This window comes from Oculina patagonica, chromosome 12 (assembly GCF_052425735.1).
Source record: "Oculina patagonica isolate OP01 chromosome 12, crgOcupat, whole genome shotgun sequence".
In the NCBI taxonomy this organism is placed as follows: Eukaryota; Metazoa; Cnidaria; class Anthozoa; order Scleractinia; family Oculinidae; genus Oculina; species Oculina patagonica.
In genome coordinates this window covers 19,356,634-19,489,825 of record NC_135769.1, presented here as the reverse complement: position 1 = coordinate 19,489,825, position 133,192 = coordinate 19,356,634, and the positions used below count along the sequence as shown (strand labels likewise).

Genomic DNA, 133,192 nt, shown 5'->3' with positions numbered 1-133,192 from the left:
ACTCAACTCACCTTCCTCCCATCCTGTGTAAGAGAACGTCAATTTTTGTAACGTAACAGTTAAGTTTACCCGAGTTGTTTTTAGTACACAATAACGCCTTACAATAAATGTAACGGGTGCAATGTTGCAGCCGTGGTTTTTGGCGCGAAAAAATGGTTTACTTTTCCTTCGTGTAAAATGCCACTGACAGTAACTTTTCCTCTAAAAAAATTTCCTGTTTTAACCATAAAGAAACCAACCATGAACAAACGTTTTATTCCAGGTTTTATTCCAGGTTAGTCCATGTTCCAACTGTACAAAATATTAAAGAAATGAAAAATAAAACATTTTTCATGTTTCTGTTAAGAGACACGAGTGGAATTAACGGGTGCAATGTTGCAGCCGTGGTTTTTGGCGCGAAAAAATGGTTTACTTTTCCTTCGTGTAAAATGCCACTGACAGTAACTTTTCCTCTAAAAAAATTTCCTGTTTTAACCATAAAGAAACCAACCATGAACAAACGTTAACGTTTTATTCCAGGTTTTATTCCAGGTTAGTCCATGTTCCAACTGTACAAAATATTAAAGAAATGAAAAATAAAACATTTTTCATGTTTCTGTTAAGAGACACGAGTGGAATTAATTACTCCCCTGATTCAAAAATATATTATATTAAGACAAAATATGCTTTCAATTTCTTTTAGGAAAAAAAAATCAACAATCTTTCACTCTCTTGAAAACAGTTCAGTTTCTAAGAAAACATTTGTTGAATTATAAATACTGACCTACAGTGAGATTATTTACAAGAGTTCGCCAAAAATAAATATACATGGCAAGGAATCAGCCCTTTAAAAACATAAAGTAAAACTTTACCATCATAAAATACTTTAGCCCTGATTGATTTAAAAATATGAAAACTTATATTATTTTCTCTGTAGATAACTATATATCGTTTGTGTTGTACCGGAAACAAATAAGGGTTGAAACGAATCCTTATAGATTTCTGGTTGTACACAAATGAAGTGAAACAGTGAAACAACAATTAAAATGTCACAAGATAAAATAAGCGAAACTTTAGGAATACATTTCCTTAAAATAAAAATAAACTTTTACAAACGACATTTCGATGTCTTCTTGACATCGCTATCAAGTTTAAAATAATAATGACGGTTGTGTTTATACGTAAGCCAGGCGAGGTATGAAAATTTCCATGGGTAGGATTGAAAAATAATAGTTCTTAATAAAACTTAGGTCTTACAGTTGCTAATTACGAAAAGTGTCAAACAGAAAGTTTGGCATGAATAGAGTCTGATTACATTAAAATGTAATTAACAACTAGCATGCATACTGAATCTGATAAAAATTATTTCCCCCTGTACAAATCAATAGTCTATTAAGTCAATCATAGGGAACAAGTATCATAAGGTCCCCTGAGTCGATTTTCCAAACTATAAAATGCCTTCCAAGTGGGTTGCAGTGTCAATTGAGTACTTGACTACTTGTTCACAATTATGATTGCCCTCTCAATAAAAAAATCATTATAGTTTATAAATAAAGTAAAACCTGTCTAAGACTCAACAACCTTTCCCCAAATGTTAGATGCAACATTTTTGTTTTGCTTATCTATCTGCTTTGTTTTCCTTTTGCTAACAATACGTTTTATAAGCCACCCTCTACAGCAAGTGAGTATATCTTACCCTGGGATTAAAAGTAGATTTACAGACAAGTTCAAATAAGATTAACACCTAATTTCTCCTAAAAATATTAAGACGAAGACTAGCAGGTGGGTATTAAGAATTAGGACGCTGATCACAAAGAAGAAAACTTAAATTCTCCCGACAAAGTATAAAAATGTACGGAGATTTGTTAGGAGAATCTAAATGTTCATCTTGCAGCTGTAAGGGTAGATTGCTAAAATCTAAAATGTAAAAGTTCTTTCCCGTGAGGTGCCCTTGACTTTATTGGCAGATGGTTCAAAATCCTGAAGCTTTATACGAACAAACAAACCACTGTGAGATAACTCAACACCAGTTGGACTATGTAGACGGATGTAGTGGATTCCTGGTAAATACAAAATCATTAAAAACTGGGTTACTGTTTAGTTTTGTTTATCTACAAGGCCAACACTCGAATTGCCAGTTTTTCAAACTTCTCTAAGCATTTTATCATAGGTTGTGTCAGTGCTACCTTAACCAGGGTGTGCAAATCTCGTCCAAGCAAAAGTGATGAAGGCAGTGCTACCGTAACGTCGGATTTCGTAAAGGCTAATTTACAAAAAGCGATTTATAGGGGAAAAAATCGGGAAGCAAATCAGTATATGCACAGTGCAAGCACCGCATGTGTTATTTGCTGTGCGTCGACAATTTTTGCAGGTAGCGTTTTCATTGAGAAAGTCAGGCCTATAGCGTGAAGATGTGTGCATCTCGCAGAGTTTTTTTCTGAATCAGGGCGACCTGCTGTAATGGAATCGCGGGCAAACATCGGACACACGCATCGATTCGCTTCCCGATTCATCATGTGCCACAAATAGGTACGTGTAAATTAGCCTAACATCTCCAAGCGCTGACATCCTCCAAGAGTGACCAGTACAACATAATATTAATAGACAATCGATTTTGTAGACAAGAAAGAAGGATTTCTGTGTGTACAAAGGGACTACAGTGGAACCTCGATTTAACGAACCTCTATATAACGAAGTCCTCGATATAACGAACGATATTTTTCGTCCCAGTAATAGCAAAATATATGGAAAAGAACCTCGATATAACGAAACCTCGATATAGCGAACACATTTTGCCAGTCCCTTGGCCCTTCGTTATATCGAGGTTCCACTGTAAAGGGTGTAAATGCATAGTGACGGAGGATACGAAACCACTTGTTCAGTTTACTTTGGACTCACCGATTTACCTCGTAAAGCAACAGGCGGCCCAAGCTCAAGGCTCGATTTCCAGCCGTTTTGGGAGTCCAGTGTGTCATCCTCCTCCCAACGGTGTGAGGCAAGGAACGCGGGCTCACAAAACGGCTGGAAATTTAGCCCACCCAAGCAAAGGATGAGAGGAGTTTTAATAATTGACCTAATAAAGGCAAGGAACGCGGGCTCGCAAAACGGCTGGAAATCGAGCCCACCCAAGCTAAGGATGAGAGGAGTTTTAATAATTGACCTAATAAAGGCAAGGAACGCGGGCTCGCAAAACGGCTGGAAATCGAGCCCACCCAAGCTAAGGATGAGAGGAGTTTTAATAATTGACCTAATAAAGGCAAGGAACGCGGGCTCGCAAAACGGCTGGAAATCGAGCCCACCCAAGCAAAGGATGAGAGGAGTTTTTATAATTGACCTAATAATCGTTGAATACGCGAAAACGTGACTCTCGTCTAGCAGATAACTGTGGCTTTACGAGGTAAATCTGTGAGTCTAAAGTAAACTGAACAAGTGGTTACTTATCTTGCATCGCTATGCATCTACACCCTTCAGTTGCATTGTACACACAGATAATTGTACATACAGATGCCTCCCCCAAGTACGAATCCAAGATGGCGCTCGCCCGATTAAAATGCGCTCACTCACTAAAATACGCCTGCATTGCATGCTATGTTTCGCGTATTCAAACGATTATTAGGTCAATTAACAAAACTCCTCTCATCGTCAGCTTGGGCTGCCTGTGGTAAAGCAACGTGTTGTTGGTACGTTCTGTTTGATCTCTTTAGAAATAGACTGCAACAACAGAACTCATCAAGTACACTACCCTACTTACCGGGTCTAAGACTGTCCAAAGAAATGACATTTTGAAAAAGCAGTTTGCTTTTGTTCCTGTTTAGCAAATGAACTTTGAAGTACACCAGACACTAAAAAAAGGAGACACCATAAAAAGTCCATAAATGTAGTTCCAGCTATTTAGCCTGCATCAGTTGAGCAGTTTTTAGCAGCCATGTGGTACTGTTTATTTTGCTGTATTAGGTGGTTCTAACTTTAACATGGTTGCCACAGACATCAGTTTTCAAAATTTCATGTCTTTTCCCTGATAAAAATAAAATTTCCCCGACCAAACAAATACAAAATGTCCGAAATAGTAGCGACCTCTTGCTTCGGCTAACTCACATTGACCTGAATGTTTCTTCCAGCCATCAATTTTATGAAATCAAAAGTGTTATATTCCAAATTTCCCTGACTTTTCTTCAAAATGTCAATTTTCCCTGACTCAAAATAAAATTCCATGACTTTTCCCTTACCTTTTCCTGACCCGTGGCAACCCTGTTTAAAGTCTGGGGAGGAAATACTAGCATGTTTTTCTGAAAGTAAACAGTAAAATGGCTTAAAATGCCGTGACGTAGCTCCTTTAAAAGTAATTTGAGGCCCATTTACACGACAGAAAATTTTGGGCACGGCTCGGGTAAAAATGGTACGCGTACCGAAAAAAAATGGTTCGGCACCGATAACTTTTGTCGTGTAAACACCTTTGCCTCACCAGTGCCGAACTAAAATTTTACCCGTGCTCGCTCGGACCTAGTCGCGAGGTAGTCCGAGCACGGATAAAATTGGTACGCGTTCCTGAAAATCTTACCCGGCTCGAATAAAATGTGTAGTGTAAACGATTAGCCGTGCTGAACCAACTCTTTTCTTACGAAACTCCATTCAATAAATTTGCAGAAATTTTACTCGACCGACATGGCGGTGTGTTAGACGTGTATTTTAAGAAAAACAGTTGCAAGAAAACCACATGAACATACATGAAAGAACGTGCGTGACTTTCAACAGTCTTCTTTGGTCGCTTTCCCCTGAGTTCATGTTCGTTAGTGTCCAGAGTCGAAAGCTGAAATACTGCCTTGATCCAAATAATGCGAGAAAAATACAATAATAATAAAAATAATCGTCGTCGTTAATAGAAGAGGTACAAGCCATCACTGCTGCCATCTGAACAAGAAGCATATACCTTCACCCTTTTCTAGTCTTCTGGGAAAAAGGCGAAAAGATGCGCGACTCGTATGTGACGTTTAAATGAAATAGCGGCATGCGCACTAAGGCAGAATCGCGTACGCTGGACAAGGTTTTGAGCCTTTTACCCGCACCAAAACATTATTTAACGAAGCTTAGCACGGTAGAAAAAAGGACGTGTAAACAGGGTATCAGTGCTATTTTTTTGGTACGCGTATCAATTTTATCCGAGCCGTGCCAGAAATTTTCTGCCGTGTAAATGGGCCTCATCTCAACGGTACAATATTGGAGCATTTTTCCAACTCTCAACGTAACGTGGCACTACTTTTTATTTCGCCTACCATTTCTTTCACGATTGATGTATTATTGATCATGAAACAGTTTTGTACCACTCACCAGTTCTGGCATGATGATTTTAAAGAGATGCTTGGCATTCTCAAACTGAGGATTTAACTTGTCCAACGTAGGCTGAAAAAGAAGGGGAATAATAAAAAAAAACTGTAAGCTACAAACGTATTACAATAGGTCCCCATCAATAATGACAACGCATACTTTTTTAAGATAAAACTAATTTAACATATTTTTGTCCAGTGTGCAAGACAAATTCTGCAAAGGATCACAGCTATGTAATGTTGCTACGTCTAAGTGGTTGAGTAAGTAGAACTCAAGTAACATACAATATAAAGGGATTACTTGCGGACCAGTTTTGACCGTGTAATAATCATTCGCAAGGATTGGACAGGAAGTATCAGCGAGAGTGATCAATCAATCAATCAATCAATCAATCAATCGATCGATCGATCGATCGATCGATCGATCGATCAATCAATCAATCAATCAATTGCTGATAAACAAGTTACATTTGGGCTTTTGTCCTCTCCTTCAGTGAAGAACGGCATGCTTGGAATGTTTTAGAGTATCAGTAAAGACCAACCTCGTTCCCAGGGTCTCTCTCTCCCCGCCCCCCAGAGCGAGAGAAGAGAGACTCTGGTTGGGTCTGGTCACGTGCCACCCAGAATCTGGGTGGTGACAAAAAGATTGTTAGAGGGAGGGGCGACTTAGAATGTATTTTGTCAATACTAAGCCCACGGGAGAGCGGAAAGTATTGCCACCAAAATAAACACAGATTTTACATTGCAGTACGGCAATGTCGGACGGTATAAATCTATTGCAAACGGCGGAAAAAATATATTCGTCATCCGATAACAGACATCCAAGTTGTTGTGGATTGTGTGGCTCTGTCAAGGACTTTAAACATTGTAAAAATCTCTTTGCGAAAGCTAACAACGAGTTGCTTGCCGCGGCCGAGGATGTATACGGATGGCTAAACGGCTGATGAAAGTTTTTGAATGGCGCAAATCGAACAACGCTAGCTGAACGGCTGATGAAGATTTTTGACCGGCAGAAGTCGAACGGCTCGAGAGTAGAGCACATATATTTTTGCCTGAGAGAAACCGTCAACAGTTGTAATCTTCTGCATTCGTTGTGCAACCATTGTTGACAAATGTGTAACGCATCTCTCTTCTCTCGCTCTGGGGGGCGGGGAGAGAGAGACCCTGGGAACGAGGTTGAGTAAAGACATCAGGTGAAAACGATAACAAATTAAAACAGACAGACTTACCTCAGTGCTGAGTATTGCACAGTCTTCTGGGACACCCACTGTCTCCACATCAACACGTATTGGAAGCTGAGAGTTTTCATCAACATGTAAATACTGTCCTGATAACACCTGTTAAATGCAGCAGACTTTTCACTTTTCTGTGTAGTTGTGCTATTAAACAGAAACACTAAACACTCTGTTTCATCTATCGGTATTAAAAACAAAAAATAGAGTGCGTAGTGTGTCGGTCTTCGAATCGGTAGTGTATCGGTCTGTAGGCCGATAAGTCGGTCGAGTGTTGGCCGATGCATCGGCAGTGTGTCGGCTGACGCGTTGGTGACGTGTCGGTGGTATGTCGGCCAAAGCGTCGGTGACGTGTCGGTAGTGTGTCGGCTGACGCGTCGGTGACGTGCCAGTAGTGTGTCGGCCAACGCGTCGGACTTAATACAACTTTTACAAATACTTAGAATTAGATGTCACACTCAGTCAGCTGATTAAGCAGTTTGCACCGTACCTCTATTGTGAAGTAACATGATTTTCCATTCTTCGGGCTTTCCTTTATCATTGGGTGGTAATTCGAATTTTCTGCAAAAGTAAAGAAATAATCAACACGGTCAAAATCAGTCACCCTGTGGAAAACACCAAAACTTGCATTTGAGAACAGAAATTTGGTTGTAAGTCAGGTTTGTCCTGTCAAATCAGTCAATACATAAATATTATACACTGTTATGGTGGATTTGTGGGAAAGTCTCATGGAAAAGGCCCATTTCACATCCAAAACCACCGGACTGGCCGGCCACTTAGTATAAAAAAAATGCAAAAAATTAAAGTAGATTCCATTCTAATTCTACCAATGATTCTAGGGATCGTGGCAAATAGAAGCATGTTCAGAGAGACTAAAAGAATTGCTACTTGTTGATCAACACTGTCATGTAAAATCAAGCAAAAAAAGTTCGTCATTACACTATCTCACCTCTGTCTCTCAAAGAATCTGGTTTCAGAATATATCCACATCCTCCATTCTTTTTGAACTTCCCTTGATTCAGATGCATGCCAGAATCTGCAAAATGACGCAGGCTGGTTAATTAAAAAACACAGGTATACAGCACCCACTGCCTGCAAACCTGTTTTTTTGTGTGTGTGCAGGACCCACTAGGGAGGCATGGTAGCCAATTGGTTAGCATATTGGGCTCCAGTCCAAACGGTCTGAGTTTGAGCCCAGGCCAGGGTCAAGTGCTGTGTTGTGCACTTAGGCCATCTAGTCCCCAGAGCCGCTTGTCCCTCTTAGCCGGCAGAGCCTGGGGCACAAGGAACAAGTGGCTCTGTGGACACATGATTTCATTGGCTGGATTTTTAACGAAGGAAATTTAAATCTAGCCAATGCAGGGCTACAAATAACAGTCGGTCATCGGACATTGGCCGATCAAAATTTGCTCATGTCCGACAAAATCCGAATTGTGGTCGGACATGATGTCCGGACAATTTTTGATCATAAAACATAAGTGATAACTTGTAAGTGGCCTTTTGTTTTTGGTGATGCCCGTACACAATCGAATGGCTTGGCGCAAGACTAGGCTAGTGACCTTTTGAACGAAAAATCGTTTTTTTTTTTCTTTCAAACGTGCCTGAATCTTTGCGTGTGGTCTTCAATAGTAGAAAAAATAGAAAAACCTGTTCCTTTTTTGGGGGCAGGGGGGGAGGGGGAATTAACTCGCTCAAAGACGGGATCTGGAAATGAATTTCTTCAACTACATTGTGACGTAAGCTTACGTTTGTATTAATTTGGCGCGCGAGGCAACGTCAGACTTTTGATCAGACCAGTTGAGAACTCGCCTTTTCCATGAAGTCCGCTTATCTGACACATATTTGGGCCCGTCTGGTGGTGGAAGGACATCATTAAGTCCGGAAACCCGTAAGTCACTAGCAAATCTTAAAGAAGCGAGATGTGTTGTTGTACGAAGACTGCTAAGCCCTGCCAAGACTGGCGGTAAACTTGGCGAAGGTCTCGAAACAACTTCTGTTCCAAAAAAACGTTATTTTCGGGACGTTTTGGCCCACTTGCCACGTGTTGAACGTTTGGAAATAAGGAGGTGCTTTTACTCTCTAAAAAAATTCTCTTAAATTGAAGCGTATGTGTTTCCGTGTTTCAGCTACTCAAGGATATCCCATAATAATCATAAATGGATACGTCATTCGATACGTATTGTCGCCGCGATAAACAAAGTTCGGCAAACGTTCGCTCAGTCAACGGAATATCAAAACAGAATCGGTAGAAAAAGATATTTTTCACCGAGAAAAGTAACAGATTGCTTCATTTAGACAAAAATAGCCCTAAGCTGCGATCTTTTCCGGGAAGAAATGGCCTGAATGTTTAAAAGAACGATCGTAGTTCGTGAGTCAAGATCACTGCGTTACTGCGTGACTACGGCAAGAAACTGGGCCGGAAGCGAAAACACATTATGGATTAACCTTTAGCAGCCTAAATTTGCTGACGGAAAACGAAAAATTCTGAAAATTGAACGCTCGGTGAGTGCGTTTTGGTTAGAAGTTGACGAGAGGAAAGGACAACAGCGTAAGTCGTTTTTGTTTAAGTATTTCTCGTTCGTTTTGCTGTATATTTTTCATTTCTTTTCACCGTTCAGTCGCTCAAGATCGACTCAAGATTATCGATCGGTCAGGTTCAGTGTGAACATACAGCGTAACATTCGTGAAACTTAACACTAACCCTAAGTTTACTTTACTGTGACTGCTAAGTTTAATCCTCATCTCTCTTTGAAATTGAAAGGCTATTTGGCTTTGTTGCCGCGTGTTATTATTTTGAAGTGACCATAGTCCTAGCTTTCCTCGAAGACAAAGTGCAAACCAGCAATTTGAATTAGAGGACAATGTCTTTCCATTAAATTGAAGACCACACGCAAGAACTCAGGCATGTTTGAAGGAAAAACGATTTTTCATTCAAAAAGTCACTTAGCCTAGCTATAGTCTTGCGCCAAGCCATCAATTATCCTGCGAAGTCGCGCAGAATATCACTCAGTTCTTAGCCGATAGGCCGAGTTGGCTAAAATTAGACGACACTACACAAGATTGAGCACAATCGTGCAGCTAAAACAGCTGTGGTTATGCAGCGCTTTGCAATACTTCAGACGAATCTTGTCAAACTATATATATATCGCAGGATAAATGTAATGCAAATGACCACACCCTACAACACGCACAAGTCCAAGGGATCATGCTCTGCGGCGGAAATAAAAAACGCAAACGTCAGGGAATGCGCCTTACTTTCAAACTAGGCACCAGTCAGCCGCTTGGTCTGAATTCAAATTTCAGATACCTTTAGGTTGTCACGAGCTCTTCTCGCGCGCGCACCTTTGAACTTAAATTTGGCTTCGTGGCGCAAGCCAGCGTTTTAACCGAAATCTAGACTTTACACTGATCAAGGGCTGAGCACGAAATGTCTGGAACTTTCTACGTTTTTATAGCACTTACTACACAATAAGTTTGAACTTTGTTTTAACTTGATATCGCAGGATATATTTTATGTACAGATGACAGACAACAATGACATTTTGACCATATATTTAACATATATTCCACAAGCGCGCGTTGGATATGAGATGGTAGATAGTCAACGACGCGTGTTGCGCCGAGTTGGCTATAACGATCTCATATCCAACAAGCGCGAGTGGAATAATTGTTCTATTAAAAACGCCCAAAGAATTACAATATTTGAGCTCCCCAGCTATTTTCGTTGACGCGTATTGGCTACCAAATTTGTGGTCAATGGTATATGAGCTCATATACCATTGCCTGTTTACCAATCAAACACAGGAATTGCAATATACCATTGCTAGTTTTTAATAAGGGCATATAATGCTTGGAAAACGAAGGTGCGCGTGCAAGGTAAAAAGATCGAAGCGCGCGCTTTCGTGACAAAGAGCATAGCTCGATTGTTACGTCAGTTGCGAAAAGCAGAAAACTGTTCGCTTTGAGCAAACGAGAGCGCAGAAGTCTTGCAGTCAATAGAAAGTGTCTGATAATGGTAAAAACAAGCAAAATGGCTTCAACTTGTGTTGAAAACTACGTGAAAACAGTGCGTCATTCACCCGATGAAAAGGAAAGCACTGCTGACAATTTACAAAGACAATTACGCGAACTCGAGAAACGAGTCGACAAGTACTTTGATGACTTGGACAATGTTGAAGAAATGTGTGAGCAAGCAAAAGCGGATATTGAAAGGTTTCAGTTGAAAGCCAAAGTGGAAAAAGAGATATTGAAGAAAGATGCTGAAATACAAATGAAACTGTTCTCAGTTGTTAGAGAGATGAACGATAAGCTGAAGAGAATGAAAGAGCAAGATACGACACCGCATGCACAGGAAGACAAAATGCCTGACGCGGCACAAAACGCTTTAACATATACCACAAGTTCTCGAGTGTACCGCTATATCAAGATCGGTTGCGGCTTGATGCTGGACACTGTAGCAGCGTATGCGCTGTTTAAAGTTACAAAACCATTCTTTTTCTGAATCACTGTATGCCCATAAAGAGACTTTATAAGAAACGACATGACATTGAAATAACTAAAGATGAGAAAGACTATGGACTAAAAACAATTTAGAGAATTATTATTGTAAAGCTATATGGAAGTGTCGACTGCTCAAATATACGAGCCGAGTGCAAGCGAGATGTAAAATAATAAAAAAAGGTTGTATCTGAAGATTCTTGTATCGATTTAGTGTTACAATTGTGAACAAATAAACCTACAGATTATTCACTAATCTGCTAGCAGATAAGTGAATATTTTGTAGGTTGTGCTGATTCCCAGAATTAGCTGTAGGCTCTTAGCCAATGAGAAGACAGATAGTGCCGGATTACAATGTATAATAATACAAGAAGTTAAACTGCACCTGGCTTTTGATAGTTAATGGCCACCATCTGAATGCCAGCATTCCACATGGTCTGTGGATTATAGTTTGAAGAGTCCACTCTTGAACCTTTGGGGTAAGTCCTCACAATGTGTTTGTTCGCCAAGGACAAAATATCTACAGAACAGAATAATAGCATCTGGCGTTAGATTGGGTCCATACTATTCATACTCTTGGGTAAGTGTTCTTCAAGAATAAAATACCTTGATACGGAAATTGTTAGGGGGAGGTGGGGGGAAAGAATTTAATTGGACCACAAAATGGTGGGTGAAAAGAAAATTTAGCGCGGGTTCAGGTTATTGGTCAAAATGTGGCTTTCTTAAAGTTAGGGATTAATATGCATTCCATGTATCTACACTTCCAGAGAAGACTGAGACTGTTTTGCAAAGCAGAACTTAAGACAAAGAGATCCTCACACTTGAGTAGCAACAAAATGAGACTTCAGATGGATATGAAGCCAAATAGAGCATTAAATTTATTCAGGCTTACTACACACTGCTTAAATATCTACACAACAATGAAGATGGTTCTGTTTTAAATTTAAGTCTATGCGGAGGCTGGTCAACTTAAGCATCGTTAGAATAAAGTTGCGTTTTAATGTACTCATTTCTAAATCATAAAACGGTATGTGTGTGCGTTATTTCTTCCATACCGTAGAATTCCGGTTATAAGCCCTAGGCTTATGCAACTTCGTAAGGGTTTTTGGGTGGGCTTATAAGCGGAGGGGCTTATATTCGGGAGGGCTTATGAGCGAAAGGAAATAAACGTTTCGAAACGAGTCTCGGGAGTGTTGATTAAAATACGTTTTTAAGTTAAAAACACACAACTAAGCAACATTTAGCCATGTTCAGTACTGTCATCCGGTAGAAGGGGGCTTATAACCGGATGCATTTTTTTGTTTCCAGGTTGATGGGCCTATAACCGGGGGGGCTTATAACCGGAATTTTACGGTATTCTCGTACAAGAGAGAAATTTGATTTGTTGTACCTCTTGGGTGACCTGAAATCGAATCTTGTGCAGCACCATCATTAAATGAGTACATCTCACAACAGTCGCCAGACACTTCATTCTTTTTGTAAGACACAGCACGGCAATACACGATTAGTTTGCCCATGGCGTGTTCCAAAAGAACCTGTGAAAACACAATGCAGAGATCAACATGAACTTTAAGGGGCTAGGTCACACAATTTTAGGCAATTTCGGCACTGACCTCAACTGAAATATCACAATAACGGCTTCAAACTGTAGAAGAACTCAAAAGTAACACAGAAAGGCCAAAAAAGGGCTAGGATAGGCAAAATTCGAGAAGATTTAAACGGATTGCGTTCAGGTAAACTTGAAAAACGTTGGCCCGACTTTTTTCAATTTTATCTCAATTTGTATGAAAATCGTCATTTTAATACAATGCTCGAAAATCACCCTTGTTTGTTATGTGGCCGTGATTTCGCCAAAAAATAAATTTCACTCTGCTAATTTGAAAATAAATAGAATTACCTAAAATACCGTGACGTAGCCCCTTTAAAATAGAAAACAACGACTGTACACAGGTACTAGTTATGTGCTTGTCACCGTACATTGGAGTTATGCAGGAAAACATTTCCTTTGATTCATGGACTTATGAACCATAGCCAAAACTTGTATCAAGAATTTCTGGAAAGTAACCTTCATCAGCCATCCTTACATTATTGCATGTTTTTATGCAGCTTCTTGAAGTTACCCAAATTAATACAGTTTTAAAACTGAGACTGATGACACCAGTGGTTAAAATCCTGTGAAGGCCTCATAAAATTTGGCAGACAAATACATAGACACATTTGAAAAAATAGCTCTTAATATGGTTATTTATTTCTGTATTTTTGTATGATCAGGGATCAAAAGCCACAAAAGTAGAAAGGTTATTCCATCTAGATTACCATTTTAGCCATGTCAATGTACTTTAAATAATAGATAACCAATTTGAATGTAGCATTTCACAAGGACAACAATAAATTATTGAATTTCCAGTGACTTACTACATTGTACTGCTCTTCATTTGTTGAACCCTGTAAAGAAAGGACAAAATGTAAGTCAGAGGCCTGGTGGCCTAATGGTTAGCACACTCGACTCTGAGTCAAACAGCTCAGGTACAAGCCCTGGCGGACGGTGTGTTTTGTTATTCCTCTCTCCACCCAGTTGTATAAATGGATACCGGTAAATTTTATGCTGGGGTAACCCTGTGATGGACTAGTATCCCATCCAGGGGGGGGGGGGGGGGATAGCAATACTCTTGAGTGGCTTAATGCTACAGAAACCGGATAAGCTCTGGCTGTATGGGCCACTTGGCTTGGACACAGATTTTACCTTACCTTTACCAACAATAAATGCCAGGTAGCCCTGTGCTGGACTAGCACTATTCCCATGAATAAGCCTTTACCTTGTCATCCATTGTTGTGGTGGTCACAGATCGTACTCTGGGGCCAAGTGACTGAGATGACTCTGACCTTGCCAGCACTGCTTCAGACTATAATAAGGCAGGGAAACAGGTTTAATGTAAACATACCCTATTTTCTCGAATAAGCGCTGGACCCCGATTAAACGCTGGCCTCGTTTAAACGCCGGGTCAAAACTGCTAATTTTTAAATATATGCCGAGGGCATTTGATTGAGGCCCCGGCATTTGTTCGAGGTCCAGGCGTTGCCCTTTATGAACTTTTAAGTTAAAAAATCTTTGTATCCATAGCATTTACTTGTTCCCATGTTGTTCATATAGTGTTTTGGTTCTGTTTGTCACAAATCTTGATTGCATTGTGCCGTATGCATACTGTCACTCTTGGTAGTACTTTGTACCAGTAATCACATGATTTCGAGTGCAATTTAGAATAATTAAGCACGAGTAAATTTTTCAAAGGCTAACAAAATTGCGCGAGCCCGCAGGGCAAGTGCAATTTGTAGCCTTTGAAAAATTTACAAGTGCTTATTTATTCCAAATTGCACGAGAAAAATCATGTGATTATTTGTTAATAATATACAAGCGACAATTTCGGTCACGCTTTGATAATTTTCGTGACAACTTCAGAGTAGCGCCTGGCTAAAAATTTTGACGTGTGAATTCATGCGTAAATATTCATTCACTCTCTGGAAGTGCTGCATGAAAAGTTTTCAGAACAGTCTTTGACCCTTTTCGCCGTTGAATTTGAAGAATGTGAATGACAAAGCAAGGAAAAAATTCCTAAGGTTCTGCTGCTGTTCTTGGCTGAGAGGTATTTTTTTGGTACGTTTTATGCGTGCTGTGTTTGTGTTCGCCCGAACAGAAATCAACCTCAGTTCAACACATGTTGCTCTAGCTGACAAACTAGTCAAACTAGAATACCGAACTGAAATACTGAACTATAAAAATCTACCGAACGGATTTTCTTAGTACAGATGAGCACTCTGCTACAACTCCGCATTGCTACCTGATTTCACTGGACGTTTTACAGGTTAGATTTGCCTCTTACAGTTGTAAAACTATCTTTTGTGCCTTTTGTTGTTGAGCGAGCTTTTAAATAAACAAGCTTCGGCTATTATTAAACAATCATGAAATGAAATGCTTGCTCCTTCTGTGTTCAAAACTAGGTAACCGGTTCCTTGGAAGTCTGGTCGGTACTTCTTCGCGTTTCGCTTCAGAGAAGTGAAGCAATGTTTCGGCGAGAATTTTAATTTACTATCGGCCGTCGGCCGTGAGCTTATTTCGAGTTTAGTTTATGTCTTGTCCTCTTTGCCTTTTCGATAATTCTACGTCTTTTACAGTAAGTAATGTTTGTTGTTCTTTTGTACTTTGCGTCGTTTTCAAGTCTTTTAATTAAAATTGCGTTATTAAGTTTAAATTTTGTCTCACTTTCGTCCGCCATTTTGTTTGTTCAAGATGTATTTTTCATGAGGCTGTTGTCAATTACACCGTTTTGCACTGCTAATTACACGTTTTGCACTGCCAATTACACTTTTTGCACTGGTTTGGGATAAATTGACGTGTTCTTAGCCAATCAGAATGGAGAAATTGCTGCTTGTATATTATTATGGTAATAATCATCCTCAGAGAACCAAGGAAAGTTCCTCGGAGTGGGAGTATTTGCTTACCTGACTGGTAACAAGCACTTTACTGGTCTTCTTTACTCGTGGGGAGAAACCCTGTTTGAATCAAAATTAATGTCTCAAGTGAAACATACAATCCAGAAATCAAGGTCATTGTAGTATTTTGCTAAGTAAATTACTATAGGCATAGTGCTTAGTATAGGAGGCACTGGACCTTGGATTGAGTGGTCTGCGTTCAATCCTAGGCCTGGATCACTTTGTTACATTCTTCAAAGTGCCTCTCTCCACACAGGTGTATAAATAGGTAACTGCAAATCATTGCTGGGCTAACCCTGCCAAGGACTAGCATCCCATCCAGTGGGAGTAGAAATACTTCTAGTCGTTTCATGCTACCGAAACCGGGATAAGCTCCAGTCTGATAGGCCACTAAGCTCAAAGAAAGACTTGACTTTACCTTAATATGACCTGCAACCAAAAGTCATTAGTATAACTCCAGTGATAAATGGTAAAAACCTTATTCTTACTAAGTTTCGGGAAAATTCTGGAGCTAAATTAATTTTTGCAATTGCAAGAAAAATTAGAGCAAAAGTGTATAACATTTTGCAATTTAGTCAGTGCTTTATGGATTAGTGGACAATGACTAAGGAACTACTGGAAATGTAAAAAGATCTGGCTCAATGTAACTACAAGGAGCCAACAAACGAAACATTGGCGACTCTGACTAAAGAGGTTTTGGCCAATTTATAAGCTTAAGAAAACAGAAATCAGAGGAAGGGTGCTAGTCAAGAACAAGGCAGAAGATTTTTTCAAGGGAAGATGGTTGTAGTTCCAAAGACTTAAAATATTTATTGTTTTGACAAACCCTTTACAAACCCTTCGCAAACCCGGACTGCGGGGGTTTGAAACCCGGTTCGGCCCAGATTAAAATGTTGGATAAGTCGTGTTTTCCTATGGAAGGTCACATATGGTATTTATTTTCGCGTGTTAAAATTTTACACGTTTTTTTTTTTCCGTGCATATTCAATTTTCAATTATTTTGAAATTGCGAAAATTGCGAAAATTAGTACTCGCAAAAAGTAGTAAGAATAAGGCTTATGGTACAGTGTAGGCAAGTCAAAAGACTGGTTATACTTACAGAGATAATAGGGTTGACAGACATTCCAGGCCAGATAGCAGTTGATATCTTATGCTGTGGAGTTGATAATAAGTCGGAACTCATAAAACCATCTCTTTCCAAACATATCTCACACATGTGGGATGTTTGTCACATTCAACCATAGTTTATTGCGGTTTTCAGTGAAATCAGTGAACTCTAAAATTCAAAATCCAACTAACAATCCCCTCCCGCCCCCCGCGGGGGCCGGGAGTATATAAAAAAGAGGAACACAAAAAAAAATAGCCGGAAAATAAAAAAAAAACACCCCGAGGCGCGCGCTATAAAGGGAAACGGCTATTGCGTTTTTCGCTGCTGTCAATCATAATTATGCCGACAGCCAACGAACCGTGAAAAACAGAAACAAACAAAATGGATCGAAATCTACCAATCACAACTGACAGACATGACCTTCTGACCCAGTTGAAGTGAACTTCTGTTTCCCAAGAGGTCCGCTAAGATGATTGACGGCAGCAAAAAGCACAGACCGATGGTTGATGATTGAATTTCAGAGTTAACATTTCACTGAAAACCGCAATAATAAACTAGCTTTTACAAGTCTACTTTGGCTCAGTGTCAGGGCATCTGACTGGGTGTGGATGATCACGGTTTGACTTCCATTGGGAGAGCTTACAGTAGGTAGCTTACGGCTATTGGAAATTGCCTGGGACCATAGCCCTGTCGGTACAAAACGGTTAATTACTAAATTTGAGACTTCAATATAAAAATTGTTTAATTGTTACCTTTTTCTTTGTTTTAATTTTTCCTTTGAGTAAAATTTTTCCCTTCAGATCCTTAGGAGAGGGAAGGGTCTGGATGCCAAGCTCTTCACAAAGGTTATTTGTAGCAAGCATGTCACCAAGCTCTGTGATAAATATATCTGCCATGATTGCCTGCAAATTGATTTAGCATATGATTAGACAAAGTTCCACTGTTCTTCTGTCGTATTCCTTAAAGCAGTCTTTTCTTTCTTTATAAAGGGCATTGAACTAAACCATAATATCTCACTTGCCATGATTTCCTGTATTGAGATGTTTCTTACATTCCTAATAATTTTCTCACATTAAACATAGTGTATTCTTATATTAAAAATAAAGTAGTTGCATCAAAAGCTAACTACAAAGTGCTACGAAGACTGTGGCCAGTCCAATAGCTTATTGGCCAACCTGAGGTATAAACTGACTACAGCAAGTTTGTAGCTCAATTATGAGGTTACGGGCTTAACAACTTTGACATATTAAATAAAACTTTTTTACTCATTTTTTTCTTTCAACACCGAAAGAGAAGAAAAGAGAGCATTACATGATGATTGCTGTTACAGCAATGTCTGTCTGAAGGCAGCCCTGGCTGGGGGGGGGGGGCATCCTAATTTTAGTTGTAAAGGAAAGACGGATTGAATAGTTAGTAATTTATCAGATTCTTCTTTAAACAGTTAGCTTAAGTTTCTGGAACAATTGCCAATTTAAACATCTTTATTTAGTTTAATGTGGAATACTTAAGACAGAGGCTGAAAGTTATACAGTGCTATGTGAGCTGTGAACCTACTTGTTGTTGCTCGTTGCAGTGGTTTTCCAGGGACAAGATCAAAGGAAATTCTGAGGCCTCAAATGCATATTCCTGAAAGAAATCAACAGGCAATTAACTGTAATTGCATACATTAGCAAGTTCTCTTTCAAAAGAATTATTTACAAAAAAAGCTCTTTCATTGTCAGTCTACCAGTTAAAAAGCTACAAAAATGAGGGATTAATTTTTCACAACTACACAACTTCATTCATAATGTTCCAAACCTGGCATGCCAACTTTTCAAAACTAGTATTTTGAGAATACAAACTTGTATTTTGTGGACGAGGAGGAAGAGGAGAAGAAGGAGGCCGAGGAGGACTACAAAACTTTCAGTTTACACCATACTTTCAATAGTGGAGTATTCTTTTAGTTAGGTCTGCCATTTTCTACAAGAAATAAACCTTTCTTACCCTAATAACTTGCACCACATCTCTAAATCTGATTTTTGAAGTCAGTGTAAGTCCATGAGTAATGACAGGCTCATCTAGAAAATCAAGGTATTTTCACAACTTAATAAAAATAATTTATAATATACACAATGTTTGTGTTATTGAATGATTTGGCATTGAACTGTGAAGAATGAATGGAGAAGACTTGGCTTTGCCTTGTGTATGCAGGTAGCTATAGCAGGCATAGAGAAAGACAATGCAAAGTAAAATTGACCCCTGGCCTTGTATGCCACCCAGAGGTGTTCCAAGGAAGAGGAGGGGGAGCTAAAAGGCGTGGTGGTGGTGATAATGATGATGATGATGCAGAGGAGGAGAAGGAGGAGGAAGAGGGAGAGGATTTGGCTCATGCTAAATGGGAAATATTTAGCTCCATGTTTATTGCAAACAGACTAAACCTCACTACCAAGTCTATATGCCATAACTTCAAGCCAAATATTTTCTTTCCAACCTTCACAATAAGTTAACAGGTGCATAATACATAGTATTTACACATACCTGGTCCATCCCAACAGTCAAGCTCAACACAGCGACAACCCTGAAGCAAAGCTCTCACATACGCCTCAAGACTGGATTTGCCTTTCAGCTGATGTCCAGTTAGATATGTGTTGTGAGATGAGTTGATAAAATAATCAGTCAATGGATGATCCATTTCCTGTAAGAGCAAAATATTATAGAGAATACTTAGTAAATGATATACTTACAAGTAAATGATGCTCGGAAATAATAAATTGTAATGGAAGTGTAAGAAATCTGACCTGTACAAATGTATTTATTTGTCAAGCACTTTAAGTAGTCTGAACATTTTTGGTTCCTTGACATGACCAACTCTTACTCATGTACCAAGTGACTCGCATAGTCATTTCACATGTATGAGCAACTAGTTGGGTTGTTACTTCATTATACATGAAAGTTGCTTGCTAAACACAAATATTTTCAAGACTGAGCACTCTAAAAATTTACTAGTACCCATTTAAAATACCTTGGTTGAGAGACACTATGGGGGTTGTAACTACATGTTAAGGTCTTTTACGAGGAAAAGGTGATAAAAATATGTTAAGCTTGGTAGAAATAAGAGAACGAGGTAAATCTATAACATTTGATACAAGGTACTAAGTGTGACTTCCCAGAGAACTACATGAGACCACAGGAGCAATGGCTAGCCTCGAACTCTCAACTCTGATTTGAAAGTCTGAAACACTCACTAACTACACTTTCCACTACTAAAAAATACTGGAAAATACAGTCAAAGTTAAGGCTGGGAGCAATTGCTCTCTACTCATTGTACTTACACAAAAAAGAAACACACACAAAAAAAACAACAACAGGCCAGTAAATATATCTGCTCACCTGGTAAACAGTGCTGTGCTCTGGATTAACAGCAGAGTTGTCTTTACTCCGAAGATAACTACAAAATTTAAGAAATATGATGATCAAAACAGCCACAAATACTGTAAGGTGATCTAAAAAATAAATGAACCCACCAACCTACAATTATTTTGTTAAGCTGTTGCACAATTGCACATCTTTTGTAAGCAAACAGTGCCACGTATACCACATAACAAGTGGGGTGGGTGTAAAATAGAGTTAAAGAGTTATTAGAGTCATTTTGTTTGATTTTGGGCAATTTCAGGGGGAAGTGTTTTAGATATTGCCTATTGGAGGTTGAATTGGCAGAGCTCTTTTTGACTAATTTTTTACTCCATTTTGGGGGACAAGGAGAGGTAACTTAATGTAAAATCGGTGATCTCCCAGATTTTGATTTTTTAGGTTGGCATATCTCTGCAAATGTTTGATTCTGTTTCCAATTTTTTAAAAGTAACATGCTTGTGTATGTTATAAAGCCATTTATACATTGTCAAGGAATTATTTCTTGCACATAATTTACCTCAGGAAGCCATGATACGACAGAAAGGATTTGCTCAATCTGTAGGACTCTGGATTGTCTCCAGCACACTTCTGTTTGTACATCATGTGAAACTTGTCATGGATCGACATCAACCGAGCACAAGCTGGTACACTTAGTGACTCCTGAAACAGATTGAAATTTATTCCATTTCAATAAAGTGATCACACGCTTTAGTCGTGAAAGTATGGTTTGAACACAGGAGAATCAACAGTTCATGCAGTGTGAATGTCTGGGTGAGAGTAGTTCTGTAAAGAACTGTCGTTGGTGACTCTGAAAATGACTCCCGATCTGGTTGTCAAAATGTCAATCCCTAACAACCAACAGTTCTTTTCAGAACTACTTTCACCCAGACAATTTCACTATATGGACTTCATTTCAAAGTACTAAATTGCATTGTTGTTGAGATATGCTAATGAACAAGATATATGATACATGAAATACAAAAAAATATTACAAGCAATATAATCATATCCCTAAATTATTTAACTTTTAGGAAATGTTAATTTTTATTGATGTTTATTCTTAAAGCCTCTTTGCAAAAATGCATTAATTGTGTGGTTCTAGGGAAATCTAGGCCAAGGAAGGTCACTGGAAATTCAGGTGGGGAGAGAGAGTTTCAAAAAAAGAGGGATTTTTTAAGGAAAGTATGAAGCTAAACTGGAATTTCGAGAGGAAAAGGGAGTTCAAATGAAAAACCTTCTTTGGGAAGGACGTGGTTATTTTCTGGAACAAAACATTGCAAAAAGAGTTGGTGGCACTCACAGACTTGACATTAGAAAGCTAGAATGGTAAGTTTCAAGTGACTTGTAATTACCTCTTGCTCTCTGTCCAGAAATTCTGCAAACTCTGTTGGTGTCATGCCAAGATTTGGCTGTTCCTTTGCATACTTACAGAAGATTTCATACAACTATAACAAAAAACACACAACACACAAACATTATGTCATGTCAATCAGACATACAGTTGAACCTCTGCTTAACGAGACCTCCCATAGGCAGAAACCTCCCATACTAGATGGATACTTAGGCTACGTTTACACGGGACCGGTCCGGAACCGTTCCGAACCGAACCGAACCGAACCGGACCTGTTTACATGGAACCATTTGGAACCGATCCAGGTGTTTACATGGGACCGTTCTGGAACCGGTCCGGAACGGATCCATAATTGGACCTGCAAAATAGCAGGTCCAGTTTTCGATCCGTTCCGGACCATCCAAACGCCCCGTAAAAAAAAAGGCCTATCCGGTCCGAAAATCGGACCGGTCCCGTGTAAAAATAGCCTTAGTTATGGTCGCCATCACATGCAAACACAATCATGATGGTGGTTGTGTTTAACCTCCAATAAGCACGCACTTAACCTAAGTCAGGACCTCTCACAAGCATGTACCATAACCAATGCCATCATTTCTTCCTGTAATTATCATGTTGTTGAAAAATACAACCTGAAAAACCTGGATGTTCTAGCACACTAATGATCACTGAGCCCGGTGCACACACTCTTCTCCACTACTATTTCAAAGGAAGAACTCTGGAAACACAATCACCTCCTGACCAGTGATATCAGTAATTACTCACCCTTGGTTGTTCATTGAGAGAGTTGAATAGCATCAAAAAAGAGTTCCACAGGAGATTCTCGTTATGTTGAACCATGCCACACTGGGCTTCAAGAACATCCTGTAAAGCCAGCAGAACAAGTTTTGAATAAAAGACACATAGATTTAATTAAATTGCAAGATACATATGGTAATATACATATATACTGAGAGGCGGCGGAGCGTTTTGGAAAGTAGGGGGACTAAGACTGTCCCATAAATACTTGGCAGGTTTTCATATTTGGGGCAACATTTTTCCATTCAAGCAGCTTTTTGTTTTCTGAACAGTTTCTAGACCAAAGATTTCCGAAGATATCCTCCGCCATACTTACGTTTCTGATCATTTTTGAACTTTTCCGAAGATAAACGAAGTTTCCTGAAGACTTCCAAGGAAGTTTCGAAAATGCTTGCACTCACACATGAGACGAAATATTTCGACAAACCAATTTTACGCTTTCGGAACCAAGGCGTGGGGGGGGGGGGGGGGGTTCAGCCTCCCCCCCCCCCCCCCCTCCGCCGCCTATGATACTGGTAGTTTTGATTAAGTAAAAATTAATTAAATAAAAATGTACATTTTTAAATAGTTGTTGGATTTAACAATAATCAGCTAGTAAAAGCAAGTCAAGGTTACCTTTGCTTGAACATGAAGAGTAAAATAAAATATTTAGGTCAGTATACTTGATGTATCAGCTTTTTATTCAAAGTAATTAATTTATTATTAATACCTCTTAGCTGATAATAATAAAGTAGTTAATGTTAATAGTTTCTACCTTGACATAATTTCTCAGGAGTTTTCTCTTTGCTCCACTGCAACAGCGATGAGCAAACGACAATGCCTGGTCTACTGATATCCCTTTACTATGCCGTGATGACATCACTGACCAGTGTCTTTTTAGCCATCTTCAAAAGATGAATTAAGGAAACAATCCATAAAAAGGCAATGTTCCAGCTAGAGAATTACTATTACTAACAGTAATTGTGATACAGTCGAAGCTCTCATAAGCGGACACCCTCAGAATGTTAAAAAAGTGTCCGTAACTGGAGCTGGCCGCTCACGAGAATGGTTCTTGTAAGCAACCGCTCGAGGTGTAGGGGATAGATGGCCGCTTACGGAAGCTTGCCCAGCTAACAATATCTGGATGGACATGGTTGACGACAAAACAATCACTGAAATATGGTTCAGTAACTGTAATTACTGTAAAATCATTGTGTCGAATGGGGATGTGAAATTAATTGAAAAAACAAGATACAGAGGTTGTTACCGGGTAATAGGATTTTCTTTGGTGTGTCCGCTAACGGGAGCTTAAAATCAAAGAAAAAGTGTAAGTCGTAATCTCTGTAAGTGTCCACGGCCGCTTAAGGGAATGTCCGCTTACAAGAATGTAAAATAAGAGTTTGTATGGGAGTTAAATGGGGTTTCAAACAATCCGGCCGTAAGTAGAGCTGTCCGCTTACAAGAGTGTCCGTTAAGAGAGCTTCAACTGTATTGCAATGAAAAGTGCAAAATTTTCCAGTACTTCCAGTTCTTCTAATGGTGGACTATATGAGGCTCCACCTGAAAGGAGTACCTTTTTCAGGCTGTGGGTATACAAAAGGGAAGAGATTTCACTAGTTGAAGGGTAGGAACAACTGTCACTTAATAGATATTTAAAAGATGCAATAACCGGCTTCTTGTGCAAGCGCCTGCTGTATCCCTTTTCATCTAATAAGCGAGAGCACAGTAGAAAAGTAACAAACAAAATCTGAAGGATACAATACAACTGGATCTACACCATCAAATTTATGTCGGTTCACTCTTTGATCTCTGCTGTAAATAACTTCCCTCATCTGAAAGCAAACAGTGTCAAAGATGACACATTGCATTGTTTATAATAAATTAAATTATTAATAAGGGCCTTACTGACAAGTGTTCATTATGGGACTTGTTTAATCAACTAACAGATCAATGATGTGCCGGGGGCGGGGCATTCTGTTTATTTTTGGGTTGGGGTGCAACCCCAAGCACATACCTATAGAGCTCATACATACCTATAGAGCTCATATATGGAAGTGCCCACCCCCCTCCCCCCCAGGGGATGACATGAAATCATGAAAAGGAACTAGTATACTTTAAAGGCAAGCAAAGTAAGACCTTAATCTTACACTTACTGGGGGTAACAAGCCTTGTTTTGACGTTGTTGGCAAGACAAGTTAATAAATTCATTTTAGCTCTCTCTCTATCAATCCTCTTTCCACAAAAATATTTTTAAATAACTTCCTATTAAGTTGTCCCCTTTTCACGCTGCCTTATATACACCTTTTCTTTTAATTATAACACTATGCACTCACAGCACTACTCCACTTTTCAAATGCTTTTGGTGAATCACAGATAAGATCCAAGGAACACAGTTGACTCCATTCTCCTGCATGAAGGCAAACAATAAAAACAAAATTCACACAGAATTCTTGCTGATTGTTTGTTTAGACAGAGCAACGGACAGTTTGTAACTGATTTTCATGAACATATAAGTTAGATCCAGTAAAAGAGTATGTGAGAAAGTCATTCAAGTTCAAGGTTGTTGGAAAAACTTAGCACCCATACTGTATTCTGAGCTTGTTATTCATCATGATATTTTGTATTATTGATCTGCAGCCTGGGTAGATCCTGAAAATTCAGCAGGCAGGGGGCGAAAAAAGTTTGGCGAGAGCGCAACCTCGCCCACACCCACTACACAATTTGATTGCACAATACCACTCAAAAGACAGTTGGTGAAAATTTTTCTTCTAAAAGAAGTCCAAGAAAAAAAGGGGGGCTATTCCCCCCCCCCCCACCCATGGTCTGCAGATTGTCAATTGACAGGAGGTGAACAATTCAAACTAAGGCAAATCTGCTGAATAAGTGATACATGTATAACGCCTTGAGTGGCCAAAGTGCAACCACATATTCTCAAATTCTAGCTCTTCAGTGTTATATAACCCAGATATGTCCAGGATTGAACGCTAATGAGATGCACGCTCCTCATGACAGACATCACAAAGTGTCCTTATTAATAAAAGTTCACCAAAACACACCACACAATTTTGTCAAATATGAAGTTATAAATATGGAAATGTCAAATAACACAGTCAAACATGAAATACCCAGTAAACAATACTTGCGTTCAATCCTGGACACAAGTTTCAGGGCACTTTTGGGCTTATGTATATACCTTGTTGTTTCTCAAACATCAGGGAGAATGACTGGCTTTCAACCTCAGTGTAAGGGAACTTGACAAAGTTCTTAGTCTGCTGGCCACAACGCACTTCAACTACCCTATCTAAACACACTAAGCAGATAAAGAAAAAAACATTGTGTGCATTATTCACGAGGACAAGGACATGCAATTTAAAACAAACTTTGAGCATGAACTGTTGAAGCCAAGTGAATTAAACAAAAAAAACCAAAATAATTTTGCAAAAATTTAAAAGATTAATGATCATGTAAATTCAATTACAAGAACACAAATGTTAATCTCAGCATTGTTTTGCCATGTTTTGCTGAAGTCTAAGTCAAACACGAAAACATGCGTTATGAAAGTGCCACAAATGCAAAATGACTTATTAAAGCATACTTACAAGTGTTGGTAAATGTAAAGCTATGAGCTCGTCCTCTCTTCTTCCACATAATGTGCTGCAAGTTAAAAAAAAATAACCAAATTGATAAACTCCATAACAAAATGTCCCAAGTGATTTTACCAGTTCATATTCCATACCACTAACTCTTTTGTTACTACAGCCTTAAGCGCCTACTGGCGGTACCAGACATGTTGATGATGATAAACTCTTTTGTTACTGGTGTCCGGTTGCCTCGCCACCAGGAAGACTCTTGACCAACGATCTCGCCACCAAGCGAAGACGCCTCGCCACCAACAACAAATTAGACAATAAAGCAATGCAACTTAGTCAAGTATCAATCGAGGAGAATTAGCTGTTCTAATAACCATTCTTTCAGTAGACTCAAAAGTAAAGTAGTGAAGGAGAATTGGCTGTTTTAGCGGTATAGTTTTAAAACTCGTCAATGATAATCTGCCATTCTAATGACCTCAAAACAATTCAAGTTTTCATCGACTCATGTGAAGAATTTGAAGTGAAGTGGCTGTTCTAGGACTAGCGATCACAAATTCAATCCACCCATAAGTGAAGTAGTCGAGGAAAATTGGTTTTTCTAGCTAGAATGATTCAAATTCGACTCTTGTTAGTTTGTACGCGCTTTAAAGTTTATGCAACTTTGTTTATTTCCTAGTCTTCGCTCGATGGCGAGGTGTCTTTGCTTGGTGGTGAGATAGTTGGTGTCGAGTCTCCCTGGTGGCAAGGTCTCCACAATTCTTGTTACAAACCAAGTTGTCGTTATCAAGTTTGAAGACTCTCTCATGAGGAATTGACCTCCCTCCGCGTGCATACTTTATCATTGGAAACTCATGATGAAGTTCACTGGAAGCTGATCAGTTAAAATAAAAACAGAGAAAAATAAGTTAGAGGCTACAAAACATTCAACAAAGTTACTGATTGAAGAAAAAGTAAAGAAATGGCACTTAAGAATTTAGAAAATTGTCAAAATTGCTTCCAACATGGAATTTTTTTCTTAAGTCTCAAACCTGGAATTTTCTGCACCTTAAAGAAAAACTTTAAAGTAGCTTCATAAGTGTAGAAAATAAAACACCAAATTGCTGTAAAAATTCAGGTCACCAACATCATCCAACTTGATCCTTGCACCAAAATCATTTGTGCAAAATTTAAACCTTCATTCAGGCCAAATCTAGTCAAATCTATTGCGGGCTGGCTCAACTCACATCATACTGGGCTGGAAATCATCTCGGAAAAACAAGCCAGCCCAGCTAACAGGGCCAGCCCAACTCATTTAATCGGGCCCTTATTGTCAAATTGGGAGGCGCGGTGGCCTAATGGTTAGTGCGCCGGACTCCGGATCGAGCGTTCCGAGTTCGAGCCCCGGCCGGGGTCACTGTGTTGTGTTCTTGGGCAAGACACTTTACTCTCATAGTGCTTCTCTCCACCCAGGTGTATAAATGGGTACCGGCGACATAATGCTGGGGGGAACCCTGCAATGGACTAGCATCCCATTCAGGGGGGAGTAGAAATATTCCTAGCCGCTTAATGCTATGGAAACCAGGATAAGCTCCGGCAGTGCAGGCCGCTTGGCTCGTGGCTTCTCCTTTCTTTTATTGTCAATAAAGTTGCAAGGAGTTGTTCTTGTAAGTAATGTTCTTTCCTTGAGAACGACAAGATCTAGCTGGGTAGCATCTTAATTAACGATGCCATTAACAACATAGAAACATGCAATACCTGAGAACAATACTCCATCTCCAACAGGACAAAACAAAGATGGGTACAGCATCTGTGAAAAAATTAATATTAATATAAAATAACAAAAGGAAAAGGTCAGAAGGAAAGAGAACAGTATTGTGATATAATTTCCCCTCTCCAAAAAAATCCCCAAATCGTAGATGCAAAAAAAAACATAGTTAGTGTCCCTCACCCCTCCCTCCCCCCTTTCCAACCCATGGGTTACGCTCCCGGGAGGGGGTACTCCTTGGAATTTTTGGTGGGGGTGTGCCGCCCACATCTCCAAATCCAGACCCAATTTCAGACCAAAAAATGCCATTTTCCACACCCGTTTTCAGACCTGGCCTCAAAAATCCATACCCGTTTTCAGACCATAGCATATGCATCAGCATATTTTTATAAAAAAATTGAACTTCCAGCTAGCAGACAGGGTACTTACAGTATTTAATATTAGAGAGGGGGCCTTAAATGACAGGGACAGAATTTTTCTCTCTGTCCCAATGCTTATTAATGTACCTTCATCTTGGGAATGGCACTCAAGCAACTCTGCAAGCTATCTACTTCATCTTTCTTTTGCAAAGTGGGAGAGCTAGCATCAGAATCTAAACACCACTGCTGAATTCCTACAGAACAATCAGAACACCACATGGGTTCATTATAAGCATGGTCATTTGAGCTTTTGGATTTTCAAAGTACCGGTACTAGTCTAGAGTGGCTGCTGATTTCAGACTAACAGATCCTTGCCCATGTGAGATGATCCTTGTTGATGTGGTGTTAATCAGCAATGTCATGAGCATGGGACAATAACAGAAAACAGAGTCCCTGGTAGAGTTTGAACCTATGACCTTCTATACATCAGTCAGACACACTAACCACTGAGCTTCTTTGGGAGAGCTTCTTCTTTTCATTATTTTTTTACTGAGGTTCTATAGGGATAAAAGACTAGTAAAAATGAACTAGCTGCCAAGAGTTCTAAGAAGCTCAGTGGTTAGCACAATCAACCAGTATCAAGAAGCTTGTATGGTAATAATTAGATTCAAACCTTGATGATATAGGTTCTTATATAACGCATTTACAAAGCTCAATGCACTTCACAATTAGAATTATGGGATGAGACCAGACATCAGCACAGTGCTCGAAATTAGAAAAAAAAATCCAGGTTATGGTTATGGCAAATGCCGGACAACCTAACCCCTGAGTTTGGTTGCCCTGCTGAGGGCCTGGTTGTCCGTATTAAGTGTTGTATTTTTTTTGGTTAAAATTTTTGTTCGTAGGCCATGAAACGATACATTTATTTTACAATTCAAAACGGTGTGAAACAGCTCACCCTAAGAAATGAACACAACACTTTCACTTACTTTTAACGTTAATGAAAATACTTCTTTGTACTTTCAGAAGCGGTATAGTAATTTTAAAACTCCCTTCACACGCAAAACACACCAAACTCAAAACAGCTAAATACAAGTAGATTTGTTGCTGGAAAAGTAGCAACAAATGGGGATGCCGTAAGATTTTTTATGCTTAATGATAAACCGTAGACTACATTGGTCGGAAGAGTTCCGTTATAGTATTTTTTATGATAAGGGCAACAGTGGAAGACGTTAGCTGCCAAAGTGTTCCCGTCACTGATATAGTTCAGGATAAGATATTTAAAAAACATGAACGTCATCTCAATTAATTAACTCAAGGTGCCGTTACAACACACTAAATTGGAGTACTAAGGTGTAGAACCTGATAAGCCTCTCTTTATTGTCCCTCGCGAAAAGTGCTGTTTCATTCTTGGCACTCCTCGCTAGGAGCGAAAAAAATAAGATCGAAAAAGACTTAAACTCGGGAAATTTTTGGAATTGGTAGTCAACTATATTTATATCAACTATATTTATATATGGCGACCGGTGAGCGAGTGGCAACCTCCTCCAATGGAAAAGGAATTTTTTCTCAGGAAGCATTTTGTATGTTTGTAATATTGGATATTATTATTCAAACTTTCGGCAGAAATTTTTTCCTTTGATGTTTCCGAGAATCATTCTAAAACAAAGAACTGTGCATTATAAAAAAATACTTTTAAAATAAGGCCCGAGAGAAACGTCGCTTGCTGTTTTTGGTTGGTTTCCTCAGAAACGAAACGTTATTGTTTTGGATTCGATGTGAACTATTTACACAGCATGTCTACTATCCAAACAGAAGAACGCTCGTTACGTACCACAATGTCAACACCTTGTGCTGAAGGCGAACAAACTCTTTTTTCATGTTCTTCAAATATCGAAAGGATAATACTCAGCAACCCCAAAAAATATTTAAATTTTTTAGCTACTACAATGCTTTTAAAGTTCGAATAAAGCGATGTATTGGCGAAAAATATAAAGCGAGCTCTTTGCGTGTTTACTAGTACTTGATTGTTGATTAAATTTTAAAGACATACGTAAGACAAAAAGTGGCGAAAAAGTCTTAATTCACGATTTTTTACTAAGTTTAAAGTAAAAAACTTTTTTGTTGATAAAGCTTTGATAAATTTGACAATGCAGTACTGTATTGATTAAAAATTATTGGGAAAAGTAGCGCATGTAACTGATTTAGCTGATTTAATTAGCAACGCACTGAAAGTGTAGACATTTGACGGAACGGCAAGGAATTTTAGCTTTCACGAAGGAAAATACCAAAATAATTCGCTTTTGCTTATCATATTGGCATAGTCAACGTATTTCCGCAAGTCGCTCTAACGATATGAGGAATGAGAGTCCAACTGTAACTGAATAATTTAGATGTTAGCTAGTTCAGGCGGTTTATTCCCGGATTTATTTAAAGCAACTTAAGCGCTTTTGTTTACACGCAGCTGAACACGAAAATAGAAACAATCGATCAATCACCTTGCAATACCAGTTATCCTCGAGCTCATGCATTTGACTAATTTCCTTGTCTTCCGCATCAAAACCTGTTTTCCTCATTCCTCACAATCCACCGTACGGAAAAAGATGGCGCCACGCGCGGAACTCTGGGTAAATGTACCAAATCAGGTCAAGGTTATGTCAACAAGCATGGCGGCGGGTCAAGAAGGTCGGCGCGTAGCGCCAGATGAAAACGCAATTTACGGGGCTAAATCGGCGAAAGACATTGACCTTTTAACTAAGGCTGAAGCAATAAGGCCTTTGAAGTGTAGGGCTTGTCGAAATTTGAGCGGCCTGACCTTGAAAGAGCTAAAAGCAGGTAAGTTTTCAGATCGCTTTGGGGCTTCGGTTCACTGTTGTAAATTCGATCACTAATTAGGCATTAGGTACACTTGAATTTAACAAGGTTTTACTTATTTGTGACCATAAATAATTTAGGAATATATCAAATATGGCTGGGACAAGAAGTTGCTGGTGGATTCAGATGGAAGAATTTCCGAAGAGAGAAGAAAACAGGTCCAAAGACAGCTCGATAAGGCCGCAAAATTTTACCAGCGCGATGGTGAGGGAATCCCCCGCCTGGATGACTTCATTACAAGACATTCCTATCTTTACGTATGCAGTTGTTAAAGATTTCTTCAGGCAGACCACGACAAAAGGCATATCACTGAAGAGTATACATTGTCAAAGACCAAAAAGTTTGAGATGTCGGGAAAAACCGATTAAACTGAACTTTCCGATTAGTACTCAGAGTAGCAGAGAGTAGTTAGCTTTGAACGCTCTTCCCCATGTGTTAAGCTATAGAAGACCGATTGTGGCTTTTAAACTAGGCTCATGTTATATATATCCTTCACACAGTTATGATTTGTATGTCGATTTGATGCTTCAAACTTTTATTTTAACTTTAGATCGCTCTGAAAAAATTGCTAGCCCTGCAAATTTGCCTGTTAGTAAGGTAATAAATTAATAAAATATATATCCACAAAATATTTTGATAAAAATTTCACCCTCCCACAATATTGGATGTCAATATTTCAGTCATTATCTTTTTGAATTAATTATATAGCTGTCAGTAAATCCTATATTGTAGAAGTATTCCTATTCTGGGATTCCATTTGGGATAAATTTGGATAGTTTCAATTAGGATTTTTTGGTAAATTCAATTTCATTTAGTTTGTCTCGGCCATCAAATCGAAAAAACAAAATTGATGGATATTAGAATTACACAAATACGTCAGCGCTGTAAACTGGTCGCATTGTGAGTCGAAATGGCGGAATTTTATGGAGCAAGTTTGCTACGTTTTTCTATTCCTTTTGAGCTTTTCAGCAATAGAAACAACAAAGAGAAATTTTCTACGTTGTCAGAAGAGGAGCTAGCTACACTAAGAAGCAAAAACCAAGAGCAAAACACCTCCAATAGTACAAAACTTGGGTGACCGTAAGTGCAGCGAAGCGAAGCAAGAAATCTGTCAGATGTTCATCGCCATGAGGCATGAGCTAGATGCAATTCTTTGTCGTTTTTTGCTGATTCGAAAAGAAAAGCGGCGATGAAGTACGAACGATATAGTGGAAAGGAGTATGTCACATTAAGAAGTTGTTAAGCTCTTCGGACACTTTGTTTACGACTTTCATTGATTGATGCAGTGTTTCAGAGTGTTTTCACTCACTTTGTAGCAAGCTTCGCAAACTCAGGTGAATAAAATTGCACTGTTTTGTTTAAGTTTTATTTGTGAAGAAATGCTCTGAGTGAATGCATGGCTGGTTAGCTACTATTGTTGAAGTTTTCTGGACAATTACTGGATTGACTGACGTAGCAATTTAACCTTTGCTACGGCCTCGTCCATTGGCTGCCCTCGGAATTTTTTTCATCAAATTATTTCCAATTGGACAGATGTAGTCCAATTACGTATAAAATTTTACAAGGCAAAACGTTGTGTGGATATCAGGGTAAATGATCTAAGTCTGAATGATATTAATTAAGCCCCAACAGTTACAGGTCAAGACCTACATGAAACAGAGAGCCAGCACAAAAAGAATGTGACTGTTATTGCCAAAAAAGTTATGTTTCTGTTTTTGATTCAATGCCAGTGTGTTTAAATAAAGAAAATGTAACTAAAGTAGGCCAACCCGTTGCTCAAAGAAGTTCTGAATGGTTCCGGTAAGAGATATTAAAAGATGAGATCACCAAATACACCTGCTTTAAGGGAAGAAGGAGTTTCAAGAATTTCAAGAATTTGGAACTTCATCAGAAATAAAAAAAAGCAGAACCTTAAAAAAATTCAAGAACAATGACAGGTGCATTATTTTTGAAGTTGAAGCTACAAAGTGCTTTGCAAGTGAGAAACCTGCTGTAAATAATAAAGATGGTGGACTTAATTTTCTGGAAAGTGAACAAACCTTTGGAGCTTCTACAGATTAAACATTTCTGGGAGTAACAAGCAAGATGCTTGTCAGGTAAGTTCCCCTCTCTGAACTGCGTCTGCTAACTTTAGTAACAAGGTAAAAGTTACGTAACTAAATACTTGTGTTACCTTGCATATACAGTTTTAGAGGAAAGTGCACAATCCAGTGTTTTTATTCTCCAATCCTATGTTTTACATGTTACAGAGAGTAAGAAGTCAAGGTGATATGACTTTTTAATCAGAAAGAACAGTAGTTTCATTAATTTGTTTAAGCTATGCTGTAATGCAGAAAAATAGAGAATATACCTGTATATTAAATACAAATTTTAAATAATTTTTTAAAAAGTTAATTGTTTAGAAATAAAATGTGATAAATATTTATAAAAGTTAATTCCAATGCTTCACCTCTTAAATATGCTTCAAAAAACTAGTACATGTAAATATATATATTTTTTTATTTGCAGTGTTTTATAACTCTGGATTATTTCAAATCAATTGTGTTAATTATCCGGTAAATTAATTATTTTAATTGTGAACAGTTTTACTGAAAAAAATTTCCAGCATAACTAACTCTGATACATATTACTATTGTATGTACATGTACACCACCAAAAGAAGGTGCATTAACTTATTGCCAAGGCTGCCTGAAAAAAAACATGCTCAATGTGGGGTTGATGTGTGCCAGCTAAGCTGTAATAATATTATTCAGATTGTTATCACTTTATCATAACATGTATGTTCCCTTATACACCCTGTTATCCACAAATGTGTTGCTTTTCAAAATTTATTTGAGAAGAAACTAACTGAAATATTAACATCAATATTGTTGGGGGGGGGCGGTGGGGGGGGGGGTGACATTATTTATCAAAATATTTCGCATGCATATTTAATAAACATCAGTTCTTATGTCTGAAGCTATATTTGTGCTAGAAAAGTGACATGGTCAATAACCAAAGCTCAAAACATTTTGTGCTGATTTACAGATTAATTATTGTCATGTGCGTGAAAGAACTGATTGAAATTTACTACCTTGCTAACAGGCAACTTGTGCAGGGCTAGCAATTTTTTCAGAGCGATCTCAAGTTAAAATAAAAGTTTGAAGCATCAAATCGACATTCAAATCATAACTGTTTGAAGGATATAAAAATTATATAGCATGAGCCTAGTTTAAAAGCCGCAACTGGTGGTCTTCTATAGCTTAACACATGGGGAAGAGCGTTCGAAGCTAAGTACTCTGAGTACCTGACTAATCGGAAAGTTCAGTTTAATCGGTTTTTCCCGACATCTCAAACTGTTTGGTCTTTGACAATGTATACTCTCTGTGATATGCCTTTTGTCGTCGGTCTGCCTGAAGAAATCTTTAACAATTGCATACGTAAAGATAGGAATGTCTTGTAATGAAGTCATCCAGGCGGGGGATTCCCTCACCATCGCGCTGGTAAAATTTTGCGTAACCTTATCGAGCTGTCTTTGGACCTGTTTTCTTCTCTCTTCGGAAATTTTCCCATCTGAATCCACAAGCAACTTCTTGTCCCAGCCATATTTGATGTATTCCTAAATTATTTATGGTCACAAAGAAGTAAAACCTTGTTAAATTCAAGTGTACCTAATGCCTAATTAGTGATCGAATTTACAACAGTGAACCGAAGCCGCAAAGCGATCTGAAAACTTACTTGCTTTTTAGCTCTTTCAAGGTCAGGCCACTCAAATTTCGACAAGCCCTACACTTCAAAGGCCTTATTGCTTCAGCCTTAGTTAAAAGGTCAATGTCTTTCGCCGATTTAGCCCCGTAAATTGCGTTTTCATCTGGCGCTACGCGCTGACCTTCTTTGACCCGCGGCCATGCTTGTTGACATAACCTTGACCTGATTTGGTACATTTACCCAGAGTTCCGCGCGTGGCGCCATCTTTTTCCGTACGGTGGATTTAACCCAACCTTGCCAAAACCGGTTTGCCCAACACCCAAGGGACCAATATTTGATGCTGTTATTGGTTATTTCAGTTGTTAATCCAATTATCCTCACTCCCAAGGGAAATACACAAGCACCCTGAAAACAACTAGGGGCCTCTTCACATGAGCCCGGTTTACGGGCTGTCTCAGTTACCAGGACGGATTTTGACGTCTGTTCATATGGAAAATTTTAGCCCGGTTGACGGGGATAAAATTCAAGAAACAAAGCCAAAATGGCGACACATAAAGTTGCATCTTTCGCGACTATCGTAGCTTTATTGACCCTTGTTAAACTTTATTAATATAGCTAATTCGCATATTTCTGAACTGGAAATAGATACAAGGCAAAATTAAGCCATTTTGACCACCCAGTTACGAAAGGGAAGCTATTTTCTCAAAAAAAGTTGCGTCCCGGCGACCGGGCTGGAGTGTTCATATGGGAAAATATTCTTCCTGGTTGCCGAGATCTCGGTTGCAGAAACCGAGATATCGGTAACCGGGCTGGCCCACCTTCTCATATGAACACATCCAAAATTTTACAAAGAAAATAGGAGTGAGCCGAGATCTTGGTAACTGGGCCAGCCCGGTCAACCGGGATCATGTGAAGAGGCCCTAGGATGCCCTTAGGCATCCCAATAAATTATTCCCAGACAACAGCCAGACAAGATATGTCTCAGATTACACGTGGGTCACAAATCTGTTCGCTTAAAACAAACGAAAATTCTGAACTATAGATTGAAATATGAAAGAAACTTGAATTAAACTTTGCTCAGAATTGAATTTCACTCAAGATGAAGGCAAGAAATGCATTCAAAAGCGGCAAGATATTGTGAATTTTGAAGTCATGCAAATCTGCATGCGTTATTAATTAGTCTCTTAACACGCGTGCACCAAAATATTTCTACGAGTTCTGTACATGTTTAGAAGACAACACGGCAAGCTTATCCCGGCTTATTGAACTTGACAAACTTCCAATTAACTGTTTCAACCTTTGATTTCCTTTTTCTAAGAATTGTGGTGGATTCCATTTATTAGAAGAGAGCTAATTTCGTGTTTTAAATTTATTACTTCTTTGGTTTATTCTGTTGGGTGATCACGGTAATGTAATGTCTTGGGTTGTCCGGCGGTTTTTTCTCGGGCAACCAGGCCTTAAATTTTCTAAAAAACAAGTTGCCCGAACGCACTTTGAGTCGTCTCGGACGACCGGACAACAGGGGCGGATCCAGGGGGGGTGGATTGGGTGGCTAGCCACCCCCCTTGATCCACCAGAAAAATGAAAACAAACTTTTAAAATATAAAAATAATAAGGACAATTTCCATCCACCTTTCATAGTCAGGCGACCGTTCAAAGTTAAGGACGGCCATTTTTCCAAAATAGGAGATTTTCGACAGCCTGTTTTACGAACTTCTGGCTTAATGAAGCAAAACATGTGTGTATAATTTTAAAAATTTAGATTCCTTTCAGTTTTCAAGAGTTGTTTTAGCCTTGCTGGAATGATTTTCTTCTCCATTTACATCTTTTTTAGCGAGTTTTCTTACCGTTTTTTGCATCAAAGCGATTTCACAAGCAAGCAAAGTCGCCAAAGTTGTCCCCAGGCCACTTTGCCAAGGGCTGAAAATTTCCACGCATGTGGGTGAGCAAAAAAAACCCGCATATCTGTTCTTTCCTGTAAGTTCGTGCCCTGTCAACTTTAAATTTCAATCACTGTTCATTTCATAACTGAGAACCAGTCTTTATCTCCGAAATATAACCCAAGGTAAGTTGAGGAAAGATTATTTTGCTTAATTATTCAGGAAAAACAGTGGTTTAATAACTTAATTGACAGCTGTATAAAGCTGTTAACGTTCAGAATCGCGGAAATCACGTCTAAGAGGCTTCAACTTTTCAAAATTTTCTGAGGGGGCATGCCCCCAGACCCCCCTAGGGAGATGGAGCCTACGGCTACATGAAATATGGGCCTCAGACCCAAAATAATTTGCACTTCTTCTTTCAAAAAAATTGCCTAAAAGCCTGAAACCCCCTCCCCCCCCCCCTTAAAAAAACTGGGACTTGAACAATATAGTAAACAAAAATATTCGTAAACAGCCACCCCCCTTTGAAAAATCCTGGATCCGCCCCTGGACAACCGCTAATTTTGAGCACTGTCAGCATATAAGGGGCTCCGGATTTTCACCCCCCCCCCCCTCCCCCTGGATACCTCTATGACATAGCTGACATGCATTTAATCATTATTACATTACCCATCACAACCCTCCAAGTTAAGACCATTTAGTTGCCATGGCAACTAAAATTTTGGAGCTGGCCACTTAATTGGAACGAAAGTGGCCAGCCTGGCGACTAAAATTGAGAAGAAGAATTGAAAGTGTGAGCTTAACTTAGTGACTAAAACTTTTCACTAGGGACCAAACTGAGCAGTTGGTGGCCAAATGGCCACTAAGGAAAAAAAAACTTGGAGGGTTGCATCACTTAATTTCTATGACTGTTGTTGTCCAAACAATTTTTATTGCAAGTGTTCAATGACAGGTATTCTTATCATAATATAAACATAGAAAATTGTAACAACAGTCCAATGTACTGTCTCACCATTCTCAATAGCTTGTATCCAATCCTGACACTCTTCTTTGCCAGATGCTTGTAAAACCAATGGGTGTTTGAAGGGACCTGTTATTTTCAATGAGTTGTTATCCTCACGCAGTTTCTCTACAGTGTCTATGGCTGCCAGTGGAAGACTTCCTTTGAGCTTTTCCTGATAAGAAACAATTTTTTTTTATTATTTCAGAGTTGGAAATTAGCGCTCGCCCACTCGCCCAGGCGAGTGTGAAAACAGTCGGGCGAGTACAAATCACGGATCACTCGCCTGGTTTGGCGAGTATGATTTTCAATAAATTACTCAAAATAAGTGTTACCTTTTACTTTCCACTTTGAAATAATCTACACTGTGCACAAACTGATAGCTTACCAACATTTTGAAATCTCCAACAAGGCTGTGTTTGCATTCGTAAACAGACAAAAATGGCTTCTGTTCGGTGATTTTTACATTTTAGGCGTGCTTGTAGAAAGGAGGTAATACCTCTGGTCATAAATACACTGTCTTGTCCACCGAGCCGCAAAACAAGGCAAGATGGCTATTTTCCCACCTTATTTTCTGTACAATTTCAACACAAACTATAAGAATTTAGAAATACGTATCAAATAAAACTGCATTTCATTTTTTGAATTAAGTGTGCTCGTGTTTTATCGTGGAGTAAAGTGTATTTTTGTCGATTTTTCACTAAAGAAATAAATTTTAGTCTGTATCGCGATCGACCACCACAGTGGCACGGTAAGTATCAAACGTGATTAAAAATTCAAGTTTTACATTTTATTAGTGGATTAGGGGGGCTAAATTTCCTCTTTTTTAATGGAGGATCCTGGTCGAGTGAAAACTGATCTGGGCGAGTGCAATTTGAAGGTCACTCGCCCAGATGGCGAGTGCTCCGAAATTTTAGTTTCCAACCCTGTTATTTCATCATTACTGTTGTCATAACTTACATACCATAAGATAATATATAAATGGCTCAGTAGACATCTGTGCTGGCAATAATGTGTTACTCCACTCTTTGTAACATTACGTGACTCAGAAGTAGTATTTCTACACCCCCTGGATGATGGGATGTCATCCTTCACAGATTACTCCCCTCCCCCTCCACCCCCAATGCAATGTAAATTACCAAACAGTTTGCCGGTATGCATGAGTAGACAGGGTTTGCAAAAAGTAGTGTTTTACCAGGACAGCACTCAAGATGGCCTTGTTAACCACAAGACCATCACATCTCTTTAACACACCATGTCAAGACTCTTACTGTAATAAAACTCTAGGTACAAGGCTGCTCATAGTCTTTGTCTCATGTTTAGAAAAGACAATTTCCTCCCCAGCACTTTTCTCCAGGAAGTATAAATGGGCATTGTCAAGTTGTTCATCTACCTGACAATAATGTTGGGGGCCCAAGAGAGAGAAAGGGGGGTGGGGTGGGTGGGGGTTGTGCATAAACTGGAGATTAGCATCCCATTCTGGGGAGTAGCTAACAATACTCCTATAGCTTGTTGCTTCACCCTGTAGAACATGGAGTTGTCTGCTAGCATTACACCGGCTTTCAGAGTTGCGTGCATAGCAGCTTTTTATTAACATCCACCTTTTGACGTGCTAAACAACAAGACAGATCAAAATCCAACAATCACAGCCCACTAGTATAACCTTCTGAACTTGTGGGCTCATTTGCATGACGCCAAAAACCATTATGCATTGGTTTTGATTGGCTCATTTCAAACAGCACGTCAATGATGGATGCAGAAAGATAGCTATGCACGTAATTCTGAAAGCAGCTGTAATGAGCCATCAGGTCCCAAATTATAATTATTCCAAGGATAAGAACAGAAACAGTAAAGCCTGCATTCTGATTGGTTGTAATTATAGGACAATAAAATTAATGTGAATCTGTGGGTCAATGCTTTGACCCACACATTCATCACAATTCCCCTGCTCTTTAAGCTTGTAAATGGGGCAGAGTCTTGAACAAATAATTAAGTAACTGAGTTAGTTAGGTTCACTTCACCTGAAAACATACAATACTGTAATGGTTATTATAACCATTAACATCTATTGTTATATTACCCTGTGATGATTTCTGAAGTGATCCAGTGAACTCTTGGTTAGCACAAAGTATCTGGTTTTGGAGGATGTTCTCCCAGGATGATAAGAAGTCTTCCACAAATAACCGCATTTCACAACTGCAGTTGACACTTGAGAAAACGTGGTTCGACTTCGCTGCCGCTCTAAACTTGCGCCTCTTCCCTCGATATAATTCATGTTGTTGCTTGAAGATTACAGCTCATTGTTCCGTGCCATATCATCCAAAGTTTCCTGTGAACTATTTTTGTCTTCCTTTTGTCTAAACAATGCTTTTAAGAGCGGTTTTTCAAGTCAGGTTTCGCATGATTGCATGGAAGCAAGCCAACCAGAAAACAAGAACGTCTGACCTTTTGACAAGCCAACTGTAGAATTTTCTCTCGGAGAATCAAGTCCCAAACAAAGATTCAGATTACTTCAACTCAAGTTGAATCAGCTGGAAAGCCATTTGACGATTTCAATAAGACTTAAATGCATCACAAATTCATTAAAAACTCGACCACTGTTCTTTGAAAGTCTCAGTGCAAAGATTTCAAAGGCTTGAGCATTTTCCCTACCTGGGGTAGGGTAGTAATTTCGCTCATTGTTCTAGCTACAAAATCTGGTACATTTGTTTTATTTTAATATTTAGTGCTTTTATCTGTTGTTTAAGAACGAAAATTAATGGATGGAGGTTTTGCAAAAGCAGTAAATTGTAAAAATAGTCGTGCATACTAAACCCTATGGGCTACCCCCTGAATAAATACTTCAGAAGGCCACGGTTGCTGCTCTTAAAACGCGCGGTCGCTCAGCCTTTGGAGGACGCCATGTTGTTTTGTAGCTTTGACTGAAATCTGTTGTATTCTTGTAACAATTTAACCAGTTCAGAATGGGGAGGCGGTCGATTTCAACAACAAAGAGTGGGAAGTTTATGAACCCAACTGATCAAGCAAGTAAGATATGAATTTAGTGCTTATTTAGCTTGTTAAACTGAGAGTTTTCTACTAAATTTCCTGAGGTTCTAGCTGTATGTAGCTTTGTTTGTTAATCGAGCTCAATTTTATTATTTTAAAGGAAAGGAAGCCAGAAAAAGAGAATTGAAGAAGGTCTGTATTATCAAGATGTGATACTGTCGTACATTTGGGACTTTCATTGCTATATTACAAACTATATGGTTTACAGCTGCAATCAAAGTGCAACAACCTAGTTAATTGTATTGGAAAGCCCAGGGGTTAACTCTCATACATGAGCTTTGTGCCACTGTAAAGGGTATGGTTTTCAAGCAGTTTTGTCTGGGATATGGTATAGAAAGCAAATTAGAGACTAGAGTTTGGTATACAATTAATACAGTATCATTTACCAGAAAACTGCTCATTGGCATCAATGTATTATGGAAATACAAATCATAATGACAACTTAAAGATGAATTCCAGTCCGTACTGCGCAATCTCGGCTGCAATGTTTATGTGAGCCTCACACGAAGGAATGTTTACAACCAAAACTAAAACTTCCGTAACAAACTAACATCTTTCTTCATTATTAACGCCAGATATCCTTGCAGAACAAATAATAACGAGTAGAAGAACCTTGACGCTATTTCAAACCGACGTTTCAGCTCATCAGGAATTCTTGAAAGAAACGAACCGTAATGGCGGACTAAAAAACTTCATGTATGCTGTCACCAAAGTGTAACGTTTCAACAAATTCAAAACAAAAACGAAAACAAGCCCCGAGTCTGCGCAGTATGGACTGGAAATCAGCTTTAAAAAGCAACTAACTGCAGTATAGTATGATGGGATTTCTGGCAAATAGCATGTCTGAGTCTGGGGCAGGCATTTTTGGCATCTATTCTAAGACAGTGTCTGACATTTGCAGAATTATGCAGACTGCAGACTTTTCACTCCGGTTAGCCTACTATGCACTCTGGTTAGCCTACTATTCACTCTCTTTAGCCTGAATAGCACTTTGGTTAGCCTGTTTGTGGTTAGCTTTCAATAATGGTAATGGTAACACGATGTATTCTCTTAGTCTGCAGTCTGCATTCTGCAAATGTCAGACACCGATTCTAGGATAGGACAGCTAGATGTGGTCTAACAGGGTATTACTAACTGTTTCCAGCAGTACTTCCCCTGGGTTAGTTTCCTAGCTTAACAAGCAACATGATCTTCATGACTTTACTCATCCCTAACGAGTACATGTAGCTATATAGATGACTGCAGTAATGTAGAAGGTTCAAGTTTTTTTATTGTTTTAAAAAGTTGTTGGTACCCTGAAGAAGACTTATTGAACTGAATGTGTTGTAATTTCAGAATAAGAAGCAAAGAAAGTTTGTGCGAGAAACTGTCTTGAAATCCAAGGACCCTCAAAGAATTTTAGAAGAAATCGAGAAAATTGAAACTCAGGGTAATTAAGTATCTCTTTTACAACAGTACTGTTACTTTATCTGCTTTTAGTTATTTTGGCAGTTATGCTGTTGGTGACAGACTTTAGTCTTGAGATGTTTGTGTTGTGGTTCAATTTTATCCTTGGTTCAAATTTTATTTTCCTTTGTTTTAAACTCATTATCACACTTAACCATATCCTAAAACAAAGGACAACTTACAACAATTGAACCAAGGATAAAATTGAACCACAACATTTGTGCATTTTGTCATTTATTGTTTATGGTAAAGTGCTGGTTGTAAGCTCTGGGTTTATCATTATGCAACTTCGTAAAGGGTTTTGGGTTGGCTTATGACTGGGGGAGCTTATGTCCAGAGGGTCTGGAATGCATCTTCTTAAAAACAAAAAAAATTATGTCTTGTGAAAATGTAAATGATAACTTTTATTAGCACTGTACCATACAGGACTAATCTTGGAATGGAAACCACCTACTCGAAAAAGCAAGAGAGTTACTTAATTCTGTAGACAGCGGTATATGTTTTGAAGATATGACGTCCTTTCAGGTCGACAATAACAGTTTCTTAGACATGACGAAAGCCAAAGCCAAAGATTTTTATTGGCTCTTAGTGAATAAAATCCATACAAACAGCCACACGGGGCCGAAACGTTGGGAAAAATCACTTACTTCCGAAAACATCAACTGGAAGAAAACATTCCAATCGGTCCACAAAACTGCTAAAGAAAACAAGTTGCGAGAATTTTATTTCAAGGTCATTCATAGGTTTTTTGTAACTAATCAAAGTCTCTTCGAGATACCGACGTTTTTGAATGAAGTATGAGTCGAAGGTTTATCCTGTGCATTGTTCTTCGAACTTATCATTACAGTTGCTTTGTAGTTTAGTTTAACAATTTCCTATCTTCGCGGAGGAAATGCAGCCATATAATTTTGTCAAAAATGGCTCGTCCTTGCCGGGTATTTATACACATATTCCTCAACATTACACAAATAAACAGTGCAAATTTCACCGAGATCTGACAATTCTATACTTTAAAATTGCAAGGACCTTTCGAGGCAGTCGATTACGGCAGCGAAATTAGCAAATGAAACAGCAAAATATGCGTTCGACGCTTTGTTTTTGCGACGCCATATTTGAATTGTTATAGGTAGACCGCTGTTCAATGTGTTCAAGGCCGTATCGTTACGATTGCTCCACGAAAAAGCATGAAAAAAATACGGATATTTCTGACTACTGTCGGAGTAAACATTGCGTATATAATTGCGGCGTAAACAAATCGATGCACTCAAGCTGCGTTTTGTCTAGGCTCTGCGAGGGTCGGATATCAAGACAGCTTCCTCGTGGGCTTAAGAAGGATTAAACAAAAGCCATAGATACAGTGAATGCTTTCGAATTATATTTGAAGATGAAATACGAAAGAATTTTGCTGTCTTTGACTGAAATTCCACTCGAACTGCGTAGACATGATCGCATGTTGTAAAGCCGATTCATGCGACATTGCTGTCAACGCGAGGTCACGTCCCTAACGACCTAGGCTGATGACGAAATAGAATGGCGCTTGTAGCGACCAAATTTGGCCTAATTTTTAACCGCTCCTAAGCTAAAAGAAGCCCCAATCTCTTGCATTTGTTTTAACTTCAATAATATCTTTGAAAAGAGCGAGTTTTTTGGTATGGTTTATTTTTGACGTTTGTAATTTTTAAACGATGTAAGTGCTAGTGATTATTATTCGTGTTTTAGCGTTGGTTACGCAATCCATTGTTTGTGCGACGCTTTTTATAGATCGCCTTTTAGACACACGTGCGTTGAGATAAGAAAGCTGACATGTCACTTTTAAAATTGTTATATAACGTTTGTAAATGTGACAAGTCACGTTTTTTCCACGAGATCGCAAGTGATCACCCACAGCGGAAAGTAATCCCTTGAGAAATTAAAACAGTCCCTTGAGAAATTAAAAAAGTCCCTTGAGAGTTAACAAGAATGTTCCAAATTTTGCCCAACATAACTGCTATTCTCCTACTTTCGCTTGTAAACAAGCAAAAACGTCGAAAAAAGGAGCTTTTCATATTTAAGATTAAGGAGGATGGAGATTGTACATACTGCGGAGAAACGGATTCTAGAGACCATATGCTTATTGACTGTCATTTCACAAAGTCTTTCATTCAGCAGGTGTTGCAGTGGTTCAATTCAACCAACAACTCATCCTTTTCACTCAATACTGAAGAGATTTTATTTGGCCTTCCCAATACACCGAATGATGAATTAAAGAGAAAGCTAAACTACACTCTTTTATACATGTGTTATTATATTTATAAAATGAAACTCCAGAACGATTCATTATCAATCTCGGACTTTATAAGTAAAATCATTTATAAATATAGAATAGAACAACTTCTTTAAGTATATATTAACAGCTATCTAACAACTTCTTCTCCTTCTCCAATGTGTATTATCATAGTTTCTTTATATTGTTTAGGGAAATATTTCCACCGCTTTTTATATTAATTTGTAACATTCTGATCCGTTGCCACTGTGAATTGAAAATAGTATTTTGTAAACAGCGTTGTTCTATTGTAAGTATTTTTTTGTGTTATTTTCTAAATTAATAAAAAAAATACAGGACTAATCTTGGCTGACCAAAGGACTGCTATAATCTCACAAAATAAGATGGATGCCTACTACTATGCAAGTATTGATATGCAGATAAATTGACAAGGCTTGGAACCAACATTGTTTGCATTTCTTTTTGTTAACTTACTACTGTTGCTTTATACTTAGAGCGTTTGTGTTTGTTGTTCATAGAATAATTATGAATGATTAGGTGCCTAGTTATGTTTAACTTGTTTGGTTATATTCAATGTTTTCAGAAATTGATGCTGGGCCAATCCCTCTTCCGAATGACAAGGCACTGAAAGAGAAGAAAAGAAAGCTAAAGGAGACATTAGACAGGCTTGTCAAACTCTATGTAAGTCTTGCAGTCATTTCTCTTTAAAATCTGGATATGCAAACAAGGGAGCTGTCCAGTACTAACTGTTTTAAAAATAAACTGAAAAGTATTCTTTGGAATATAATTTCAGGGGATTCATTAAGGTTTGGAGCAAGTGGGCATCAGGGTTTGGTACCCAGACAAAATTTCACCAAGGGCCTACCCTCTTTGGTAAACTACACGTAAAGTCGGTTCAGATGTTGAAAACAGGCGGGCAAAGCAGGCCGCCTTTAGCCAGGTGGCGAGTCCAGGAGTCCCATGGATGGCCACTTTTCAGAGAAAATTATGAATAACTGTCTACAGGGTTTTTTTTAGCCAATTTGGAAATCTTTAGATACCTTTGCACTCATACATGTAACTGCAGAAAAACACCTTGCATGCTCCTCGGGCCCTCCTATGGGGACCAAGTCAGACCTTATAAAAATTTTGGACTCCCACTTTTTGAATCCTTGCTAAAAGCCTGAGGCAAAGTCCTTTTTACATCCAGTCAATTTGCCCTGTGCCTGGCTTTTAATGAAACCCTGTAATTTAGGTTTCTGATTGAAATGTTAAAATGTCTAAGTTAATTTTTTAGGATCATTGAAAATAATTTTAGTTTTACCTTTTTCATTTTAAAATGTATTGTAATTTATTGTTTTTTATAACATTTGTACTTATAACATGACCAGATCGCTCTACAGTAATTTTTAATCATGTATTAATAAATGTTAAAAAAAGTTAATACCAGTACATATCTAGGATTTCTGTAGCATGAAATGAAAAACTCTGGACAGGATACACAGGTGACTCTTAGTGCCAAGTTCAAAATGTTCAGGCATGTTTTCTTCAACAATTTTTGAAAGGTTTGCATTACTTTTCTCCAACAATCTTAATGTCATTTTATTTCCTTGCAGGAGAAAGATGACCCTTCTCAGTCAGGACAAGTGAGGCAGTGAGTACTGTACATTTTATTAATCATTCAATTCCTCCTAGCCATACATGTAAAGATCTATTGTAATTTTTTTCTCAAGACTTCAGTACATTTACTAGCTGACAGATGATGAGAATGAAGAAAATGGTCAACAACCTTATTCAAATTTAGTTTAATGTCACTGACAGTGACAGTGGACTACGAGCCTGAGTTTCCAAGAGTGAATAGTCAGTCAGGCGCAGATGACAAATCAGGTGATACATGTACATGTATATCAGGCAAGTTTGGTCAAGCTGTGGCTCATATTTTGCCGAGATGCAGTTTGAGCCAAAATGTCTATGGCGAGACTAAACAAACGCAATGTGCCACCAAAGCATACCAAAAAGATACAATGATATTTGCTGCCCCAAAATTTAAACCAAAAATCCAGTTACATACATGTAAGGTTAATGTATTGATATTGCTGGAAATCAGGACAGCAGACAAGGTTTCTGATTGGCTAATTCTTAATTATATGGTAAATACTGGTAGTGTTCCTCCTTCTTTTGAACCACAACAACACAGAAATTTTGTGTCATGGACAGCATAACTTCCTGAAAGGAATGCTGCGTTGGCATTCAGTGAAAATTACATTGAATAGCTAATGTTATACAGGCCATGCAACAGCTGAAAATTGCTTAAATGGATTGCAATAAATTCAGTGTGTTGAATGTTTTGCAGTGGTGGTGGTGCAACATTATCCAAAAGTTGCCACTTGTGCAAGGAAAAATATTCTTTATTTAGCTACAGCTAAATGAATTATTGCAGAGTAACATTCTTGCAACTTACATTTCAGATTGATTGCTGACAGCGAAAGAAAACGTTTGCAAGCCCAATTATCTGCTCATGGTACAGTAGTTAAAATTTCACATAGTATTTATTATATACATTGACATACATGTATGGTTCAACTGGAAGTGAAGCCTTTTCCCAGTGATTTAACAAAGCACAGCTCTAGTTGCCTAAATACAAGGCAGCTAGAGGATTGTTATCCTCTAAAAGGGTTTTCAAAACAAGCCGGCGTCTGCTGGAGTTTCACTGGCCACTTGATTATATGTGGCCGTTTACTCAGGTCATAGCAATCAGCTCGTGACAAACAAGCTTGGCATTGTCGGAGCCGCCTACTCTTCCAGTTGCTGACGCCTACTTCAAGACATTTTGAAACCCCTGCTCTACTTAAAGGGAATACCGTAAATGATCTAATAAACGCCTGGGACATCTATTAAATTTTGGGGGCCCTGAGGGGGGCGTTAAATAGATACGAGGTGTTTATTACAATTTTACTGTAACAACGTCAACAAAACAAAAAAGATGCATAGTTTGCTCGCGGCATAAGATAGAAAACAGAGTGCGAAAGGGAGACTTATCTAATCTGTGCTAATGCAATGCCTAGAGACGTCGTTCATAGTTCGATATCGATGTCTTCGTCGTCATAGGAGTCAACCATGGTGGCATCATTGGCCTCTTCGATGTCCGGGTCAAGCAAAAACTAAATGTATTGCGTGATTTTACTTTATGGAGTGTTTCATTGGTTTTCAAGGCAATTCTTAAGAGGTGTCTATTACCGGTAGATACGGGATGTTTAGTAGAGGGGTGTCTAATACAAACTTTACACGTCAGAGGGGGCCTTTATTAGATAAGAGGCGATTATTTGAGAGTGGGCATTTATTAGATCATTTACAGGGCTAAACGTTTTGGAAAAACCTTGAGGCCAGGTGGCCCTAAAAGGTGGATTTTCACTTTTGTGTAACTTTACATACATTAACAGCTGTAAATTAAACTGGCTTTACATGCGTAAATTAAAAGAAATGGTATGGACGTCTCACATCTGTGGAAAAAGTTGAATGTGTTTCAACTTTTTCTGCAGACGCAAGCTGTCCATACATTTTCTCCTTTTTTATGCACATAATCTTTTATTGTTCGATCCCTGGGACTCCAGATCCTCCATTATTTATTATAAAGCTAGTAACAAAATTATTTCATTTACTGACATATTTATTTTAATCTTTTTCTTACAGAATTAAGACAGAGAGCTCTAGCAGAGGTGAGTAGATTGATCTCAGGATAAAAACAATTTGCGACTAACTCCTGTATGTAATGGATTCCCTGGAAAAGATGAAAGTCAACTGCAATAATAATTATTGCATTACTCCTGGTATGTTTGCCAACAACTTTTTGGTAGCCCATTGATACTATTGTGAGAAGATCTAGGCATTGTGAGAGTTAAGTATTGCTGGTTTTCACTGTCACACAATCAAAAAATAAATTCGAAACCATTCAACTACAGAAGCTATGAATTTCAAATATTATAGATGATAAATAGATAAACAATTCCTCCAAGTTTGGGTCTGTGCGGTGTACCGTTCGCGAGTTATTTTCCGACCTTTCCACGCAAATTTATAAAGCTAGTATGGGCGCCACTGTGTCCTGCCGAGGGACACAGTATGGCCGCCGTGATGTCAGAGAAACCATCTGGAACTCAATTCTGCTTACAACAGCGGCCATCCTGCTTAAGAGCTAGTACACTTTCACATAAACACCACTTATTATATCTGAAATGTCATCTGCACAAAATGGAAAGGAAAGGCCTTTTTTCAAACAAAACAGCTTTGTCACGGCACTCAGCTTGATGTCACTTACGACGGAGAACTCAAATATTCAAAATGCTCTGTTTTAAAAACGAATGACACTATCGATCTGGAAATTTGCAAAAAATATATTTTTAGTTTATCTTTCGCCTAATGACAACGAAAATTTAGCAGGCCTAGTCAATTTTGATTTCAGAATTTTATGACGTAACATGAAAACCAAGAATTACATGTACATGCATTGATTGGTTGTCATTAATCAGATTTCATTTCTGAAATCGGTACAAAAGGCAACAACAGTACATGTATGTACCGTGTTAGAAAGTTTGCATCAGACATTCAACCAGGATTTTGAATAGTGGACATTATGGCAATATGTTTCCCTGGAAAGTGCAAAAACGTTTTATCACCTTCCGTGGACCTTAGTGTGTGTTCTGGTAGCTTGGGCAATGGCCCTTTGAACTGTTTAAATTCTGGTTTCATTTTCAACAGCATTTTTATGAATAACTATAATGTGATTGTATTATTTTTCAGGAGGCTATGATGCCACCAGACATTCCACTGCCCACCAACATCCCTCTTCCACATGCAGGTGTGATTTGCATAGTTTAAATAAATAAATAAATGTTATCTCATTGCTATCATTAGAGTTCCAAAAGCAACCGCTGTCATAAGTCCAGGTTTTACTCTCTGGGGAGCTGCTTAAAAGAGTTCAGGGAACTCACTATCTTTTTTTCTCATAATTGGTTTAGAGCCTACAGTTAATTTTGAAAATCAGTGGGTGCAATAACAAAGGAATAATCTGCTGACAATTTTATACAGTTAGCGAAGATGAGAGAGGCACACTGATTTCACTTTAGCATAGTTCATGCTAACACTTATTGTGTATCTTTATTTCATTCCTGTAGGGATGTTAATGCCGAGTGATATTCCTCTTCCTGGACCACTGCCTGGACAACTGTAAGTAGCTGGTCATAACATTCAGAATAAAGGGACAAGTGTTTTACTGAAAAAAAAAAACACTCGTGAAATTCACACTACCAGAGCTACTCTAGCAGAGCCCAGGCGCCACAGGTGACTTACTTGTGTCTTTGGGCGACTTGTATAACTTTGCTTTCATAAAACGTTTTAAGAGCTGGGCACATAAGATTTCTTTCATAAGAGCCTTTGGGCACCCTGAAATTATTCTAAGAGCACTCCAGGACCCTAGTTGTGTATTTGCAATATGGATGATGTTTCCCAATTTTGCATTGTTACTTCTTTAGCATACTTGTAGCTTGAAGATACGAATTGTAAGAAAATCTCACTTACCGGTATTTGCTACACTCACTCAAAGAATATTGTTTTGTCACGTTTTTTCCTAGTCCTCTTCCTCCAGGCTTAATCCCCCCTGGACCTCCCCCTGGGCCTCCACCAAAGCTTCCTTCAGGAATGATCCCACCTGGTCCCCCACCTGGACCCCCACCAGGTATTCCACCACCAGCAAGTGCTCCCCCACCCCTACCCCCAGGAACAGCACCTGATGATTTGGAAGGCAAACGGTATGATGATGGTGATGACAGTGAAGGGAGTACCAGCGAGTCGGGCGGCGAGGAGGAAGAATATGACCCAGCAAATCCACTTGAGAGAATGGAAGGAGATGTAGATGATGGCCAGCCATTTGAAAGAGGCGACAAAGATGAAGAGATGGGAGACAGTGAAGGAGGTATGTTTGTGTTCAGACTGATATTTATAATCATTGTTGCAGTTCAGCTTTACGCTACACAACTGAAAAGTAGTCCCACGGATATTTACTTGAAAACACCCTGTAAGATTGCGCAAGCTGTTGATGTAGTGATCTCACAGGCAAAAGGAATTTACCTTTATGATAATTCATATAAACAACTGATTTTCCTTTCTTTTCTTTGCAGTATTTTATAAAAGAAATCAATTTCAATTTCTCTGTGTTTCTGTCAGATTATAGACTCGTGAAAGCTTGAAATAACTCAAAAAAGTCGTAAAAAAAACACTGGCCTACCACTTGTGTTCACACAGCAATTACTTGTTCTCTCTAATTTGCAGTTACAAGTTTTTCTATTTTACAATATTATTAGACTACAACCCTCAGTTTTCTATGAGCGAATAGTCGATGAAGAGCAGCTGAGTTGACTATACTTATAGAAAATGAGGCAAGTAGCTTAATTGTATTTGTAGACACTCTGAAGGATTGCAGTCCAAAACCTACACTTTTATCTACTGTAAAGCTAAAAATCAAGAATAACCTTCCCTTCTAAGAGAGCTAAGAGTGCACGTCACGATTGTGTTCTGCCGTTCTCCTCGCTCCCGTGCCCACCCCCTCCGTGCTTCGCGCTCGCTGGTTCTTGCACATTCTTTGCATTGAAAAATAGAGTGGCTTTGTACAGTTTATTCACAGTGTACACCGTGGTAGTTGTATTTGAACATAAAAGTCCAAGTAGAATTTACGTCTTCATCTAAAGTTCGTTTTACAGATAAAACAGTTCGATTCTTTTACTATATGCCTTCACACCTGGGAAAAAAATCATTTGAAGATCGAAAGTGGCTACCCCTGATCCAGGTGCATGTTGAATGCACTGCAGGCGCGTTTCATAGAGGGAACTGGCCATTGAAAACTGCTCAAATGACCAAGTATTCTAATGATAACTTTTCTTTTTGTTCACAGAAACAAGAGAACGTCAAAGAACTGTGAGGTTTGCCGATGAAGTTGAGCAGAGTGGAGGCGAGGGTCACTCAAAAAGCGCTGGTACATCTTCAATTCAAGACTTTCTACTTAAAATGGCGGGCCAACCTCTTCCTGATAAACAGGTACATTTATTATTTTTAAGAGAAGCCTTCAAGCTAAAAGATAACTTGACATATTTACGTACAGACTATAAATTTCTTGTGTTACGTCTTCATGAAGTCTACCTACAGAAGAACTTTTCAAGTTCAATTTCTGTCAGACTCCATTCAAATACAATTTTGAACATAAATGCTGAAGCAAATCTAACTTACTCACTTTATGTGCACTCTGTAGAAGTCAAGCGCCTTAGGTAGCCGGAAAATTAATCCTCCGGGCCCTCTTCTACGTCAATGTTGTTCCTAAGGGCTTAACGGTTGAATCCCAATAACTCGAACCCTCAATAACTCGAACCTCCCGCTAACTCGAACCTTTTCCCCTCCCCTACAAGTCATTTTCTTACAAATTTTACCCTCGATAACTCGAACCCCCGATAACTCAACCTCTTTCGGTTCGAGTTATCGGGATTCAACTGTAGTATCGTTCGCATTCGCACCCAAGCAATCCTAATTAGAGGAGAGGGAGAGGAAGATTATCACAAAACAAAACACGCACACGCAAATTAGCGCTTATTAATGGTAATGTCTCAACAGTTTTGTCCTACATTCTAGATTTGATTCAACTCTACATTTGATTAAAGAGTGTTTGTCTCTTTGCCCATTGGCTCTTAGGTTTACTGTTAACTTTATTGCTACAAGATGCACTATCTGTGATGCAATTGCTTAAGGATTAATTGTTCACTTGTTCTAGTCTAAAAGATTTTATTATGTTTTGTTGTTTTAACACAGCGAGAAGCAGAGGAACAAGGAGATCAACCAAAAAGAAGCACAGCACAGACAGGACAACCTCAGCCCCCTGGGCCTCCCCCCCCTGGTCCACCCCCTGGACAGCTTCCCTTACCGGGAAGTCAACAACCCGGAGGTCTACCAATTCAACCCAACTTTCAGATCAGAGCCCCACCCCCAAGAATGTTCCCGCCTGGTCCTCCTCCTGGCAGGCCACCAGGCCCTCCCCCAGGGATGCCTGGTATGGTTCCTCCTGGCCCACCCCCAGGGTTACCACCCAATATGATGGCACACGCTATGGCAAGAGGACCAAGACCTCTGTTGCAACAGCCAATGGGACTGCCTCCATTGAGACCTGGCATGGCACGGCCCCCTGGCCCTCCCCCTGGTATGGTTCCCCCTCCCCCACACGGGGCAGTTTTATCAGCACCCCCGACCTTCATTAGTAAGCCTCCCATGGCTATTCCAACTTCAGACAGTGGAAAAGGTAGGTTGAACATTTTCTTTTTCTTTTTATTGGCGGTTTTCAACAATGTTACAAAAACTGTTTGTTTAAATGAAAGACAACAAGAAGCTAACACATCATAAATCCGTGGGTTTCCTAAGGGGTAAGATAAAAAATACAGGAATTCTTTAGGGGGAATGGGTGAAAAGTAATGGAATTCTGTAGGGGTAAAACCCCCAAATCTCGTGGAATTCTTCAGGGACAAACACATTTCTTTTAGTGGTATTCTTGAGGGCGTAGCACATTTTCAAAGGAATTTCATTAGGGGTTAAGACCTTTTCAATGGTTTTTTAGGGCTTTAGGGCTAAGAATGAAAGACCAGTCCTGGGGCGGGGCGGATTTTAAAGCCCGTTCTGCCATCACTATCAAACGCTATCACTTTTTCACCCCTTAAAATCTTTTTAAAAAGCTTTAAGATGTCACGTCTAAATAATTATCACGACTGAAAATTGACAGCTGAGTTATGACAGTTGAGAAACACGTTCATCTAGGACATCACACATTTATTTTCCGAATCAAGAGACACGATCAATACCAATTTTTGCATAGAAGGTAATATTTTCTTCGCGTGAAATATATGAAAAGAATAGCTTTGTACGCACAGTTAAGATTTTAGGATCTTGATGACGTCAAATTAAAACCTCTAATTGTTGTTCTCTTGTATGTCAGTTTTATTTTGATAACACATCAACTTATTTCACCTTTTTTAACTTCACAGGAGCAACAATTAGCAAAGAAGCAACGGCTACCATAAGTGCAAAACCACAGTTAAGGAACACACAAGCAGAGTTAACAAAACTAGTACCTACCGCCTTGCGAGTCAAACGAGACCAACCTAAGAACAAAGCAAAGCTTCGGCCACTGGGAGCTGGGCCAGAAACTGTTGATAGTATACCGCAACACGTTTCACAACCGAGAGTTGCTGAAACTGGTACAAAAGACGATGCGTACGCGATTTTTATGAAGGAAATGCAAGGACTTTTGTAAATGAAGTGAAACGTTTAATTTATCTTCGAGTTATGTTGCCTATTCCTCAGTTAAAGGCTTATGTAACGCGTGCAACATGTTCTAGCCAATCAGCGCAAAGATGATGTTTCGTTGGCCAATCAGGTGCGAAAAGAGAGCTAATCGTCATTTGACGTAGATCACTTTTCCCGCGCTTGCCACCAGTTGCATCAACCTGGATCCTAGGGTCCTAGAAATCGAGATTTTGGTTGCATGAAACGGTTTTTGTCGTCTTGCGACAAGTACATTTGCTGGACTCCCTGATAAGTTGTTTGTTTTTCTACTTTTTTTTTACCACGCCCTTCGATGTCGTATAAGCCTTTCAACAACTTTAATTATTCGTAATAATTCATTTATCATGTATTATAACTTAACTCCAAAAATATGACTTTCTTGTCGGCGCGTAACACTATCGTTACGCTCAGACTTCGGAGAAAGAAAAAAATAAAAGAGGAAAGATTAGGGAGAGTGTTAAATAGCAATCTGAAGGTCTGTTGAAGGCTACAATCTGTCGCGTTCCTAAGTCACCGTTGCTTTTCGTCCGTGAAGGGCAAGAAAACGGGTAGGGTAGGGAAGGGCAGGACTATGAACTCCACACGCGCCGTGCTCTAATCAACAATTAGATTATGAGTTAGAGATTTCTGTGAGGTGATAGTTGATGAGGCCGCAGGGCGAATCAGCTATAACCTCAGAAATCGAGAGCGAATAATCTTATTGTTTTTAGTACAATTCTTACTTGTTTACTTTCACGAGACCTTACCAAAGACCTTACGAAACCACAACGGCGACAGCAACGAGAACGTCTCCAACAAAAGGTTTTATAAGCGGTACAATGCCTTTGCCATCTTGGTGCATTTAGATTTTTATGAAATTTTATAAGCTTACACTTAATAAAAGAAGAAAACTGCTGATTACAAAAAAATTAGCCGGTCAGGTGGGCAGATATCTTTTTTATCGACCAGTTGAGAAGTGCATGGAGAACATTCTTTCTGTCGAATCGCTCCGTTTTGTTTGATATTTACGAGTGTATTTTTGAGAGCCCGTAGCGCGAGTAAAAACAAAACGAAAATAACTTTAACACTGTATTATTTAATGACATCTTACTTTACGTTCTGACACTGAGCAATCTCTCTTTATTCTTTGTCCGTTAAAGCTAAAAAAACAGCGCGAATGGAAAAATGGCCACGCGAAAGAGAGGCTGCTGCTCATAGTCCTATTTACTTTGCTTAGTTATGTAATGTTTCACACAATCCTTTCATTTGATTTACCATGATAAGAAATGGGCCTGATCATAAAATACGCTTACATATCTACTGTGGTTCAGTTTTACCTTTTGTACAATCTGGGATTTTCTTTTGTTTTATGTTGATTATCCGTATATATTACCATACACCAGAACAAAGGAAAATATCAAAATATACCAAGGATAAAATTGCACCACAGCGTCAAGCAACAACAAAAAGTTAAAAAAGATTAAAAATACATCAATCGACTAAATCAATCAATCAAAGTTTAAATTTTGATCGATAATCGTTCTATTACAGAATATGTGCTTTATGCTGAACACGTATGCGCAGTTATAAGACCCCCCCCCCCCCCCCCCCCAGCAGCAAACAAAACCCCCTAATATGATCTCCAGAGTAAGTTTTGAAGTAAAACTAAAACTACTTAAAAAACCCTCAACCGTGAAATTTCATTTTGCTGTTAACAAGACCTCCATGGCCAAATCAACGCAAACCTGTCCCACCAAAATCTCGACAGTGGGACAGGTTGCCATCCTCAGGAGATAATAAAATTCCTTTAATGATGAGTCAATCAAGAATCCTCAACAATGAGACTATACTTAGGAAAAAAAAAAAGAAAAAAGGCCAAAAGAACCTTACTTAGAGATTACACAAAAACTTTCAGTTAAGATATCTGTTTCTTCTTCTGCTTTTTCTTCTGCTCCAGCTACTGCTTGTGCTACTACTGCTTCTCCCACCGCTACTGCAACTGCTACTTCTCCTGCTTCTGCTACTTCCTCTGCTACTTCTTAAGCCACTGCCACTACAACTGCTATCTTCTGCTTTTCTGCTCCAGCTACTGCTTGTGCTACTACTGCTTCTCCCACCGCTACTGCAACTGCTACTTCTCCTGCTTTTGCTACTGCTACTACTCCTACTTCTAATCCAACCCCTACTGTTGCTACTGCTTCTGCCACCGCCACTGCAACTGCTTCTGCTACTTCTCCTACTTTTTCTTCTGCTCCTGCTCTTGCTTCTGCTTGTACTACTGCTATTTCTGCTTTTTCCACCGCTACTGCAACTGCTACTTCTCCTGTTATTGCTACTGCTACTACTCTTACTTCTAATCTAACTCCTACTGTTGCTACTGCTACTGCCACCACCACTGCAACTGCTGCTGCTACTTCTCCTGCTTTTGCTACTGCTACTCCCCTGCTACTTCCCCTACTTCTAATGTTGTTACCTATCCTGCTATTTCTTCTGCACCTTTTCCTGCTTCTGCTACTGCTTGTGCTACTGCTACTGCTTCTTCTTCTGCTTCTGCTTCTGTTTCTTCTTCTGCTCCTGCTACTGCTTCTCCCACCGCTACTGCAACTTTTACTTCTCCTGCTTTTGCTACTGTTACTACTCCTACTTCTAATCCAACCCCTACTGTTGCTACTGCTACTACTTCTGCCACTACAACTGCTTCTGTTACTTCTCCTACTTTTTCTTCTGCTCCTGCTCCTGCTTCTGCTTGTACTACTGCTACTACTGCTTCTCCCACCGCTACTGCAACTGCTACTTCTCCTGCTTTTGCTACTGTTACTACTCCTACTTCTAATCCAACCCCTACTGTTGCTACTGCTACTACTTCTGCCACTACAACTGCTTCTGTTACTTCTCCTACTTTTTCTTCTGCTCCTGCTCCTGCTTCTGCTTGTACTACTGCTACTGCTACTACTGCTTCGCCCACCGCTGCTGCAACTGCTACTTCTCCTGCTTTTGCTACTGTTACTACTCCTACTTTTAATCCAACCCCTACTGTTGCTACGGCTACTTCTTCTGCCACCGCCACTGCAACTACTTCTGCTGCTTTTTCTTCTGCTCCTGCTCCTGCTTCTGCTTGTACTACTGCTACTGTTACTACTGCTTCCTCTACCGCTACTACAACTGCTACCTGTACTATTCCTACTTCTAATCCAACTCCAACTGTTGCTACTGCTACTGCCACTGCAACTGCTGCTGCTACTTCTCCTGCTTTTGCTACTGCTACTCCCCTGCTACTACTCTTTCTTCTTATGTTGCTACTTCTTCTGCCACCGCTCCTGCTACTTCTCCTGCTACTCCCCGGCCTGCTACTACTTCTACTTCTAATCCAACTTCTACTGTGGCTACTGCTTCTGCTACTGTGCCTGCTACTACTTCTGCTACTGTTATTAATTATCCATCTTTATTTTCGGCTCGTTGTTACTTTTTGCTATTTCTCTTCCTAAGAATACTATTATTTGAATTTTGAGGTTTCCTTCGATTTGAAAATTTTGTACACGAGATTAATGACTTAAAATATCGTGACATTGGCGAAACATAATAGTTTGTAAAACCAAGCAATCACCGAAGCAATCACCACTATAAATTAAGATGAAAAACGTTTAGATTCAAATGTAGCTTAAAAGCATTTGAGCTTCCGCCACAGATGTTATTTTGGCTCGTCACGCGATCTTTCCTCTCCAGTGAGATTGTGTGACGAGCCAAAAGAACGTCTGCTTTTGAGGCTAAAGGCGCGTTTATCGCAAATGAAATCCAGAACTGTAATGTAAATCGGCGTTAAAAGCTTTTAGAAATTGGAAGAAAGGCCAATAAGTAGAACACCGGTTTATTTCTGTCTGATAACCGCACTTACTTCCCTTTCGAGTCCATGCAAATCTAAGATATGGGTAGCACGATTTAGCCTAGTACGGAGTCGCATGACAGAGTGATGTAAAGTAAGTGTACTCTTTGTCTAAGGGGAGGTGGATTGATAAAAAATGGATGCAAGGTCCCTAAGACTTGAAGTTTAAAAGCCTCCATTAAGGGACTGTGTCACGGTTGAATTAAGTCTATTTTATAAAATTGTGCCAAATACTTGCTATGAAACTTAATATCTGCGAGGAAATTGTTTCTATGGATCTAAATGACAAAATCATAGCTTAATTTCAACCAAGAATGTCTCCAGGGCATTAGAATTTAAAGTTACAAACAACCGAGACCAACTTAGAAAACTGTTCAGCCTAACTGTATTTCAAAAACCCATATCGCAAATCCGTTTCAATCGTCTTCAATTGTTGTCTGTCTGTACCTTCTTTTGTATTAACTGTGTTATTGAAAAGTTTCTTCACTGTACTAAGTGGTTATTTTTATTTTTCACTTAATTTGGTGGCCTTTTTCCGATGTCTAAATTTGGCTAAAATCCGTGACACAGCTCATTTAACTGGAGAGTGTATAACATTTGATCATTGTGTGCAGGCTAGATTGGATAAACTTTTGCAGTAAAAATAGCCCTTTTAAACTAAGAAACAGAATCAATTCGGCATCTGAATCGAAGGAAAATTCTCAAAATAAATTCTCTAAAAAAGCAGCGATTTTCTTAAGTTTTAAATCTACAAATTTACCAAAGTGTTTCCAAAAAGTGATCCAACAAGTGCGCCCATTGTGCCTCCTATCAGACCTCCAAGAACAGGAACAGGAATAAGAGCTTGCCCGATCGCCATTCCTGTAACAGTCCCTGCTACATTTGTTGTGCCAGTTATGATTCTCTTTCCAACAACAGTATCGAATTCCCTGGGAGTGATTCTTCCTCTTACCATGTCGTCGTGCGCACAGCCAATGTCATGCATCACTGAGACGCTCTCGATGGCTGCTCCAATCAGTGCTCCTCCAGCTACGGATTCTAATGCTCCGATTCCAGCTGCAGTACCAGTTTGTGATGCACAAGCACCTCGGGTCAAAGCCTGGTTTGTCGCAACGCGAGCTCCTCTGTACACAAGTTGTTGTCCAGCTCTCGCTGCAGGTCGGGCAAAAGCCTGGTTTGTCGACACGTGAACTCCTCTTTGCACGACCCGTTGTCCTGCACTCGATGCAGTTCGTGTGAATGCTTTGTTTGCTCCCTCACGAACCCCTCTTTCCACGAACCCTTGTCCTGCTTGTGAAGCACCCTTTCTGACTATCATCTCTTCAGCCTTGTCTACTTGGTCAGATGAGGATATTCCTGTTTTGCACCACATGGCAAAGTGCTCACAGTTATTGGTAAAAGGGTTGTAGCCTCCTTCCCCTAGCATACTTCTTGCATTCCTCACGACAGTATCACGATCCAAGAATAGTTCGTGTTTCATTAGGTACACGACTTCTTCATTGAACTTATACCTATCCCGAACCACTCTAGCGATTCCTGGTCTCTTTGGTGAGCTGAAGTTATCCTCTATAAATCCTTTAGCTGTATTGGAATAATGAATAACGTCGATTTCGTTATAATCGACATTGATGTATTCTACTATAGCGTGGTGCCAATAGAGACCAGCCTTCCGATGAAAGACGATATGGTCTCCTCTTTCAAGGTCGGAAATGGAGTTTACACGTTCTCTTCGAACTGCATATTTCTTTCCATGACTGTTGTACACCAGGTTATCCGTGGCCATTTTATGCCCTGTGAAAAAAATATAAATCTCCTGTTGCAATATTATAGTTAAGCCTTCGCTAATGGCAACCTTTCGTAAAGAGAAACCTACTTGTAACCTAAGGAGAAATCTGTAAGTCATAACTGAACTTTGTCATGGTGCCAGCCCTGGGTTCAACTGCAGTACTGTATAATAGACGAGTTAATTCCATGTTAAATTTCATGCAATATAAAATCCTTAAAAATGTGTCTAATATAAAACGATTACAAACAATAGCAGGATTAAATTCTTATCTTCGAGTTAGCGAAGTTAGCGAATTCTTATCTTCGAGTTAGAGCCCTCTGGCGTACAATGCAAAACAGTCCATAATTTAAGTTCCTTGAGCGAAAAGTGGTTCAGAGGAATGCAAGAAATTACGAGTGAGTTTGTAGAGAAAGGCTCTTGCCTTGCTTGCTGCTTGCGAGCTTAGCGGCGCTTCGCACCTCCTTATTCGCGTGCCTTGCACCGGCAGGCAAAAAAGGAAAGGGAAAAGATATTGTTTTGAAGTCTTTCTTTAAAAACGAAAAGTTCAAAATATTTCACACTTTCTTAACTCCTGCTCCTGAATTTTTGCGTTTTCTTCTTCTATAAAAAAACCCAAAATTGCCAAAAAAACAGCCAACGTACAAGGCCGAACAGACACTCCCGAAGATTGCTGATAACTTGCAAAACAAAGTTACCTCTCAAAAACGGTTGGGCTTCATAGTTGAAGTTTTAATTGACTTTCTCAGTGACAGAAAGGGAAAATTCCCTTAACCCTTAACAATAACAAAGAACTCAAAACAAACTACACATCCGCCAAATATATATCCGGCCCTAGCTTATGAACGGCTGTAACACTGAAAAAAACCTCTTACGACGGATATGTTAGCCTTTAGCCAAAAAATGAAAAAACCCGAACTTTTTGCTTTCGTCAGTTCAGTTATTATAAAAAATTTCGCCGACAAAAGCTATTCGGGAATGCGACTTGTTGACATAAATTGTTTGAGTAGGATGAAAACTTGCTTAAACTGCCAATCAAAATACTACTTTGCAGTTTTCCGCAAGACTTGTCTGACTGAATTCACACCGAGAATTTCGGATTTTAACTACAATACTTTCCTGCATGTTTAAAAATTCTTTGCTCTCTTCATTGGGCTACCCTTTTTAAATAAAGTTTTTAACTTACTTTCACATCAATTAAAAGCGTGAATGTTAATGGTTGACGTGTGTATTAAAATGAATCGAACATGGTCTGCAGAAAAATTCAGTGAATGTGGTTCATACTTTTTTCCGCAGGCGCAAGCTGTCAATACTTTAATTCTGCTGTTGTACTGGGCCGGGTGTGTCCCAGACATCGATTGCCGCAGTTATTTCCCGTGTTAACGTGCATGAATTGTAATAGTTTTCCAGCGTTATTTAAAGTAAAACAGAGAAAGTGCTGGGTTGTTTACTGTATATGTACTGCACACTTCGTTTCTCAAGCAACGACTTTGCCTTGCAATTTGAAAGAAGTGCTACCTCGTGTTACTTTAAAAGTAACCTAATATCAAACTTAAAGATACAAAGATTGCTCGTCCGGCGCGAATCTAGTTGAAACAAAATTCATAAAACATTCAGTGTCAATTCCAGCAACAATCTGAAGCTGAATTAAGACAACTACCAATTTAAATGGCTCTGCTGAACACTAGCCTCATCTGACCTCATCTCTTGAGTATTCTGAAGATGAGGCTTTTCTGACATCCACAGGTAAAGAAATGATATCGGGCTTAGCTTGAAAGGTCCTACCCAGCGTAGTAAAAGACTGTTTATTTACATTTAAAGACCCGCAGACGAATTTAGGCAAATAGCACGAAAACAAAGATGCAAATGGCTTTCACTTCATCTTGCCCCAAACAATAAAAACCCAACACAGACCGAAACAAACGTAGACATACGACTCCTATTCTTGTACGTAATAAGAGTACGAAAACTGAATGTAAATTACCTCAGCTCAGATTACATCCTAAAGAAAATAAACAAGGAGGCTTTTTGCGTCATAAACTGATAGAAAACGGCGATCATTTGCGTCGTTTGGAAAAATCAGCTACCATGCAAAATCAGTACCGTCATGTTTCTGACTGAGTTATGTTTTATATCTATTTAGAGTGATTGGCCTGATAATACACAGGTAAAGTATGATCTGAATGATCTGAGTAATTCACTTGTATTTTGTGTACGTGATATAAACAAGCAAAAGATATTCTGCTAAGTTTTTTTTCGAGAGAGTCGTCTTACCATAAACCTGTTGTTACTGTTATTAGTACTGCAGAGTTGGAAACTGATCGTGATAAAAAAATATATTATATCCTAAAAACTCACCTTGCTTAACCAAAACAACTGAACAGAAAGGACTACGCCAGCTTCGGCCTTGTTTTGACCTCTGTTCAAATACGAAAGTGAAAGCTTTCCGCCTTCTATCTGGTGATAGCCTGGGCCGTGAGTATCCGCGCGAGGGCTTATGGGACTTATATGTGAAGGCTGGGGAAGAAACCTTGATAGACTGCGATAAGAGCTTGCGATAAGTGTAAGTCAAGAAAAAACAACGACCGATATTGAGAGCTTGGAGCAAACAACAGTTAACATGCGAAACTAAAGGAAGATGACATTCCGAGATCATTTCTTCCTCGAGAGAAGCGCGTAAATAATTATTGTATTGCATGCAATGCATTGTAATGATCAAATCAACATTCCCCCCTCCCAGGCATATCCTGGGCATTTGACTGGCCAGTGTGCCCAGAGGGACAGAAAATGCATATTATTGATGGGGGAATATCAATCCACACGGAAGGGTGGGGGATATAAAACAAATTGCACCAATTTCGTGTTTATAATTCCTCGTGGTTTCGCGGTTACTTTTGCGACTCCTGATCGAAATCATGGTGGAAATCTAGAAGCTAGAGGACTTAACAGATCAATTGTGTTACAGATCAATTGTCATATTGTGGCTGCAAAAGAATTAAGGGGCTGCAGAACCTATGTTCTGATGAATATATTGTTTAGTTATGCTTTCAGTAGTTATTGTTTTTTTTCAGTAGTTATTGTTTTTTTATTAATTAGTTTTATATTTTTAGAAATTTGTAACTTTTTTAAAAAAAATAGAGGGCCACAGGTTTATCAGAATTTCTGTTACGTGCTACACTCTTTAAATAATGTTGTCTATCTATCTATCTATCTATGTTCAGTAATCCCCTTTTGACAATTGAGACACAATGGAATCAAAATGGAAGGTCAAAGAGGGTGATCGAGGATAAATATTTTGCATATAAATTCTCTTGATATAAATCTTACTCCGAAAAGAAATACACCTTCTTATCCTGATTGTTCATTTCCCATTTATGTGGTAAGGGAATTTGATCGTTAAATGTGACTACTAGGTGGGGCATTTGAAAACTAGCTAAAACCTTTTTTGGCCCGGGGGATGGGAATTTAAGCAACCAGAACTTCAAAAGTTTAAATGCCCGGAGAGTTGCCGGGGGGTGGGTGTTCAAGTTTCGATTTGATCGGTACATAATTTTAAAAGATGCCGGATTGTACTGCGTTGTGTGCCTGTGTCACTGTCTGAAAAATCATCGTTATAATCTATCCACTAAGCTCGCCATGTGCCAATCATCGACATTCAAATCCTAGCAGTGTGTAGGATGTCTGTCACATGAACCTACGTTGTTTAATGGCCTAACCTCTCACGAGTCTCCTATTGCTCAGTGGTAGATCATTATTGGCTCACGTCAACTCCTCCAACGCGCCCTACACACGTCAGTTTTCGTAATCACCTGGTTATGGGTTTCTATGAGGTTGCATGGGCGGGGCGGTACGGGTCATATGACAATGTTAGATGGCGCTGGGTTTCTTTTCTGTCGATATGTATAACGTGTGCTTATCGCGTTTGGAGTCTGTTAAGACTGTTAATGGCCGATTTCCTCTATAGTGTGCTCCTGCAAGGAAGCACGGTAGTTGTATTCATCAATCCATGTGCGAGACTTAGCAACGATGCACGTTGCCGAGTCTCGCGCATGGTTTGATGAATACAACTACCGAGTTTTCCAGCAGGTACGCGCTATAGAGGGAATCGGGCATTGAGTAGACTACCGTATTTAATCGAATAGGCACCACCCCTGAATAAACGCCGCCTTCGAATAAGCGCCAAAACGTTTTGTAACAAAAAAAAAGTTCATAAGCGCCGCCCCGAATAATATCACGATATGTTTTTTTCATTGTCGCGTCCAATATTAAAATAAGCGCCGCCCTTGAATACGCGCCGCATTGGAGGCGCTTTTTCGAGTAAATACGTTAATCAGCCCTGTTTGGTGTTGCATGGTATTTAGGAGTGTTTCGGACGCTTCTTCGGGGAGTAAATACTTTGAAACTGGAGTTCACTTCTACCAAGGTTTTATTAATAGTTGTGCTCTGGTTGGTTTTAAGCTACTGAGTTTTACAATTCAAGCGATGCTAAATTAAAGCACACCCTAGATCCGCAACACACAGTGATTGGTTAACGTGCATTACATATCGTTTTGTGATTGGCTAAACTTACTTGTTTTGAAATTGCAACCTAATAACGTAGCAACGGCGGCGTTCTTTAATAAACCGAAAACAACCTTTACTAGTTTCGCTATGAAAACGTACACCACTTAATAACAGTAGAGTGAAATGACTAACAAAAGTAAATATAAATTTAGGTCTTTACAGTACCAATCACTGGCATTGCTGGAACTAAAAATAAACGAGCTATATTTCTCAAACGTGATCTGATTTCAAATTGGTAACTTAATGAAACAAAAGCAGTCAGAATAACTAAGTAAGCTACTTAAGTAATCCATCGTTCATAAAGTTGAATGGAACAAAATGTTCCACAGTTCGTGCTGGTCATAAGGCCAGGAATGTCCAGAAATTACCCGCGATCGAGCTGAGATAAGAACACTCAAAATCTTAAATTCTAGCAAATTAAAATAATGACCAGGTTGTTACTCGAATACTTTGCGGAAGCGAGAACACAAATTGCTTACTTTAGCTGGATTACCCGAAACAACAGTTGTTTACTGGTGATCTCGATGGAAAAGTAATTGGCACTATCTGGAATAAGTGAACCCCGAGAACAAAATAAAAGTAAAGGTACTAGAGTGTGGAAATGTTCCAAAAAGAAACTTTTCCGACCAGGGCCGTAACCAGACCTTTGGCATAGACGAGGCAAGATTTTGCTAGGACGTTCGGGGGCATACCATTCAGAAAATTTTGAAATCTAGCAGCTCTAAAACTCTTTCTTCGACATTTTTTATAAGGTGTTGCTTAAAAAAATCAATTTTGTTCAACTGGAGATTATTTTCCCAATCAAACAGATTTTGTTTTTAATTTTGTATTAAAATCAAGACTAGGCAAGTACGTCGTCTTGCCTTTTGCTAGTTATGGCCCTGCCAACTCGTAATTAAATTAACTGTGGAAATGTTTCCCTAAATCTGCTGAAGGTTATGGCACGGCACGTGTATTGTTTAGTAAAGGCTGGTTCTCATATGATCGCCCCGATCGTCTCTGTCGCTTCTGTCGTTTGCAAAGTCTGAGGTGATTGGAGCAAGCAAACTTTTTGAAGCGACAGAAGCGACAGAGACGATCGGGACGATCATATGAGAACCAGGCTTAACAATCTAGACGTTCTGCATAAAGTGCAGATCACGTTTGTCATTCAACTCCAATGGCGTCACAATTTGATTAAACGCGCGAAATCACACAAGGCGCACAAATCAACTAAAACTTAGAAACATAAAAGTGTAATATTGTATGCCAACACGCTATTTGCAATAACTGCTCAATAGCGCTTGGCATAATTAAGTAATCATCTTACAATACAAAGCTAAAAATGATTTTGAAAACTTAATAATGAATTCTATACTAGACTACCTGATACGAAATACAATGATAATATATATAGTAATAACAACAGTGTTCAGTCATTCTACTCACAACGATAGTAATAATGTAAATGCTCAGTGATTCTATTTATAATCAAGATAACAAATTATATGCCTTGCTAAAGAGACGTGTCTTTAACTTTTGTTTAAAGGTATGACTCTCATCCTGATCATGAGGCAGGTTCTTAGCATCTTCTTAACTTTGGTTAATCTCAGCCTCAACGTCCTTATAAAAAAGGTTCTTTTTAAACAAAAAGAGTGTATTGCGCCATTTCTCATAGGTTCAATGATGCTTTACAAAACCTGTTACAACAATACTGTACGTAGCCTCCCGTAGAGTCGTTCTTTGGGGCCAACCATTTTACTTCCGAGGAGGGGTGGGTGATTTGGTGTGGGCGTGAAATTTTTTTGACCCACTGTACATGTGCGAATTTTTTGGAGGACGATGGAATTCTTTTCTTGCACACGTGTGCTTGCAGGATTTTTTTTCAAACTGAATCAGAAGTAATTTAAGCATCCAAAATATCTACAGTACAGTATAACTGTTTTCAGAACACAAATAAATCTGACTTGACAAGGAAAGGTTTTGGGATGGCAAAAATAGTGGAAGCTGTAACTGAGAAACTAGAACCATATATCCGTCGGTTTTGAGGATTTTGTAGCGGATCATTAAGCCACTTTGAACTCCAAAGCTTTGAGTTTCCTTTATGGAGCGAAATTTAGTTGAGACATGGCTTAAAATACGTAACGGCTTGATAGTATTTGTGTTATTTTCGCGTCGGTGTATCTGTAAAACCTTCATCATCATGACTCATCGCGCCAGTAGGCGCATAAGGCCGTGTAAAACCTCGAAGGTGCAGTATTAAAAACTATCATTTTCACAGATATTGTTTCCCTCTAATTCGTGTTTTGTAGGCGTAAATTTACTGTAGCCATGTTTCACCAAATTGTCAGAAAGTTTTGTCCGAAATTTGTTCGAAATGTGCAAAAAGTGTCCGAAAATTAAACGCCCGAAATTATAACGTCCGAAATTTTTTTGCATGTATCACGAAGAGATTTAATGGGATAGATATTTAGTGCAATAAATATCTTCGTTTGTGTCTACCAGACTACATTGTATAAGAGAATGAAAATTTACCATTGGAGGATGTTGCGTTGTCTTGGAGAAAAATCAAAAGTTGTCTACAGTTGAAATATTTTTTAACCAGGCATCTGGTTCTCTTACCTACGTCCTCTAATCACTACCCGGTTTTCGGGTAGTGACGTCACCGGACGGCATTAGGCTCAGATGTGTTCAGACGTCCCTTCTGGCGAGGAGGCGAGCACAGAGGGATGTCTGAAATTCAGGCTAGGGTCAGAGAAGGTAAAAAAAAGTCCGGTCTGAATAGGGTTTAGTGACTGCTTTTTCAAAGATTTTTTACTGTGCGGTGATGTGCCTTTCTAGCCAAAGAACGGAAAGAAGTGGCCAAACATTAATCGCCCGGTTTTAAACTGCTTGAAGTTTCTTGTTTGTTAATAGAATAAAGAGCTTTAACTTCACATATTCGTATCAAATAGATATTTATAATAAAGTTTACTTCATGTTCCATTGTTCTTCAAGTCACAACACCTGGCGTGATCTTGAATTTGAGAGAAAAAAATGTACCAAGATCGGTAACCACAGGCAAAAAAGCCAACTGAGGGGCCACATAATTGTGCTATGAATCCCTCTTACCTACGTCCAGATGCTAGAATAATTTAACAGTTTGCTTATATTAAAATTTGAATGTGTCAACCCAGGGAACATCTTTCCAGAATTTTTTTCCATCCCACTGTACACGCATGAATCTTTTTTTGGACCGCTGTCCTGTGCAGGAATTTTTTTCTTGCATGCATGCGCTTGCAAGATATTTTTTGACAATCACCCATCCCCCCTCAAAAGTAAAATGGTTGGCCCCTTAAGGGCGATCGTGTTTTACTCCTCCCCCCGTTTGTGGGGAGGAGTGAAACACGATCGCCCTTAAGAACGACTGCGTGGGAGGCTATACTGTATGCAGTTGGTTATACATTTTATAACCATCTTTAACTTAATAAACAACTCCAGAAATTGCAACCGTTTCTGGAACAAGTCTAACAGTTATCTAAAGTGTCAGTTCAGAACAGATTACAAACTACTATATAAAATCTTTACCGCATAAAATGGCGTGTTTCGGCGTTAAAACTTTTTTGGAGTTAAAACCCGAAAGTTTTCCGCCTTTCAGTGTCATTTTATAAGCAGAAGCTGAATAAACTCGAAATCTAAATCGTTGACAATTCCGACATTTTTTGCTAAAACAAAGGCAAGTTTGTGGCCGGGCTTCTTGACATCGATTCACAGCGGCAAATAATTTGCCACCACGTTTCCAATAATTTTTCCTGAAATTCCGCCCACTATACCTCCTACTACACCTCCAACAATCGGTACAGGGATAAGAAATTGCCCGATGGCCGATCCTACGGTAGAGCCTCCTACATTTCCAGTGCCAGTGATTAATCTCTTCTTAACAGCTGTTTTGAATTCCTCTTTACTAATTGTTCCTTTTTTCATATCTTTGCGCGCACAGTTGATATCATACGCAGCACTTATACCCTCAATAACTGCTGAACACACTACTCCTGCAACTCGAGAACTCCCCGTTTCAGCGGCAGATTTTGACGCAGTCTGAGTCAAAACTTCTTCTGATCCCTCGCGAGCCCCTGTTTTCACAACCTCTTCTCCAGCGGTGGATACAGCTTGGGTCACGATTTCCTCTGTTGCCTCCCGTGTTCCAGTTTTCACGATCTCTTCGCCAACCTTTGATGCAGCTTGGGTCACGATTTCCTCTGTTGCCTCCAGTGTCCCAGTTTTCACGATCTCCTCACTAGCTTTTGCTACAGCTTGGGTAACTGCATCCTGTGTTGCCTTTTGACCACTTTCGGTCAATGCTGCTCCAGACATCTTAGCTAAGAAAACATCAAGACTGTTTGAACCTGTATTCACAACGCTTTTACCAGCGTTTGTGAAAGTGTGTCTGAAGATGTACTTTTCAATCTCGCCAGCTCCGGTTTCCATGGCCTTTTGACCGCTTTCGGTCAATGCTGCTCCAGACATCTTAGCTAAGAAAACATCAAGACTGTTTGAACCTGTATTCACAACGCTTTTACCAGCGTTTGTGAAAGTTTGTCTGAAGATGTACTTTTCAATCTCGCCAGCTCCGGTTTCCATGGCCTTTTGACCGCTTTCGGTCAATGCTGCTCCAGACATCTTAGCTAAGAAAACATCAAGACTGTTTGAACCTGTATTCACAACGCTTTTACCAGCGTTTGTGAAAGTGTGTCTGAAGATGTACTTTTCAATCTCGCCAGCTCCGGTTTCCATGGCCTTTTGACCGCTTTCGGTCAATGCTGCTGCAGACATCTTACCAAGTAGGGAATATATGGATTGTTCACAAGGGTTTGATGTAGCTTCCAACAACAATTTAAGATCAAGACTCACAACCTTCATACCAGCATTTGTTAAAGTTTGGGTGAAGGCATCCTTTCCAACACCATAGACTCCTGTTTTCAACAACTGTTCTGCAGCTTTTGATGTAGTTTGGGTCAAGATCTCGTAAAATCCTGCCTCTGGGGTCAAGACTCCCTTTATTGCTTCTTGCCAAGCTGCATATGCCATTTCGATCAAGACTTTCTTTAACATCTTTCCCGCCCCAGCTTTGGTTACCTCTTGACCGGTAAAAAGTTCTATAAGCAACGTACGAAGCCCTGCATACAGGACTTTTTCGCTTGAATGTAAACTCTTTTGGATCATGACATCTAGCACTTTCAAAAACCATGAAATCAGGAATCTTGTATTTGGGTCTGATGCAGTTTGGGTCAAGAATTCCTTTCCAATCTCGTAAGCACCTGATTTACTTGCAGCTTCAGCAACTTGGGTTAACACTTCCTTTTTTACCTCGTGAACCACCATCCCTTTGGCCTTGTTTACTTGGTCGGAGGATGAATTTCCGGTCTTACACCACATCGCAAAATGCTCACAATTATTGGTAACAGGGTCGTAGTTTCCTTCCCCTAGCTTACTTTCTGCTCTGCGAATAACTTTATCGGGATCCAAACATCGTTCGTGCTTCATTAAGAAGACACCGCTATCTTGGAATCTGCACTGAGTTCTAACCACCTTTGCAATCGTCATGTTTTTTATCGTTGGTGGGCAGCAATAGTCGTTGACAAATTCTTTAGCGGTATTGGTATACTCAATAACGTGAATTTCACCACTCTCTATATCGATGTCTTCTACTATAGCGTGATGCCAGAAGGCACCACAATGCCGATGAAAGGCGATGTGATCAGCTCTTTGAAGCTCGTTGATCGAGGACACGGGTACCCTGGGCACTTCATACTTCTCCCCATAACTGTTGTACACAAGGTTATTGGCGGCCATGTCTTGAAGAAGTCCTGTTGTCGTCCTTATCTGTTAGAGAGCATTATAACTAGTTGTTAGATCCATGATCACACTACAATAGATCGACATTCATTCTAGATCGACATTCTGGGTTGTGTTAATCCCCAACCCTGACACAGAACACCAATTTTCTTACTCTATTTGAGGCATAATTCCTTGTTTTGTGACCTTGTTTAAAACCGTGAGTTACAGTATATCCGACTGCGATGCTGCTGCGTAAAATACCAACATTAAATTTCGCTATGTGCCCGTATCAGTATAAAATGTGACCATGATAGTAGTTTACCGGGAATGGATAGACCAATTTATTCATGAATTCATCAGGTCTGAGTTAATGAGCTCTGTATATCCAGAACCGGTTTAATGAGATGCGTGTCACGTAGGTATAGGAGCTGGTTTAATGAGATGCGTGTCACGTTGGTTTATGGACAAATTCAATGAGATACGAGTCATTATGCAGGGTATTGTTTTGAGTATTTATTGTTGAATATTACATGAGTTTTTAGGAGAGATGTTGGTGTTGTTATAGAGTTATTGAACCACCCAACCAGCCGGATAGTGATGCAGTTATATAGAAGGAGAACAAAGACTTGTACGAGAACCAATCAGGGAGTACCGTCAAACAAGTCAAACCAGTTTTGATTCCGGTTGGATTTGATTATTCAAAATGGCGCATGTATCTTGTTTGGTAGCTGGTCAAACCGGTTTTCAGGCTGGATAAAAATTTATTCAAAATGGCGAATTAAAATCCACACTTTTTTTTTCAAGTAAGTAAAAAAACATTTATTGAGTATAGAAAAAGTGTACAATCTCAAACATGAATATGATTAATTATGAATAAATATTAATTGTTCAGTGATGTTGCTAATACAATAATAAATGTTCAATGAGTCAACAATGAGCCAACTTTTCTGATACGGCAATTTGTCTTTGTAGCTTGGGTCGTGGCGTGTACTTGGTTTTCACTCCTTTTGATGGCTTGTTTTCCTCAGGGCAGTACGTTGGTGACGGTATTTTACGTTCATCGTCAATCGGTGTTTCATCTGCCCACTGAAAGAATCTACACATTTCTTTACTCCTCCTGCAGGTGAAATAGGGTCTGAAAGGATTGCTCTGTGACCTTGATACTCTTAATGTCGCAACATCCATGTGTCTGCAGTAAGGCAACTGCCCACCTTCAAATGCAATGTATTCTGGTATTACGCGATCTCTGATACATTGTTGATAAGCGTGCACATCTTCTTCACGGCAAAAGAAAGGACACAACTTCCAGTCTACACATCGAATGTAAGGTATACCTGAGGCGGGCTTGATTAATTCAAGATCTTTAAGGCAAATTCCACACTGTGAGTAACTCATCTTGAAGTATGACTCGAGAGTGGAAACACAAATTCTTTATATAGTTTTTATGGAGTTAGACAGGTTTTACCGGTCGACTTCGTCAACTCCATTAACAATCAGATCTAACCAGTACCAACAGGTTTTGCCAAACTCGTCAGGATATATGATGGCTTTAATGATCGCATCCTCTTGTTCCTCTGGAGAAGTGTCATCGATCCAGTCTTGATTTTCAGGAGCAGTGAAATCCAATATGTCTAGCAGATCGTGCCAGAGCCAGTATGCAATTGTTTTCCAATTATCCACTGACTCGCGTAGACATGTTATCAGTTTTTGATTGTCTTGGATACATGTCATCAGTTTTTGATTGTCTTGGATAACACTGGGTTCTTTTTTCTCAAGTTCAGCGTACACCAAATACGCTAGCGAATTCCAGTAAGCATGCTTCATCTTTTCGATACAATCACACTCGTAGCAAGTATCGTTTCCAATATTTGGCACCATCGTGTAAAGCAAAATGTAAATGAGCGTACAGCCGTTGTGCATATATAGAGTTAGCGAATAAAAACCGGTTTTCCTGGTTTAGTAAGGTTCCCATTGTCTATTGCTGCGTAACCTTGCCACTAAAGGCGTTTTTGGTTTTTTATGCCGTTTCACAGATTTGCGTTTGGAATCTGGTGGTGTTTCCATCATTAGCGCGTACGCCGATTCTTCAGGCAATGCGTTGAGGGGTGTTTCCATTCTGACAGGAATTTTCGATTGTTTAGTAGTCGCGGGGGTGGGTGGAAGTTGTCTTGGTGTTTCCCTTGTAGTCTTAACATTAGGTGTAGACGCAGGACCATTTATATTAGTAATTGTCTCTTTAGGTGGTGCTGGATCTGTTTTTGGTAGAACCACTGTAGGTTTTACGCTTGCTTCACTTTTCATCTGTTTCGTCAATCCCTGGTACCTTCTAAGAATATGATCCAACAACATTACTTTTTGATCTTCTGCTAAGGAGGAGTCCATGATTTGTTTCATGTCTTGATCTAGCCGTGTTAAAGTCGTGAGTTGCGGAGGAGCCGTTAATCGATGTTCTGTTTCCATACTTTGAAATAAATGTTCAGGAACCATCAACATTTTCTGCGCGTACTTCATTTGAAAAATTTACCCGATAATTCCACAGCGAAAGAAGCAATCAAAGAGGTGATGGCAGGCAAAAATCCTTCTTTCTGAGACTTGGTGGTTTTGCGAGTAAGATAAAGGAGCTTTGACTTATGTGGCTTTAACGTTTAAATGATCAATTAGATACTAGAATGCTTCCTTTTAAGAGATCTAGAGCAATCTCGCTAACAGCTTTCAACAGCTCTGCTCTCCTATTTCTTCTTCTCTGCTCTGCTCTGCTCTGACTTTCTGCTCTGCTAAGTTCTGCTCTGCTCTGCTCTGCTCAGATGCTGCGCTATGTTCCGCTGCTCTGCTCCGCTCTGCTCTGCTCTGCTCTACTCTGCTCTGCTCTGCTCTCTGCTCCGCTCTGCTCCGCTCTGCTCCTCTCCGCTACGCTACGCTACGCTGTGCTGTGCTGTGCTGTGCTGTGCTGTGCTGTGCTATGTTCTGCTCTGCTCTGCTCTGCTCTACTCTGCTCTGCCTACTCTTGTCTTCTCTATGAGCTTTGAACAAGTATTCAAATTGACACTCTTATGCTGAATTCCATAGACGAGACTACACAAACGAAGTTCTCACAACAATTTAATGTCCCTATTAAAGAATCAAAAATACATTGAAATGACCCAGTAGTACAGGAAATGGTCAACTCCATAGAGTGCCTATAATTTTAAGTGTGTTTAGAAACTCTTTGCAGTTTTATTCTATTTGACAAGTTGCAGCTGGCGCAAGTCTTTGTTTCCTTGTCTGACTCCTGTTGCTTAGGTCCATGTTACTGTTTTTGTTTTGTAGGTCAGGTTTCGTATTAATGGATTTCGTGATATTTTCTTTTTCTTACTTGGTAACGAATTTCTTCATCGTCACTTTCACTTAAATTTTCATTACAGACGTCATTGTATTGAAACAGTGGGTTCAATAAATATTTTCTTTTATTGATTGCTGCTTCTGCTGCCTCCGCGAAATCCATTTCATCGTCTTCCATAAAACTGCGCAGTGTTGTCATAACCTTTTTGTGTGTTGGATCAGTTTTAAGAACACGATACCACTTTAAATAGTGGAGATACAAGAGTCGTAGCCTCTTTCTGTATGCAGGAAGTAGAAGAGTGGATGCTTGAAACTTGGCGTCTTCTTTCGACAAACCCTGCGTTAAGTATTGTTCCACTTGTTCCACCAAGGATGATTTCAAATCGATAATGGCTTCCTCTCGCAGCTTATCCCAGGGATCAATATCGTCATTTTCATCGTTTGTAGTAGTGCTTTCATTGTCTTCATCACTGTGATCTTCATCTTCCTCTTCATCTCCATCTTCGTTTTCGCTTTTACCATCAATATCGTCATCAACTTCATGATACTCTTCTTCTGGTTCTTCATCGTCCTGGCTAAGGTTGTTTCCATGTTCATCTTCATCGGTTTCTTCTCGAGCAAACGAAATCATTTCCTCTTGTTCTTGGTCCAGACGCTTATGACAATTTTGCTTCTCGTGACGGTCTCTGTTGTATCGTCGACTAAATGATCTTTGACAAAATTGACAAAGATGCCCCATGCGTTCGATTCTATGATGTTTACTCCACGACTGCTTCCCTCGAAATGAGTAAAGTAATGTGTTTGCTTATTTAAATAGTCGAGTCACTCAATAGCAATGACTGTTTTGTAAGCTTGCTGTGAGTTACTGGTAGGATGTATTTTCTGATTGTGTTGTTATGTAAGTGTTGCAATTTACATAGTGCTCCCAAGCATGATTAAGCAAGACTTCGTTGATGAAAATGCCAAAAGCAGTCAGGTTAAACCAGTTAAGAGAAGTGCCTTTGTTTATACTCTTTTGTTATCCTTGAAGATATAAGGTTTCAGTACTGTTCAAATTCTACTGCACATTAGCTTTTGAGAGACCAACCTCGGAATTGTTTGCATGCATAACGAAGGAATCATGGTGCCAACATCTCATGGAGTGTTTTATCCAGTTGATGAATTTGACATATTCACGGGACAACGTGTAGCTTCCTTAGTTGATCGTGTCTTTCAGCTTACTTTCGCTGCTTTATGCGATGAACTTATTCAGCAAGTAAAGATTGGTTGTTGCGATGGTTGTGCTATTAATCATCTAAGCCAGACGGCTCATTCCTGCTTGATGATAAATCAAGAAGATGCGTGGTTCCGCTACTTTGACCAAGCAGTGGAGAAAGTTGACCTAGTTCATGTTATGAAGCTTGCTCAAAATGTTTGTAGCACACTTGGAATTTACGTCAGTGACAATTGGCAAAGCTCCCTTGCTGAGTTACCTAAACTACCCAGGACTGCCCTCTATCTCTCATCTTTAGAACTCAAAAACTCTGGGAACGTAGTGCAAGTAGAGGAGATCGTAGATCGAGTTATCTATGCCATTTATAATGGTCTCAATGGACAAAAACGAGAGGCCTTTAGCAACATGCAAAGTGTAAGCTACTGTAATCAAGAACTGAGGAGCACTGAACTAACAAACGACTATGAAGTCTATGAAAGAAAAGAAGGAAGCGACAAAGAGCTTAGCAAAGATATTGATTTAGTCATAAGTGAGATACAAAACAATCTTCGTTTCTAATCAGTGGACTGATTACTTAAGCAGTAAAATCTTTTAAATTTTCGAGGCAGCAGCACAATGCAAAAAGTGAAAAATGTAAACCATAGCTAAAACTAAAATTTGCTAGGATGAAAACGTTAAACTTTAGCACGCACGTTTCTAAAATTATTAAGAAAGCAGGAAAACAACTTGACGTTATTTGTAGATTACGAAATGTTTTGTCTTCCTCTTCCAAGCTATGCCTGTATAATTCCTTTGTGATGTCTTATTTTACTTATTGCTCTTCGATATGGCATAATTGTCTAAAATCAGACAGCGATAAACTAGAGAAACTTCACGAAAGAGCCCTACGTTACATCTATAAGGGCAGGTCTTCTAGCTCCGCTTCTCTGTGCAGCCGCATAGGCTACACATTAAGTGAACGTCGCATTCAAGATACACTTATTATAATATTCAAATGCCTTAACAACTTAGCACCTGTGTATCTTAAGGACCTCTTCTGTGTCAGGGACAATATCAAGAACTTGAGAGGCATTAATAAGATTGTCTTACCTAAGGTCAATACGACCAAGTATGGACTGAAGTCTGTAAGATACTGGGCGGCGAACGCCTGGAATCAACTGCCAGACCGAGTAAGAACAATTGCTACACTACAGGCCTTTCGTAATGCTGTGCGCAGCTAGATAGTCCCTTTTTAATTTTAATTTAATTTAATACTTATTTATTAATGTATTTTTCGTTCTGTATATATTTTTACATTTGTAATTTTTTTTTTCTCGGCATATTAGCATATGTTTTGCTAGGGGCCTAGCCAGCCCCCGTCAGCTCCGAGGGTAAATAAATTTTATTGATTGATTATTGATTGAAGATACAGTTGTTGTTTAAGCTATGACGATGACCTTTTTTTCATTTATCACGAACGTTACGTTTACTGCGGCTTTAAAGTGCTCAAAATGTGTTTGATTGTTTATTGTGTATGTACGTTTTATTTATTTAATAAAAGATTTATTATTTCTTGGAATCTCGAGTAGTTGAATCCTTGGGCTCAGTAGCTTGCGCATCAAAACTATCGACCTGTGATCCACCCGCACACTTTATGCCTCGCCCCGAAAGAAAAGTGGCCGAGCATAAAGAGTTTATTCTGGTTACTCGAAGCATTTAGATGAGTATTATTTGAGCAAAATGAGTAATTTTTAGTTACTCCGAGTATCTCGCGTACTTTCGTATATGTATGTTTTTTTGTCTCTCACTTGCCTATGTAGGCCATTTTCAATCGTCTCGTAGGTCAGCAGGTCTCTGCAAACCGGCATAACCGGTTTGACCATGACATCAGTGCTTTCTCATTGGTTTTACAACCAATATAACAACGATAAAACCAAGATAGTTTGGACTACACGACGAGTTGATTTATTTTCGAGATGGACAAGTGGAGCGAGGAAAGGCTGGAGCACGAAGTGAGCAGACTGACCGATAAAATCGAAGGCTACGAAGAAGAGTGTTATGACTTGAAAAAAAAGTTGAAGGAAGCCACGGAGGCGTATCATGAGTCGGAAGGTAATCGTGTGGCGCAAGCGAATGAAGTCGAAACCTTGAAAGGAACAGTGAAAGAACTGAAAGACAAAATAGTAGATCAAGTGTATACAGAAGTCTTGGAGCAGAAGGTGAAAGAGTATAGAGGAATATGGGAAAGCAAAGATCGTGAGATCGAGGAGTTACGAAAAAGAGTCCGTTTAATGGAAGAAATGCGCCAGGAGATACATGAAATCGAAGTGAGTTTTTGGAAGTTTTACGACCGAAATAAAGATAGCATACAAAAGCACATTCACGCACACTTCTATTCGCCGAGAGAGTACTGGCAGAATTGTGAGCATATGGAAAGACAAGAACAGAAGATTGACCTATACAAGGATATCGTTAAGGAATTGGAAGAGAAAGTGAGAAAGCAAGTGTTAAAAATCAGAGAGATGGAGGATGGAGACGAGCAGGACTCCTTATATTGAAGCTTATTGATTTGCCTTTCACTTGAACATAACATTTTATAAATCGAAAGTATGTTTTTTTTATACATTGCCATTCGTGCGAACTGTTTCATCGCAATGTGTATGTGTTTCTGTTATATGTTTCAATGAAGATATAATTTGTAACAAATAAAAGTTTGTGAAAATAATTTTGAATAGAAGATTGTAAAAATATTTTTGTCTCAGTGCTTGATCGTTAATCATGTTGGACTTGACCAAACTTTTCACGCACTGGTAACATTTACGAGAGAAAAAAAAAGGTTGGTGAACATTACTTTTATTTAAATGTAAACACTCGATTACCTTTCTCAGGAACATATTATCTTAATGAACTTTTGTTGTACACATTAACAGTTTTGAGAAGAGTGTAAACTTTTATTAGCAAAAGAAATCTCATCATAGAATGTGGATAAAATGTACTTGACTTATATTTTCATAAGATTAATCACATGATAACACTGTTCGGTTTTTGGTTTTGTTTTTGAACGCGAGAACAGTACGTTCTTTCGTTTCATGGTACAGTGAAACAGTAAACACGACCTTCGAAATGAATGCTTATACAACTCAAATGAAATTAATACTACTCAAAGAAAAATAATGCGCACTGGGGCTTTAAAAAACAAATTAATGAAATATTGCGATGCGCGAAACGGTAATTTTTCTTTCGAGTGTTTTAAAGTAAGAAGCTCCTATGTTACGAGCATTTTAACAAGTTTGTTTAATAGTATTACTTTCATTTAAATGGAAACTGGTGCTCAATAACATTTCTAAAGAAACAATGCACTTAATTAGTTTTTGTTGTAGACAAACTACAATCTTGAGCGTAGAGTATATTTTATGTTAGCTTAAAAATAAACTTGCTATGAATTGCGAGGCAAATTCGCTGTTTTGACATAGAAACATTTCAGAAGATTTGTTACGCGAACAGTAGTATGATTTGTTTAATGACTTGAGCGAACGCGAAATGTTTTTTTCCCTTTGATTTTAATTCACTTTGACACCTCTGAAGCACTGAAAGCAATAAATACATAAACCTACTCAAACCGAACTAATGTCACTTAACGGATTTGATTACTATTAACAAACCAGCAAAAGAGATTTTACAGTTTAATACAACTAAAATATAACACACACTGAAGCGAAAAAGTGTTATTTAAAATAGAACTTTCTCCGTTTGCCTCTTCTGTGTAATAAATAGAAGGCAAACAAATTCAAATTCAAAGTTGAATAACAAAAGAACAAAACAAAAGCAAACAAAACAAAAGCATCCACGCACAATCCAAGAGAAACCGTTGAGGTAAAGATGCTCAAGGAAAAATCAAATGACTTTCAACTCCCCTTTCGCCTTATAAGTTTACGAACTGAACGTTAAATCGCTTATTGATTGTCTAATAAAGTTTTCGAAGTTAATTTTTAACAAATAATTCGCTGTAAAAATCATTTGACGCTTACAATAATGTTAATGAAATTGCAATTTAAAGTTAAGTTCTTTTCAACTGACGTGCTGACAAAGTAACGTATTTTCAACCTGAACGTGTTTTAATTTTCTGTTTATCAACATTGCGGTCACTCGGATTGTCATGCACTCAACTACACGTTTAAATTTAATGCAAGATTTGGGTGAGCAAAAACAGTTTTATTATGTAAAACGTACAAACACTTCGACAACTTTTTGTTATTGAAATCTTCAACTTTTATAAAAAACAATGCGCTTCCAGTCCAACACAAATATTAATTGCAAGAAGTCGTAATTGCTTTTTCTCGCGCGTCATGTTTAGAAGTCATGCGAGCTATTTTTATTTCTGAAGCATTTTTAAATTAATTATGAATTTGTTTTCCTTGCGTTTACACATACACAAAGTTACACAAACGGTACTTAAAGCAATCAGCACTATAAAACCGGTTTAAACTGCCAGTTTGACCTTTAGGATTTTAATTCGCCATTTTGAATAATTTTGTCCAGCCTGAAAACCGGTTTGACCAGCTACCAAACAAGATACATGTGCCATTTTGAATAATCAAATCCAACCGGAATCAAAACTGGTTTGACTTGTTTGACGGTACTCCCTGATTGGTTCTCGTACACGTCTTTGTTCTCCTTCTATATAACTGCATCACTACCCGGCTGGTGGGGTGGATCAATAACTCTATAACAACACCAACATCTCTCCTAAAAACTCATGTAATATTCAACAATAAATACTCAAAACAATACCATGCATAATAGAGTCTGCCTCTTACATCTACTGTGACTCGTATCTCATTAAATTTGTCCATAAACCAACGGCGTGACACGCATCTCATTAAACCAGCTCCTATACCTGCGTGACACGCATCTCATTAAACCGGTTCTGGATATACAGAGCTCATTAACTCAGGCCTGATGAATTCATGAATAAATTGGTCTATCCATTCCCGGTAAACTACTCATGATATATACCGTAAAAGCCCTGTTAAGTCCACTGGAGGTTTATTTCTTTCCAGGAGCTTTAAAGAGAGGAATACTTATTTAATTTTGCCTGGTATGAGCGAAGAGCGCGGTAAAGACCTAACAAATATAACTATTTTAGCGCCAGATCCAACACAATAGCGGCCTTCAATGAAAGAGGAAAACTCGTGGCCTTCTATTTTCTTATTATTGCAGTTTTTACGGCGAAGAAGGGAAAAAGAAGTTAGATGGAAACTTAGTTTTTGTGTTTGAGAAATATTTAAAAAAAAAAAACAGGAAGAGTTTGAACCGAACCATCCCTCTTATAGCTGTTCAAATGCTCAACCTAATCAGTTCCTAATTAATAAAGTTCTTGGAAAAGTTGTTTAGACTTCTTCCATGAACAAGGTTCAACTCTACTGTTTTGGCGGTAATTTTAGTTATAAGGCCGTTCAGTTCTGGGTAATATTGATGCACCATGGGACAGTTTAGATCGCTTCAATCGCCTCCTTGCATGAAAGTAGTTCTCATATAATCGTTCGCGATTAGTGATCGCTAGTGTAATGTTCTCATATAATCGCCCCGATCGCAAGACCACTTATTTAAGTGACAGCGGCGATAGAAACGATCGGGGCGATTATATTAGAACCAGCCTTAAAGGTGCACATAAAAGAAATAGAGCAGACTTTTTAATGTTTTTGTGTTGCTTGGTAACTGATTTTTAAGGGCCACGTAGCTAAATTTCGTTAAGTGGACATGCTTTGCTTATGGTTGTGTGAAAATATCACAGTGTAATCACTGAAATATAATAAACTAAACAAAACTGGAAGTTCTAAACCCTGGAAAACCCTGGAAAGGGGACCTTGATCAATTACGGGTGTATCTGCCTGTTTTACCACCATTTTTGCACCAAAACCTGTTCTTTTTTTTTTTCAAATAATTCTGTCAGAATGCAGTCGATATACAGAATGGACAACCTTATCGGAATTCTGAATTTAACAAAATTCTGCTGACATGCAAATTGATGACTTCACTGTGAATGGCTCAATGACTGCTCTTCCAAATGTCTGCTTAGTATGGGGAACGCAGCCATGTCCTTGTAATTATACAGAAGATGAACTTGAGATATGTAAATGACATCAATGTTGCTGCAAAAGCAACTGTACCTGGATTGAGATACGTGGAGGGAAAAATTATCATGGACACCACTAAGGTGGATGAAGACAAGAAACGAGCTTCAAACGAAAGGACTATGGAACTGATAAGGCAAGCTGGAAACGATATCCATCCATCGATAAAGCTTGAGATCTACTACCCATCGAAGCATCCAGACAAGAAGTTGCCAATCTCAGATTTGAAGGTCTGGGTCGAGCAGAAGCTAGCAGAGAGAGAAGGAGGTTCAAGGATCAAATCAGATTGTGTCTGTGATGATGTATGAATTCTACACAAAAGAGATAGCGTCTAAAGCATTGGTTAACGCAAGATCCGCCATGTCTGCAAGCGTGAAGAGGACAGTGCCGTCTCAAGCGGTACTGCGCGTGCTATTGAATTGTAGTCCACTTCTGCCCTGGGCGAATGTAGTGGAGAAAGTAGAGGAGAAGAGGGGGGATGGTTCTTTGAATGCAGTATTCGGGATACAACAAGGCTATCAAGGCTATCAAGGCTATCAAGGCTTACAGTGCAAGGTAGGAGGCCGAACTGAAAGGAGAGAGACCAATACATCGACCAAAAGGATGGAGAAGAGACGAGAGAGTAACAAAGAAATCTAGAAAGAGAGAGGACTGGTACAAGAAAGGTGAAAACGAAGCGGTTACATTCGTATCTGTGACACCTGAAGAAACCTCAGAAACCAGGGTTAAAGGATAAAGGTGGTAAAAAAGACAGGTACGACACTGAAGGAAGTGCTACAGAAGTCCGATCCGTTCAAACTGCAAAGGTGTGGGAGAGAAGACTGCCTGGTCTGCAAACAAGCTGGGAAAGGCCCATGTAATGCACATGGTGTGACGTACGAGATTGAATGCCAGGGTTGCAAAGATAAGTACGTTGGTGAGACAGCCAGAAATGCCTATACAAGAGGCATAGAGCTCACAGAGGGTTTAGAGAACCAAGACGAGAAATCAGCATTATGGAAACATTGCGTAGAGAAACATGAGAAGGAACGGCAAGAATTCAAAATGTCCGTGACTGGGATGTATGGTAATGATGCCATATTAAGACAAATCGCGGAGAGCGTGAGAATAAACCGAGTGGCAAAGGGATCCCTCATCAACACGAAGAAGGAGTGGAATTATGTAAAACTCCCTAGAGTGGCACTTGATGAAGGAGAAATATGATGTGGCACTCTATGTGAGGCCTTACATGAAGTCGGTGGACTATCCAAAATTTAGACACCTGTGCATCGCAGTGCATCGCGAAATTTAAAGCACTGGTACAAAGCTATACAGATATTTTTAATATTTTAACTCCAAAATCGTGCGTTCAAAAAATAACAAAGAGGGAGAATGCCAAAAATTGCCGAAGTTCTAAAACCCAAATCCGTAGTCATATTTCCTAAGACTGTCCGGTATGGATGTATACTGTATTTACCGTTGTCTTTATAGAGCAGGTGCTAAACTCTTTTCTGTATGCAAATGACTAAAATGAAGCATTTTGAATATCGAATGTATTACGGGAAAAAAAACTTGACTCGCGCCCTGACACATACAAAATATCTCCACAGTCATCATCTTTCATTGGTACAGCTGTACTGATCGATTTTCAGTTGCCTTGTTTACGGTGGAATACAAGTTACTCAAAGTTGAAAGGTATCTTTACTCAAAAATCCGATCAAGCCACCTTAAAGTAGTATGTTAATGTTTTCATTATGAACTTGCTTGAATGACTTGAGTACCCTCCTTGACCGGTAAACTAGCGAATGATATATTTCTATGATAAAATGTTTTTCCGTATATGCATTATCGCTGTTCGTTGACCATAGAAAATCTACGCTGGAAACCTGACAAAGAGCTTCTTACTGTAAAATCTGTTGTAACAGAGGGATTGGAGGTGAATCGCGAATTTATATCCTCAACACTTACCTTGCTAAACCAGGGAGAAGGATCGCAAAATTACACGAGCGCTTTGCTTGCTTCAGTTTCGTCAACAAACGAAACGAAAGCGGAAGTCAGTTCCGGTGTCAGATTTAAAACGGTTGATTTGATTGGCTAGATTTGATACTCCCTTTGTTAAAATCCTGCCAACCAAATCATGTGTCCCCAGAGCCACTTGTTTCTCGCGCACAGTCTCAGTGGGTACGGGGAACAAGCGACTCTGGGAGCGAAATTGGCAGGGATTTTTCTCCGTAATCAACTCTTGAACCAAATCTCTAGTGGCTTGTCACTGTCTGCTACGATATATACTGATTTCCAATACATGTAGCTGTGTTAGAAAGCATGTATATGTAGGCATATGCATGTATCCGTAACTTTTCTACGCGGACTGTCAGCCCTTCACAGACAAATCTATGACAAAAACTAAAAATGCGACTGGACGCTCTTTAGCAAACCTACGTCCCTTATTTCGGACAGTAAAAACTCTTGCCTAGTATCCTAAGTTTACTAGTAATGCAAGAACGTCAGGTTTCTTCTGGCTTTATCAAAACCCTGTAATTTTGGACCTGTTAATTAGCCTACCCAGCGCTCGAAATAACGGCCGGTCAATGGACAATGTCCGGAGTTATTGGGGACTTGACCGGTCAAACGTTCGCCTTGCGGACATGTTGTCCGGTCTACTTTCTGTTACTGCGTACATCTCTATGCACCACACTTTTTTGCGGAACTTTCCGGCAACCAAAAAATGAACTATAACTGATCGAACGGTCGTTTACAATGTGCGTATTATGGTCTCAAATTGAAAATATTTTCCCTGAATTGTCCGTTTCCTCTTGCACAGAAACAAACGATAAATTTATTTCCAAAACTCAGGCCAGAATATACAAGTACAATAAAAATCCTTTGAACTATATGATTAAAACAATCTTTGACTTCTTTGCATTATTTATTCAGGGCTCAAAATTGCGACCGATACAAGTGGTCGCATTTGCAACTAATTATTTTCCTTTGGTGACTTCAAAACGTTCTTTCCAAAAAAATAGACTCGCAATAAGCAAAACATAGAGTCCGAAAACAACTTACTTAGGGAATGTTATTTCTTAAGGTGGAGGTGTTATATTTTTTACATAGATTTAATAATCATTTGCAATTTACACGTTGCAATTTTGTCCGAGCAGAAACGAGGTATGACCGAGCTAAAATGAACGTTTTGGCCGGTCATCGTGTTTGGAGATTCTTCGGAAATTATTTCGAGCCATGTTACCCATCAAAAATTGTCGCGACAAGGTCGAGCTGCAGAACCCTCTCGAAAGTTTGATATTTTCAACTCTTTCATTGAGCACGACAATATCAACAACAGGCTGAAAAACAAGAAACAACGACAACTTGACAAAAGCCGTTGTCTCTGCATAACAACAGCCTTTGCTTCACTCTTTCTTATTAAAAAAAAAACAAATTAAAACGAAACATTCAGATGAACATTGAACGTAACACGCTGGAAACAAACCTATGACTCGAGCCCTGCTGCATTCAAATGTCTCCGCAGTGAGAGTAACATAAAAACAATGTTAGCATCCTAGACAAGAAGGCTTTGGTGGAAACAAATATCGAGTAAGCTGATACAAAAATCAGTACATCTAGTAGTACTGTTGTTATTATTTGCCGTTATTTTTTGAGTAACTGCCTTGATCGTAAACGGGTAAGGTAACGAATGATATATTTTTGTGATTAGAACGTTGGTTCTCATGCACAATCGCTGTTACTGATATAAAAACCCTGCGCTGGAAAGCTGACAAAGAGCTTCTTACTGTTAAATCTATTGTAATAGAAGGATTGGAGGCGAATCGTAAATTTATATCCTCAACACTTACCTCGCTAAATCAGGGAGAAGCATCACAAAATTCAACGCCACCACTTATGAAGTTTGCTCGCTTCAGACACGTCAACAAACGAAACGAAAGCGGAAGTCAGTTCCCGTGTCAGGTGTGGGCTTTTTCCCGTACTCTAGAACCTTCACTCTGTGATTACACTGAGATATTACCACAGCATCAGGAGCGGAATCTCGTTTATCAATGCAGGATACCGCGAGCGTTTACAAGGTATTCGCGAAATTTCTACTCAGTACTGTTTTCTGGCTCATCCCTGGTGGAAGAAGTCTAAGAACGGGTGAAACTCTGAACCGTGACGTAAAACAAAGAACTACCAAGACAACAAGAACCTCGAAACAGGGTAGAATAGGAAAACAATAGCTCTAAAAACAAAGAAAAATTTCACGGGTTCTTACACCAATGAAAACCGTTATATCTTTCTTGTGATTTCGATACGCGTCTGTACTGTAAATACATGTATATAAGACTGCGGCTACTAATTCTAGCGATTTGATCGAGTTGGCCAAAAAACGCTAAATTAATTATTTGCTAAAGATTGTCTTGGTCAAATTTAATACGGGTTAAATTTAAGTACTCCCCCCCCACCCCTCCTCCAAAAGAAATACAAAATTAAATATAGTGGCCCTATACAACTAAATGGCAGCGACATAATTCCAGGTGACAATTAGAAGGGTTGTGAGAAGGCCAAGATAGCCACGGCCATAGAAAGCAAGCCCATTTTCTAACATTTAGTAAATAAACCCCTTCAGGCGGCTGGTATACTGGAAGACAATGCCCGAGGCTGAAAGATTGTCGAAAATTGAACATGCAGTTGGGCGAGAAGCGAACCTTCGAGGGCAACTGTGAAATTTTGAGGACAATGTTTCAGCCAAGGGCATTATCCTCCATTATAACCCACTGATTAATTTTCGGGAGCGTTCATTGGACCAAACGCATCACGTGGTATACGTGGTACAAAATCGGACGACGGGTATCAGACAATATACCCCGTCCGATTTGATATCCGTCGCCCGATTTTATAAAGCAGCAAGAGAGGATAAAGGTACTTATCCTCTCTTGACAGCAGTGGAAAACAAACAAAAAAGTCACCTTTTCATGTCTAACTTTTTAATCAGATCACAGTGTTGAAAAATTATGCACCAGTCAAAGTAAACCCCGACCCCCCCCACCCCGGGATATAGGTGGGGATTGGTTCTGAATAGCGTACAAAAAGTGACAAATGCCCCACCATGTGGAGAAACATTTTGTGGAAAATAGCAGTAAATGCCCCACCCCCTGGGGCAACTAAAGATGTTGCTTTATATAAATTTTCCTTTGCAAAATTTCACAAAGCAGCAGAATTCACAATTTAATATGCCAGTTTGCTGTGAGCTTGAGAGCACTATTCACAATAGAAAGGATTTACATACGTACCACGTCAGAGTGCTTTCCGCAGCCATCTTGGATTGCACATGCAGTAATATACCCAGAGATCTTTGCAAGAACAATGGCCGCCATCTTGGATTGCCCAGAGATCTTTGCAGGAAGAATGGCCGCCATCTTGGATTTACGTGTGCACGATTCAAACGAATCCCCTACCAATGCCCCACATTCCTGCGGACAGGAACCACAAAACGCGCGAATCCCCCACCTACTTGGGACTCAAAGAGCTGCCAATAAGGTAATAAATCCCCACCAAAGCCCCACATATCCCGGGGTGGGGGGGGTCGGGGTTTACTTTGACTGGTGCATTACCTTGACCATTCTGCTTACATTACTGTGGTTATCACTGTAGGTTTTTTCCTATTAACCGACGATAAAGCGTAGTCGTAGAAATTAATCGGAGAGTTATAAAATAACTAAACCCCTTTCTGGCTTGCTGGTATATTGGAGAATAATGCCCTTGGCTGGTTGTCCTTAAAATTTCACAGTTGCCTTGGAGCTTCGCTTCTCGGCCAACTGATCATTTTTCGGACAATGTGGAATGTCGCTCAATTTTCAATTTTTGGAAAATCGCTAAATTTAATAAATGCTAACTTCTTGCTCAGAAAAAATTGCTAAAATTAGTAGGGGCTAACAACAGTTACATCAAGGTATTTTGCTGGTCTTTTCTGTCGATGCGCGTGCGTCGCTGGCATGTATCCGATTTCTGTCCATGTTTGATCTTTTGATGGTATTGGCCAAAAAACAATTAGAACAGCATGCCTCAAAACCCCTCGATTTGCGCCTTCATTGATCGCTTATGCGTTGTGCCATCAGTCTGTTATCCATTAATGACTTTGATTGGGGATCAAACTGAACTTTTCGTATTTTTTTTGGCACAATCCATCTTTTAAGATTTCAACGCGAAGTTCTATGGCCTGTTGCGGCGATATGTTTTCAACCGGGAACCCGACGTCACCAGTGATCGGATATGGGGTAGAGTATCGGTGGATACCAACAACATGGAAGCCAATATTGAAATGGGCTACCCACAGGCACTCAAAACTCAGACAAGCATACACAAATCACTGCAACACAGACATTCTCCGACTCAATGATCGAATCCCAATCTTGGCAACTAGTTAGTTTACTTTGAAGGCCGAAAAACAATCCGGCATCCGTTGCGGCTACGCTTTGCTCGTTGTTTGGTTTGTTTTGATGTTATAACTCGCATGCCTAACTGTGCACCGCATTTTTACATCACGTTTGCCATTCTTTATCTTCCCTACTTTGGCTTATCGGTTTATTATTTATAGCTATTTGGGTTTCTCTGCGCGGGATTATCAACAAAAAGATTTAGATTTCTTCTTTTTGAAGCTATATTTATAAGTGGCTAAAAATGGCCTCTTCCTGTGCGAAGTGATTTCCTTGTGTGCTCGCATCTTTGCCCATTTGACTGATCATGAGAAAAATGAGTAGCTGCTCATGGTCTACGCGAGAGGTTGCATGACACTTTGTAACATTAAGGTCTGCACACCCGGACTAATCCCTGCGACTAGTCACCTTTGTGTGAACTCTTCAGGGACAGGTCGCAGGGACAAGTCCCTTGTAGTGTTTACACGAAGAGACTAATTTCACAGGAACGAAGGAAAAACTAAGAAAAGGTATCATTCTTTCGTCTGCAGCTTTCCCAAAGTCTAGATATGAATAGAAAATAACGTTTTGCTACCGAACTGGATATAGCTGTTCTATTGAGATCTCCAACAAATTATGTAAATTATTCATTCGCGAAAAAGACCTTACTACTCTGATGGGCACCGGGTGTATGGGTTGCTCTCTATGCACCACATAACGGTTTATTTTTACAGACAGTTACAGAGTTTAGATTTTTCATACATAGACTTGTAGATACTTACTAGCATTATTTTTAGTACTAGTAGTACCTATCGGTAAGTGCCAACGAGCGAAATACTCATGTTTGTTCATAAGAACAGATATTGAATGGTATTTGATAGAACTATATTCGAAATGACCACTGATACGGTAAATTGTATTTTAGGTAATATGCGAAAAAAGTGCTATTTCTCTGGTGTTCATAAATGACACAGGCTTGATAGCCGTAGTTTCCAGCGCGCGTATTCTCGCGATCGCGCACTCTTTTAAAACACACGACTAAAAACGTACACAGATGTCTGCTACGCAGGCTACGGGTTTGACAGATTGATAACTCTTGACAAATCTCAATATTCTTTTCAACGTTAAAATGTCACAGCATTCAGCATTCTCATAAGTCAGGGAAACTCTATTTAAAGTCAACAGTCCGCTTTTGATTTTCATGTCTCTCTTCGATCGTAAATCAAAGGACTCCAAAGTCAAAATATTATTTCATCGCTTTGAAGACCTTGATGTTTATTTTTTCGGCGGTCGAATATTCTGTAGGGTATTCTCTTTCGATTTATAATTCCCTAAAGGTGTATTTATCGGTAAAGGGATGTAATGAATGACCACATTGAAAATTTTAACAGCGAGCCGCGTGGACGCCATTTTGGTCATTTGCTCTCTAGCAAGGAGTGAGAGACTGGGAACCAGTTGGGAAGAACAATACAACCCAAATATGGGGTTTACTTACACCCAAATATGGTCAAAAAAAGTCCCTTACGCAGAACTTAAGATTTTCTCTGCCTATACACTCATACGCACACGGCTCTATGATTCTGCCGCCTCGACAGCCTCACCTCTTGGCTCGGCTGTCTCGTTGGCAATTAGTTAGTTTATTTTTAGTTGTATCCCCTAATTAGTATGGGTATATCCCAGGTTATAAGGTTTTTGACACTAAAACGATCTGTGATTGGTTTATTTAATTTGGCCGCAGGGACTTGTCCCAGGAACTGTTCATACGAAGAATTTCTTGGGACTAGTCCCACAAATTCAAACCAGTTTGATTTTTCGATTACCTTATTCTTACTCATTTTCGCGATTTTCAAATAATCGCGAAATTAAATACGCGCGAAAAAAACTGCGCGAAATTAAAACACGCGAAAATTAATACCATATTTTGTATCAAAATAATAACTGAAAATTTGAAATGTTTGGAACTGCAACTTTCCTCCTTAAAGATATCTTTCCGTCTTGTTTTCGATAAACAGCCTTCCTCTGATTGCCGTTTTCTTCAGCTTGTAAGTCGGCCAAGATCTCTTTAGTACAGTCACCAAAGTTTCCGTTTGCAGGTTCCTTGTAGTTACATCGAACGAGACCTTTGTATATTTCCAGCAGTTCCTTAGCCATTGACGACTGATCCAGAAAACACTGACAAAATCGCGAAATTTAATACACTTTTGCTCAAATTTTTCTTGCAATCGCGAAAATTAATACACACGAAATTCGGCTTCCGAGTTTTCGCGAAATTAAGTACGCGCGAAAATTAGTAAGAATAAGGTAGTTGCAGGGACCAAAATTTGGTCGCTGCGACTTTATTTTGGACAATGTTGGCCAGTGCACATGATGCAATTTGGTCCATGATGCAATAGTCCCCTCATGTGTGTCAACTTTTAATGGAATTTACTAGGAAGGAAATTCCTCTTGATAAATGGCACTAGCCAAGGAAGTAGGATATGTGTTATGATCAACTTTCCTTTCCTTTCTCGATGTTTTGAGGTCAACGTTAAGTCTCCCCCTATCCCCTTAGGAAATTATGTAATAACCATACCCAGCTGTCAATATATAGCCTACATCACCTTCCTTTTTATATACTAATTATTGTGGACCAGTTAGTAAGGACTGCCAAACTTTTACTATCATATTTCATATAAAATGCTAAAAATTTACTCACATGAGGTGACATCTGATCATAAAGCCCCACTTGAGAAAATTAGTAAGTAAATTTGTATGAAATTTACATTCACCCAGTCCAGCTCCTGTTCAAAAATTTAATAATGATAATATTTGACAGTTTTTTAAGAGTACAATACCACTGTGTAACAGAAAACAGGTTTCATACAATTACATATACTGTTTTATACCATGCCATAGAAAATACAGCCAATCAGAATACAGGAAAGCCGTTGTATATTCGACGGTATTCAACCCAACCTTCCCATCGTGCCCTGCGATCTTATTCTCGATGAAATTTAGTGAGCATATTTTCTATGGCATGGTATAAAATAGTTACACAACACTTTCTCGTGGTATACTATGGAATATCCCACTTGTCACTTGTATTTTCTTCGTATACACACTCGCCTAAAGGCTCGTGTGTATACCGAGAAAATACGAGTGACTCGTGGGATATTCCATAGTATACCACTCGAAAGCGTTGCATAACTAGTATATATTTAGACATGATACCTAGACAATGACTGTGAAATCTTGTTACAGTTACACAGGTCTGGTGAAATAGCAACTCTTATTATTAAATCTTTGCAGATAAAAGTAGCAGTTTTGCTACAGGTCATTGAATCTGATTGGCTGCACATATGAAATGTACCTCACTTGCCAGTTACTTGCTGAGTCAGGTAAAATAAATTTTCTGAATGTGTAATACACCATCCTGGGAATAGGGGCAGCAATTATCTTAATGTTTCCAAACTGTCTTTCAAAGAGATCACCCGCATTGTCTTTCTTTGACGTAAACATGTAAGCAACTTTGATATCAATAACTTTATCAAGGCTTCTTTCTCTCTCGACATACCCAAGTTGTACCTTCTGTATATTGGCAGATATTATCTGTTTCATTGTGACGACTGGTCCCAGATTTTCAGTGTCACTGCCACTTCTAATGGAGCTTGTTAGCTCGTGTGTTAGTATATCCTCCAATTCACCCAAACTTCCTTTGTTCAGTAGGTCGGAGACAAGGCACAATGCCTGTTTAGCGCCGCGGAGGAATTCCTTCTCTTCAAATTCACGATCATAAAAGGTCTTAAGAAGCCAGAGGTTCACGTTCTTTGCAATCCATCCAAAAGGACCTTGCGTTATGGAGATATCCAAGGATTTCATTTTCGTGTTGATTTCATCATCATCGTCGGGCGAATCTCTACCTCTTTCGGAGCAGAACGTTCTTGTCACACACAAAGAACAAGGAGAAGACGGTCTTACAACCAAAGAAGAAGCTTTGATGTCTAAATAGGGTGCTTTAGAACGCATGTAAATCTTGTTCACAGGAAGTTTTTGGAGCGAGGAACGAAATCGCCGAAAACACAGTTGAGCCGCCATTTTGGAACGGATGAAGGCCAGGTTTTCAGCTACGGAAGGAGAGGTCGCTCGGCAAGTGTTTATTTTTAGAGCAATACATAATGCGGAATGGCTGACCGGTCACCTCTCAGTCATGTGAGGTGTAAAATATATATTTTTCTACTTAGCGCTTAAATTTAGTGTATAACGTAGTGTAATTCATTCACAGCTCAGGAGCTTTACATTCTGAGGTGAGTTGGAAGCGTGTTTATAACTAAAAGGCTGTTGTTTGCTCATTCGCTGTTGATATGTGCAAGTAAGCTTATGACAGAAACCTTTTCAGTTTCGAGCCAAGATCAGATGACATTTTGTTGGAGAATTAGGGCATTTATTACGTAATTTACTGAAGAAATGTTGAAATCGTTTCAGTTTAGTTTATGATGAGTCAGTCATACGTAGCTTCAGCAGCTGCACTTTGGCAAGTTTGCCAGTAGTTTAATTTTCTGTTCATTCATTCTACATAGACATTCTAGTGTATAGTGCATCCATAGTTACTAACTATGGTGCATTCCGTCATTATTTATACACTTTCTAAAATCTAGCTATTGTTTGGTCCCATTGAGTAATTTACTGAACCCTTTCAGCCCTAAAACTTATCAACATTCTGATGTGTTACAGAAATATGTAATTTCAAGCATTTATGTATCTGTCAAATCCAAGAGCACCCATCCTCCGCATAACCCCCCTCCCCAAGGGAATTACAGTCAGATTGCTCCTACCAAAAGTGAAATCGCTCCAACCAAGAAGTTAAGAAGTTAGCACTTGTTTCGACTTTTGGATTATTGAACAAGGTATATTCATGTGCAGCATGCTTGTACCACTCATGGATTAAAGAACAAGATATTAATTTTTTCATGTATTGCTGGTTTTCACTGTCACACAATCAAAAAATAAATTCGAAACCATTCAACTACAGAAGCTATGAATTTCAAAAATTATAGACGATAAATAGATAAACAATTTCTCCAAGGTTCAGGTCTGTGCGGTGTACCGTTCGCGAGTTATTTGCCAAACCTTTCCATGCAAATTTATAAAGCTTAGTATGGAGATGCCATAACTGTGTCCTTCCGAGGGACACAAATATGGCCGCCATGATGTCAGAGAAACCATCTGGAACTCAATTCTGTTTACAACAGCGGCAATCTTTGGCTCATGAGCTAGTATAGTTTCACATAAACACCACTTATTATATCTGAAATGTTCAATCTGCTGAAAATGGAAAGGAAAGGCCTTTTTTCAAACAAAACAGCTTTGTCACAGCACTCAGCTTGATGTCACATACGACGGAGAACTCAAATATTCAAAATGCTCTGTTTAAAAAATGAATGACACTATCGATCTGGAAATTTGCAAAAAGATATATTTTTAGTTTATCTTACGTCTAATGACAACGAAAATTTAGTAGACCTAGTGAATTTTGATTTCAGAATTTTATGACGTAACATGAAAATCAAGAATAATGAGCGCTCTTGTTTCTTTGTTTTGCATAGCGCGAAGTCACTTTCTGATGGAGCGATCTGACTTGGAGCCATCTGATCATGGAGCAATCTAACCCGATACCCTCCAAGCATTTAACTGCACATTTTAAAGAAATCCTTATTCATGGTTTTTCTTTCTTGCTCAGGTAAACTGATGGTTAACAGGCCTGGTCAATTTTCTTCTACGTCCAGATATTAACGTTCAGCTGTCAATTAACAGCAACATGGGAAAAGGAAGCCAATTTTTGCTGCTATTATGGAAAAACCTTGTCTTGCTAAAGAGGGCTCCAGTGCGAACATTCTTCCAAATTTCAATGCCCCTCTTTTTTATAGTAATCCTAGTCCTTTTACGAGCATTTGTTGTCAAAGACGAGCGCAAACCAAATGTTACTTACTTTGCGTTTGATATAAATGGACTACCAGAAAATTTAATTGAAGATACTACAACCTGGAAATTGGCTTTTGCACCTAACACAAGTGATGTCAGACAGGTAATGGACATGGTTGCGCAACAACTTTCGCTCAAAAAAGTTGGATTTCGAACTGAAGATGAAATGGTGAGAGTTCTAGTTAACGAAGAACAAAATGAAGATAAACGTGCTAAGGAGTTGTTTCTTGGTGGAATTGCTTTCAATAAGAGTCTTGACAGCGGCGACATCATCTACAAAATTCGTCTGAGTTCAAAATCAAGGAAAAAGTCAAAACTGAGGAGACAGGGATTTGGTGCAGACCCATCAGCGACCTGGAATACTCAATTTACATTTCCAGTATTTGAGATTCCTGGACCCAGAACCAAGAATGCTACCTATGGCGGTCCTCCTTATTATTATGAAGAAGGATTCCTATCGCTCCAACACGCTGTGAATTTTGCTATCATCAAATACAAAGGGAACATCCAGGATCTTAACACAACGGTGTCTGTCAAGCGATTTCCCTATCCAGAATATATTCAAGACCCTTTCATACTGGCTATACAGCAAAGCCTTCCTCTACTCTTGATGTTATCTCTTATATTCACTGCCTTAAACATTGTTCGAGATATTGTCTATGAAAAGGAGAAGAAATTAAAGGTAAGAAAATTATGTTGGGTTACAAAAATTGTGGTTAAATTTATGTTTGGGCATGCAATGTATACACTAAATATAGTTCTATGTGTCCAGCCTCAGCCTTCTTTTATCAAAGAAATGAGACTCTTTTTGGGATAATTTCCAAAAATACCACATACCATGGTATTAAAAGTTCCAAAAGTGTTGACTCCCTCCAAAAAAAACTCAAAAAAAACCACATGATGGTAAAGTTCCAAAAGTGCTGACCCCCCCTCCCCCCCAAAAAAACTCAAAAATACCAAATACCATGGTACAGTTCCAAAAGTGCTGACTCTCCCCACCCCCCATGAACCAATTCTGACCATCTAGAAGCGAAGTTGTGATAAATTTATCAACCTTTTGTTATTAAGTCCCAAAAAGTAGTGACCCTCCAAGTAGAATAGGAAGAGGCTGCTAAATCCAAAACAGATAAGGGGCATTTCCTTAGAGGCTTTATTTATGCTATGTATTTTTGGTTTAATTGTAAATAATTATTTTCATGTCTGCACTCTGACTGGCTGAAAAATGTCTGTCAGGTGATCGAGCTTTAATAGCATCAGTTGAAGGAAGATCCAATTTCCCCAAACCTTAGTGCGATGGACTAGCATCCTAGTCACTTCATGCTACACGTACTGAAAAGCTCCGGCCTGATGGGCCACTTGGCTCAACACAGACTTAAGCTTTATTACCTTACCTTAAAGCCTTAGTGGGGTGGCAAATGATATATAAACAGGATTTGTACTTTCTTAAAGCCTTGATACAAAGTAAAGCAATATTTTTTTGTTGTTCACAGGAATCAATGAAGATGATGGGTCTAAATGGTTGGCTCCACTGGTCAGCATGGTTTGCAAAATACTTCATATTCCTTCTTATTACAATGGCGTTGGCTACGATTTTCTTCACAATAAAGTACAATGAGAATGGCCGTGTCCTAAACCAAAGCTCACCATCCGTCTTGTTTGTTTTCTTGATGCTCTATGCAATATCTTCCATCATGTTTTGCTTCTGTGTCAGCGTGTTCTTCTCCAAGGCGAACCTCGCCGCAGCTGCTGGGGGAATAATCTGGTTTTGTAATTACATTCCTTACTTTTTTGTCTCACAGAGCTATGACACAATGAGCTTAGGTGCCAAGGCAGCATCTTGCCTCCTTTCTAATGTCGCGATGTCGATGGGCGCTCAGTTGATAGGGAAATTTGAAGGAGCTGGTACAGGTTCTCAGTGGTCAAACCTTAATCAAGGGCCTTCCATTGATGATGATTTTACGCTTGGTCTTGTCTTTGTGATGCTTGTGGTAGATTCGTTACTTTATGGTATGATAGCTTGGTACATAGAGGCTGTCTTTCCTGGTGATTACGGAGTTCCGCAGCCTTGGTACTTCCCTGTTTTGCCCAGTTATTGGTGTGGAAAGAGTAAAGAGGTTAGAACCTTTGAGGTTAGAAATACAATTTAAAGTGCACCTAACCCCCGAAACAATACTTTCAAAATTGATTGTACATGAGTTAGAGAGTTGAATGGTTAAATATTTCTTCATCTCAATGTTGCGTTTTTAAGTTATGAAGGTTTATTTTTCCAATATGTTAATGAGTATGACGTCTACCCAGTCTTCATTCAATATACAGATTTTGACTGGTTCACACAAGCAGTATTTAAAAAGCATTATCATAATACTCGCAATTTCCACAATTTTTATTTTTATTTGGTGTCTGGTATTGCGAGTAAATAATGATATAAGCAAAACAAGTATGCTTAAAAGCCTGGGTAGACATCATACTCATTAACATATTGGAAAAATAAACCTTCATAACTTAAAAACGCAACATTGAGATGAAGAAATATTTAACCATTCAACTCTCTAACTCATGTACAATCAATTTTGAAAGTATTGTTTCGGGGGTTAGGTGCACTTTAATTACCAGTATTATTATAAAAATTTGGTTTGTATCTGATCTTAGTAAAGTTGGTAAAAATGTATAATACTGAATTTTCGGTAACTCTCTGTTACCTTCATCAGAGTTAAAATTGGTTCAGTTTTTGCATAATAAGTATTTTATACACCGCCGGTCCCTAGGGATGTTCCCAATGTTAAATAAACTTGTGGGAAATGCACATGCTCATTCACACAGTTAATGTCCTGGATAGAATGTAGTGCTTCTAGGAATAGGCGTTGTTGCCTATTGTTGACATTTCTTTCTAAAATTTCTACATAATCCAGATGAATGTCATGGTCTGTTGTTTCCACGTGAAATCTTATTGCGCTTTCGTTATTAGATCTTGTGCCAGGCTTGTGCTCTGCGCCACGCGAATTCCATGATCTTTTGCTCTCTCCCACATAGGCAAAATCACATGTTTTGCATTTGACTTTGTACACAATTCCCTTGATCTGATTTGGGCGGAGGCGGTCTTTCCCAAGAACTCAATACTGAATGACAAAGGACCACTCGATCCAGAGTCCAGTGTGCTAACTGTTCAGCCACTGCAATTCTCCCATACATAATCATGTGTCATATTTTATTTCCCTGCAGGTAGAGATAAGTGATTTTCATAGTACAGCAAACGGCACCACATCTGAAATGTCTGCACCTGAATTTTTAGAAAAAGAACCTGTGGGTTTGGAACTGGGGATTGAAATAAAACATCTCAAGAAAGTTTTCAACTCTGAAAAAGGTTTGCAGCTAACTTTTATTCTTTTCACATTTTTATACATTAATAATTTGTATATTTTATATGAAAGGCAATAGTTTTATAGTTTTTTTTTTTAGTGGACTAGGCAGTTCTATAATTACTATTTTTTATTTTTTTGTGTGGTAAAAGGCTTCCCTTGGCAAGGGGCAATTAAAATTTGCTCTCCAGACTAATTGATCTGTGATTTACTGATAAGTAATAAAAAGTACATGCATCAAACCAGACAGACAGTTGTTTTTTTGTCCATCTGGAAATTATTCACTCGTTTTCAAGTGAGTTGAAAGAATTTGAAAGAAGTTATTCTCAAGGGTTGCATCAAGTGAGTCACATCATCTTTAAAATTCATCACAAAATTCATTGCATCATCTTTAAAATTCTACTCATCACGTACAAGGCTCTAAACGATCTGGCACCTTCATACGTTTGCGATCTTCTTACTCCTTACACTCCATCTCATCAGTTCTTTTCATTCCGCATTTCAATTTGAAAACATACGGCGCAAGATCTTTCTCCGTAGCAGCTCCTACACTCTGAAATACTCTGCCTTCTGACATCAAGAACAGCTCCTCAGTGTCCATTTTTAAACATAAACTGAAAACTTTCCTTTTAGAAAAGCATTTTTATAGCTTTTTAGCGACCTTTTTTATTAGTCTTAAGATTTTGAGTATTTTTGTAACTTTTTTACTATTTTTATATTTATTTTTTAATAGTCTTTTTAATATTTTTAACGTTACTTCTGTAAAGCGCTTTTGAACTTTTAGGATATTAGCGCCATACAAATATTTTTATTATTATTATTATTATTATTATTATTATTATTATTATTATTATTATTATTATTATTATTATTATAGCTTTATTCTCGTACTGCAATTTAGATCGAATATTTTTTTTTTTTTTTTTTTTTTAATATATAGTTCTTCTTTTATTATTGCTCTCGAAGTCGCTTTTACTATTTTTCTACATTTTTTTAAAGACACTGTTTTTATTATTATGTAAATAATATGTTTATATATAAAGTTCTTATTCGAATAGTCAAATCATTGTAATTCTTTTAGAAATTGGTTAATAAAGTGTTTATTTATTTATTTTTTTTTTTTTTAAATTATTATTATTATTATTATTATTATTATTATTATTATTATTATTATTATTATTATTATCAAGTGGTCTGAAATGAGACAACAAACAAACAAAGCCAAAAAGGTCTATTACATAAATTCTCAAAAAAAAATTCATTTTAACAAGCAAATGATAAACTCCACTAGTTTCTTCAAGCTTGTCATGAAATTCCACCAGCTATCAGACAGGACTTTCTTTTTACACTGATTAGGTTCCCTGCTGTAACACCATTCCTTTCAGCTTTTACTAATCCTTGTTATTTTCAGGTAAAAAGATAGCTGTTAATGGTGTGTCACTGAATATGTATGAAGGTCAGATTACGGCACTACTGGGACACAATGGGGCTGGGAAAACAACACTGATGTCCATGCTAACTGGGCTCTTTCCTGCAACATCTGGTTCAGCACTTGTCAATAGCTGCTCAATCAGTGATAATATCACTGGGGTACGCAGCAGTCTTGGTAAGATGTCATGATTTATTATCTTTCAATGCAATTTCAACCAGCCTCCAAGTTTATTTTTTCCTTAGTGGCCATTTGGCCACAAACTGCTCAAGTTTGGTAGCTAGTGAAAAATTTTAGTCTCTATATATGGCGCCAGGCTGGTGACTTTGGTTGCAAATAAGTCGCCAGCTCCAAACTCTAAGTCTCCATAGCGACTAAATGGTCTTAACTTGGAGGGTTGAATTTTTTCTTCCTTTCATTAGCTGAGAGCCCATCATGCGATCTGCAAAAATCTGCCTACAAAAAATGGTCTGCTCATAGGCCATTTCCAAGTTAACCTTTGCCTCTGTTTCAAAACGAGTCTACGTGCGAAACCATTCATATGAAAGTGAGTTTGATTTGCATAAAAATGAACCTGTAGGTGAAACTCATTTTCCTATGAATGGTTTTTAAAACAGAGCCAAGAAGGGTAACTCGAAAATGGCCTATTCACTTTACTGACTTACAGGGATTTACCCTCAAATAATATTCTGCTCATAAGCAGTTGTGTCCACTTTGTGAAAAATGTCAGTTTGTTTACCAGAGTTGTTAATAAGGGGTTATAGTTTCAAGCAATTTAAAATTTTTACTACACTTAAACCAAAGACAGATCAACGTGTTTGTTGTTAGTGTTTCTTTATGACCAAGGTATGTTTTTGAATTATTCAGAATCGTGCTAATAATTAAGGAATTTACATGTATCTTCTCTTTCAGGTCTTTGCCCGCAGCACGATGTGTTATTTGACCGTCTGACTGTTGAAGAGCACCTGTGGTTCTTTGCCAAGTTAAAGAAATGCCCATCCTGGCGAGTGAAAGAAGAGATCGACAGAATGATTGATTGTATTGGACTGACTGACAAGCGACACACGCAGGCCCGTAATCTGTCTGGGGGCATGAAAAGAAAACTTTCTGTTGGAATAGCGCTCATTGCTGACTCCAAGGTATTAAAGAGATTTCCAGAAAAGCATGGTCATGAGATTCTTCTTCCTCATAATAGGCATCACAAAGTGTCCTCATTAAGGAAAGTCCACCAAAACACACAAAACTGTATCAAATGAATAATGAAGTATATGAGAATGTCTATAAGACCAGTAGGACTCTGTAAACAATACTTGCCGGCATTTCTGGACATAAATGAAATCTATACAGAGGAGGAAATCGAGTTCTTTTCAAAACGGCTGTTTTCAGATAAAAAAAATTGCACTGTATAATTTTCTCGACTTCAACTTTTGTAATAGAAAAAAAAGTACTGACTAATGCTTGTATGGAAAAAAATCAGGATAGGGCATTGTTTTTTGAGTTTTTTATGTGCGGTTCGTATGATTTTATGCAGTATTCTAATTTATGGCACTAAGCTGTGTGCGCTACTTTTCAATAGATTAATCAGCTGTTGTGTGTACCCATGAATGACAACTACAAGTCATGCATATGTGCAGCTAAAAACCTTTTCAAATCTCCTTAAGTCATCGTGTTACTTCATGCCTTTCAGTTGCTTTCATTTCACTGATGCAAAGTGAAAACTTGTAATATCGTAAAATCCAAAAATATCCACCCCCTACACAAAAAAGTAAGCCAACCTGAATCTCAGATGTAGATATCTTTCCATAAATAAGCCCCCCTCCCCCACAATATAAGCTAAGCCCATGGTCTTATATTTAGTTGTAGTTTCCAGCCCACTGTTTTATAGCTTTTTTTATTTTATTTGACGTAGTTGAATAATGACTTACCGGTAATCTATCAAGACATACATTAGCTTCTTGAACCAATCAGAACGGAGATTTTGTCTTCCCAGCCAATCAGATTAAAACGCAAAGCTATACACCTTATTCCAAAATGGCGGACAATACATTATTCTTTTGTCTTCATGTTAATTGGCCCTCGTTGCCTCGATCGTATCTGCAGAATTCAAAAGAATCATTGGCTTAAAAGAGGCAATAAGGGCTAATTAACATATAGGCAAAAGATTAATGTATTTGCCGCCATTTTGGAATAAGGTGTATTGGTGATAATTACGCTTCTCACACTTTCCAAATTCCATGTAGGCCCTATTCAAATTTAGTAAATCCTCAACATCGGGTATTGCATTTCTAATTCTAATTGGCTCGCAAATTAATGATAATAATAATAAAGTTTTTGGGGGCATTTAAAAAACTCAATGCGCTTACATTTCTATATATAAAAAAGAGGTTAGCTAAAACTAATATAATGTAATAATTTCCTTAGACACTAATAAATAAAATAAGAGAAACAACTAATCAAGATTACATAAAAGCTAGGTATGTTTACTAAAAAAATGTTTTAGTGCAGATTTAAAAGTCGAAAGAGACGGTGCATTTTTGACAGAGTCCAGTAGGCTGTTCCATAGTATAGGTGCAGAGAAAGAGAAGGCACGTTCACCGTATGTCACAGAGTTCACAGTAGGGACAGTAAAAAGTAGTTTAGAAGATGAGCGTATGTTCCGTTGCGGGCGATATTGTTGTAGGAGGGGCGACAAGTAGGCTGGGCAGAGTCCATGAATAATTTTAAAAGTGATGGGTAGAAGTTTCAATATAATATAACACGTGATTCAACAGGTAGCCAGTGTAGTTCTCGAAGGGCAGGTTTAATGTGATCGTAGTGTTTAGTTCCAGTCATAAGACGTGTGGCAGTGTTTTGAATTCTTTGAAGTTTATCCAGTTCCTGTTTTGGGAGTCCATAAAGGATACTATTACAGTAGTCCAGGCGTGATATTACCAGTGCATTAACTAACAGCTTGAGATTTTCCTTGGTGAGGTATTTGCGAAATTCTGGTTAATCTTTGACTGCTAACAGGTTGTGATGCTAGACGAGCCAACATCCGGCATGGACCCGTCAGCTCGCAGGTTCACCTGGGATTTGCTGCAGCAACAGAAGGAAGGAAGAACCATCTTGCTCACCACTCACTACATGGACGAGGCAGACATACTAGGCGACAGGATCGCTATCATGGCTGAGGGGAACATCAAATGCTGTGGCTCTTCCCTTTTCCTTAAGAACAAATATGGGGTGGGCTACCACATGGCCATAGTAAAGGAGCCTAATTGTGATGTTTCCAGGGTGACTGATGTCGTCAATGGTCACGTGCCTACAGCAAAACTGGAGAGCAACATTGGTGAGTGGTTTTTTTTTTTTTACATTGTGTAATTTTTACATTAATACAATTAAGTTAACAAAAAAATAACGTTAAAGGTGCAAATCTAGTTCAGCTGTGAGTGGAGTGGCCAAGCTCAAACTTGAAAAATAAACTGTTTACGAAATGTTAAATAATAATAATAAGAATAAAAATAATAAAACTTTATTTAAACTCGAATTTAGAGTAGCTTGACAAGCTGATATTTCCGAGAACAAAATATTTGATAACGAAAAATTAAAATAGAAAAAATTGCTATTTACATATTTAAAATTGACTTATGTTAACTAATTATAAAAACTGTCATTTACATGCTTCATGAATTGGCTTTCCTGATGTGCTTTTTGAAGTCTGAGAAGTTACATAACCTTATGGGTAGAGAATTCCATTCTTTTGTTGCCAGATAAGTAAAGGAGTGGACTGGAGACCAAAAGTTGTAGTTCTAGGTTTGGGCATTTCCAGTATATAGTTTCCACGCAGGTTGTATGAAGTAGAACGGAACGAGAACATGTTTCTCATATAGGCTGGATAGCTATTGAAAAATAGAGGAATTTACAGATGCGTTGATCATGAAGTTGGAGACAGTTTATTCTGTCTAGCAGCACATTATAAGGCGATTCAAAATCACTTAAAATGAATCTCAGAATCCTTTTGTTAAGAGCTTCTATTTTGTCCCTGTTGTTTGCACTGCAAAAGTGCCAAACTGTTGAGCAATAATCAAAATGAGGGAGTATGTCAGTAGTCCTTATATAGTTTTACTAAAATATCTCTGGAAATACGGTTTCTGAACCTAAGCAATACATTAAACTAGTTGTTGACTTTTTTGCAAATGAGAGTTTTTTGTGAAAATTTAAATTGTTATCAATGTTCATTCCTAAAATGTCGATTGAGTCCTTTGTAGGAAACGAGAAGGTGTGTTCCGATTCTCCCAGGATCAAAGCCTGATGTTTGCTTTCATTGGCCAACATTCCATTTTGCCGGTACCACCGATTTGCTGTCTCGACTGCGTTACGCATGCGCCCATCTAGCGCAACTAGATCACTGTCCGATGAATATATTTGGTAATCGTCTGCATAAGCATTTAACTTAACATCCCCACAAAACAAGAAAATGTCATTTAATTATGAAAATATTGACCGAGGACGCTTCCCTGAGGCACGCCTTGTCTTGCATGTAGCCACCCTGAAAAAGTATCCCTATCTTGACCCTCTGATTCCTTGAGGAAAGGTATTCCTTAAGCAGGGCACAACTTGCTTGGTCCAATCCGTAGGCTTTGAGCTTCGTAAGAAGAGGAGAGTGTTGGATTACATCAAACGCCTTTGACAAGTCCATAGATACAACTGCCACAATGTCCCCTTGATCTCTCATCCTTCTCCATTCCTCCGTCATGCGCAGCAGGGAAGTTTCACAACTGTGAAATTTTCTATAAGAGCTGATATAGTCCGATAGAATCGAGCTATAGAAAACACACCAAATAGAACCACGTGAACAGCTTTCATTTGAATAGTCCCGTGCTTAGGTTTATCCACACATCTACTATTCATTGAAACCATGTATGGCGTAATAAACAGTACCACAGGAAAGAACTAATCAATAGCTTTCATTTGAATGGTCAATGAAGTACTGTGTTATACCTTTCATTTGAATGACTACATGCTAGGGATTCATCCACAGACCTAAAATAATGTTCAACCACCCTTTACAGTACCACATGAAAGTTCTGGTTTCATCCACAGACTAACACTGCCATGTTCAGCATTGTAAACAATACCACATGAAAGTACTGCTCAGTAGCTTTCATTTAAGTGTTCACACAGTAAGGATTCAGCCACAGACCTAAACATTAGACCACCTTGAACAGCATAGTGAACAGTACCGCATTTATTGGAATGGTCACACACTAGGCAGTAGGGTTCATCGCCAGACTGTTATGTTAGCACCGCCTTGTACAGCGTAGAAAATAGTAGCACTCGAAAGTACATAACAATTATCCTGCGAAATCGCGCGGAATATCGCCTGATACTTAGCTGACGAGGCCGTAGGCCGAGTTGGCTAAAATCAGACGATATTCTGCAAGATTGAGCAGGATAATTGTTTTATTATTTAACAAATTGTCAATGAAACACATTTTCCAGATATAAAAAGTGTAATTATGCAGCGCTTTAAAAGATTTCGGACGAATCTTTGCAACCTACGTATATCGCAGGATATCTGTTATGTTTGGATGACAGATAACGTTCGCATTTTGACCATATATGGGCAGCGCGCGCATTTGTTGAATAATAATTCTCAATAACTTTCATTTAAATTGTCACATACTGGGGTTTCATCTGCAGAATGAAGGGTTATAGCCACCTTGTACATAGATAACAGTACCACATGAAAGTACTTAGCTTTCATTTCAATGGTCACACGTTAGGGTTCTTAAAAGTTAGAACCACCTTGTACAACATAATAAACAGTACCACATGAAAGTGCTGCTCAATAGCTTCTATTTAAATGGTCACACACTACGGTTTAGTTAAGTTTTGTTTTATTTGTTAACCAGGTGCTGAACTGTCATTTATTCTGCCAAGTGAAGCAACAGGCAAGTTTGAGGAGCTCTTCATGGAACTGGAAACGCGCCGAAAGGATCTTGGGATTGCTAGTTATGGTGCTTCGGTTACAACTATGGAAGAAGTATTCCTCAAAGTTGGAGAAGAAATGGACAGCACCCTTAGCGATAAATTACAACAGAAAGACAAACAAGGTTAGAATCTTGCGAAGTTGCGCGATATCTTCAAGTTTGCTAAATAATTGTTGCGTGTTTGCTTTGTTTTGTGGATTTTACTAGTTCAACTTGTTTAAAATTTCGTTACCAATCGGGGTTGAGTTATTTTCATTTTTGGCCAATAGCAGTCGTGATCTGAATCACTTGACTTTTCCCGCGCTCGACGCCCGTTGTACGATTTCATTTGGATTTTTGATTTGTTTGCTTCGACTTCTAATTAACAATTAGACTGCTACGAGCCCGAGATTTCTGTGAGTGAATAGTCAACTATCGCTCATAGAAAATGAGGGCGAGTAGTCTAAATGTTTTACTAGAAACTCTAAACCTACAATTAGAAGTACTTTTAAGACAAAATCGTGTTCTATATAGAAAACAATAGGAGAACCAAACAGATTCGCGGATTTCTAATAATAGGTTTTTTGTGCATGTTACTGGTTTTTTGATGTGATTGGTTAGCTGCTTTGTTAATCACCCTTGTGCATAAAGCCCACAGTACCTTCATGTACTATTGATTATAAGCCACGTTTGCTTATCATTTTTTGCGTCACTTTGCAGAAACGCCATCAGTTAACGGGATGGTCATGAACGGAGACGTCCCAGCGCCGAGCGAAAGATCTTCAGTGCTAGCACGCATGAGCGCCCTCGGATCATCTAACGGTGGTTATGGTACGTTTGGTGACTACAACAGCTACGCGCACTCTTCCGGTTTCCGTCTGCTTCGTCAGCGGTGGTACGCGATGTTTATGAAACGGTTGCTTCACTCCAAAAGACACAAGCTGGCGATTGTTTCACAACTTCTTCTACCTCTGATATACACGCTCATTGCACTTATCAACGCTAAGACCTTCCCCCAGCCCACCGACTCGCCACCGCTCACTCTGTCCACACACAACTTCTTGAACAACTTTGTACCCTGGTCAGCAGAAAGGTAAGTCATTTAGCTCCTAGTTATAATCACAGGGTTGTCACGTGAGAGGAAAAAATAAAATTCACGAAGGTCAGGGAAATTTATTTTGAGTCCGGGAAAATTGCTGACATTTTGAAAAAAAGTCAGGAAAAATTGGAATACCGTTATGATTCGATTTAGCGCCCGGGGCGCATATTTACTTTTGGCACCTCAAGGGAGGGCGCTTATTCGAGATAGGGCGTTTATTCGGGACAGGGCGCTTATTTAATATTTTGAGAAACAACCAAAAGTTCAAAACAAAACTTCAATAAATATTAAAATAATTAACAATAACAGAAACTGTAACAGTAACAAATTGTTGAAAGTTTAGTAACTTTTGAAAGAATAGTTCATTTTAGCAGTAAATATATATACATGTACGGTACGGTGAATGTTCATGACTTATCTATGACTTCAGTAGGGGCAGTTATCCACAATGGGGGCGCTTATTAGAATAGGGGCACTTATAAGAATGGGGGCGCTTATTTGAATGGGGGCGCTTATTGGAATAGGGGCGCTTATTTACAAAAACACATTCGAAAGGGGGCGCTTATTCGAAAGGGGGCGCTTATTGGAAGGAGAGCGCTAAATCGAATCATTACGGTACAACACCGCTGATTTCATTCAATCGGTGGATGGAGGAAACATTTCAGGTCAATGTGATAACAGTGATGTTTTATTTTGTTGGAAGCAGAGGCTGGAGGCAGCTACTGTATCTGACATTTTGTATTTATTTGTGCAGGGAAATTATATTTTTATCAGGGAAAAGTCAGGGAATTTTGGAAACTGATGTCTGTGGCAACCATAATAAAAAAAATAGTAGTTCTCTAGTGGCTCGACGCAGCCGTTTCCAGTTCTTACCCGAAGTTGTTACGTGTTTCTTTTGGCTCTTGTTAAAAAAACCGAACACAACTTGCTCTAACCAATCAGAAACAAAACTTATACCAATGGCAGTTTCCCGCGCTTGGCAGCAATAAGTTGCTGTTTCCCCCGCTTGCGTTTGTAGCATGTTTTTGTTTCGAGTTGTTGATTTATGTATTGTGTTTGGTTAGAATGGTTTCGTTTGTATAACAAATGAGAGTACACGTCCTATCCCCAAGTTTCGGTTGTGTTTTCAGAATTCTAGAAAACGCATCCAAAAAGTTCATTTCTTTCTTGCGAAAGCTCTCATTTAGCTAATTGTTTTATACACCAGGATTTCACCATAACACTTTTTCTTGCATTCATTCAACAGTTTCACTGAGACACTTCGTTTAGCTGAACGTTACAGAACTCAGTGGCATGGTGACAAGACACATCCTGTTCACGTGACTGGTGACATGCAGCAGTACTTGATGAGTAAAGCTCTAGACATGGGACTCGGCGACTTCAACAGAAAAGATTTGATCGCTGCCACCTTTGCGAAACGTAAAGGCAAAGGTTAGTTTCCTGATCTTTTCACTCTCCAGTTCTTGTATAATGAGATTAGTGGATGATTCTGTCTGTCTGTCTCCGTGTTTGACCGACTGACTGTCTGCCTGACCGACCGACCAACCGCCGTTCTGTCTGTCTGCCTCTGACCGACTGACTGACTGACTGATTCTCTGACTACCTGTCTGTCTGTGAGTCTGTCTGATTGTTTGCCTGTCTGGCTGCCTACATTAATGACTGACTGTCTGACTCACTGAATGACCGACTGACCGACCGACCAACCGACCAACCGCCGTTTTTTCGTCTGACTGTGTGCCTGCCTGCCTGCATGACTGTCTAACTGACTGTCTGTGGGTCTGCCTGATTGTCTGCCTGCCTGACCGACTGTTTTGTTCGTCTTTCTCTCCTCAGTAAACGTTACGGCGTGGTTCAATAATCAAGCCTTCCATTCCATCGCCGTGTCCCTTGCGGCTGCAGACACTGCCATCTTGCGTTCTACTCTTGGAACAAACTTCTCACTGACGACCATAAACCACCCCCTGCCAAGAACAGCTCAAGAATCCATCAATGATTTACAACGGTGAGTCAGTTAAGAACTACGCGACTAAGATCCTGGGAACAAGTATGATTACGTCACGCGATGCAAAATCGTGACGTACTATACTTCTTCTAAACTTTTGTAGTCGCTAAGGGATATTAATTAGATGAAACACTAAATTCTTAGGATTAGCACCAAGAACAATGTAAGACAGACAGTAAAGAAAATTCTCAATAAAAAAGAGGCATAAAAAAGAGTTTTGCTGCGTAGCACTCAATAGTTACAATAAATGTTCAATAAGTGTTCTTGGAGTGCATAGATAGGTTTTTTTTAAAAAAGAGAACTCTCAAACTTATTAATAATTCATGATCATTAAGTTAAAAAAAAGACGAAAATCATAACCGGAGGTTTTGTTTCTCCGTTTACTCCGTAGTATTTGTTTCGATTGAGAAGATATATCAAACACTCGAGACAGTGTTTCATCGACTATCCAAACACGTCGAATTTTGTCAAAAATAGTCCGCTGCGCGTCGCATTTTTAACTCTCTTCTCAGTGTTTGGATATCCCGATAAATCACTGCCTCTCGTGTTTGATATATTACACGTATTTGACTTGCCTAGATTATGATTAATGTTGTCTCATTGCTTCTCTTTAGTAACGGCCTTGGATTCATGATCTCGTTCAATGTGTTGTTTGGCATGGCCTTCCTGGCTTCAAGCTTTGTCGTGTTCCTGGTCCAGGAACGAACCAACAAAGCGAAACACGTGCAGTTTGTCAGCGGTGTAGATCCGTTTAGTTACTGGGATTCCGCCTACACATGGGACTTAATCAACTTTCTCCTCCCGACCCTCTCGATAATGATCCTTGTGGCCGCTTTTGACGTCCCTGCTTACACAGGTTTGGGAATGATTTTATTACTTTTTCTTTTGACTGAAAGTGGTTTTGTAATGCCGAACTCGTAAATCCATAACCAATGTTGTGACATCTGGCCAATCACAGCGAACGTAATAATGCGATGCACCAAGAACTCGAAGTGGAGGCGTGTAACCGGTGTTGTGCGCGGGAAAATATATAACCAGTGCAAAGCGCGGGAATAACGGTGCCAGGCGCAGAAAAATGTACCGTTAACCGGTGCAAAGCGCGGGAAAAACGGTACTAAGCGCGGGAAAACGTGTGAACGGTGCACAGTGCGGAAAAACATGTAACTAGTGCAAAGCGCGGGAAAACGGTGCCAAACGCGGGAAAACAAGCGGTTACATGCGCGTAAGCCAAGTGACTATTGGTTTTGGTTTTTGCTTCTGATTGGTTGAAACACAGCATGTTTGTTTTGATTGACTGAAACAAGTAGGACTAATTTGAGCACAAAACGAAAGCGAGCTCATAATAACTCTTGACAGGCGTTTAAAAACCTAAAATTATAAACGTAAATGGTTCCATCTTGATGTGGATGCTCGTTCAGTGCTCGAGCTCAGTTAAATTAAAACTGAAATAAATTTACGTTCTTTCTCGCTTTGCAGGTCCTCGTATTGGCTATCTGTTCCTGTTGATGATGCTATATGGCTGGGCCATTATTCCTCTCATGTATCTCTTCTCTTTTGTGTTTCGTACCGCTTCCACTGCCTTTGTGGTGCTGACTATATTCAACATTATCACAGGACTGGCCACGCTTCTGACCGTCTTTATTCTAAGTATTCCAGGTAAATACTACCGCTTTATCATGTGCTTTTGTAAAAATAAAGTTAGGGGGCATTATACCTGAATTTTGAATGAAGAACTAAAGAATTCTAATTCTAAAAACAATTAATCTTCAATATTTTTTATTTCTCTTTTCCTTTGCGAAAAAAAAAAACTTTCTTCTCCCAACATCCCCAAAAATCACCCAAAAATTTACAAACGACACCGTTAAACGTAGATATGTGAGATAATGAGGGCGGTTTTGGATTCCTTAAAACGCGAGTGAGATATTTCCTTAAACCCGTATTTAGCTGAGAAAAACGACTTTCGGGTATAATTCCCCTTAAAGATCGTTAAAAGCTTTCGTCTTCCAGCTCAGGCACGTAGAGTAGTTTTCTGTGTGTCTGCTTCTTGGTCACTTGTGACTCGCGTTTCGTACTGTCGCATTTTCAGACCTTAAAACATTTTTTTTCAGCAGTCCACTTTCTATTATTACTCTAATCACACCTCTCACCTCATATATAACACTGTTGAACCGTTATTTTCTTGTTACATGAAAATGATGTCATGACTACATCGAAACATTGTGCAAAACTTCTGTCGCTCATTTTTATTCTTAAATGTTTATGAAAATTTAATCTCATTCGAACGAAATTTTCGCGTAAAAACAACTGGCAATACTTTGAATTGTGGGAGCAGTTTCCTTTTAGCTTGGCGCGAAAGGTGCTGTTATGCTTTCGATCTAAGTCCTAGCGGTTTGGACGCAGAAATTCTCCGATAATGGAAACTTCCATGTTATTTTCGAAGTTGTTCGAAAATACGGACTGCTTGGATATTGCTATAGCATGTCAGGTACAAAATTTTGTTTAGCCTTTTAGGTTACATGATTCCGGAACGAGTCCATTCCATCCCCATATATTTCTCTTTATTATACATTAGAATTACTTTGAAACATGTGATTGGTCGAGAGCATTCATTCAATATACAGTAGCATATGAACTTGACATGATAACCCAATATCTGCAGCAGATATTTAGGTTATCATGTCGAGTTCAAAGTCCACCTAGTTTCCAAGCCCCTCGTCCGTGTAGTGCTGTCAAACTTTTGAAAATATGGCTGAGCAATTCGCCTCCGTTTCCGTAGAGGAATAGAAAGTTTTGATCGAGAATAAAGATTCTAAAAACATCAAGAGAACAACAAAAACAAGTGTAAAAATTCGGAATGATTATTTGAGGGAGAAGAACCTGGAGGAACCACAAGATAAAACCGCTTTGGCCAATGTTCTGACGAAGTTTTACGCCGGCGCTAGAAAAAGTGATGGCAAATTGTTTGAAAACGTATAATAAAACAATTATTGATAACACAGACCTCGCCTCTGATATTTCACGATATCATGCTCAACCTCATCCAATAATTGCTTAGTATCTGTTTACATGATACCGAGACGAAAGTCAAGTCATCCCGGAATGAGTTCATTCCGGTTTTTATTCCGGAATGAAATTTTCGTTCTGGAATGACATTTCATTCTGGTATCATGTAAACACAAAACGAATTTCGTTCCGAGATGAAACCGCATACGAAGGCCACAGTTTGACTCAGACCGTAAAAACGTTATAGCATTTTCTGTTTAGCCCAACGAAGTAGCCCTATAGTCAAATTGCTCGTTAAAATCGCAGATATAGCCATGAATGGTGCAATAACATGTTTGCGCGAAACATGCGCCATCTTGTTTTGATCTCTCGTGAAACATGCGTCACCTTGTTTTGACCTCGCGCGAAAACCGCGCACGTGAAAATGCCTTTGGTTGAGCCGGTCGACTCTGTCATGTGTATGCAGAACGAACTTCATTCCGGAATCATGTAAACAGACCCAAAGATACAGTGGAATCCTGATTTCTAAAGCCCTCGTTTTCTTGAACCTCCCGATAACTCGAACAAAAATCCGTTTCCCTTGACTCAGTCAAACACCGCAATTTACTCCCGACTTCTTGAACCAAGTTTCATCTCCCCTAGAGGTTTGACTTCAATTTATTTAGCGATACTTTATTCTCTTTTCAGGTCTAGACCTCTTGGACGTTGCCGACGCCCTGAAATGGGCCTTTCTCGTTCTACCCAACTACTGCCTGGGCCAGGGAATCGGAGACATGTTCAACAACTACAATGCCTTGGACTACTTCAACAAAGCCGTGGACATGTGTGTTAATTCACCGTATCACCTCCCCAGGAAATCCTGTGAAGAAGAAGTCCGAAAACTAGTCGGCGATCAGCTAGTGTTTCAGGATAATTACCTAGCGTGGGATAACCCCGGTATCGGTCGATACCTGATATTCTTGGCTTGGGAAGGAATCTTTTTCTTTGCGCTCGTGCTGTTGATCGAGTATCGCGTGTTTAACGTGTGTACGCGTTTTTTCGCGCGGTTACGCTCATGCTCCACTGGAGTGTTCACAATGGAGGAGTCGAACTTGGCCGATGATGACGACGTTTTAGCGGAGAAGGAAAGAGTCATGACTTCTACGGATATCGATGATGTGCTTGTTATCAAGGAATTGACAAAGGTCTTCCCTGGACACGGCCGTAAGTTTTTTGTTTAACTGGCAATTTCCAACTGTATTCCACACCTAATTTCTTTACGCTGTTACAATAGCAGGACTTTTCCGAGTTATCCAATTTTTCTTTACTTTTTGGGCGATTTTTCAGCCCTCGTTCAGGCCTTGCAAACCGTGGCTTACCTCGGAAGTCTCCCGTTAAAGAAGCAATGCAGAGTCTACATATAAAGTCGAATCTCTTCTTTCGAGCGTCTCTATCATTCGGTCACCTCTATATAACGGACAGCTCACTTGGTCCCTGATAAACCAGACTCCACATAATAATCACTCTATGATACGGACACCTCTTTCATATAGACATTCAGCTCTGCTCCTTTGGCGTTCGTATTAAAAATTCTATTGAAAAAAGTCTTAAACCAGAGTGAACTCAGATACCATAATTACAGTGTAATTATGGTATCCCGATGTCTTTCAGTAACCAATTGACAAGAATGGGCAACTTGTCTTTCTTGGCCATCACGTAACGCTTCTCTTTTATTGTGATAGGGGGACATTGCGTGACTACTGTCGTTCCATATCCTTGCATGGTCGTCAAGGATGAATGCTTGTTTCCTGTTGCGACAAGGGAGCGTTGCGTGATTGCTAACGTTCCATTTCCTTGGTTCTCACCCAATGCTTTTCTTCTGTTGTAATATGGAGCGTTGTGCTACTGCTGTTGCAGCGGGTGTTGTGTGACTTCCTTGGGCGTCGCGCAACGCTTCTCTCTCATAGTGACGGAAGAATGTTGCGTGATTAGTAGCTTTCCAAATAACGACTACGAAGAAGACTAGGAGGCAACGAGCTGAAACATTACTATACATAATTATAACATGTGTTTTCTGTCTTTGATTTTTAGGTCGTTCGCCATTGGTTGCGGTGGATCGTTTGAGCCTGGGTGTCCCCATGAGCGAATGTTTTGGTCTCCTTGGAATCAACGGCGCCGGCAAGACGACCGCGTTCCGCATGTTGACTGGTGACGAGACCATGTCAGGCGGCACAGCTGTTGTGGAAGGCTTTGACATCAGAAGCAACATGAACAGGGTTAGTTGTTGGATACTGGGCATGAACTCTTAATAAAACTTGCTGGGCTTAACGCGAAGAGCCTCTGTTATTATATAGGCGCGAGTGTTTTACTGGAAAATAGACCACTCGTAAAATTCATACGAAACTGCATCCGGGACTGTAGTGGCGTATTTTCCATATCCTCACTAATGAGGATATCGATGACGTCATTTCCCGCCAAACGTCGGTTGGAAATGGCAAGCTATCGATTCATCAAATATTGTTTTCCCACTCGAAAATAAAATTCATATCTTCGCGCCGCCGTGTATTATCCTCTATTTACGTTACTGTATTTTAAACTCTTTTTTATATTTTATCATATTGGGCAAAATGACAACATTGCTTATCTCTTGCTTGCGCGTAGCTCTAATGGTGTACAGTACATATTAAGTGATTCACATCTGAACTGCGGATGTAGATGTAAGTGAGAAAAGAGCGCAGTGAGACTTCCAATTTAAGTAACTGGAATTTAAAGAAGCCTGCAAAAAAATTCAGAGCTTCAACACGATTTGAACCCGTGACCTCCGTGAAATACCGGTGCGATGCTCTATTAACTGCGCTACGAAGCCACACATAGGGAGCAAGGTCAATTGTGAGTTGTAATTAGAGACAGAATTCAGAACAGCTGTCCTATCCATGTACCTTCTTGGTACAAAGATAAGACATAGGGTGGACCCTCCTGCATTCAACGCCCAGCCCTTAACTGGGTCCCAAGGATGAACTGTCCATTTTTAACCTCCAGTACTTGACTGCTTCTAGGTTCGCCAGCGCATTGGTTATTGTCCACAGTTTGATGCTTTGATTGATCAGCTGACCGGAAGAGAGCTGCTCTACATGTATGCGCGACTACGAGGCGTACCGGAAACGATGATAGCTGATGTTGTAGAGGATCTCATTAACGCTCTGCTGCTTCAGGAGCACGCTGATAAGTTAACCAGTTCATACAGGTATTTGAGCATCTTACCCTTGTTACTTAGAATCGTTCCTTTGCTATGTGTAAGGAAATATACTAAAGTCGTTCGAAAATCAGCCCCCAAATGTCACACGCAAAAACCCTCCGATGATTTTCATTTCCAACAAAAGCCAGTGGGTTTATTAGTTTTATCTAAAAGGAACGATATAACCTTCTTTTCCTTCTCTCCCCCAGCAAAAAAAAAGAAAGAAAAAAGGCATTTTGGATCGTGGCCCCCAGGAGAACTAATTCACCCAAAAATAAGTCTTTTGAACATGGCTTTTTTTAATAGGACTTTCGGATTTTAACAGTAGGTCTCGTGAAAATGTCTTTTTTCACCCTACCTTCCCTCCCTAGTGGTGGCAACAAACGAAAGCTCAGCACAGCCATATCACTTGTGGGGGACCCTCCGGTGGTGTTTCTGGACGAGCCCACGACTGGTATGGACCCAGTGGCGAGAAGATTATTATGGGATGCATTGTCACGTGTTCGGGCTGATGGACGATGTATCGTGATTACTTCACACAGGTGAGTGTTTTGTAATATCTGAGCTCAATTTTAGTGTGCCTCCAATGCTTCTTTTCTTTCTTTTGTTCTTCCATTCCTCTGCATTAAACTGCATGTGGTGTGCATCCTTTCTTGAATTCTTTTTGAGCTATGAGAATAAAAGAGGACGTTACTATTCCCCCTGTAAAAACGAAAACTAAATTGCTTTTCCTCAGATGCCTGCTTGCTAAGAACGAAGAAAATGTTGCTTTGTAGCTCGAGCTCATTCAAAATCTGGAAATAGAAGAAAAATTACTAAGGGGGGCGTGGGAAAGGAGCGGCTAGAGAGAATGTTCATAGTGCAGATATAAAGGGCAAGAAATGCTTTCATTTGTAGAATAGCAATAACGGGCTTAAAATATGAGCTATTTTCCACCAAATTCTCGAATCTTGCACAGTCGAAATCTTGCACGGGAAATTTGCAACCCAAATTGTGTAAGACCGCTTTTGACTTTCCTTCTACCACCGTCCATGTTTAGCATTTTTTCTCCTTATAGTTTCAGTACATTGTCAACTAGGGTTATTGTCTCGATGAGGCACTAAATTCTTAGAATTAACATTTTGTAATAGAAATGTGTGGAAATCAGTGAGGAAAAGTAATTTTTCGAACTTGACAAACTGCGAGGGTTAAAATAACAATTCTCTTTGGTTTGCAGCATGGAGGAGTGTGAAGCTCTTTGCACTCGACTGGCCATCATGGTAAACGGACGATTAAAATGCCTAGGAAGTCCGCAACATCTCAAAACCAAGTTTGGCGAGGGCTACACTCTTCTCGCAAGAGTCTCCCGTGATACACCGGATATCAGACCGCTGAAGCAATTTATAGAAGGCTCATTCCCTGGCAGCGTGTTGAAAGATGAGCATCAAGGCATGGTCCACTATCACATCCGCGACACCAGTGTAACGTGGGCTCAGCTGTTTGGGACAATCGAGAAGGTTAAAATGGACTACAACATTGAAGATTACTCTGTTAGCCAGACCACGCTAGAGCAAGTGTTCTTGAACTTCGCCCGAGGACAGAGAGCTGAGGACGAATGAATGAGTAATACATGAACAATAGTTAGATAGTGGAATGACATTTTTAGGCTTCATATTACAATGAAAGATCCCTCTGTTCTTTCAGTACCTTTAAATTAGTTACAGTATCCTCACCAGAAGTGTAAATGAGCTTTTAAACTATTTTCAGAGGCAGTAACTTCCATTTCATTTCATCCGTTTCATGAGGGTCTTGTTCTGCTGGGACATATAGAAATAGCATGTTTTGGTTCTGACCTTTCTGCCTTCTCTGGAACCCTGTGGAGAGGTTTAATCGTCTTAAGTCGCTTTTTCAACCGAAAAACAGTAGTAAAACGTTTTACCTCCTTCTGTGCAATTTTAGAACACTGATTTCCGCAGAACGCAAACGTGTTTACTCGAAACAGGAACTTTCACTGACCAATCAAAGCAAAACGGCTGTTTTGTAAACTAGGTAATCAGAGCCAATGGTGACGTTGATTGCGCACGTTTTCCCGCGTTGACACCGGTTACAATTTTTGCTGCGTGCCACATTGGTTAAATGCATACTTGCGTTTGCTGTGACTGGTCAGGTGGGGTAGTTTTGGTTTTAGTTTAGGGCTATCGTTAAGAGCAGCATTTTAGGCGTAAAGGACACTTTCTGTCGTAACTGCACTTGAACATTCAGGTCAACGAGGGTCGTTTTCGAAGAACCTTGGTTAAAGTAAGCGGAGTATCTTCGACTCTTGTAAACCAATCAAAACGTAACGAGTTTCGCGAACAGACCGAAAGTTGACACTTCATTTTGTTGTGATAAGATACTAAGACACTTGCTGATCACTCAACCTGAGAAATCAAACGAAATAAGTTACGTAGTTACCGTTTTGAGATTAAGAATGTTTAATCTACTCTAGACAGAGCATAAATGTTTTCATTGTTATTTTTTATTTTTCATGTATGGATTTGCAGGTCATTCCAATAAATGATATTCAATTTTTTTAATATATAATAGTGAAAATGCGTTATTAGAAAATATAAATGTCAATTTGTTAAAGTAATTTTATATATAACGAGCTTTCGTTTGTAAATAAAATATTTTTATTGCATTGGAGTTAAACTGTCGTGTTTCTTGCTGTTGTTTGATTACAAAATGTATGTTCTATTCGTCGGAAAATAGTAAGCGACCATCCTATGTGCCGGAGCCAAGAACGCGTTTGAATATCGAGAATAACTAGACATCACGTCTTCTGTACACGTATGACGCACTGAACCAACTTTTAAAATCAGTTTTATTAAGTTAAGTGCAATTACAACGTGTACAGAAAACGTGATTTCTTGTTATTCTCGACCAGAGGAAGACATCTAAAAATTCAGGCCAACAAAAAAGCTGGGGCACCAGTCCGCCTTTGCTTGCGGTTATCTGCCAACAACATAGAGACCTTTCCGTCTAAAAAACTTCGGCCGCAGGTTGGTTAATATTCACACACTGCTTAGTGCTAGTGCTAGATGAAGAGGAGGGCTTTGGCACCTCGTACCCTCCTACGCAGACGTTCAGAGATTGCGTGACGAGCAAAAAGAACGTCTGCGTCGGAGGCTAAACACCTAAGGGGTATCTCCTTTTTAACCTGCGATCAGGCGTTCTTTTTTCGCAACGAGAGGAAAAAGAAAGTAATTGTCTTAGGCGTTCATTTTTCCGTTGACACTCCGGCTGCGAGAAAAAGAACGCCTGATCGCAGGTTACCTCCTTTTTGGCCAAAACATTTTGACAGTCGAGCACTTTTTTTAAAATGCTCGTATAGCCCCTCTGTCTCTCCTAGCCCCTATCTTGTATACAAGTCTGGCTAAGATAGTCACTCAAAGAAAAATGTGACGGTGCGGTTCGAGAGAGCTCACCTTAAATTTCACCTTTTTTCGGTAAGTCGTGTACGTTTTAAGAGGTAAGGTTACTTTCATATATTTTAAGTTTCTTTGTGATGTTTGATATGTGGCATAGAAAGGGAACGTGGGAAATCTCCCGTACTATTTGTACATTTTTCCGACATCCAGTCCTCTTAGAGGACGTAACGGAGTGTAATTTGTTCACAACTGAGGATAAACTGTACTGCATGTGTGTTGGTCACCTGACTTTCAACCTTGAGGTTCCATTTGCCAGTCCATATTCTGTGCAAATCCCATTTCCCACACTATTTTTTGCCCAAATCACGGTCCCATTCCCCTTTTAGTCGAAGTCCCAGTGACCCACATTACATTTTCCCAGTGAAAAATAGGCAAATCCCAGTTCCCATTTATCCGGCCCCTTCTTTGTTCAGGCGCCTCAATGCATCTATGACGTCATTCTACTGCTACACCAGAAGAGACTGGGGTCAGGTTGGTAACCCGGCCAAATATGGCGGACGAGCTATCACGAATATTATTCTGCAAAGTTTTTGGGAATAATGCTGGCAAAGGAGTTCTTAGAAATTGATTTCCCTTCGATCAATGCAGTAGTGTTATATTATGAAACGATTAGTGTCCTCCTGGTTTATTTTCTCAGCTAGCTGTCGTTCGTGTGGAAGTAGATATTTCCTTCCACGTGCGTTCTCAAATTCGCTACGAAGCTATGCATCCACAACTTTGGTAAAGAATGCGGCTAGAATGGGAGAAGAAGCTGATCCACACTCAATTCTTAAACCGAAAGGGAAAGCAACTGAAAGTGTCAGCGTAGAATTACCAGAAGAAAAAAAACAGGTTGGTTCATGTAACATTGCCACTTGTTCCAAATCCGACAAGGGCATTCCATATCATGTCCATATTGCCCCCAAAACACCACACACACCCCCCCCCTCTCCCATCAGTTAGAAAATCTATTATATTTCACTTGACTCACATAAAAAATACCAGTGTGTTACATTTTAGGAAATATTCAGAGATCAAAAGATGTTAATGCACTACTGATTTACCTCAGGAAACACTTTTAACTTTTTATAAAACCCACTCTTAGAAAACTATTTAAAACTTAGATTTTAAAGGAAGTTATGGGGAGCGTAAGAGGCTGAGAGATTCAAGGAAAGCCCCCAAAAATCTCAGAGAGAAGCCTATTTTTGATGTAAAAACCTACTGACAATCAAAAAAGTGCAAGGAGTGCCAAGAACAAAAGTGTACTCAGGAAAAAAGGCATAGTTCTCTGCTGGCTTTTAAGTCATGGTGAGAGAAAGTGATGGTGTGAGATGCGTGATGGGGTAAGATTGGCTCATTGTATGCCACATTTACAGTCTTGAGATGAAATGTAACTGTTACTACGCAACTACTGTATTTTGTTGTCTACTTATAAGGCACATAATGCAATTGCTTGGAGTAACCTTTATCCTGTATATGAAGAATGCTACCTTATTATATTAAATTAACGCAAATTTCAAAAATTCGCGTTAATTTAAGTCGCGTTAATTTTTGTTAACGTTAATTTCCACACCGTTAATTAAGTGGAGTGCTAATTTCCATGACCTTAATTTCCATCATTTTGGAACCAATTTCTCGATACAGTCCAGACGTCTTGACACTTATGAAAAGACATTATTTCATCAGGGTGAAAATCTGCCGGATCACTAAAACTGTGAAAAACGCTCGAGGCGCTCAGTCTCCTTTGTGTTAAAGTAAACTTGTTCCTGTTGTCTCAACAAGTCTTTTTCCCTTTGTGTTTGTCGCGTTAATTTCCTTCATTTTGAAATGTTACCCCCTCTTTCGCGTTAATTTCCTTTATTGGGAAGTAATTTTTCCTTCAATTCGCGTTAATTTAAGTCGCGTTAATTTCAAATACCTTAATTAACACAAGCGTCAATTTCCTATAATAAGGTATTTTGAAAAAATCTGTTAATTTTGCAGGTGATTTTAAAGGCACTCAACAATCGTAGTTTAGAAGATCTTTCAAACACCAAAGGCATTGGAAAAAGTAAAGCAACTAGTCTAGTACAATATCGTGAACATTTTGGACCTTTCCAAAGCATTGAAGAACTCTTTCAAATAAAGGGTTTTGGTGCAGCATTCTTTAAGAAACTTGAAGAGGCTGGGGAACTAGCAGCTGTTACGAAAAAGACCTCTAAAGGACTTGAATCAATCCAGGAACTGTTGTCCCGTAACAGAAAAGAGGTAGGTAACATATGCATATCTCTTAAGCTACACATGAGGACCATTTTGGTAGAGTATCAACCCTTAATCTGGACAATATGGATTGAGTACAACCTTGGTGTATGTACTCTGGAATTTGGGGTTGGGGATGTACCACTGGAACTCTTAACCCTAACACCTTTCTTGACTGTGTTCCACTGCATTTTATAATATAATTTTATACCAGTAATAAAACCTTACTATAATTAAAAGATAGAGACTGTATGGACAGCGACTTGAGTTTCACGCACAAAGCGATTATCAGACTGTGCCATTAGAGGCGGTCGGAATACAGTTTTAACTAAGCTCATGGGGGATGGTTGGGGCGATCCTGTTTCTGATTGGCTGCGTAGAACTTGTTTTCGTGCCCTCACTTGGTGACAAGTTCAGATCTTTTGTTTAGGAGAGTAGTTCTGTGAGAAACCATTTACAGTTTTCTTTGTTTATAACATAAACTTATATCTACAGCTGTATGTAACATACATTTTAAGATAAAGATTAAAGTTAATTACCGGTAATACAGTTATCAGTTCTTTTGATGAAGAAAAAACTAGCAAAGAAAGTTTTATCCTTTATATCCTGTTTAATTCATAAATTATTATTAGAAATTTGAGTGTAAAGAAATAAAAAATTTAGGGATATGTTGTTAAAGCTGGTTACAAGATTCCCTTGCCAAGAGGTCACATTTAGTCATAAAAATCTGTTTCTTGCCTGCCAGGTAAGTGAGTATTTAACTCCAGCCCTGAGCTTTTGTTGTTTGTTTTGCATTTTCAGGTGATATCAGAGATTGTTTCTATAGATATTGGTTTCCAGAATGCTGCGTGGGTCCGTATGGACAAAGATAAGCAGGTATTGGGCTGGTCACGGGCCCAGATTCTCAAACCCAAACCATACAATCCAGCTGTGTTTAGACCTTTGGTAAGCTCACATGCTTCATTGTTTTGCATTCTATCCTTAAAATTTTACGATGCTGTCAAGATGAAATAAATCATGCACACAGAAATTCACTGTTTTTCTTTTTGTGATCACCTCTGCCTGCCATTTGAGGTCAGGGTTTGAATCCTTGTGTCCTTGTAGTTTTGGATCTCTGGTTTAGACTTGTTGGGGTCCAAATCTCCTTGCAGATATGGTCCCTTGCAGGCTTGGACCTCGCACAGCTATCGTCATGATCAGCTAGGTGTGTTCTTCCTAAAAGGCAACTGCACATGACGCAATCAAATACTGCTGGAAACCAGTAAAAAGAACCATTTGTGCCATCACACATGGTTTCAGCTGCAGTTTCAGTGTAGTTATTATCAACACATTAAATGTGCCTAAAGGAGCTACACGTATCCACTATGTCATAGACGGGACATCTTGAAAACGGCACATCCTCAGTCATAACCACCATTATTTGTTTTTGGTTTATTATACTTCTTTGGTGTTTTCTTTCTAAAAAACTTTATTTTCGAGGTTTCCTTCATTTGGAAAGTAATTCGTGCATGGGGAAAAATTTCCAGCAAGATTTATCCTTTTTAGCTCTCTATATAAGATTATAGCCTGTGAATACAGCCGCCTCTTCAGGTAACTAAAACGTGTACCATACGTTGGCCGACCCAACTTAGTCGACCGTTTGGCTGTCTTACATTGACAAATTAAAACTATTTTTTCCTTAATCTTATTATAATCTTATTGCGGGACGTGAATGAGAGGCGGCTGTATTCGCAGGCTAATAAGATTATGGAAAAAATAGTTTTAATTTGTCAATGTAAGACTGCCAAACGGTCGACTAAGTTGGGTCGGCCAACGTATGGTACACGTTTTAGTTACCAGATAGTAGTGACCATCTGAAGGTAGCAAGGGGGGGAAGGCTGCTAAATCCAAAAGTAACGGCATGATTTAGCTAATCCATTATTAGCATGAATTTTGAGGTCACTTTTTTACTAGTAACTTTTTACTGAGGCTTTCTGTCCTCCAGTTTTGACGTCGAGTAATCTCAAACTCCACAAAACGTGAGTACTAAAAACACTTTTATACGAGAGAAATTGAAACCTTGATCAATTTTTAATCCTGGGTTAGTGTTAATCGGCTTTCGAGCGACCCGGCCTGGGGCTTTAGTTTGAGACTAAACATGGGTTAGGATTTTATCATTTTGTGGTTGACTTTTGTGAATTGAATTTCAGGTTCAAGAATTTGTCAACAAGGTTCCCAAGACGGACATTTACGTGGTTGAGATGCAAAGTCATCGGATAGGAAAACAAACCGCGTCCCTTCTCCCCTTTGCCGTGCACCTTCGCGTTTTCGAAGCCATGTTGACTTGCTTACTTCCTGGACTAGTTATACCATTTGATCCGATGCACACTTCAAAACATTTCTGTCTTCCAGCTGGGGGTAGTAAAAAGAGAGCTGCCGTAAATTTAGTGGAGAGCTTGTTTCGGGACAGAAAAAATGAGGAACCTTTCGAAACGCAGTGTGAACAGTTTCTTAAAGAACAGCAAGGAATGGAAGGGAGTGAAGATTTCGTTGAATCATTTATCAGCAACCCGCCGGGCAGTTTTGCTGGGAGCAATAACAAACCACTTCTTCAGGTGTCGCCAAAATTTGTGAATTATTTCAAGTCGTGTGACAAGAAGGACGACTTAAGCGACTGCCTTCTACAAGCTTTAGCGTTCTTTGATTTGATCGTGGAGAGTAGAAAATAGTCATGAATGCGCGTGTAGTACACTTTTCATTATTTGAAATTTTGCGACATAGCATGTGGTTTTCGCGACTGCAAACTAAGTTCTGTCGTGAAAAATTGCGTGGAGTGTGAAACGGTTTTGCTTCTGAAAAGTGTGGTGATTTTACATGTTCACAAAATGGTAGTTGTGTCACAGATTTCAGCAGATTTTTGAACAGCCAAAATTTATATTTGTGTCGCAGGAAACCTAAAAATAAAAGTCCATTTTCATTAAAAATTGCTATATTAGGGCACTGAAACTGTTAACGAGCATCTTTGGCTGCGGATGGCTTGAATGGAAACGGATTACGGGACGTGTACCCTGCGTAGCAGTCGTTTTCTTTCCAAGTGTGCCGAGCGCACGCCTGGTGACCAAAATGAATGGGGAGAAGCGGAGGAGGTTTGGAAGGAAAGGAGGAAGATGGTGAAGGAAGGTTTCCTTTCCACCCCCTCCCCTCTTATTTTTTTGGCTGTCTCTCTTGCACTGTCGTTCGCATAGTGCGCTTTGTGGAAAAGAGACGGCTGAAGACTAGGCTACTGTCAGAAAACAGTAAGAGAAGTAAAAATTGACAGAATGGGGGTGGAAGTAGACTACGAGATGTCCCCCTTTTTTCGCATGGTCAGTCGGGTTTTCCCATAAGAAGATGCGACAAGTTTTTTGCCCCCTAAAAACAAATAAAAAATTTTCTGCCAAACTAGAGCGCATTTTCTATTTTTCTGATACAAAACACGTGAAGCTGCGCAGAAAGTGTTTGTTTTAGAAAACTAGTGGATGAAAGACGTTTTTGCCGGCAAGATTTTTGCACAGTTCTTGACTGATTGGACATGCGTACACTTTATGCACCAATTTTCAAACAGTCTTTATCCAAAATCATCCAGACGACGTATTGCCAATAAAAAATGATGTGTTTCCACTGCTCAATTTATTTGCTTTTTGTTTGCATGAAGAATCATGAAGAATGTATCGTTCGTGGACTTCGTGACTTGTATTGCGTGACCACCACTCCTTCAAGGTGTCACGGAACGCCTGTGCACGTCAGGTGTATGAAGGGGGATTGGGACGAGTGAATTTGTTGTAAACATTCAAGATGGCGTCCCGTTGGAGGACGTGGGATTCGGATTTCTTTATTGACGCCCATGCCTCTAAAATGCCCGAGGAAACGGAACTAATACCAGCAGTAGGACAGGGAAGAGGGAAACCACTGAAAGATATCGGCTCTCTTAATCTTCCTAAAGCCGCATTGGGAATAACAAAGGAGAAAAACACCGCACAAGCTCCTGCCACAGGTCGAGGGCGAGCTTCGGTGATGAAAGCACGTGCGCTTACAGACTCGCCTCCAGTGAGAAGACCAGGAGAAAAAACAACGACAAAACCTGCCAATGTTATCGATGTAATGTATTATCTTCTTTAGATATGATTATTATTTCCTAAATTTAGTAATTTATTATTAAAAAGTGTTTTTTGAAGCTGCCAAAGAACAGAATTTAAAAGCAATAACTGTGCACTGTGCACGCTGTGTACAATTTATTTCAATATTTCACATACCGGAATGAAAGGCTAATTTGAAGAATACCCCACAGCTTATTTGTCTCTCGTTTTTTTTAACAAGAATGGTGCCTATCGTTTTACACCTTAGCAACAGAGAGTTCTGACACATGTTAATAAGGTGAATAGAGATGGGGCTAAGAATTATCCACCATTTTCAACCACTTGTTTTCACATGACTACACATAAAGGCTGTGCTCTTAGCATAATTGCAGGGTGCCCGAAGGCTCTTCTGTAAGAAATCTTGGGTGCCCAGCTCTTAAAAGCTTTCATGATAGCAAAGTTATACAAGTTGCCCAGAGGCAAGTCGCGTGTGGCACCTGCGCTCTGCTAGAGCACGACTCTGCAACATGACAACATGGAGCTCACCTTGCTGAAAAAGACTACGAGATACGTAATGAACGTTTATTCGTTTGTCTCACGATAGAATCGCTTTGAGATGTTGATCGCGACGTTTCGACTGCAATACTGCTAGTCTTCATCAGGCGATGAGGTCGATTGTTTAGGCGTCGCTATTTATGCACGTTGGTTCGCTGTGATTGGTACATTTCGATCCTCATTATTCCGACTAACAGATGGTGTTCCCTCATAGGTCTGCTTTGTAGTTGAACGGCTGTTATGCTTTCTGATCGTAGGTATCCATGTTTCAGGAATTTCAATTCCGCTATCTCTATTGATGTTATTAGAATGAAGTCTTATTTGGATAGCCTCTTTGACCCTGCGTGTGTATCGGTGAGGGTCACGATCGATAAACTTGACTTGATTCCATAAAGGAATATGCCCCGTTTCGTTTGCGTGCTCCGAAACTGCGGAGTTTTGTGTATGAGCAAGCCTTATGTCTCTGTCGTGTTCTTTTATCCTGTCTTTTATCCTGTCTTCAAAAGTTTTGTTCACTTTAAATTTTAGACCTTTTGAAGAGAATTATCACTTTTTAAGGTGAACCCAAGTTTCGAGTATTCTCTAATGGTTTATGTCCTGTCTGATTATTTGTGTAACTGCTATATTTGTTCGTAGAGAGAGGATTTTGTTTAAGTTTATCAATAATCTAGTATGAAAAATTGGTGCATAAACATGTAGAGGATATTACATGAGAGCACAAGGATATAAGTTTTTATATTTTGGAATGGTAAAAACAATATTTTTCAAGTGAGCACAGCAAATGAGTGTATCTTCAAATCTGTCATGCAGTCTTTTTTTCTTTTTATTATATAGACAAAAAGCGTCAAATAAGTAAAAGTTAAAAGAAAGAACCATGCAAAAGAAGGAAATGACATCAGCAATATTCCCACTTATGACATTATCAAAAAATATGCCACCACTGTCCTGGACAAACTTGGTCTCAAATATAGCCTCCTACGCAGACGCTCTTAGGGTTTGTCAAGTTTGCATTGGAGGCTATCCCAGATATGGTTTTGTATGAATTTTATGAGTGGTCTAATCAATGTGTCTAATATTATAAATAGGAATTGACAAGTTGACTTTATAATATATGAGGGGTCCCTCTTGAAAAAAAAAAAAGACTGTAGTGGTGCAAGCTGCTTGACAGAGAAAGAAACAAAGAGACAGCAATGTCCTTGCCTTAACATTTTAGTATATTATTAACTTTCTCTTTTAGAAACTAGAATCATTTCCTCCATTGCTGGCCACTAAACCCACCCCTCCATCACCCAAGTGGGTAAAGAAAGGTCAGAATGAATCAAAATCAAGAAAAGGCATCACATCTCAGCAGACAGCCTCAAAACCATCAGCAGATGATCCTGTTTCAAATTCTGCTCCACCTGGGTTTTGCTCAGGAGTAAAGGCGAGTATCTACTTCTCAACTGTGTATCTATTTACACAGTCGGGCAAATAAGTGCCAGTTTTTGGCAAATCTTCATTCAAGCATTGAAAAATTCCTAAATTTTTTCATCTAATCAAAAACTAGTGTGAGCGGTCAGGAGTAATCTGAAAGCTGTCCAGGGATTTCAAAATGTTTTGAAGTAGGTGTCAGCAACTGGAAGAGTAGGCGGCTGTGACAAGCCAAGCTTGTTTCTCGCAAGCTGATTGCTGTGGCCAAAGTAACCAGTGACATAAAATCATGTAGCCGGTGGAACTCTGACAGGTGCCGGCTTGTTTTGAAAACCCTGGCTGTCACGCGTATAAATACATCATGTTGCTTAGCAACTTCTGGGACAAAAACCGCAGGCTCAGTCACTTCTCGGAGAAGTCATGCCACCATCAACTGGCACTTGTTCCCCCGACTGTACAGTGGAAACTTCTTACCGTATTTACATTTTATGTATTAGTACCTGGACAGCAATGATATTCTCTTGAACTACTGCTTATTTCTGCAGGAAGACTTGTTCTCGTCAGATGGTAGTGATGTTATCATTATTGAGAATTTCCCTTCCACCATTAATGAAAAGGTTGGTCAGTAAAATAAAATAAAGGATAACCTGAATAAAGACCAAGATATAGCAGTCATTGAAACATCCCATCTGCTATTCATTGTTCCAAATATCAATGAGTCATGGATTTGTTCAAACTATTTTACTACAAACTATCAGCTGGCCCTGGATGTTGGTTGGTAAACTTTTTCTTTTAGAGGTCAGCAGAGAGCTGTTTATATATTATAATTCCAGTGATGGAAATAATTTCTCACCCACTAGCCAAGGTGAAAGTCACTTGCTCATATGCAAAACCGTTAATAAGTGATTCTTGTTCAGTGTCAACAATCAAGACTGCTGACATAACCCTTCATTTTTGTAAATGATCTGTAATAAGTTGGCATACATCTGATAAAAAATAGGTGCACATAATAATTCTCTCACACGTCAAGCACACATGGTCTTTGACACTGCTGATGTGCTAGAAATACATGCCTTCAGAGTCTGTGGCAGATCTAGCAGAGAGGCCTAAAGGGCCATCCCCCCACCCCACCCCTTTTATTGCCCCCAAAAAATTGTTTTTGCACACCTCAGTCCCTTTTTCATGAAAGAAAGGGCACATGCTCACTACAGGCCCATCCTCTTGAGTGCCTCTGGACATGCCACCCTGAATTAACCGATTTATGGGGTAACCTGAATGACTAATATCTCTGAGGAAAAAAAGTGTCCTATAGGTGTCACATCCATAGTCTACTGAGACTGATGGAGCCATCATCATGATGACGCCAAAGTTCAAGTGTTTAATTTATAGAATTTATAGAAGACAACTTTCAACAATCAGGAAATTCAAAACAGCTCTAATTAGGTGTATGTCTGTTTCTCTAGGATTTAGTTGATCTGTTTAAGCCCTATGGCGATGTGCTAGCATGTGTCATTGAAAGAGATGGTCAAGGGATAAGCTTAGGAACATCACTTATTAGGTTTGCTTTTTACTTAACTGAATGTCTTATTTATCGAAGCAGGATAAATAATTCAAGTTTTAGAATTGTTTATCTTTTTCATTAATGATAACATGTAACCTACAGTCACAGCAAACTAATGAGTATTATCTTCCCATTTTGGTGCAAGAAACAGACTTCTTAATATAGTTGTTGTCATCTTTAATTTTTTAAAAACAACCTTTAATTTTAATAAGCTCCCTGCCTCAGAGAAGAGAAAGAAGACTTGATGAAAATTTATTTTTGGAATTGTTGCTGTTTTTTATTTAGAATGGAAAGTAGGAATGCCTGTGAATGGATAATAAATACGTTTAGTGGCGAGGAATACCCTGGTTAGTAGTGCTTTTATATACTTCTTTTTAATTAAATAAAAAAAAAACTTTGTTATCGTCATAACTCAAACTGTTTTAGATACATTTTCATTGCTCAAACATTGACAGTACACAACATTTACAATATATTGAAAATACACTACTAATACATGTACAGAACATCATTTACAATACGGTTATAGTACACTACCCACAATAAATTATATGTACAGTAAACAACTTTCAATACGTTACAATATGTCATCACTCAAACTTGTTGAAACAATTCAAACAGCAAAGTTCACAAGCCACTCAAAAACAAAAATAGATGAATGGCCTAGTTTGAAATGAATGCAGTGAAAACTTTATTGAAGTGTCAGGCTTGTAAAAAGTGGGAGGCGCGGTGGCCTAATGGTTAGCGCGCTCGCCTCTTAGGGGCGCTGCGTTGTGTTCTTGGGCAAGACACTTTACTCTCACAGTGCCTCTCTCCACCCAGGTGTATAAATGGGTACCGGCGAACTTACTGCTGGGGGGTAACCCTGCGATGGACTAGCATCCCATCCAGGGGGGAGTAGCAATACTCCTAGTCGCTTAATGCTACGGAAACTGGGATAAGCTCCGGCCTGTATGGGCCACTAGGCTCGAAGCAGTCTTTACCAGGCTTGTAAAAAGTAACTGGGGGTACTTTAAAAAGTATATAATTATAATACTAGTAATAACGTTACCGTAAGTTATAGCTAATCTATAAAATATCGTTCGCATATAAAGAACAAGAAATATTCAGTGTCTTCACTCCCTAGAGTGAAAACATTGAGTAAAAAGTAACAGACGTCGGGCAGGCTTTATTGCAATACGCTGCAGTCGATAAATCAAAATTACATCAGTACGAGACGTTAGCGAACTGATCGTTAGCGTCGATTAGCGAAACGACCGGTTACCTTCTGGACTGCTGTTGACTTTAACTTAGTAGGTTGTTTATAGAAATAAATTTTCGTTACAAGGTTCTTGTTCTGGTTGGAGACAGTGGAAACATAGGTCAAAATAGACAAAGAACTATCACTTGACAGAGTTCGAAAAACGAGTCAGCCGTTCTTTGTATGTAGCAAATTTTTCAAAATACTCAATTCACCAAAGTACTTTTCTGTTCATTTTTAGGAGCAAGTGAACCGATGGTGTGTCGTTTCCTTACAGATGAATAGCTGCGACAAACATCACTGAATAGAATTTAATTCTCTTCTCTTATCAAGTTTCCATTATCTCAAAAAAGAAAAGCAAAAAAGAAGAAAAGAAATCATCTGAAGATTACTTTCTTTTCCTCCTTGTGGTTTTCTTTTTCTCAGTTTCTTTTCTTGACTTCCTGTTCAAATCAGTTTCCTTACTCGTCGTAATGTAGATTAGAGAAACAGTTACAAAAAAGTAAATAATCGCCACCGTTGACAATGTGCGGGATATACTTTGTATAAGCCACACAAAAACTTATTCTCTAGCTGTTCTTACACAGGCAACCCAAAAATGTGACCGTTTGTAATTTGTAAAACTGTACTTTCTTTCTGTTTGTGGTCGCCCTGTTTTCTTGATGCACATTGGTCTGTTGTTGGCTCGTTAGCTATCAGTATGTTAGGTTCTTCGTAAGGCAGGCTTAGTATTTTGGAAGTTGTTTTTTCTCTTATAGGAAACCACTTGCAATTACCCGTCTAAACAGAAATAGAAGACAAATGGGTTGTGACCTGTCTTTCTGTACGACGCAAGTCAACTTAACGAAAGCTACTCGTTGAGAGCCTTCATCAAGTATCCTGTTCATTCTGTCATTGTTCGTCTGTGTTTTAACTTAAAAGTTGCTGTTTGTTATTGGTCATTTATACGGGCTGTAACATGACAGTTCGTTTGTTTTGTTGTTGTTTCCCACTAGTGTTGTCACTTGAAAGCAAAGCTAGTTCATGAATCCTACGTTAAATTTAGCTGCCACTGCAGTTTTTTGCTTATTTTATTTATTAATAAAACTTAACGTATACCAATCACTAATAATGTGTATTAAACAGATTAATACGTATGTTTAATTAGTGAACAAATGTAAAAAGATCTAAGAACTATTAAATGCATTGCTGTCCAATATCCTAGACCTGCAAAAAAAAAACGAAAGAAATTTGATGTAAACAATATCAAAGAAAAGGTACTTTGGATTTTTAGACAGATTTTGTTATCAACGTTTATTAAAAGAAAACTAACTACAATACTAATATGTAATCGTGTGTACCCAGGGGGGTACTCCGGGGTCCAAGTGACGGGGATGTGCGAAGGATTTTTTTGGGGTCGAAATTTTCGATTCCGGGATTCTTTTGGGTAGGAGAATTTGGCAGGTATTTTTTTGGGTGACTTGATTGAAATAGGGGATTTTTTTGGGTATTAAAATCAAACTAAAGTGCCTTAGCGCGGCCTTGGCAATTTAGGGGTAATTTGACTAGGGATTTTTATGGGCGTTTTTTTTGGTCCAGGGATTTTTTTGGGTAATGTCGGAAGACTTAGGGATTTTTTGGGGTCCTGAGTTTTGCCTCCATTCGATCATCCCCGTCACTTTGATCCCAGAGTACCCCCCCTGGGCGTGTGTACTTTCTTTGCTTTAATTTTGCTGAGCGCTGTCACTGGTTTATGAATTAACCAGGGTGGTTGTATACTATTCTAACCGCCGCCTGGTTAGCTCAGTTGGTAGGGCGCCGGACTGCTGTGCGGGAGGTCGTGGGTTCGAACCCCAGACCGGACCAACACTCAGGGTCTTAAAATAACTGAGGAGAATGTGCTGCCTTTGTAATTACATCTGCAAATGGTTAGACAATCTAGTCTTCTCGGAAAAGGACGATAAACCGTAGGTCCCGTCTCCTGTATCTTCAGTCTCATAACAGGGCACGTTAAAGAACCCACACACTATTCGCAAAGAGTAGGGCACGAAGTTCCCGGTGTTGTGGTCTGGCCTTTGTGTAGTAAATTACAGTATGTGTACAGCGCATTTGAACATTGCGTATGAAAAATGCGCTATATAAATTGATTATCATTATCATTCTAAAGTTTGATGTTCGAAACCTTGTGATATCCTTTAACAAACAAAGCCAAAACTTTTTAATCAGGTCAAAAATCGGAGACACTTTTGTAGAGCAGCTATTTGGAAACATTTCAGCTAAATCGCTTCAAATGTGGCTTTAAACGAACTTAAAACGTGCGTGCCTTTACGGCAATAATTATTTTGGAGTTACGGACGAGAAAAGCTCTTCCAATTCTGCGATCGATGACACCAAGTGATTTAATTATATGTATTGGCAGATAACTCCACGGAAACTATGACGTGATGACAATTTGCATTTTATAATCATCCACAAACAATTGTCGTTTTTTGGCCTAGGGTCTCAGTTCAAATAGAAAAAAAGTGTTTTGAAACGCGTTCCAATTTCAAAAAAAGAGATGTTGCTTCAAGCAACACAGCCATAGATAATACGATTAATCGCTTCAAGTTTTCGAGTGGTTAGAGCGGTGGACTTAAAATCCGGAGGTCGCGGATTTAAATCTCGCTCTGACCACAAGCTGGATATGTTCTCGGTAGTCCCGAGTTTCCATCCCCGGCTACGTTTGTAAATAGCCAACTGGCCTGCCTCACGCCAGTTGGGATTTAATGTTTATTTGCAATATTTGTTTTAGTATTTGTTCACATTGGCCTTGAAAAGCCTCATTGGGTGAGTGGTCAGTTAGGAAATTTATATTTACATTTTATTTTCCCACCACTCGAGTCTTGTCTAAGCGAACGGAAGATAAGTATTTTTAATATAAAGGGAGTTTAGATCACGCGACATAACTGCGACCATTTGATAGTTAATAAATGCGACCAGTAATTTGAAATTGCAAAACTTGAAACTAACCCAAAATTTGGTACCTTGAACCTACATCATTCCAGTTGCGTCTTTTCCGAACGGTGCACAGCTTTACAACTATTGTCATACATCGCAATCCTTCAAAGGACCAGTCAAAAACAAATCGCCCGAAGAATTCTTCAATCCAGTGATCAAACTTATAGGAAGCTGAACTGGATGCTTGAGTTTGATGTTATGTATCTCGAACAGCAAGTCAATAGGCAATTTTAGTTGCTAAATATTTTCAAGTGTTTTCACACCGTACGTGAGGTTTGTTTGTCTTTCAAAAGAAGAGCATGTATATTTCGAACTTGCTGCCATTTAGACTGCATAAAGTGAGGCTGACATAATGGCTATCTGGCCTATCCAAGTTTTCGTTACCAATTAATTAGTTCGCCTAATGAACAGCAGTTCTGCTAATTATTTGTTAACTGCACGCGGAAGCTAGTTTTGAAAATTGTCCTTGAGCTTGCGTCTAGCCATTTTTTGACCAATCTATTGGAGCCACGAGGGTCCATGAGCGCTCATCGCTAAATCGACGTGCAGCCCTCGAAGCGGAAAATGACTGCTTGACTCGAAACGACTCCTGGAGCAAGCGTAGACGTCGGAACGCAGAATAAAATGCTGAAACCAAGAAACTGTTGAATGGGAATACCAAAAAGAACCTGAGAATTAATTATAAAACGCGATAGCGTAAAGGTAAATGTGTTTATGTTCGGCATTTGCAATTATCGCCTCGGCTTCCTCTAGAGACTTCTACGTCATATTGGCTGTGTTAACTCTGGTTAGTCTCAGTTACATGACGTCATACTTAAGGTCGCGCCGCACCCTTGCAATCGTTATATATCTATTTATTCAGGCATCGTTTACACGGACGCGGTTATTAATCAACACGGTTCATGACCTTGAAACCGCATCGATAACGATAACTTACTTCTTATAAAAAATGGAGAAGATGCAAACCAAATCGATAAAACGGTCTCCGACAATGGCTATGAAGATATAACTAGTATGAGTTCTAAATCGATTTATTCGGCCCTGGTTAAACGAGTCCAAATTCCACCAACTGCTCAATCTACGTTTGATTCCTTATATAATGTTTCCAACTCCTTGGACTGGAAAAATATTTATCAATTGCCTGGTCGAGTCACTCTTGACACGAGAACGCGTGCCTTTCGATACAAGATTTTAAATCGTATCCTCTACACAAATAGCATTTTATGTAAAATGAAATTAATTCCTTCCCCGTTATGCACCTTTTGTGGAGATCACGAAGAAACTCTGTAGCATATTTTGGTAAAGTGTTTATATGATAGATTTTTGGTCTGCCGTCATTTCTAAACAATCATAACATTCAAGTTGATAAGCTTGACGAGATAACCATCCTCTTTGGTTGTTTCGACAACATTCCAGATAGTAATTTGTTAAACCATTTAATTCTGTTAGGTAAATATACTATATATATTTGCCGTAACAAAAATATCAAACCATCGCTTTCCTTACTGAAAGCCAAAGCAATTCAAATTCGAAAGCTAGAGCTTTGTATCGCGAAAAAGAACAAAAAAGAAGCTTTTCATTACAAAAAGTGACAGAAAATGTTATTGTAAAATGCTATTGTTAACATGACATTTTTAAAGCAGTATAGGATATACACATAACTAATTAGTCAAAAGAAGTTATAGGTTCTAGTAAGTTAAATTCACTTAGTTGAAATTAATATAGTCTGGCTGTCTGTGAAATGTAACTTGTAATTAGTGTTAGTTAGTAGTAATACGTATGTTTTATCAGTTTGTAGTTAGTAGTGTGTTTGTAATCGCAACAAAAATGTAAAAAAAAGATAACGACACGGTTTCGAAGTGTTTACACGAAACATATCCTACCGTTTTCAAAGTGTTTTCGAACGTGGCATGATTGTATAAGCAAGCGCTGCACTCTGTGCGAGGTTCGTCATGTTTACTCTTCGCGATCCCGTCAATTTGTGGCAAAACACTAAACTGTTTTCAAATCGATGCGGTTTTGCCGTTTACACGACCAATAAAACCGTATCGTTTTGAAAAAGCTCCACTGTTGAGAGCGTTTGCAAAACGATCCGGTTTCAGTTGTGTCTCGATCGGAGCCGTGTAAACGAAAGGCGTAACCACATCGAATGCGATGCGGTTACAAATGAAACCGCGTCCGTGTAAACAGTGCCTCAAAGAGTATGCACGAACTGCGACGACTGCATGTAAGCCGACAACAAACGGAATATTCATAAGAATAAATTTCGTGAAGTTCTTCGTATTCTTCGTATACAGTAATTAATTACACGTTATTGTTCTCAACTTTGTGTCCCGTGCGCTGGAACATAGCGAATTATCATAATTAGGTTCACGGCTTAAATGTATATCCCTTATTTACTGACACTCCAAAGGTCTTCGAAAACCTTAAAACCTACAATTTTGAGTCCAAGTTTGCTCCGCCGATATAGAATTTCAGGAGTTGATGTGCTCTGTTGTGTTCTGGCAAGAACGAATTTTGAAATTTCCTTTTTAAAAAGAAGATAGCACGGTTCAAAATTTAGATTTCACATTTTTACCCTTTTAGAAGCTAATAATTTCTAGTAGTTTTTGAATTAGGGAATTTCGTTCTTGCCACAACACAAAAGAGGCTATGGTTTATCACAAGGTTATAAAGCCATTTAATTCGTTGCTCTATTCTAGCTAAAATTTGGACACAAAAATCGCATTATTTGCAGTTAAACTTTCAAGAGCTTGTAACACCACAGTAAACGACCATCTCTCAGTAAAGCGACAATCATTACACTCTTTTTTATTTTAAAAGAATCTAGTTTATAAGAATATCGAGGCTGAAATTTGCGAATTTTGAGAATATTTTAAGAATAAACCCGAAGCTGAAATTTTGAAAAGAATATCATTTTCAGTTGAAAATTTGTAAATACAAAACAATTAAATATGTTTTCAGTTGAAACAAAATCAGGTATTTTCATTTCCGTCATTGTATCTCGGCGAGGAATGCCAAAACGGCCAAGTGTCGTCTGACGCGACATCTTGCGGCTGGCTGCAACGAAAAGCAATGGTACATGTGCACAATATAACACGCTACAGATCTGGACACCAAACACTTGTAATTGATAGCCCAATACATGCTAACACAGAAATGTCAAACGGTATTATTTAAGAATGTTCATAAGAATATTTTCAGCCTAAAATCGGAAGAAAAATAATAATATTCAGCCTCGGTCGGAAAAACAACAACAACAACCTTTTAAATA

The 133,192-nt window shown here is 39.1% G+C and overlaps 8 protein-coding genes across 12 annotated transcripts; 4 read left to right on the top strand and 4 right to left on the bottom strand.

Moving 5' to 3' along the window:
* Positions 1 to 1,459: 1,459 nt before the first annotated feature.
* Positions 1,460 to 39,905, bottom strand: LOC144631517 (1-phosphatidylinositol 4,5-bisphosphate phosphodiesterase zeta-1-like). The gene is made up of 30 exons (XM_078489960.1): positions 39,355 to 39,905; positions 37,287 to 37,449; positions 27,981 to 28,087; positions 27,465 to 27,516; positions 26,501 to 26,601; positions 25,740 to 25,794; positions 25,334 to 25,450; positions 24,474 to 24,547; positions 23,899 to 23,972; positions 22,916 to 23,045; positions 22,129 to 22,227; positions 21,368 to 21,460; positions 20,533 to 20,675; positions 19,995 to 20,052; positions 19,143 to 19,299; positions 18,609 to 18,682; positions 18,180 to 18,251; positions 17,378 to 17,527; positions 16,617 to 16,670; positions 15,527 to 15,577; positions 13,846 to 13,932; positions 13,445 to 13,474; positions 12,420 to 12,564; positions 11,415 to 11,549; positions 7,482 to 7,568; positions 7,023 to 7,093; positions 6,530 to 6,637; positions 5,305 to 5,376; positions 3,731 to 3,821; positions 1,460 to 2,039 (listed from the first exon to the last, which is right to left on the bottom strand). The coding sequence occupies exons 1-30, from the start codon at positions 39,547 to 39,549 to the stop codon at positions 1,897 to 1,899; spliced, it is 2,988 nt and encodes a 995-aa protein (XP_078346086.1). The 5' UTR covers positions 39,550 to 39,905; the 3' UTR covers positions 1,460 to 1,896.
* Positions 39,906 to 40,147: 242 nt separating this feature from the next.
* Positions 40,148 to 53,844, top strand: LOC144631664 (WW domain-binding protein 11-like). Its single transcript, XM_078490148.1, has 13 exons — positions 40,148 to 40,301; positions 40,423 to 40,454; positions 41,658 to 41,751; positions 44,615 to 44,712; positions 45,627 to 45,664; positions 46,479 to 46,531; positions 47,701 to 47,726; positions 48,805 to 48,862; positions 49,179 to 49,230; positions 49,635 to 49,975; positions 50,951 to 51,093; positions 51,856 to 52,339; positions 53,076 to 53,844. The coding sequence occupies exons 1-13, from the start codon at positions 40,238 to 40,240 to the stop codon at positions 53,342 to 53,344; spliced, it is 1,752 nt and encodes a 583-aa protein (XP_078346274.1). The 5' UTR covers positions 40,148 to 40,237; the 3' UTR covers positions 53,345 to 53,844.
* A 2,943-nt stretch (positions 53,845 to 56,787) lies between these two features.
* LOC144631932 (uncharacterized) lies at positions 56,788 to 61,632 on the bottom strand. The gene is made up of 2 exons (XM_078490506.1): positions 61,377 to 61,632; positions 56,788 to 59,026 (listed from the first exon to the last, which is right to left on the bottom strand). Exon 2 carries the CDS (start codon positions 59,016 to 59,018, stop codon positions 57,984 to 57,986), a length of 1,035 nt encoding a protein of 344 aa, XP_078346632.1. The 5' UTR covers positions 59,019 to 59,026; positions 61,377 to 61,632; the 3' UTR covers positions 56,788 to 57,983.
* A 5,342-nt stretch (positions 61,633 to 66,974) lies between these two features.
* Positions 66,975 to 84,139, bottom strand: LOC144633075 (uncharacterized). Of its 3 annotated transcripts, XM_078491849.1 has the most exons (4): positions 83,852 to 84,139; positions 68,502 to 69,422; positions 67,302 to 68,159; positions 67,185 to 67,226 (listed from the first exon to the last, which is right to left on the bottom strand). In XM_078491849.1, the coding sequence occupies exons 2-3, from the start codon at positions 69,390 to 69,392 to the stop codon at positions 67,308 to 67,310; spliced, it is 1,743 nt and encodes a 580-aa protein (XP_078347975.1). In that variant the 5' UTR covers positions 69,393 to 69,422; positions 83,852 to 84,139; the 3' UTR covers positions 67,185 to 67,226; positions 67,302 to 67,307. The 3 variants fall into 3 exon arrangements, with proteins under 3 accessions (XP_078347972.1, XP_078347973.1, XP_078347975.1); XM_078491846.1 differs by having other exon boundaries at positions 66,975 to 68,159; XM_078491847.1 differs by lacking the exon at positions 83,852 to 84,139 and adding an exon at positions 81,969 to 82,020 and having other exon boundaries at positions 66,975 to 68,159.
* A 5,059-nt stretch (positions 84,140 to 89,198) lies between these two features.
* On the bottom strand, positions 89,199 to 90,484 carry LOC144632027 (m-AAA protease-interacting protein 1, mitochondrial-like). The gene has a single exon (XM_078490613.1). The coding sequence runs from the start codon at positions 90,476 to 90,478 to the stop codon at positions 89,711 to 89,713; it is 768 nt and encodes a 255-aa protein (XP_078346739.1). The 5' UTR covers positions 90,479 to 90,484; the 3' UTR covers positions 89,199 to 89,710.
* Positions 90,485 to 90,560: 76 nt separating this feature from the next.
* LOC144633367 (phospholipid-transporting ATPase ABCA3-like) lies at positions 90,561 to 115,080 on the top strand. Of its 2 annotated transcripts, none has more exons than XM_078492248.1 (18): positions 90,561 to 90,687; positions 92,121 to 93,044; positions 93,853 to 94,476; positions 95,582 to 95,723; positions 97,130 to 97,324; positions 98,060 to 98,286; positions 100,157 to 100,475; positions 103,042 to 103,242; positions 103,819 to 104,191; positions 105,444 to 105,628; positions 106,031 to 106,199; positions 106,814 to 107,055; positions 107,676 to 107,855; positions 109,890 to 110,405; positions 111,273 to 111,457; positions 112,238 to 112,425; positions 112,788 to 112,958; positions 113,633 to 115,080. In XM_078492248.1, exons 2-18 carry the CDS (start codon positions 92,199 to 92,201, stop codon positions 114,012 to 114,014), a joined length of 5,145 nt encoding a protein of 1,714 aa, XP_078348374.1. In that variant the 5' UTR covers positions 90,561 to 90,687; positions 92,121 to 92,198; the 3' UTR covers positions 114,015 to 115,080. The 2 variants fall into 2 exon arrangements, with proteins under 2 accessions (XP_078348374.1, XP_078348373.1); XM_078492247.1 differs by having other exon boundaries at positions 93,853 to 94,491.
* Positions 115,081 to 116,358: 1,278 nt separating this feature from the next.
* On the top strand, positions 116,359 to 121,045 carry LOC144631669 (transcription elongation factor, mitochondrial-like). Its single transcript, XM_078490152.1, has 4 exons — positions 116,359 to 116,696; positions 117,828 to 118,091; positions 118,884 to 119,027; positions 120,272 to 121,045. Exons 1-4 carry the CDS (start codon positions 116,466 to 116,468, stop codon positions 120,788 to 120,790), a joined length of 1,158 nt encoding a protein of 385 aa, XP_078346278.1. The 5' UTR covers positions 116,359 to 116,465; the 3' UTR covers positions 120,791 to 121,045.
* A 107-nt stretch (positions 121,046 to 121,152) lies between these two features.
* Positions 121,153 to 127,881, top strand: LOC144631674 (uncharacterized). 2 transcript variants are annotated; one of them, XM_078490167.1, is made up of 6 exons: positions 121,153 to 122,198; positions 123,969 to 124,154; positions 124,687 to 124,758; positions 125,605 to 125,699; positions 125,988 to 126,049; positions 127,184 to 127,881. In XM_078490167.1, the coding sequence occupies exons 1-6, from the start codon at positions 121,896 to 121,898 to the stop codon at positions 127,225 to 127,227; spliced, it is 762 nt and encodes a 253-aa protein (XP_078346293.1). In that variant the 5' UTR covers positions 121,153 to 121,895; the 3' UTR covers positions 127,228 to 127,881. The 2 variants fall into 2 exon arrangements, with proteins under 2 accessions (XP_078346293.1, XP_078346292.1); XM_078490166.1 differs by having other exon boundaries at positions 123,969 to 124,158; positions 124,691 to 124,758.
* Positions 127,882 to 133,192: the final 5,311 nt, after the last annotated feature.

Excerpts from the sequence above, each read along its gene's own strand:
- LOC144631669 (XM_078490152.1), top strand. The coding sequence starts at position 116,466 with ATGAAACGATTAGTGTCCTCCTGGTTTATTTTCTCAGCTAGCTGTCGT. Across the intron at positions 116,697-117,827 it reads TACCAGAAGAAAAAAAACAG|GTGATTTTAAAGGCACTCAA; the intron begins GTTGGTTCATGT and ends TTAATTTTGCAG. Across the intron at positions 119,028-120,271 it reads CAGCTGTGTTTAGACCTTTG|GTTCAAGAATTTGTCAACAA; the intron begins GTAAGCTCACAT and ends ATTGAATTTCAG.
- LOC144631664 (XM_078490148.1), top strand. The coding sequence starts at position 40,238 with ATGGGGAGGCGGTCGATTTCAACAACAAAGAGTGGGAAGTTTATGAAC. Across the intron at positions 45,665-46,478 it reads CAGTCAGGACAAGTGAGGCA|ATTGATTGCTGACAGCGAAA; the intron begins GTGAGTACTGTA and ends CTTACATTTCAG. Across the intron at positions 52,340-53,075 it reads AACTTCAGACAGTGGAAAAG|GAGCAACAATTAGCAAAGAA; the intron begins GTAGGTTGAACA and ends TTAACTTCACAG.
- LOC144631517 (XM_078489960.1), bottom strand. The coding sequence starts at position 39,549 with ATGAATTATATCGAGGGAAGAGGCGCAAGTTTAGAGCGGCAGCGAAGT. Across the intron at positions 21,461-22,128 it reads CTCTCAATGAACAACCAAGG|TTGTATGAAATCTTCTGTAA; the intron begins GTGAGTAATTAC and ends TTTTTGTTATAG. Across the intron at positions 20,676-21,367 it reads TTCTGGACAGAGAGCAAGAG|GAGTCACTAAGTGTACCAGC; the intron begins GTAATTACAAGT and ends AATCTGTTTCAG.
- LOC144632027 (XM_078490613.1), bottom strand. The coding sequence starts at position 90,478 with ATGGCGGCTCAACTGTGTTTTCGGCGATTTCGTTCCTCGCTCCAAAAA.
- LOC144631674 (XM_078490167.1), top strand. The coding sequence starts at position 121,896 with ATGGCGTCCCGTTGGAGGACGTGGGATTCGGATTTCTTTATTGACGCC. Across the intron at positions 124,155-124,686 it reads GGTTTTGCTCAGGAGTAAAG|GAAGACTTGTTCTCGTCAGA; the intron begins GCGAGTATCTAC and ends TTATTTCTGCAG. Across the intron at positions 126,050-127,183 it reads TAGTGGCGAGGAATACCCTG|GAGCAAGTGAACCGATGGTG; the intron begins GTTAGTAGTGCT and ends GTTCATTTTTAG.
- LOC144631932 (XM_078490506.1), bottom strand. The coding sequence starts at position 59,018 with ATGGCCACGGATAACCTGGTGTACAACAGTCATGGAAAGAAATATGCA.
- LOC144633367 (XM_078492247.1), top strand. The coding sequence starts at position 92,199 with ATGGGAAAAGGAAGCCAATTTTTGCTGCTATTATGGAAAAACCTTGTC. Across the intron at positions 97,325-98,059 it reads TGGGGTACGCAGCAGTCTTG|GTCTTTGCCCGCAGCACGAT; the intron begins GTAAGATGTCAT and ends CTTCTCTTTCAG. Across the intron at positions 104,192-105,443 it reads GTACCCTGGTCAGCAGAAAG|TTTCACTGAGACACTTCGTT; the intron begins GTAAGTCATTTA and ends TTCATTCAACAG.
- LOC144633075 (XM_078491846.1), bottom strand. The coding sequence starts at position 69,392 with ATGGCCGCCAATAACCTTGTGTACAACAGTTATGGGGAGAAGTATGAA. Across the intron at positions 68,160-68,501 it reads TGAAAACAGGAGTCTATGGT|ATTGAAAAGTACATCTTCAG; the intron begins GTTGGAAAGGAT and ends GGAGCTGGCGAG.